Source organism: Phyllostomus discolor, chromosome 12 (assembly GCF_004126475.2).
Source record: "Phyllostomus discolor isolate MPI-MPIP mPhyDis1 chromosome 12, mPhyDis1.pri.v3, whole genome shotgun sequence".
Classification (NCBI taxonomy): Eukaryota; Metazoa; Chordata; class Mammalia; order Chiroptera; family Phyllostomidae; genus Phyllostomus; species Phyllostomus discolor.
The window spans coordinates 73,720,664-73,843,487 of NC_040914.2; the positions used below are offsets into that span (position 1 = coordinate 73,720,664).

At 52.4% G+C, this 122,824-nt stretch overlaps 3 protein-coding genes and 1 pseudogene across 5 annotated transcripts; 2 read left to right on the top strand and 2 right to left on the bottom strand.

Annotated features, from left to right (window-relative positions):
* Positions 1–19,488: 19,488 nt before the first annotated feature.
* ZDHHC7 (zinc finger DHHC-type palmitoyltransferase 7) lies at positions 19,489–45,512 on the bottom strand. Its single transcript, XM_028502052.2, has 8 exons — positions 44,676–45,512; positions 30,559–30,644; positions 27,283–27,613; positions 24,327–24,451; positions 24,050–24,146; positions 23,494–23,575; positions 22,510–22,640; positions 19,489–21,855 (listed from the first exon to the last, which is right to left on the bottom strand). The coding sequence occupies exons 3-8, from the start codon at positions 27,595–27,597 to the stop codon at positions 21,679–21,681; spliced, it is 927 nt and encodes a 308-aa protein (XP_028357853.1). The 5' UTR covers positions 27,598–27,613; positions 30,559–30,644; positions 44,676–45,512; the 3' UTR covers positions 19,489–21,678.
* LOC114488401 lies at positions 42,845–50,189 on the top strand (annotated as a pseudogene).
* Positions 50,190–56,821: 6,632 nt separating this feature from the next.
* On the top strand, positions 56,822–107,355 carry KIAA0513 (KIAA0513 ortholog). 2 transcript variants are annotated; one of them, XM_028501974.2, is made up of 13 exons: positions 56,867–57,005; positions 83,421–83,925; positions 86,037–86,136; positions 87,007–87,080; positions 89,984–90,054; positions 91,670–91,877; positions 92,721–92,761; positions 93,254–93,332; positions 95,205–95,282; positions 96,501–96,530; positions 100,216–100,296; positions 100,767–100,861; positions 101,940–107,355. In XM_028501974.2, the coding sequence occupies exons 2-13, from the start codon at positions 83,597–83,599 to the stop codon at positions 101,987–101,989; spliced, it is 1,236 nt and encodes a 411-aa protein (XP_028357775.1). In that variant the 5' UTR covers positions 56,867–57,005; positions 83,421–83,596; the 3' UTR covers positions 101,990–107,355. The 2 variants fall into 2 exon arrangements, with proteins under 2 accessions (XP_028357777.1, XP_028357775.1); XM_028501976.2 differs by lacking the exon at positions 96,501–96,530 and having other exon boundaries at positions 56,822–57,005.
* Positions 107,356–109,793: 2,438 nt separating this feature from the next.
* Positions 109,794–121,585, bottom strand: CIBAR2 (CBY1 interacting BAR domain containing 2). 2 transcript variants are annotated; one of them, XM_028502106.2, is made up of 9 exons: positions 121,435–121,585; positions 119,355–119,589; positions 116,693–116,761; positions 116,504–116,605; positions 116,386–116,391; positions 115,506–115,610; positions 112,818–112,931; positions 111,200–111,301; positions 109,794–110,347 (listed from the first exon to the last, which is right to left on the bottom strand). In XM_028502106.2, exons 1-9 carry the CDS (start codon positions 121,452–121,454, stop codon positions 110,186–110,188), a joined length of 915 nt encoding a protein of 304 aa, XP_028357907.1. In that variant the 5' UTR covers positions 121,455–121,585; the 3' UTR covers positions 109,794–110,185. The 2 variants fall into 2 exon arrangements, with proteins under 2 accessions (XP_028357907.1, XP_035868191.1); XM_036012298.1 differs by lacking the exon at positions 121,435–121,585 and adding an exon at positions 120,388–120,517.
* Positions 121,586–122,824: the final 1,239 nt, after the last annotated feature.

The window sequence follows — 122,824 nt, forward strand, 5'->3', positions numbered from 1 at the left end:
CAAAGCTATGTAGGGGCCACCAGAGTCACCTCATTAGCATAAACTCAAGTGTAGTTGAAGAGACGTGCTAGGAATAACCAAAAGTGCATGGTCCTCTCCCCCTACCAGGAGATTACGGGTTTTAGGAGCTCCTGTGCCAGGAACGGGGACCGAGACCAGACGAACTCCTCGCTCTGTCACAGTACCGCAGTGGGGCGGGCGTCGCCACCGTGGAGCAGAAAGACTGGAAGTCAGACGGCCCGCCTTCACACCCCAGCCCGGCCACTTGTCAGCTGGCCGACCGAGACTGGCTCCCCTGGCCCCCGTTTCTTCCTCAGGAAAGCAGGGTGCCAGAGTTATTGGGAGAATCCGTGGGATCCCATCTGTCCTTGTGAACCTGGCTGAAATCTGAAATAGACGCATTTCTCACGTGCAGAACCACCCCACGCAGAGTGCCTTTGTGACCAGTGACTCAACGGGTGGATCGAATGACGTCAAAAGACACAGGGCATTAGGCAAGTGCGGTCCATGCCTGCCTTGGCTCGGGCGCGGGGTGAGAGCCTTGTCCCTGAGCTGGGCTTGCAACAGAGTCGGCTCTCTTTGAGGGCGCCAAGGGGGAACCCCAGGGTGGCATGACGGATCAGGCCCTTCTGTGGACGGGAGCTGTAAGACCCATGCCCAAGATGAAGACGATGTCCCAAGCCAGGTTCACTCTGCCTTTGTCACAGTGTCCTGCTGCTGTTTCATCTGGCAGGGAGAAACAAACACGCAGAAGACAGTGAGCACCAAACAACAAAGACCCCGTTCTCGGGAGAGCGTGAAGTGTGATGGTCTAGCTACAAGAAGCCCGCTTGGTTTGGGGTTTCAGGCAGGCTTGTGGGGGAAGGAAAGGGCCCGGTCCCATGGAAATTTCCTAGTAGGATTTATTTTGAAGCGAAGGTTTGGCAGCCCTGGCCCCGTCTCCTTGGCTAGACAGTGCCTCTTTGAAAAGAGTCAAAAACAGCAGAAGGATAGGAAATGGCCCTCGAGTGAGCTGGTTTCAGCGGAATCCTCTCCCAGCCCAGCTCACCCGTGGTCGGCAGAATAACGCCTCCCGGAGGTGTCCTTGCCCCAGCACCCAGGACTGGGGCGCACGTGACCTGACATGGCAAAGGGCACTCTGCAGATGGGGCTGAATTAAGGACCTTGTGATGTGGAGATGATCCTGGGTCATTGCGGGGGTTGGGGTGGGGGGCTTATGTCATCTCAGGAATCCTTCAAATCAGAGACCCTTTCCCAGCCGTGGTCAGAGAAAGACATGATCATGGGAAGGACTGGAGAGATGCGGTGTCGCTTGCTCTGCAGGTGGAGGAAGGGACCACGAGCCAAGGAATCCTGGCTGCCACTAGAAGCTGGGAAGGGCAAGGAATGGACTGTCCCCTGGAGCCTCCAGCAGGCAGGCCGCCCTGCCTGCCCCGTGGCTCAGCCCGCTGAGACCCGTGTTGGACTCGGGGCCTCCAGACCATCAGACAGTAAATGCCTGTCGTCGAAGCTGCTGAATTGGTGGACATTTATTTCAGTAGCAATAGAAACTCAGCACATCACCTTTCTCCAGCACCTGCTGTATACCCATTCCTGGGACAGAACCCCTAGTTCTCATGACCGCTGTGACATGGAGCTTGTGGTTCCGTTTTACAGATGAGGAAGCAGGCGCAGTGAGCGGCGGCACCGGCGTCCGCGAGGCCCTGCATGGGGGCGGGAACCCGGCCAACTCCAGGCTGCCCGGAGCCGGCGGCTCGCAGGTGAGATGGTGTGTCACTGCCCCGGGTGAGGCGGGTGGGTGCGAGTGGGCCTGCATGTGTGGCAGGTGTCTAGTCGGCATCGCTCCTCTCACCCCATATCCCCAACGCCAGGTGCCCCTGGCTGCTGGGCGGGTGGTGTTTTCTTCCCAGCTGCCACTCTGAAACCGTTACAGAATCAGCTCTGGGTCCCTGAGGGCTGACACCTCCCCAGATGGGTGCCATCTTGGTGGGAGAAGGCCACGAGGCTGTCGTGGGCAGAGCTGGGATGCAGGGCCCTGACCGATGGCTGTGTGAGCGCAGGCTGGCCACCGCACCTCTCGGTGAAGAAGTGTGTTGTTTCCGTTGGCAGTGTCCTCAAGTCCCCCTGCAGCCCCAGCCTCCAGGGACCCTGTGAGCTGATGCAGGTCCCCACCTGGAGGACTGCCTGGGCTGCTGGCTGTGGTGTCTGTGCGCACGGCCTGAGAGGTCATGCAGCAGCCTTCACGCCAACGCCAGGCTCTCCTGCCACCTAACAGCCGAGGCGCGAGTTCCTCTCTGCCATGAATTCTGCTCTCACTCCTTCTCCTCTTTGGCTGGGCCTGGTTCCTGGGCTGGGTTGAGACTCTGAGCTCCCTCCCCGGAAGGGACCTCAGGTCATGGCCCAGCCCCAGCCTCAGCCTGGAGGCCCGTGTTCTGGCCTGGCTGTGCCAGAGGGCAGCTGGCTGACCTCAGGCCGGCCACTCCTTGGAAGGGAAGCTGTGAGGGAAGGTGGGTCCCAGCTGTCCCTGGCGGTCCTTCCTCCCGCAAAAAAAAAAAAAAAAAAAGTGCCAGAAGGAAGAGGCCCTGGCCAGCAGCTCAGGTGGTGAGAGCGTGGTCCTGATACACCAAGGTTGCAGGGTCAGTGTCCCATCAGGGCACATGCAAGAAGCAGCAAATGAATGCAGAAATAAGGGAACAACAAGCTGACGTCTGTCTGTCTTTCTCCCTCTATCCCTCTTTCCCTTCTTTTTTTTCTCTCAAATCAATAAATCAAAAAAAAAAAAGAGAAGGATATTCAAGGCCTAACCCCAAAACCTATGAAAGTGGCCTTGTTTGAACTAGGGTCTTTGCAGATGAAAGTAATTTACACAGGGGCACGTGGGATTAGGGTGGCCCTGAATGAAGTGACTGGTGTCCTGATAAGAAGAGGTGAGTTTACACGTGGGGGCCCACATGGTGACGGAGGTGGGGGCTGGAGAGCTGTGCCCACAGGCCAAGGAGCCCTGAAGGCTGCTGGCCACCATGGGAGCCGGGACGGCAAGACAGGGCCCTCCCTCAGTGCCCTCGGAGCGCGCATGACCCTGCCCACACCTTGCCCTTGGACTTCCAGCCTCCAGGACTCTAAGTTCCCGCTGCTTTAACCCCAGCTTGCGGCCCCTGGTTGTGGCGACCCCCAGACACTCACTCACCCTCGGGCTGCTGACCCCCATTTCCCGGCAGTCAGCGCTTTGAGCAAACAGGAGAAACCAGCAGATATGCCTCCAAGCTAAACATACCCAGGTTCAAGAACTGCCCTTATTCATAGCGTGTGTCCATCCTTTGCCACTGGGGACAAACTGTTCTTTTATAAAGGCATGGTGGTCAGTGACGTCCCATTTTATGGATGGGAAGACTGAGACCCCGAGCTGTACTACTTGCCCAAGCGATTCTCAGCAGCTCGGCCGCCTCTGCCACCAGCCTGGCCAGCTCCGTGGCAGCAGAGCAGCCTTCTTTTGCTCGGATGTTGGCCAAGCCCTCTGACTTCCCAGCAAAAGGAGGAGGTCCACAAGAAATTTCAAAGCTCGGATTAGGGCAGTCGACTGTGGCTCAGTGACCTGCTTTGCGGCTGCTGGCTTGAGAAGTGACCGCTGTGCCTCGGGCTGGCGGCCACTCCAGCCTGGCCACACAGCTCAGCCTCACGACCATAAACTGCTCTCAGCCCTGTCGAAGCCAGCGGGTGCCAGGCCTGCGGCTGTGGCCGCAGCACTGACTCCTCACCCCGTGGCCTCGCCCGTACTGTGCAGACCCTGCTGTCTGCTGGCAGTGCCCATGGCCGTGCCCCCTCCCAGGCAGGGGTCAGGCCAGCACGTCCATCTGGTCCCTCCCCAGACCTCCCCAGACACATGCCAGCTTCTGGGAAGGCCCCATGGGGCAGGGTCACCTCTGCAGACCCAGCGGGCACCTGCTGACAGTGCCACCATGGAGTCCGGAACCCCACATTTCAGAGGGGGACCCTGAAGCCCTGAGGGGAGGAGTGACTCTCGGAAGTCCCGGTGCTGACAGCTTCCCATGCGGACGGGCAGGCAGGAGTGTCCTGCGCAGGGCAGGCGGTGGGTGCCCCGGAAGCTGGGTTGTGAATGGAGTGTGGGACCCCTGGGGGCTGGGGCCAAGCGTGCAGAGGGTGTCCAGGACTCTCCTCTAGTCCACAGCAGGCCCAGTTCCCAAAAGTGTGTCTGGGAACCGGCGGGCTCTCCCCACTAATGACACCTCTGCGGGTCTGTTTCTCAGGCCAAGCATCAGAAGGCACCTGAAAGCCTTGTTTCCTTTCATCTCGTGTCTGAATGCTGGGTTGTCTGTCACTCCCCCTTCAAAGTCCCGCACGTGTCCTGCCCCCACAGGCTCCACCTGGTCCAAGCTGCTGCCGCAATACGGTGGCCTCCCCGCTGCTGCCCCACAAGCCCACTCCCGCCCCTATAGTCATCCCAGTGCGGCAAGTGGAGGGGGCCTTGGGCAGTGACACCCTTCGGCCCTGTGCCTCCCTGCTCAGGAGCCTCTGAGGTCTTTCCATTTATCCTGGATGAATGGTGTGCCCCCCCCCGCCCCCACACACACACATCAATTCACATCCACGGAACTTGGCAGTGTGACCTTATTTGGAAAGAGGCCTTTGCAAAGGTAACATAATGAGGTCATAGGAGAGTAGGCTGGGCCCTAATCCAAAGATTCGTGAGAAAAGGGAAATTTGGACACAGTGAAGTGCACGGACACAAAGGGACGATGGACGTGTACAGGCAGGGCCCAAGGCTGGGGTGGTGCAGCCACAGCCAAGGGACACCCAGGGCCCCCAGGAGCTGGCAGAGGTGGAACCCCCTGGAGCCTTCAGGTGGAGCGTGGCCCAGCTGACACCTTGATTTTGGACTTCCGGCCTCCAGGGCTGTGAGAAAATACGTGTCTCCCGTTTCATGCTCCCCAGGTCACAGTAGTTTGTGACAGTGGCCCTGGGAGAGGGACACAGTGCAGGGACACCGCATCCTCCATACTCTGGCCACGCCCACCACACAGCAAAGGCCCTGAGCAGTCCTGCGGGGCAGAGCGTGTTCCGGTCCCAAGTTTGTTCAATCACGGAAGCACTGGTCCCACCTGCCCTTAACCGCTTACGGGACACACTTCGGGAAATGTTGGATGGAAAAGACCTAAGGTCCCCTCCAGGTGGAAAATCCTACGGCTTTGGAGTTGGAAGCCACACTGTGAAATAAACAGAAATTTGTATGCATCATTAGATGTTATTTTTTTTTGAATAGCCAAAATGCTCTTTCATTTGGGGGGAAAGCAAAATCAGATCCGGGAAGAACCACCGCTCTAGTTAACCAATCAGACGTGAGCTGCACCGGCCACACGGCAGCCCCGGCGTACGCACGGCCAGCCGCTGATGCAGGGACGAGAACAGCCGTACGCGCAGGGCTGTCTCCTCGGGCCCTGTTCCTAGAGCGGGGGTTGCTGAGTCAAACCTCGTGTTTTTAAGACATGTGACTCATAGTGCCGCACCGCTCTCCAGAAAGCTGTGCAGATTTAAACTTCCACCAGCAGGCTGGCGGTGCCCATCCCCCATCAATGCCAACAGCAGGCATCGTCACGCACGACATCTGTCACTGTCCTACGTGCTGTGACCGCAAGGGTAAATGAGAGGTTTTCACTGAGTTACCTGAGTTTCCACTGAACCGTGCCCAGAGCAGCCTGGCCCCGGGCCATTCAGAGCCAGCAGAGGACTCTGGCCAGCGACCAGGCAGTGGTGCCCTGAGGTCAGGACACACCGAGGAAACAGCAAACCTCACTCAGATTTGGCCCAAAACGTTCAACTCTGCAAAAGAGACGATTCAGTGTCACAGGATCCTCCCCAGGGGGCAGGGCTGGATGGAGAGAAGAGGTTGGGGTCTGCGGGCAGGAAAACACGGGAGTGTCCTGGCTTGGCCCCTTCCTGGCTCTGGGACCTCGGCGACTCACATGACCTCCTGTGCCTCAGTCCCTCATCATGGACGCGCGTGAATGACAGCCCAGCCGCTCCGAGTTGCGATGAGACAGGCTTCGCGTGGGAACCCTGATGCAAGCCAGGGGTCCGAGAGCCCTGTGAGGAGGAGTGGGCAGCCTGGCCCCCAGGAAGGGAGAGCAAGCGATTTGGGCTTTTACTTACATTTCTCCAAAACACTGGAAGGGATCTGCCCCTTAACCCACACTTAGTTTCTCAGAATCCTGCTTCCTTTCCTCACAGCTTCTCTTAGTCCCTGCTCTGACTCCTGATCCCTTACCCCACACCTCCTTGCAAAAGCCGCAAAAGCCACTTTTCATTTCATTTTTGCCTCTCGCCTCAACTTTGCTTTTGTCGTGAAAGTGAGCGTCCTCTCTCTGGCTCTGCTTGTCTCTGGCCTCGGCCTCGGCCGGAATCTGGATTCTCACAGTGGGGGGAGCGCCCTCCCTTGTGTTCCGCTGCCTGTAGCTGCTGTGGCCACCAGCCTGTTCCCCAACTCTGCCCAAGACGAGGAGACCTTCTGGAGAAAACAGAACTCTGGAAGGCAGAGAGGGGGAAGCTGGGCAGACAAAATATGCTTTCATTGGGGGCGGGGGGCACGTTACCTAAACATATTCGCCTGTGTGGGTCACTGTCTGAACAGCCGCCACCTCCCCTCACCTGCCATTGGCTTCCCCTCTTTTCACTGAGGCCCTTCTCACCTCTTTAGAGCTTTCTCCTTAGCGAACATGTTCTTTTCCTCCCCAGAGAGAGGGGCGAGAGGGTAAATTATAACCCAGATTTGGTGGCCAGACCAGTGCGGTGGCCCCCAGCCTTGGGAGGAGCAGGAGTGAGAGGTGGGGGGCTTTGGGAGGGTCAGGTGGGGGCCTTCTTCAGTGGATGGCTCTCCCTCCTGCCTCCTCCCTCCCACTGTCCAAGGGCCCTGGGTGGTACCCAGCCGTGGTGCCTGCACGGTGTGAGTTCAAACGGAACTACGCCGGGGAGGGGGGTTACCTCTTTCCCCTCACCCCAGCCTTCCCCTGAACCTCATCCTACCCCCTGAGATCCGAGCACATCCATCCCCAGCTCTGACGGGATGGGGGAGCAGATTCGGGATCAGCTGGAAAGAGCTGGAGCAGTGGGGTCAGCCCGGGAGCAGCCACCTCCTTGCCTTAGAAGCTGTGTGGTCTCGGGTAAGGCACTGAGTCTCTCACAGCCTCAGCTTCCTCACCTATAAAATGGGCGTGATTACCTCTGCCTCCCCAGCTTGCAGGGCTCAGTATAACCTGAAACCGCCAGGCATGCTTTAGCTGTGGTGTCGGTGACAACGGCGATGATGCTGGTTATCTGTTTTTTCCCTCGCCGTGGGCCAGGCACTCCCTGGCTATCCATCCGCTCACCACTCTGTGCTGGTGCATCGCCAGCTCCTGTAGATACCATGGGGATCGGAGGCTGGTGTGGTGGCTGCTGACACAGCGCCTGCCAATCCCGCCCAGTGGGCTTAAGCGCTGTGATGAGAGCACAGGACCTACGGACTCAGAAGGGGCCTACCCCCACCTGGGGTGATCAGGGAAGGCTCCCTGGAGGCAGTGTGTCGAGCCAGGCCTTTAACGATGAGTACAAAGTAGCCTTTCATTTTTTCATGGATCTGATTAGCAAGCATCTACACCATGTCTATGATGTACGAATGCTGTGTCAGATGTTTAAAAGACACAGGCACACAGGGCAGTGGCCCTGGGAGATTTGAAGCCAGGAAGACAGAGAGGACATCTTTAACCTCGCTTTCCAGGCCAGCACAGGGCCGGGGCTCGGCCAGGCCAGGTGTGGGGGTGCTGGCAGGGCTGGCCCCCACCTGAGGGGCCTGGGGGCCTCCCCCGTTAGGTGAGGCACAGCCAGGTGGTGGAATAGCACCCAATGGGAACAAGGGAAGATGGAACCATCTCTGTGCCGATGCGGAACGATCACCAAAATCAACCACTAAGTGAAATGACAAAGTGCCAGGAAGTGTTGTGCTGCTGTTGTGCCACAGACACATGTGCAAGCACACATGCATGTGTGTGAACATGCATGTGTGTGGGGATGAGCCCAGGGCAGGGTCTGGCCAGTAAATCACTTGGCAGCTGCCCACCTGAGACTGTGCTCCTGGGAAGGCCGTTTGCTGCTAACCTGAGCAGCCCACGGGGCAGCAGAGAGCCAGCTAGGGAGGCCCGTGGTGGAGGGGCCGAGGCCCAGAGGGCGCCCGAGGCCCGCCCTGCCGTGGGGCTGCTATGCAATCCCATGGCGGACCCATGCAACATACATACAAACATGCGGTGGGACGCCATCCAGCCTAGAAAAAGAACAGCATTCTGAGCTGTGCTACCACACGGGCACGCCTCAGACACATGCTAAGTGAAGGGAGCCGGTCCCATGTTGTGTGGCTCCATCTGTACGGAGCGCCCCCAGGAAGCAAATCCAGAGAGACAGAGAGTAGAGGAGCCGCTGGCGGGGGTGGGGGGTGGGGGGAGGGAATGGGGAGCACGGCTGAGGGGCTGGGGTTCTCGGGGTGGCAGGGACTCTCTGGAAGCGGGCCCAGGTGGCCACTGCCCAGCACTGAGGACGCACTGGGTGTCACTGGATTGGGGAAATGGTTAGTTTTATGTTATGTGAATTTTGCCTCAAAACATTACTGTTTTAAAAAAACAACTCAGACGCCATCCTGGATGAGTGCATCCAGGGGAGGGCCTCCCCCAGCTCCAGCTCCGGGAGTTTTCTGGGGTTTGGGCCCCAGGGAGGCCATGAATGCGTCCGTAGGTGAGACCTGTGGAGGTGTGAACATGAGGGACTGACAGCAAGTGTTTCACCAGTGTGGGGGTGGGGGCCAGGGCTCGGCTACCAGCTTGCAGCCTCTGCCTGAGGTGACAAGGAACACGGTGTCCATCCTTGGTCCAAGTGCCTGCACAGCTGCCCCACCTCCTAGGGCTTTGCTGGGAGAAGGAGGACAGATGGAAAAGTACCTCCCAGTGGAGAGAAAGGCCCGGGCAAACTTGAGGACACTGGCGGTTTCCAAAGGCACGAGCTGCAGGCTTTTCAAGCCCCACAGGCCTCCCTCCATGGCTGAGCGGGCTTGGGGGCGGGGGACTGCAAATGTTTGCCCTGGTGGCACTTTGTTATAAATGGACTCAGTTTTGTTTAGTTGGTAAAGTTTTATTTGGTTTTCAAAAAAAGCCCCGCAAGACTTCTTAACTGAGAACACCGTGTTAATCCAGAGAAACTGAGAAAAGCAAACAAGACGGACGAGGAACCCAGCTGCCCGCTGCACGTCCGGCGGGCCTGAGGGCTTGCCTGGGCTGCAGAGCCCCTCTCCAGCCCAGCCCATAACAGTCACTACTGTTTCTTGAGTGCCTAATATGTGCCAGGCACCCCGGCCAGTCCTTTATGGTTTGTTCCTTCCAGTCCTCCCAAGGGCTGCACAAGGCAGGGGCTGTTATTGTGTCATCTCACAGATGAGGAAACAGGCACAGAGAGGTGAAGACGCCAGCCCAGGTCACACAGCTGGGAGGTGGCAGGGAGGGGAAGTAGAGCCACGTCTGTCTGGCTGTTTCAACCATATCTCGTGGCCACTCAGACTGAAAGCCAAACCTGCCCGCAGAGCAGCCCGAACGGAGGTCACCTGGTCCCCAAGCTTTCTGAGCAGATCCCCTTGCCACCCAGCAAGCAACTCTCCCCTGGAGCCCAGATGGCTGGTCTCACTCAGACCAAGGCCAGAGAAAGGCCGTGCACGGACCCCTTCTGGCCACTTGTACTACTGCCCCTACACTCATTGGGGTGGCCTTCCACTGCAGGTGTCCCCCCTTCTCCCACGGGCCTCTGCGTTTCCACCAAGGACCCCTAACAACCCACCCAAGAAGGAAAGGCCTTTGGAGTCTCTGATCTTCAGAAATCTGTCTGCTTTTTCCTGGCCTTTGGGGGAGATGATGAGACCCTTCTTAAGAAACCTGCTTCACCAAGGAACTTATATGTATGACCCATGGACATGAACTAAAGCGGGGGTGGGGGGATGTGGGTGGGAGGGGCTATGCAGGGCAGAGGGGAATAAAGGGGGGGAAATGGGACAACTGTAATAGCATTACCAATAAAATATATCATTAAAAAAATCCTGCTTCAGATGAGCCTCTGTCCCACCCAGTTGGTGACCCTTGGTGCGTGTGTGCACGTTAACCCCTCACCACCTTCGCCGAGCCTGGCAGATTGGGCCTTGAACTAACCCAGCATTCTCTGGTTTAAACTAGCTCCAAATCCAAACTGATGGTAAAGACTAAACCTCGCCACCCACAGTAGGTATACTGCAGATCTCCCAGCCCTTCCCTGCCCCAGGGCCTTTGCACAACTCTTCCCTCCACCTTCCCTCCCCCACACCCCTTCCAGGATAACTCATTTATGATGTCCACCCTGACATTCTCTCTCCCTGCTGCTCTGTTTCCTTATAGCACGTATCACAGTACATAATTGTAATTTAATTTATTGTATTCATGTCTACTGAGGGCAGAGGCCTCACCTGCACACAGTAGGTATTCAGTAAATATTTGCGGACCCATTGGCTGGATGAGTCAACAATAGAGGAATTTGTTTTGTGGCTGAACAAGTGTGGGCATTTGCTGTCTTGTGATGCCCTCTGGTGGACATTGTGTGGATGCCAGGTGGAGGGCCAACCCTTTTCCCTTCTCCCTGCAGGGTTCTCCCCTAGCTCCCTGCTGCCTGGGGCCCAGCCGCCAGGAAGCTGTGGCCACCATCGGTGACATGTGCAAGTCCATGCAGTGGCAGAAACTGATCCTCCTGGAGTTCTGTGAGCTGCTTCTGGATGGCCAGGTGAGTTGGAAGTCAGCCAGCCCTCACATTATTATTATTAATGTCATTATTATTGATAACACTGTCATTAGTCATGAAATGGGTGATGTAGCCCTGTAATGGTTTGATGGGCCGCACCGTTCTGAGAGACGTGTCGTGAGGCGATTTTGCTGTTGTGAGCATCACGGTGCACGTACACAAACCTGGACGGCAGCGCCTACAGATGCAAGTGTGCATGCTCCACTTATATACGTCCGGCAGTGCGGTAGGTCTCTTTACACCAGCATCACCACAGGCACAGGGCCGTGCAGTGTGCCATGACATAATGGCTATGACGTCACCGGGTGACCGGAGTTTTTCAGCTCTATTACAGTCCATGGGACTGACATCATACACGCAGTCTGTTGCTGGCCGCAATGCCGTGATGCTGGGACATTACTGTGTTACTGACACGATGTGGCACACAGCTGTGTTACTGACATGATGCGGCGCATGGCTGTGCTACTGATGTGATGCGGCGCACGACTATGTAACTGACGTGATGTGGCTCACAACTGTGCTACTGACACGATGCAGTGCATGACTCACACGACTATGTTACTGACGTGATGCAGTGCACAGCTGTTATTGCCATGATGCGGCACGCCTGTGTTATTGAATAGCTAATGTTGATCGTGCCAAACACGAAACAACCGCTGTGTGCCCCCTGTCGGTCCCTGCGCAACCCCTGCCAGTCACCGCCTGGGTGCCTCAGGGCCCGAGTCCCTTCCCTACCCCCCAGGTGCCCTAAGCAGCTCGTTCTTCCAGGCTTGGATGGAGACCGTGGTGGGCACATCCCTGTGTTTAACCCACCTTGGGTTTTGCGTGAAAGCTCGTGGAACAAGATCAAGCGGATCTATGTTCTGAGCCAAGGAGTGGTGGGCTGGGGCCGTGCACACCCCAGACCCTCATCACTCAGAATCTGAGCATCAGGGTGGAGCCTGGGAATCCCCATTTGGGCCTGGCCCCTGCACATGATGCTAGATTCAACACAAAAGCTCCTGGGGGTGGGGGGCGACAGCAGACCGACAGGCAGTGCTGGGGTCCCAGGGGGGGACGCGTCAGCCTGGGAGCAAGGATGGAGTGGATGTACAATACACTCTGCGGTTCAAACCCTGGAACTGAAAAGAGCATTGAAGTAGCCACAGTGAAGATTTTAATTTGTTTTATTGTTTTTGACTTCTTTCTTTATTCAAGAAGAACTTTTATTATTGCTTTTCCTGTTTTAAACCTCGGTAATTAAAAATAGAAACAGAAGGAGCTAGATTAGGAAAAGTATTTTTAGTCTAGCCAGAGCACCTCTGTGGGGTCCCTCCTCTTTACCTGTGGGAAGCTGGGCACTCCATTAATCTCGGTGAGCTTCAGACTTTTGGTCTCCAACAAGCATACAGCACATCTCCAGGTAATGTCATTTCGTTCGCTGTTACTTCATTGTAACAGTGGTGAGGGTAGAAAATCAGTCCCCAGCCCAGGCCACGGCCGTGTGGAGCCTGCATGCTCTCCCCACGTCTGAGTGGGTCTTCTCTAGCAACTCCTGTCTCTCCCCCGTCCCAGAGATGTGCGCGTGAGGTAAATCGGAGTGTCTACGTGGTCCCCGTCTCAGTGAGTGGGGGTGCGTGCGCCCTGTGACAGGAGGGCGTCCTGTCCAGGGTGAGGCGCACCCCGCACCCTGAGCGGTCGGCTGAGGCTCCGGCTGCACGAGACCCTGAGCTGGAGCAAGTGGGCCGTTTTCATCCATCTTCCTTACCTGTGTGCCAGCTCATGGCGTTCAGTATTTCACACTCAGGTGTGGGGCCCTTATTCAGAAGTTTGGTGATGTTTCTGTGACCAGAAATGTGCCACAGGCGCTTAACTCTCGTTTGTATCCGTCAGCCTGCGGCAGCGATTTTCAACCTTTTCCGCCTCACAGCACAAAGACCGATAACTAGAATTCTGCTGCACGCCAAAAAATGTATTATTTTTTCCCATCTACCAAAGAGTAGGTATGATTTTGATTCATTCACACTGAATGGCTATTGTTATGTTGGCTGTTTTCATTTTTTTTTTATTTGCCAATCTAAGGGAAAAGAGGTCAGTGCCCCTGACTAAATAGGTATTGCATATTTTAAAAATTCTTGCAGCATACTAGTTGAAAATGGCTAGCTGGTAGTAAAATTAGTCTTGTTACATGTTTTTTCACTTAAAGTGGCAGTTTCTAAGAACATACTAATGATGTTAAGTGAGGACTTACTGCACTCAGAGGGCTGTGGTGAAGATATGATCAGCCCTGGCTGGTGTGGCTCAGTGCATTGAGTGCTGGCCTGTGAACCACAGGGCCACTGGTTTGATTCCCAGTCAGGGCACATACTTGGGTTTCAGGCCATGTGCCCAGTAGGGGGCATGCAAGAGGCAACCACATATTGATGTTTCTCTCCCTCTCTTTCTTTCTCCCTCCCTTCTTCTCTCTAAAAATAAATAAAATCTTTAAAAAAAAAGATATGATCAGATCAGGCACAGGAAGGCTCTCTGGAAATGGAAAACGTCAAAGTGGTGTCCTGACAATCATCAGCATTTAACCTTGCACTTGGAGCTTTCCTTGGAACTCACACAGATCCTGGCCAGCTGATGGTGAACCAGCTGGTCTGTCAGAGGCTGCTGCACGTGAGCCTCAGTTTACTTGTCACATGTGTATGCCCACCCATCAGGCACCTGTCAGGAGAGAGGGCTGCAGAGCCGGTGCACCAGCTCGCAGGTCTTCAGTAAGCCAGAGCTTCTCTACCCTAGTGACTGTGCCCCCGCACAGTGCCCCAGGGAACCCCCTGCTGACTCGATGATGCCTCTGGTGCTAAAACAGTCCTGCAACTTAAGAGACTTACTTGCTGTCAGAGCTGGGCACCTTCTGTCTGTGGGATGGCTGGGATTGGGGAAATGGCCACAAATCATCCCAAGATGGAGCACCAGGGGGACAGGCACTGTGCTGCAGCAACGCCACCAGGTCTGAGGGCAGTCCGGTGACTGGCTATTCAGGAAAAAGGTTCCCACCCCGCAAAAAACACCACTGAAGGGGGCCACCCTCCACTGACCGAACTGATTCCTGATTAAATAGTTCTAAGAGCTGCTTCTTCCCACAGCCCCACTTCCTACCTGAATCGTATCAACTCCCAGGCTTTTCTCATGAAGCCATAAACTGTTCTCAAAATGAGTTCACTCTAAAAGGTCCTTTTAGCCCTGCTGGTGTAGCTCAGTAGATTGAGCTCTGGCCTGCAAACCCAAGGGTTGCCGGTTCAATTCCCAGTCAGGGCACATGCCTGGGTTGCAGGCTAGGTCCTCAGGAGGGGGAGCGTGAGAGGCAACCACACACTGATGTTTCTCTCCCTCTTTCTCCCTCCCTTCCCCTCTCTCTAAAAATAAATAAGTAAAATCTTAAAAATAGATAAAAGATCCTTTTAGACTGTAAACAGTTCAACAACTTACTTTTCCTTATTCCACGATGACTCTGAAGTTTAAATTCTCCAAAACACCAGTCACCTCAACACTTGCAAATGCTTCCATTTTCCTGCTTTTCCATCCTATTCTGATCTTATACAGACACGTGTGTACATGCGCCTAATCTTGCCATAGGTGTCTAGTGAGGATTGTCCTATTCACTTACAAGTGTATCTCAGTGTTGCCAGCGGGCAGCTTCATGCCCACACTGAGTAGCCACCACAGGCTGGTTAGCTCTTCCCGCGCTGGGCAACACCTGGACTTTGTCTCTCCGAGTGTGGTCTGCGGGCCAGCAGCATTGGTGTCACCAGGAGTTGGTGAGGGATGCAGGATCTCAGACCACACCCCAGGCCTGCCAGACCAGAACCTAAGTTCTACCGGTATGCCAGGGAACGTGCGTGCCTCATGCTCGAGAGATCCCTAGTTCAGGGCTCACAGTAAGTTGGATGCGCACGGACAGGACGCCTTCGGACAATGCGCAGCACCCTCCTGGGAACAGGACCTTGTGGCCCTTCACTGCTGCGGGTATCTTGTGTGGGAGTGCCGTGCGGAGAGATCTGAGGGGCCTCAGGGTCCCAAGTGAGTGTAAGAGCGCATTCCCACCTCATCTCCAGTCGGCCTTCGGTCCCGTTTCTTCAGCATGCTCCAGCACTGAAGAGAAAGTCACATCTATCCAGCAAAGCATCTATTGCCCGACTTGGTCAGGAGGGAGTTGGCCACAGAATGGGCCCGATATTTTAGGAACGATGGGCTGGTGGACACAAGAAGGGAGACGGCATGCAACAAGCGATCTTCACTCCTTAGGTGGAATGAAATGGATGTCACTGCTGGCTTTTGCAATTGTGTTGCCTCACCTGGAGTCGCTATGTTTGCGTTATTTGGAAACTGTACAGGGACCAAGTTTCCTTCAGACCTGGAGCATGCAACCATTTGGTGGCCCTCGTCTGTGAAGCCCTGAGAGGCTCACTGTCCTGCAGCAGGCCTGGGGACACGCCTGTGTGGGAGGACTCATCACTGGGGCAATGGCTTCACTCACAAATCCTACCCACCATTCAAGGAGGAATTAGTGGCAATCCTTATCCTCCTCAAACTCGTCCAAGTAACTGGAGAGGAGGGGACCCACCCAAATGTGATGAGGCCAGCACTACACCAATCCCAAAGCCAGACGGAAACACCACAAGAAAAGAAAACTGCAGGCCAACATCCCTGATGAACATAGATGCAAAAATTATCAACCAACAGCCAACTGAATTCAACAGTGCATTAAAAGAATCATATGCCATGATGAAGTGGTACTTATCCTTGGAATGCAAGGAGGTTCAACAGGTGAAACTGAATTGATGTGATACACCACACTATAAAGATAAAATCATATGATTATCTCAATAGATGCAGAAAAAGTGCTTGACAAAATTCAACAGCCTTTAATGATGAAAACTCTCAACAAGCCAGAAACAGAAGGGAAGTACCTCTGCCAGATGGGAGGGTGCTGGGGCCTGGGTGGGAAAGGTGAAGGAACTAGCAAGTACAAACGGGCAGTCACAAAGCAGTCATGAGGACACAGAGTGCAGCACAGGGTATACAGTCGATTACACTGTGATGACCCCTGTGGTGTCAGGGGGCGCTGGACGTACCATGGGGGCCTCTCCGTAAGTCGTGTAGGCGTCTGACCACTAAACTGTCCATCTGAAAAGAGTGAATGTTAACTGCAACTGAAAAACGAAAGAGAAATACAACAGAAAGAAGGATCTCAACATAACAAGGGCCACGTGTGAAAAGCCCACAGCTAACATGGCGCTCAACGGTGAAGAGCTGGAAGCCTTCCCTCTCGCGTCAGAGACACGGTCGGGACGCACACTCTGGCCACTTCCACTGCACGCGGGACTGGACGTCCTGAGCAGAGCAACTCGGCAGAAAAAGTAGTAAAAGGCACACACATTAGAAAGCTAGAAAGAAAAGTGTCCTTGTTTGCACACAACATAGTTTTATATATTGAAAACTCTAGAGACTCTGCCAGAAAAAATCTGTTAAAATTCAGTACAGTTGTAGAATACCCACTGAACATGCAAAAATAAATAAATCGGGTGCCATTTCCATACACTAACAACAAACTGTCTAAAGAGGAGAACAATCTCATTTACAATAGCACCCAAAAGAACAAACTGCTTAGGAATCAATTAAGGGGGTAAAAACTACAAATGATTAAAGAAATTAAAGAACACATAAACAAATGAAAAGAAATCACCTGTTCATGGATCTTAACAATATTTAATATTAATATGCCCATACTACCCAAATCAATATAATCCCCAACAAAATCCCAATGGCATTCTTTGCAAAAATAGAAAATAACAATGCTAAAATTCATATGGAACCACAAAAGACCACAAACAGCCAAATCAGTCTTGAGAATTAAGAACTAAGTTGGAGGCATCACCCTTCTGATTTCAAGATATATTACAAAGCTACAGTAATCAAAATAGCATGGTATTGGCATGAAGACAACATACAGGCCAATGGAACAGAACAGGGGGCCCAGAAATAAACCCATGCACATATGGTCAACTGATCTTCCACAAGCATGCCAAAAATACACAGTGGGAAAGGATGCTCTCTTTAATAAAGGGTGTTGGGAACACTGGATATCCACAGGTAAAGGCATGAAACTGGACCCTTATCTTCACACAAAAAAAGATCAAGTCAAAATGGATTAGACTTAGACATCAGAGGCTGTAAAACACCTAGCGGAACATGCAGGGTTAAAAACTTAGGTTCACACAAAAAATCTGCTTGCAGCAAGTTTATTCCTAATTGCCAAAACTTGGAAGCAACCAAGATGCCCTCGGTAGGGGAACAGGTAAGTACACTGTGGCACATGCAGACACTGGCACAGTATCAGTGCTGAGAACAGGTGCGCTAGGAAGCCATGAAAAGACAAGGAGGGAGCTTACGGGCTGATCACTAAGTGCAAGAAGCCAGTTTCTGCAGGCTGCGCACTCTGTGATTCCAGCTCTGTGCCCCTCTGGAAGACAAAGCTGTGCGGACAGCACAAAGAGCAGCGGCTGCTGGCGGAGGCTGATGGGAAGGAATGAATAGGCAGAACTCAGAGGGATTCTAGGGCAGTGAGAATACTGTGTTTGAACCATAGTGATGGACACGTCATTAAACATGTGTCCAAACCCACAGAACATATGACAGCACGAGTGAGCCCTCATGTAAACTGGGGACTTCCAGGGACAGCGTGTCAGTGCAGGCGCAGCAGCTGTAACCAACGCACCCCTCTGGTGAGGATTTAATAGTGGGGGAGGCCATGCGTGTGTGGGGACAGGTGTGTGGGGGATCTCTGTACCTTCACCTAATGTTGCCGTGAACCTAAAACTGCCCTGAAAACAATGAAGTCTTTTTAGAAAAGGACAAAGGAACAATACAAAGCTCTTGGAATTAAAGTCACGCACCTGAATACAATGCCCAGTAGAAGAGCAGGAAGACCCAGTCAAGGCTCTGCCCCAGGAAACGCGGACAGCAAGAGAGGAAACGGAGGGTCAGTCTACGCACTGCGGCTTTGATCTGTAGGAGCAGAGAGTGAGACCGGGAGGGGGAAGTCCCGGAAGGTGACACACAGCGCATGCGCCACAGAGAAAAGCACGCGTCTCAGACGGAGAGGGGCCGCCACCCACTACACAGGGCACCAACGCAGATCGCCGCTAAGTGTGAGGAATTAGGACTAAAAAGATGGCATGAAAGGCTTCCTGAGGTTTTTTTTTAAAGCCAGGTCACATAAAACAGGAACCAGAGGGACTTGGACCCTCACGATGGCCGCGGTGGGCGCGGAAAACGATGCAGTGGTGCCTCCAACACGCGAGGGAGAATTGACCCGAGAGTGCACAGTCTGGCTAAACCATCAACCAAAGCTGGGGGTAGAATGAGGCATTTTTGGAGACTAAAATCTTGAAAAACCTGAGTAACGTTCCCCCTTGTCAAGGAACTACCAGGCTCGTACTGCACCAGTTGAAGAATCTGGGAGCTACAGAACCCGGGAAGGCAGGGATCGAACATGGGAGTCTCGGACAGCAGCCGTGCAGGGCACCCAGAGAAGCCAGGGCAGCTGGGAGCAGGAGCGGAGGGCTGGGGAGGCCAGGCGGTAACCGCCCTGTTATCTCCGGGGAAAGTGAAAAATGGTTCATCCCAGGATCCTGCTTGGCTTATAGCACACACACAGCAGTCAGTCACCGCAGCATGAACTACAGTGAACAAAACGTGAATGTAAAAACACTGGGTGGGTGGCGAGGGGGAGAGCCAGGTGGTGAATCCGGGAACTCGGAAACCCACTGTTCCCTGGATTGAAAACGTGTTGTGCACAGAACCTTCTTCTGTAATGTTCTGGAGTTTTCCATCAGGCCACGCGATCAAGCCATTCCTTCCCGTACAGATCAAACGCACTGGCTCAGCTTTCCATCAACTGAACCAGCCACAAATCTCCGTCGTCACTTCATGTTCCCTTTGGGTCTCTGGGCTGCCTTTGCTCAAACTATCAGTTCGATGGATACGGAGCAGTGTGGTTTTACATCTGATCCTCAGTCAATACTGCAGGTGGCTTACCCTTTTGCTGAGGCACCCACATGCTACTTTGGAACCTGTGTGGATTCTGGGGGCATCTCTGTTCCTACGCCTTTCCCAGGCTATCCTTAAGGACAGCCTTTCTCTCTGCTTAGGCAGCCAAACTAAGTCACACATAATAGAAGATAAGATCTGGCCAACTTCCTGTTTGGGGTAATATTTTAATTTTCCATTTTAATGCAAATGTCACACTTGATAATGAGCCTAAGTAACATCCTAATAGGAGGAATACAAATAACATCACAGCAAAATTCTGCAGAGCCACAAACGAGCTTGGGAGTTGCAGCTGGCCCGGTGGCCAGGCTCGGGGACATGCCTCCGTGCTTCTGCACGTGGGACAGGCCAGCAAGTGCCCTGGGGAAGTGTGTGTGAGGCATCCCTGTGGGCACACACAGCTGGTCGTCCATGGAGCTGCCCATCCTCCCTACACGGCAGGGAGAGGGCAGGGTCACCCTCGGCACTCACCTTTGGGTCCCTCAAGCACAAATATTAGATCAATTTGTTGAATAAAATTGTAGGAAGCTGAGATTCTACATTGGAGATATTTTTTTAAAATTATTTTTATTTCAAAGAGCACTAAAAAAATACAGGAACGTTTAGGATAAAGCTAAGTAAAATGACATGTGTTAATTTAAGAGGAAATATTAAATTTAGATGGGGCAGAGTCCGCATGAGCAGTGTCAGAATGCCTGTCACTTGCCACAGGCACCGGCTGTGGGCAGTCACACACCAGCGTGTGACAGTCACACGCGGCACTGGTGCCAGTGCACCACGGAGAGGCCAGCGGCTGAAACCCATGGACAACGCACCAAGAACTGAGAACCATCAATGGGTGACTTTATTTTATATAAAAGTTACATTGAAAGAGGAGGTTGAAAAGTCAAGTATACTTGATTTGCACATACTTGCCAAGTCTCACAGGATTCAACCACTTGGATAATTTTTCTAACTGATGAACAGGATATACCTATTAAGAGGCTCACACGGAAGCCCAGTCCACATGTCCGACCAGACAGCAGATGTGCAAATGAACACGCAGAACCACCTCCGCAGACCCGCCTCCTGCGTCACCATGGTGAGTGTCTGCGTCGCCCTCTGGCTGGGGCACGGCCCGCACGACAGCTCACACGTCTCTGCAGTGACTTGGTCCGTTTCTAAAGTGTCCTACAGCTTTGTTCACTTGGCTGTGAGTGTGTCTCGAGTAGGTCCCTTCGTGGCTTTGCATCAGCAGTGGTAGAAACCCTGATTAGGGGAGGGTACGGGCTAACTAAAACGGAAACAAAAATGGCTCACAGATGAACAGAGAGGTGTGGAGACTGGGAGGGAGACACCAGCTCTTCTCCGCGTGGGTGGGGGCAGGCGTAGAGGAGACCCTGGGGCCGTCACAGGTGGCTTCCTCGGGGGTCCCGCCAACACGTACCGACCAGGCGAGTTTAAGGCGAGTCCCCAAGGAGGGGAGCTATTTGCTTTCTGGCATAATTTTAAGCTCTGCACCAAGGGTCCGTCCTATTTGATCACTGGTGACATGGGTAGAAAAACTAAACAAAAATGATTTAAAAAAAAGAAAAGAAAAACAAGCCGTTGCCATCCTGAATATTCTTTGCAAGGGAGGTGGAGTCCAGGGCACGTAGCCTCGAGGTCCTCTCCCCTCCTCAGCAATGCCCAGAGACCGACACCGGCCTCTCCTGTGTCTCACTGGGCCGTGCCTGCCCCTCCTGTTGGCACCGCTGAGCGGCACCACGTGAAGGCCGCCAGGGACTTAGCTCTTGGGGCTGCTGACACACTGCTAATTTGGCTGGACGAAAAAAGTCAGTTCCAAGGCCCTCATGCACTCGAGATTTTTAAAGTAAAATGAAAACAGGAGGGCAACGAAGGACCACACAGGAATGATGGTTCTTTGGATCAAGATATTCTCCAGTTTGCAATACATTCAAAGCGAACCCCACGGGAGGAGGGTCCCGGGCAGCTCTCCCCGCTTCCCTGAAACGTCGGTTTCTAAAAAACAGCTCGTTCGCCGCACAGCCGTGACAGGTTACGTGGTCCGAACGACACTGTCAACTTCAAACACACGTGCATGCACGCACACACGCTCACACACAGACAAAGACACGCACGCAGCCTCGCTGCAGAGTCACAGAACGCCTCTTCCCAGGCAGTGCGGGTGGGTCCGGAGCCGCCCTCCTGCTCGGTGCACAGAGCTTTTGCAAATTCAGTGCAAAGTGTCGGAACTAATGGAGACCAAGACGTACTTCATGTAAACGCCCCTTCTCAGTCCAGGGAGCGCACTACTGATCACAGGGTCCACAGGGGCTCCCTGAAACCGCCCGTTGGGGGGTTCTTGTTCACTGGATTGACTTCTTCTCTTCATGATTGAAAAAAGCAGCTCAGTACACAGGATCTTATTAACCTATGTAACATCACAGAACTTCTTAGAAAACGCAAAGTTTGCTTAACAAAAACCCTACCTGTGCGGGCAGATAATGACATTTGGCTTCTTCATGTGGCCACATCCGTTTCGTTAGCTGTCCAGGTGAAAACTGACGAGAGCGTCACCCAGGTACCGGAGTGGGGAACCTGCCATCCGTGACTGTGAACACGGCACGTAAGACGCTGCTTGCTGCAAGCAGCTGGTCTGTGTGGGTTCCATCTGCCCTGCCGGTCATCGGTCACAGATGGGCTGTCGATTCCCTTTCAGACCCCGAATAAATAATTGCAAGTCCACTGACAAGTTCCAGCGCGCCGGGAGGGGCCTCAAACGGAGAACTCTGGGCCTCCTTTTCTGGGTCTCGTCTGTAGTCGCCTAAACCGGAAGCCAACGAAGGGATTCATCCAGAGGAGGGAGGGGGGCCCCCCAAAGACCGACTTCATCCCTTCCCACCGTAGCCTCCGCTCCCAGGTCGGCTTCTCACTCTTCAGTCTCTCGATCTCCTGGAAGCAGAAGGAAGAGTGAGTGGGCGGCAGCGCCAGGAAACCCCGACAAGGCCACGTGAGGCTGAATGGTGAACACGGGGGAAGGGCCACCCAACCCCACTGTCCCGCTGTGTTTGAGGACGGGGCGTTCAGGCACAGCATGGGCTCTCCTTCCGGGCACCAGCCCCCACGGCCGCCCTGAGCACAGCCAGGCGGCAGCCACCTGGCCAGACTGACATCAGATGGCTGGGCCCTGGCCATCAGCTGGGAGAGCCCAGGCGGCCACAGATATGCAGAGAGAGCCGGTGCTCCGGGCCAGGGGTGGCCTTTAATTCATTTACCACAAATATTTATCAAGTGTCTGCGCTAGGCCTACAGTTCAAAGGCGTGAAGGCAATCAATTCCTGGAACTTGCTCTGCTGCTCTAGGGTCTGGGTCTCCTAGAAACTAGAAATCTGCCTGGCTCTGCTGACTCTCGAACCACACTGACCCTGAAACACGCACTGCTCGCACTGACAGGAAGAGCAAATACAGCGAGCCTGTTGGAGCTTATCACGCCGCCCAGCTAATTTCCCGAATTAATACGCACGCACCTGCTGTTGACACTAGGCTTTCCCACTTACTCAAGCTTCCACCAAACACAAGGCAAACACAGCCGAGAACGAAGCATACCGTTTCATCATTGCATATTGAGTGGATCTGGGTGCCAAACATAACTGCAGTGAAAGTGAAAAACAGGAGACCCTCAAGGCACAGGAAGATCAACAGGATTACAGTGATTGGAGGCGAAAAATCGCTGCACTCTGCAAACAAGGAAGAGAAAGTGGGTTGTGACTGGGCGTCACAGCGCAACCACCACCCGCACCGCGGGTGCCGCGCTCGGCTCACAGGCCCTCACAGTGGCTGCCCCAGGCGGGCCTCCAGGGAGAATGTGCTCGTTTTGTAAAGAGGCATATTCACCAGGGGTGGGCGGAGGAGGTCGGCCCTTCCGAGCACAAATTCACACCACCATTTCCCAGCCAGCAGTTTCCAAGGATTCCACGTTACCCGAGCTTTCTGTTTAGACTGTCTCTGTGTATTAAAGCGCTTATTAAAATGCCACCGAAGCTGGAGAGGAGGGGCACGTGTAGCCACACACGGGGGAACACAGGGCCGTTCCTCACCCACCCCGGGGCAGGACGATGCTGGCCTGCCTGAGCATCCGGGCTGGACCCCTGACGCCCACCTTTACTACACTCACACTGAGGCATGTGCAGAGTGCTCTGAACAATGCCTAGCCAGCTAACCAGAAAAAAACACCAGGGACAATACTGACCTCCTTCTAAGTCTCAGATCTGCAAAATACAAACGAGACTATCTAGTGGAAATTATTATTATTCACTGACTACGGAAGAACAGTATATATACACACACATATGTATATATAGAGCTTCACTATACTAGGAAAAAAAGCAGTGTTAAACTTACCCATATTCTTGCCCACTGTACCATGCTTATGCTGCCTGTTCTTTAAAACTTACCCATGTTCTTAGAAAAAAATCAACTCCTAAAATAACTGCAAGGATTTCTTTCAAAACTGGGAAATCAACTTTCCTTGAAAGCTTTCCCCTCCTCACCCAGCTGCTCGGCTTCCAGGAACGGCACCCCCGAGCTTACCTGTCCACTGCCCTCGGACGCAGGAGACGAACTGCAGTCCGCAGAGAATCAGAGCGTGGACTGAAGACAGAGCTATGTACATCTGCAAAGGGGAGAAACTAGTTACTGCTGGGGAGCGATCATGTATTTCTAGGAGCGAAGGGCGCCTCATCACATGGTGACCCCTCCATTTCTTTCGTCGGTAAGATTAACGAGGGAGGGAATCAACCGCAGTGGTTCACTGCGCATGTGCCTGCCCGAGATCACGTTGGACCAAGGAAAATGAGTTTATAGAAAAACACACAGTTGGGAGTTCCATTTTAACTTCAGCAAGACTCTATTCAGAACTGTCTGAGAGAATGCACAACAGCAAAACATGACAACAACGCAGGCAGCAAACATTAACCTTTTGGCCTACTCCCTACCAATCGCAGCGCAGTATTACAACTGGAATCCAGAGCAAAGGTTGGAGAGAAACTGGTCTGATGTTAGAATAAATTTACCATCTCCAGGCAAGACTCTCGTTAAAGAATTTAAAACTCAATATAAGTATTTCTACATAAATATTTCTACTCACAGTGAAAAGCACAAAGAATCTCTGGTTCTTTTCTCCCACACAATTGTTCACCCACGGGCAGTGGTGATCCATTTTCCGAATACATCGTTTGCAAATACTATAAAGGAGACGTTTGACTGTTAGTAGTCCCTGCTCAGAGGGAACGCAACCCCAGGCCGTGTGTCCAATACGCAAAGTTGTAAAGCGCGCTGGTCAGAAGCCACTGAGGGGGACCTCGTGCTCCGAGGTGTCCACAGCGGTGGGCGCCCGGGCCGCCCTGGGGAAGGGGCTGCGGTACCTGCAGTGGTGGGCACGCTCAGGCTTGATACAGCAGCACTTGGGGCACTTGTAGATCACTTCTCCTGGCTTCAGCTGCAAACTCTCCATGTATTCTTTAGTGGCATTTCCTTTCGGTACTGCTCCCTACAGTTTAATAACAATGTTTAGTTAGGGAGAAGGAAAGGTTAAAAACAATAAATGTAGGAATTAGTCTTAGATTTTATATATCATAACATAATCAGTAATGCCGTAGTTGCCACTGGAAGCATATTATGAAAAATAACTATTACTCAGGCAGGGCTAGAAGTTCTATTCTGCATGAAAAATAACATGCATTAAAATGAACTCAGAATAAAGGCCTAATTGTCCTTCACAAAGTGGTAAGTCATGTGAGTTTTCCTAGCTAGTATAAGTCGCGCCAGCGGCAAGGTTTGTTTGTGCAGCCACCCCGACTCTAGGGCAGCTTACTGCCACCACTTCCCTATCCACCCCCCGTTCCAGTGGGCAGGGTCGGCCCGACAGCGCTGCCCACACAGTTCCCTACCAGCGGCCACGGGGAGCCCTGAACAAAACAGCCTCACGGAGGACTCCATCTCGTGCTTCTCTGTGTCACACACCTGTGTCTGCCAGCCTGACTAAGAGCACTCACACTCAAACCTGGGAAGTGTGGCCGAGTGACCGACCCAACTCAGCCTCTGGCTCTGGGGTTGGGGTGGTAACGGCACGCTGCTGCTGCCCCAAGTGCCAGGGGCTGGAGAAAGAGGAGCCACGGGGGAGCAAAGGGAAGAGCGTCAGGGAAGCAGGAACTGATGGCAAGAGGCCGTCTGGCACAAGGGCCAGGAGCCGTTGTCACAGGACCTTGCAGGCGGGAGGCCGGACAGGGGCAGCGAGGCCTGAGTAGGCCGCAGGGCGGAGGGCCTTATGTTTGGGTGGTAGAGAGACGCCCTGAAAATGCACTGGAAGATGATTCTGGGCACCGTGGCAGGCTGGACTAAGACAAGTGACCCAACTAGAGTGGATGCAGGGTGGGGAGGGCGTTCTAAATGTCTCAAGCTAGGGAACAAGGTCTGTATCCCCTTTGTTCGCCCTGGGAGCCTGTGCTTCCTGCAGAAATGCACACTCTGGAGAATGAGCCCACTGAGCCCGGGACCAGCAGGCAGCGGAGTGGTGACACAGAAGCCCGAGGAGATGGAAGGGCAGGAGCTGATGGGCGGTGCCTGTGCTGTGGCGAGGAGGGGAGGGGGTGCACGGGTCACGAGTGGGTCTGGTTCCCAGGGGGGGCTCTGCTATCTACAGGAAAGGAGAAGAGGGTCCTTGAAAAGCCTCTGAAGGACATCCGATTTGGTTATGGTCAAAACTCCCACTATGCAGTGAGGCTACAAAACACGGGCAGACTTGGCCTCCCAGCTGTCCCCTAAGTGCTGCTCCCAGCTGCCACTGGCAGGGTCTGTAGTACTGTCCTGGGCCTAAGGCCTCCACCAGGCAAACAGGCAACAGGGCAAGTAATGCGGGGTAACACCCAGTGACATGAACTTAGATATAGTGAGAGTCACATAAGTCAACACGTCAATCACATTCTGTGGACTGATCAGTATCAGTTTATTCTCAAAGGCCTAATCTTATTTATAAAAAAAGTTTTATAACAAAACATTAATGTCTTGGTACCTTTTTAGAAAAAGCTAACCAACAGACATGAGCCCGGACTTTGATGTACAAATCGGCAATCCCTGTACCAGGGGTTTAAAACCACTCTCAGTGCTGGCGAAGAGCCTGTTTCAAAGTAAACCCCCCACTGGCTGCTAGCACCTAGCCGCGCACACCTGCAGGTGAGCTCCGCTGAGGGGAACCTCTCCCACTGGGCCTGTGGGCTGCCCTCCCACGAAGCACCTCCTCAGGGCTCAGGGGTGAGCCTGGAATCCACTATCTGGAGGTGACTTCTGGCCGAGCTGCAAGGATCTGTCCCGCTTTGCCTGAACAGAGGACGTCTCAAAATCTCAGAGAAGCAGCCTTACACCCAACACGGAGATCTGATGCCAGGGCCCTCCAAGGCCCCCAGAGGGGCCGGCCACCGGGTGAGAGCTGGCCCACCTTTATTCTCAGGGCCACTGCTCTAAAGACAAGGCCAACCCACCACCCTGGCTCTCACACCCCTGCGCCAGCTCTCTCCCTGTGTGTTGCACTTGATCTCTATTTAGCAATCCCTTCCTCACAACCCACCCCTGACGGCATCAGTAACTAGTGAGTTCCTCCTCTCTGCTTCACACACGGGCCGAACCTTGACCTTTTTCTGACCAGGCAGAACAAGACGTTTGCTTCAGATGTTAACTGAGACTTAAAAACAAGGGAATTACAAAGCTAGAAAGAACTTGGAGATAATAACTGACCTTTAGCCCTAAGAAGTTACATGAGCTGCCTATGGGCAAGAAGCTATTGTAAAGGTCAGGCCTGCTGGGTGGCCCACGTGGTTGGAGCATCATCCCATACAGCAAAAAAGTTGCAGGTTTGATGCCCAGTCGGGGCGCATACGAGAGGCCACAGATCGGTGTCTCTCTCTCTCGTTCTCCTTCTAAAACCAATAAACACAGCCTCTGGTGAGGACTGGAAAAAAAATTAGTACGGTGGTAAAATCCAGATCTCCGATCTCCCAGCTTCCAGTCCATTCCTCAGAGAAAGAAAATATTTAAACTAGGAGGGATTTCAGAAATCATTCAGTACAATCTCTTCATTTGAATGAACAGCCCAATGGGACTCCGTTCATTAACATACGGTGATATCACTTCTACTTAAGTGATGCCTATTCTCCAGTGAGAAAGGCTACAAGCCTGTATCCAAGAACCGTAACCACCTGAGGGTTACGTAACCACCTGAGGGTTTCGTAACCGTAACCTCCTGACAGGAGCAAGAGGCCCTGTGCCACGTGGGCGGTGGTGTCACACGAGACCAAAGGAAAATCCCGCTCAACAGGGAGGACTCACAGGGTCGGTGAGCATGGTCCGCAGGTGTGATGACAGGGCCAGCACTGCCAGGCAGTTAAAGATGACCCCGTTGACCACGGAGTACCAGAAGTCTTTGGAAGGCAGCAGCATGACAAACGTCACCACGAAGTCTGCGTAGACGACCAGGAGCCACGTCAGGACTGCGCAGATCATGCCGCAGCCATCGTGGATGAACCAGACCCTGTCTGCCACGTCAGCCTCGGAGGAAGAGGAGGACGAGGAGTCGTAACTGTCGTTCTCAGTCAGGAGAGGATGGTGCTCGACATCACGGAGACGGTGTCCTGATGACGGCATGGTTTCCCGATGCACCCTAAAGGGGGTTGGGCACGGCTGGTGAGGCTCCGGGAAATCCACGCAGGGCCAGCCGCAGCCACAGTGACAGAGACAGGGAAAGAACAAGCCAGGTGCACAACGACAGCGCCCAAGTTCCCAAGCTGGGGCTGCCACCCACCGCCCACGCCCACAGCCCTGCGCAGCCTGACCTGTGTGTGCTGCGGCACACAGCCAGCCTTATGCTCCCGCAGACAGGGCTGTCCTCGGGACGAGAGGGTGACGAATAAAGGACGCAGTCTCCGCTGGCCCACTCAGCGCTGAGCTTGCAGGGCCTGCCTGGGCTTCCTCCGTGTGATTCTGTTTACTTTCATCTCTCCCACGTTTTAACTCTAACAGCACTCAATCATGTTTTGGAGGTAGGCTCCCGTTTTTATCTCCGTCTCCTTCAACTGTATACTGTTTCTAGAGTGCCCTTACTCTCTATTTTAATCTTTTAAAGTTTCCTTCACTTAACCCATCCTTTGACACCCTTCCTGTACTTCCTACAGTCCCTGATACCTGACACCTGAGAACACACAGGGTCCAACGAAACAGAAGAGGAATGTGCACATTTCCTAAAAACTTGCTTTGCTGCTGCTTTAAACGTGTGACCTTCTCTTATCAGCACTAGATAGAAGTGATACTTGGATAAGTCAAGACAAAGGAAATAGAGAGGCAGACTTCAGCTGGCCTCAGTGTTCACACCAGGGACAGAAAAAAAAAACACCGGCACCCTTTTATCAAATGCCCCAAGTGCTTCCTCGGCGCGGGCCACTCGGCCCTGCCCAGCGGAAGGCGCAGGAGCGACGGGAATGAGTGCTCGCGGGGTCAGGTCTGCTACAAGTGATAACTAGCAGCCTGTCCAACATGGGCGTTCTGGTTGCTTTGTTTGATTTCTACCTTAACTGCGACTGGGGCACAGTAACTATGAAAACATTTAGTGAATGAATAAACTTGCAGATGAGAATCATTCTGCAAATATTTTTCAAAATTCCCACTCAATATAAAAATATTGAGAGGTACAAGAGAAAGATAAAATTGTTCCCAGGGTTAGCAAAATAACCCTGCTCTTAGATCAGACAAAAACAGCTCAAAAGGTTTTAAGTGAAAGAGCAAAAACTAAAGATATGAGTTGGGCAGACCTCAGCCAGCCACTCTCTCAGCTGGCGCTTCCCAAACCCTGCGTCACCCTGACCCGCCCACCCGCCTTCCCCTGCAGGCGCCTCTGCTGAGTCCATCCCCTCCCCTAGGAGGGCCCAGCGTTTCTCTCTTCCAAGCACCTGATCCCAGAGGTGGTTCTACTTCCTCTGAGGAGCACTCTGGAAAGGGTCCCTGAATATCGGACACACTCATACCACTGTAAGGCCTGATTTTGTCAGAGGGCCAACACAGCATCCAGAAGCTTCTCTACCTCCCTTGAACTCTCAGGGCCGGCTCGTCAGTTCCACCTGCAGCGTATTCACCACTTTCTACCTCGGGGGCCTCCGTGTCTCCCCCTGACTGCCAGCCCCCACACGGAGGGCCCTGGCCCCTCACCCTGCGCTGCCTTTCGGAGCCTGCGGGCTGTCAGCACGTGCGTGTCCGCTTACGGGCAGATGCAACAACTGGGAGGTGGGGCCTCTCTCAGACGAATCATCTCCTAGTGATTTCCATAAAAGTTTCTCAGTGAATCATAGCTGTACCTCAAGACTTTAAGCTGAAAAATTCCCCCGACCAGAATCCCTTTGATTTTTGGTGACGCCTCAACTAGAAGGCTTTCCATGAGAAAGGCAGCTGGCTTGCCACGCAGTAAGACAATTCGCTGCGTGGCCACACGCCCAAAGGCTGGCTGACGGGCCTTTTGTCAGAGCACACAACGCCCGTGCAGCCTGAGTGGCTTCTAATGGCACACATGCTGAACAGCTGCGCCAGCTCAGCCCCGCCTTCTGGTTGAGGCACTGGGGAGAAGTGCCAGACGCACAGGGCGTAGGCCTGTGGCGGTCCGCCTGGCTGGGGGTGCAGGCGGCAGGAAGGGTGCCTCGAAGTCACCGAACGCTGGCACGGTAGGGCATTCCTAGAAGTGTGCACTAGGGAGCTGCTGCGTAACGCTTATGTGCTTCAGAGCCAGGTTCGTGAAGCCGACTAGAAGGCAAAGGGGAAAATAATCTGACACCCAGAAGTGACTTTATTTTCAAGAAAGTCATCGATGGACTCGGCGGGGAGAGGCTGGATGCACTCAGTTGTCTGTCATAAACAGCACCAGCACTCCGCTGAGTCACTGTATTTACACTTCACGAGTGCAACCGGAAGGGAGGGGAGGAAATGAAGAAATAATTCCTTAACACTGAACTAATCTAAAGTACTGGGATCATGAGAGCAGTGGTACAGCGATTTGAGATGCAGAACAAAAATGTACGCTCGTTGCACAAGGCTGCACTCTTATGCTACACTAAATGCCAGATCGCTACTGATTTAACACTCTCGAAGATCGTTCTGGGGAGAAGCCTGAAAGCACTAGGCATTGGCCGAGGGTCAAGCAGATGTGCAGATGTTGCATCATCGCTTTCCTCCTTTTATGGCCGGCTTAACCGGGTTTTGTCCACTCCTGAACCTGAGCAGCTTGTCCTGGGCTAAACAAAGCCCACTTTCCCAGACTGCAGATCTCCACCCTTTAAAGGGACAACCACACAAGCAAAAGCTTTCCGTACATTTACGTTCACCTCATCTTGTAATAATTGCTACTAACTTACCAGTTCACTTCCTGGACGCCCCCCACCCCCACGATACAGTCTCCTTCTGGGACACGTGGTAATAAGCGAACCATGGCAACAGGCGGAGGGAAGTATTTCCTTATTGCCATTCACCTTTGCACGACCCACACTGCCTCTCAGTAGTGTGCCACCAGTGCCAGCTATCGGCAAGGAAATGGTGATTATACGCCTAAATAAAGAACCACATTCTTACCTCACAAATTACTTTGAAACATTACTTGAACATTTTGCGCCTTTTCTTCAGGATCTGAAGGTACATACTGTCCTATGTGATAGGATCTGGAAGATAATAACATTTGATTAGAAAAGTTACTTATTTTATGACAGAAGAGTGTATACTACTTCTTAGGGTATGATTAATTCTTGGAGCGTATATAACCAATGTAACATTTTACACATAAAGTCCTGTTACTGAGATACTGAGAACTATCCCTGACTATGAATCATGACTCCCCTAAGTCTTCGTTACCGAGAAAACGGACTGACAGCCTTGAAGATTAAGTACTGCAAGTCTGTCCCTTCTACCCTCCTGCTATTGTGCCGCAGTGCTGGGCACAAAGCCTGAAGCTGAGAAAGACTCTAAGGATAACCCACACCAAATCTGATTAACCTGCCTCTCAACAGTCAGCATTCGTTTTACTAGCCACAGCAAAGGGGTTCCAGAAAAGGGGGGCAGAGCGAGACCAAGAGGTAAGAAGTGCTGGAGGGAAGGAGCACGCCACCTGAAGGGACATGGTGCACGGGAGGGAGGGCCACCTGCTGAATAGAGAGACTCCCGGTCCCCACCTCCCACATGGCTCACTGGCAGTGGGCGGTAGACACGGTCTCCCTGAAGCACTCATCCAGCCTGAGAGAAAAGGCCTAAGGATATCAGGATGGGAGCGGGCGCACCCCAACAAGGAAGTCAGACTCACTGCCACATTCCCCCGAGACGAGGACCATCAGAGGGCATCCTACCATGGCTCCAAGTGCCTGGCCCACTTCTTTCTTAATATAAACAAACAGCCAACAGTCGGGTGTTGTGAAGAAATCCCAAAACAGTTCTCATGAAGGAGTGAGCCCCAAAAAGAAATGGGGGAGGAGGAAAAATTCAGAGCAGGCGTGATGCACAGAGAAAAAAACTTAATAAGAAATTGTATCTTTAAAACAAAAAGAGGAACATTGTAAGGACTTCCTAGTTATTGAACGATAAAAATATGATGGCAGAATTTTGAAATCTTATAAACAGGATTGGTTGAGAGAAAGGGGAAATCTCCCAGAAAGGAGAACTAAAGGACAAAGAGAAAGACCTTGGGGAAAAAAGTCAGAGCAGAGGACCAGCCCAAGGGCCGGCAGAGGCGGCCGCCGAACACGCGGCTCTCTGCAGCACAGCTGGCTCCCACCTGCTGCCTGGCCCGCGCGCCGCAGCCTGTCCACTCTGTGTTATCCAGTACCCTTCCAACATACTATTTTTCTGCTCAAGCAAACGTCAGTTGGTATCCGTTTTCTTTTCTTTACCTTTTTTTGATGTTTTCTTTTTAAAATTAAATTTATTGGGGTACCACTGGTTAATAATTATTTAAGTTTCAGGTGTGCAGTTCTACAGTGCGTCACCCGCATGCGTACTGCATCGTGTGCCCACCGCCCTGAGTCTCGTCTCTTTCTGTCGCCACATGCGTGACCCCTTCACCCTCTTCAGTCTCCCCTTGCCACTCCCCCTCTGGGAACCACCACACTGCTGTCTGTGTCTAGGTTGGTTGGGTTGTTCGTTTGTTGCTTTCTATTTTATATCCCACATGAGTGACATCATACGGTTCTTGTCCTTTTCTGACTTATTTCACTTAGAGTGATATTTTCACAGTCCATCCATGCTGCCACAAATGGCAGTGTTTCTTGTTTTTACGGCTGAGGAGTATTCCTTTATGTACATGGACTACATCTTCTTTATCCAATCATCTCCCAAAGGGCACCTGGCTTGTTTCTATGCCTCGGCTACTGTGAATAATGACAGGAGTATGTGTATCTTTACAAGTCAGTGTTTTCAAACTGTCTGGCTAGATACATAGAAAGACTGCTGGGTCATCTGGTAGTCCTACTCAATTTCTTGAGAACCCTTCACACAGTTTCCCACAACGGCTGTGCTCCCACCAGCAGTGTGCAAGGGCTCCCCTTTCTCCACATCCTCTCCGACACTTGTGATGACTTGTCTTACTGACAACAGCTGTTCTAATAGGTGTGAGGTGGCATCTCACAGTGGTTTTGATTTGCATTTCCCTTAGAGCTGGTGAAGATGAGCATCTTTTCATGTTGGCCATCTCTACGTCTTCTTAGGAAAAGTGTCTGTTCCGGTCCTCTGTCCATTTTCTAACTGGAAATAATCCAATTAAAATACGGCATCTGTTTCTGAAACCACGATGTCAGACTTGGACACAAGGAGGCTGATATGGAAGAAGGTGCAAAGACAGGAGTCAGGAGAGATTAAGAGGCGTGGAGGGTGTGTTTCCCCAGTCTCTGCTACCAGATGGATTCCAGGGATCCTCCTGGTAACCCAGGGGCCGCCCAGCGCTTCCTGTCTCAGGTCTGCTGCACCTCCTCGTGGGCCAGGCTCCGCTGTCAGCTGCCCCTGCCCTCCCCACCCACCGCAAGTCTCCTCCGGACTCAGGTCACCCCCCACCCGTCCCCCCACCCCTGAACCTACCACCTACCTGGACAACCTCCTTCCCCGTCCTCGACACACCCTACCACAGTTCCGACTCTGAGCCCTTCTGAACTTGTCAATAACAAATGTGGCCATAACTTCCAGCCAAGATAGAGGCGTAGGTAGACACACTGTGCCTCCTTGAACAACCAAAAGATGGACAACAATTTGAAAACAAAAAACAACCAGAACTGACAGAAAATTGAACTGTGTGGAAGTCCGACAACCAAGGAGTTAAAGAAGACATGTTCATCCAGACCGGTGGGAGGGGTGGAATCGGGCGGCCAGGAGGAGAAGCCTGGCGGCAAAGTGGCGGTGGAGGGCCGGGGCAGGCAAGGCTGCAGGTGGCCATCAAGGCAGCAGCGGGCGGACCTGGCAAGGTAGCAGCTGGTGGAGCCTGCAGTCCCACATTCACATTCGGATAAACCCGGAGAAACAACTGGGGAGCGAGACAGACCTCGAAATCTGGGGTTCCAGCTTGGGGAAACAAAGCCTGAAACCACTGATTGAAAACACCAGTGGTGGTTGAGGCAGCAGCGGGAAAAACTCCCAGCCTCACAGGAGAGTTCGTTGGAGAGACCCACAGGGTCCTAGAATGTACACAAGCCCACCCACCCAGGAATCAGCACCAGAAGGTCCCAATTTGCTTGTGCGTAGTGGGGGAGTGACTGAAATCCAGCAGAGAGCGGAGAAAGTGCCATTGTTCCCTCTCAGACCCCTTCTCCACATACAGCGTCACAACGCAGTAACCTGGGTTGTCCCACTCTGGTGAACACCTAAGGCTCCGCCCCTCACTACATAGCAGGCACGCTAACACCAAAAAAAACTGGCCCAAATGAAAGAACAGATCAAAGCTCTAGAAAAAATACAACTAAGCAACGAAGACATAGCCAACATAGCTATCAGATGCACAGTTCAAAACACTGGTAACCAGGATGCTCACAGAATTGGTTGAATTTGGTCACAAATTAGATGAAAAAATGAAGGCTATGCTAACTGAAATAAAGGAAAATGCACAGGGAACCAATAGTGATGGGATGGAAACTGGGATAGGAAGGAAACTGGGACTCAAATCAACAGTGTGGACCAGAAGGAAGAAAAAACATTCAACCAGAAAAGAATGAAGAAACAAGAATTCAAAAAAGTGAGGAGAGGCTTAGGAACCTCCAGGACATCTTTAAACATTCCAACATCCGAATTATAGGAGTACCAGAAGGAGAACAGGAAGAACAAGAAATTGAAAACTTATTTGAACAAATAATAAAGGAGAACTTCCCCAATCAGGCAAAGGAAATAGACTTCCAGGAAGTCCAGGAAGCTCAGAGAGTCCCAGAGAAGTTGGACCCAAGGAGGAATACACAAAGGCACATCATAATTACACTACCCAAGATTTAAGATAAAGAGAGAGTCTTAAAAGCAGCAAGAGAAAAGGAGACAGTTACCTACAAAGGAGGTCCTATCAGACTGTCAGCTGATTTCGCAAAAGAAACCTTGCAGGCAAGAAGGGGCTGGAAGGAAGCATTCCAAGTCATGAAAGGCAAGGACCTACATCCAAGATCGCTCTATCCAGCAAAGCTTTCATTCAGAATGGAAGGGCAGATAAAGTGCTTCTCAGATAAGGTCAAGCTGAAGGAGTTCATCATCACTAAGCCCTTATTACATGAAATGTTAAAGAGATTTACCTAAGAAAAAGAAGGTAAAAAATATGAACAGTAAAATGATAGCAAACTCACAGATATTAACAACCACACCTAAAACAAAAACAAAAAGCAAACTAAGCAAACAGCTAGAACAGGAATAGAACCACAGAAATGGAGATCACATGGAGGGTTATCAACAGGGGAGTGGGAGGAGCAGAGAGGGGGAAAAGGTACAGAGAATAAGTAACATAGATGGTAGGTAGAAAATAGACAGGGGGAGGGTAAGAATAGTATGGGAAATGTAGAAGCCAAAGAACTTATATGTTTGACCCATGGACATGAACTAAAGGGCAGGGGGAGAATGTGGGTGGGAGGGGGTGTATAGGGTAGAGTCGAATAAAGGAGGAAAAATGGGACAACTGTAATAGCATAATCAATAAAATATAATTTTAAAATGTGGCCATAAATGCCAAGCTACTTAAATTTATGGCAGTGACTTTTAAAATATGGTATTTATATATAGTAAATGTATTAAAATATCGAGGCAATAGCCAACGACCTTAAATATATTCAGGAGTCAAGATCTGTCTTAGATTTACTTTTAACTGTATCTTCGGTTAAGTTTCTTAATCTCTTCCCCTCACCTTTTTCCTTGGCTATAAACAAAATGTATATTTCTCATAAACAAGATGAAAATAAGTAAAAAAAAGACATTAGTATGCGTTGGCGATCAGTTATTACAAAAGAATTAAGTTACAAATACTTCACTAAGGCAATGAAAAGAAAGTCTACCCATGAATCTGGTATTCATGTTTCTTTAAAATGCCGTTTAACTTCACCATTGTTTTACTATTCATACACCCACTGATGACCTATATAAAACACAGAAATAAGCAAATCTCTGCTTCAGACACAGAAGCAGCATGAGAAGCAAAGCCAGCTGTGAGAGATCCATTTAATTTGGGCATGGGGGGCAGGGGCCCTCCAAGCACACACTCTATGCAAGCCCAGCCCCTGCGCATCCACAGGCGGCAGAGGTGGGAGTCAGCCGCGTAAATAATGTGCTAAGTGTCATCCCCAAATTGGGAGCAAAGTGTGATGAGGGAGAGAGAGGACGAAGGCTAATTCTGTCTGGAGGGACTGGAGAAAGTGTCAGCAAAGACAGCATGGTGGGCACTGATGGACAAGCAAGATCCACGCAGGAGGAGAGAAGAGTGCGCAGAGGGGAAAGGACCTCGGGGGAGAGGGGAGGGAAGTGTGACCCAAGGGCAGACTGAGGTCCAACACAAAGCACTCTAAACGCCAAGCTAAAGAGTCTGGCTGTGCACTTCATTCCGCTGGAATAGGAGGCATGCCAATTTAGGTAAACAGACAGAAGCTTTAAAAAGATACCTGGCAACAAAAGTGGGACGAGGGTGGAAGGGGAAAGACCAGGCGCCCAGAGGCTGCTGCTGTGACCCAGCGCAGAGATGGGCCGGGGCCAAGAGGGGAGCAGGGAGGGCCTGAACAGAGCTGTCTGAGAGGCAGTCGCAACAAGAAAAAGCCTGGCGACCCACAGGGGATGGGAGGGACTCAGAGGCATTACTGCCCTGGCTGAGATTCTCGTGGGAATGGGAGCTGCAGACTCAGGGACCGAGTGCCGAGATTGGGGCTCAATGGATTTGAGGTGTCTGCAGCATAACTAGCAGAGCTGACCAGAAATCAATTAAGATCTGATCTCCTCCAGCCCCAAACTAGAGACAGGTAAGGACAGACGCCAGCACAGAGGAACCGGTGAGGTGGGAACAGGTGCACTCACCCAAGAGGCCCCAGAAGTGTGAGGCTGGAACCCTGGGGAACACAGGCCTGAAAGGGGAGGAAGAGGTAGGAAGGGCCAGGAATGGATGCCAGGGAGGAAGGGGGGAGCAGTCCACACACCAAAGGAGGCTCCGAGGCCTTGGAGACGGGGTGGTGAGGTAAGGAAAAAATTTTTTACAAATGTGGTTAAATGAAGGACATCGATAGCTAGAAGGAAAAGTGGAGGAAAAAAAATTATTTCTTCTCTTGTGTATAATCTCACTTAAAGCTACAACAAACTTAAAGAAATACCTGGCCTCTCCATTTTACAGAGGAGCCACCGTGGACCCACCGGATGTAAGTACCCACCCAAAGTCACCGTTAGTTCCTGAGACTCCACGGGAGGCCCACCATGCTGCATCTTGGTCTGACCGCATCGCACTTGTAAAAAGCCTAGGACAGTCCCAGAAGCTACGGACTATAAAGAAAATGAAGGGTATATATGCCCAGGTAAGCCATTAGACTGTTAGACTAAGAGAATATAAGCTAAGAGGTGAAGCCACTCTTGTTCCCGTTTCTTTTTTATTTCTCACTTTGTTATTTGAACTTTTCCTGCAACTACAAAAGCAAGATAGGCTCACTTTTTTGTCTTTAAAGAACGAGGGTCCAGGTGTGCAGGCTCAGGGCGGTGACAGCTGACAGAACAGAATGGCCTTTCTTCCCTAGACTGGAGGGGGGAGGGGCCTGCGGGCAGGAGGGACTGAACCTGAGGAGGGTCACACCCCGTAACACTCCTTCTGAGCCAGGAGTAAGGGGGTGGGCTGTGAGCATCCAAAGTACGGGAAAGCTTAGGAAGAGGGACTGAGACTGAGAAGTGGGGCGGGGGGGAACCAGAAAAGGCTGAACCACAGCACTGGGTGCAGACAGCGCCGACACCGGCCAGGTATCACACAGTGATGGGAATGGCCAGCTCTTTTACCTAAAGGCCTGGGCCAGCGCTACAAAGGCTCACGTGAGGTTGGAGATTAACAAAGATGGTGACAGAAAACCAGGGTATCGAAGACAAGGCTTGGGCCGGAACGATTAACCAGAGTGCAGGGTGGAGGGTAACGCCTGATAAACCAGGTTGACAGAAAACCTCAAGGGGCTGCAAGTCTTCGTGAGACTGGGGACCGGGTCTGGAGAAAGTGACAGGGAAGCCAGGAGAACTGAGCTGGGTCAGCAGGGGGACATAAAAGAGTTCCCAGGAGACACTGTTCAGGATGATGGCAGTGTCTCAACTGTGGCCGTGCAAATGGGTGGGCGCAGAGATGGGGAGTGAGAGGAGAGTGTCAGACGCTGTCCCAGGCAGGCCGCCCGCCCGAGTGACTGGGAAGCAGGAGGGGCCTGAGTTAAGTGGGTCACACCAAACAGACAGCTAGAGTCCGCAGCGAATTTGGAACAAGAATGGAGCACTCAGATACTCACCCAGTGTATTTACTGCGTTTACATTCCTCTATGTTCTTTCCACCAATTTACAATCATGAAAGATTTAGTCTGTCCTTTCAAACCCTACCAGTCAGTAATGTGTGCCATATGAAACCACTGTTTTCCCCCCTCAAATTACTGAATCTAAAGAACCAAATACTAACCTTTGAAGAAAAAAACCAACAGAATAGTAAGCTCACTAAAGCCGAGTCTCATTATCTCACTGTGAACAGTAAATGTGTTTAACCTTTCCAGAAAGGTCTTTTACACTAAAGTACTTAATCACACCAAAATAGCTCACGGATACTGCAGATCAAAAGAATGGCAAACTGGGAAACACTCCAACCGAAAGCCAGGGGACTAGGAGAGGAGAGTCAGTCTCGAGAATGGAGGGGGGGGGTGGGGACAGGGGTGGAGACAACACCGAGTTGTTCTCCTTTCTCTCGGGCCACACCTCAAGCTCTTACCGGGTCCCTCTCCTGCACAGACACCCCAGTGTGGGGAGTGCTCACGCTCAGTCCTGAGTTTTCCCCTGTACATGCTCTCTGAGTGAACGGTCTCACTGGCTCTCAGCCCCGTGCACTTACAGATACGTATCTGGGAAACCCCCCAACTAATACCGCATCGCCGAGCGTACCCACTGGCTCCTCAACAACTCCACTGCAGGAAGGTCACAGCAGAAACACGTCCCCCCAAACCAAACTGGCATGGCCCACTCTTCCCATCTTTTTAAAATTTTTACTTATTGATTTGATAGAGAGACAGGTCTGTTGCTCCACCCACTCATGCATTCATGGGTCGATTCCTGCATGCATTCTGACCAGGGATGAAACCCGAAACCATGGCACATCAGGACACTCCAACCAACTGAGCTGCACGTTTAGGGCTCTTCCATCTTAATAAAGGGCACCACCATCTAGTTGCCAAGGTCAAAACACAGGACTCACCTTTCATGTAACACTTTCCCCGACCTCCACATCTAACCCATCTGCAAGTCCTGTGGGCTCTCCCTCCAAAACCCACCCAAATCTGACCCTCTCTCCCACCTCCCCGCCCAGCCAGATCAAGGCACATGAGCCCTCACCTGGGCTCCTAATCATTACTGTTTCTACAGTCACTGCCTCTACTCAGCCAACCACTGTTTCCCATTCAGCACCCAGAGGACCTTTTTACAGACAGAAATCAGATGGAGGTGGTCCCTCACTTAAAACCATCCTGTGACTGCCTCTGCGGTTAGAATACGAGCCAGAGGCCTCCCTGTGGCCTATCAAATCCTGCCCATTCAGCGGCCTGCTGACCTCGCCTCTCACCCACCCACCTTGTTGGCTACCTCTTCCTTTGCCAGACCCCTCAGCAGAACATTCCTCCTAATACCCCAGCACGGCCCTGGCACACTGCACGTCCTGCAAATACCTGTTGAGTGAATGAGCGGGGGCATCAGGGCGCATGCTTGAGAAGACACGAAAAGCCGAAGTGAAGCCATGGGAACCTGACAGGAATGTCAGTGGAAGAGGATCCAAGAGGGAGATCTGGCGGGGCGGGGGCGAGGGGCCGGAAGGTCAGGAGCCTTGGAGAGAAGGAGTAGGAGAGAAATGTGGAAGGGTTAAGGGGACAGCGCGAGAAGGGTAGGAGAGAAAAACCCAGAAGGGGGTTTTCTGGGGAAGTGTCAATCGGAGGCGTGTTGTTTGGAGCACGCAGGCTGGACGAGGCAGTGTCAAAAGCATGTTCACATGCATACACCAAAGGTTTCACTTTTGTCCCTGCACCAGAGCCACAGCCTGACGACTCTGAATGTCAGATGGAGCAGTGGTTTAAAAAACCCCAACACAGTAAGTAAACCTTGGAGAATCCTAAAGCCAGAAGTAAAAAGAGCCCCAGAATTCCAAACCTCTTTAAATGTCCTGCCCCAGGGAATACCTGAACCCGACTGATGCTGCTGAACCCCGCCTCTTTCCGCATTTTCCTAAAGAGGGCTTCCTTGTTTAATACGAAGTGAACTTTTATAACATCAGACTCACCCAAATCCAAAACGCTATGAACATCTGACACACTAGCAGTAGATTTGGCTCTCAGTTGCAAGTTCATGACAATGTAAAATATTAGAAGGCGAATGGAGAGGCCAGTTACTGAGCACCTACCTGTGTGTCAGCTTCATATACACGATTGCATTTCCTCCTCCCACTACCCTAAACGCTGGGTGCTATTATTAGCATTTTAGGAACGATGCAATTGAGCTTAGAGCTGAAGTAACTTAGCTAAGTTCACAGCCAGTGTATGAAGGGCGAAGTCAGGGCTGTTTTGACTCCAAAGCCCATGTCCTTCCATTAAAATACAATGCCCCCATCTCAAGCACTTGGTTTTAGAAAATGCATTCTATAATGAACAAATTGAATTTGGGAAATATGGAACTCTAAGAATTCAAAACATTTCAACAAAGAAATGATGCTATAAAAGCCTGTCTCAAAAGACACTGGAAGCCTCTCTATTCTGAGTGCCCCCCTACTTACCGGGTGTTGCAAATGGCTGCACCCTTTCCCGCAGAGAACCGAACCACTAGCTTAACCCACAGGGGGCTCCTCCTTCCATTCTAGGGCAACACTCCTCACAAGACCAGTGTTTATCAGGCCCTTTAACCTCCGGGCACACCTTATCCTCCCCCCGCCACCACTCATTCCTACATGTGGCTGACGCTTCCCACTAACAGCTCTAGTCCTTCCCCGCCTACCTTTTCCACACCCCAAGTTCAGGCACCCTCCCCTCTGGCCTGTACATCTGCAGAATCCTAACCTCGGAGGGTTTCCAGGTTCCAACCACCCTCTCTGTGGCTGCAGGAGTTACCATCAAAATCGCAGAGCAGGTTACAAAACCCATCTGGTCCCAAACCTTGGGACCACGACATTCAGGGCTCCACTGAACCTGTTCCCCCTACCTTTCCAGGCTCAGTCCCCACCACTGTCTTCCACACAGGGCTCAGGCTGGCTGCCCGAGCCGCGTGCCCTTTCACTGCTCGGCTGCTGCTCCTGCTGTTTCCTCCTACTAGAAGACTCTCACTCGCTACCGGGCCAGATTAGTCATTAATCTAACATTTACCAAGCACCCCACCACACTGCAAGGCACTGAAAGATAACACAAGTGTTTTCAAAACTATAAGGTGCTGTACTAATATAAGGAATTATCTTGGCCCTATAAGGAGTCTGGATTTTACAAGACAATTAACAGGATTCTACTGAAGGTTTTTCAAGAATGGAATGAAGTATAAGCAAGGCTATGATTAGCGAGACAAGAACATGTTTGTGGAAAGAGACAAAGAAGCCAGTGAAAAAGGGAAAGCAACGAGGCAAGTGAGAGTAAATGACTAAACGCTTGCTCCGTAACAGGCAGACGACAGGACAGACACAGGGTGACTGTGGAAAAGCGGGATTGGCTCTTCCTCAGAGGCAAGGGGACGACAAAGAGTGATGGCTATTCAGAGATACTTTACCTAGAAAGGAATCAAGGTTGAGAGAACTCCCCCAGAGGCCTTCGTCTTCTCCATGATCTAGAAGGGAGAGTCACTTGTGCAGTAAAAAATTTAAACTTGCCCAAAAGGAGGTCTGTCCCTTGTCCTCAGCTGACAATGAGATTTTCAGTGGGTGGCTGGCCACGCAAGAAAGACTAACAATTCAACGTGGGGTGGGGCCTGGGGTCCTACAGTATCAGCTGACCTGGAAACTGAGATCAACCATGTCAGCAATCAATCAATAAATCACAGATGAAACCCCAATTAAGACTCTGAATACCAAGGTCCACGGGGACTTCCCTGGTTTACGATACCCTCTGCAAACTGCCTCATATCAATGCCAGGAAAGTAACGTATTCTGACCCCATGGGGAAAGGACAACAGAAGTCCCACCTCTGAAACTTTCCTGGACTCTGCCCTATAAGCCTTACCTTGGCTGATTTTAGTCTGTATTCTTTCCCTGTGATGACAGCTTTCAGTGAATTCTGTGAGTCCTTCCAGCTAATAGTCACATAAACCCAAAACGATGCTTCAAGAAAATTACCCTGTAGAGCTGTTCAGCATGGATCAGAGCAGGGAAGTTCTGGAATCATTAGGAAAACTACTTCTCAACTTATCCCAAACATTACTTTTGTATGTGAACTTCCTCCTAGTCCCATTTCCTCAAATTAACAAAGATTATATTATTTATATCACCAAAGAGTCCAAACCTGCAGTTAACAGTTTAGTAAGAATATAAAAGTATGTCCATACTTTTGACTAAGTCAAGGCTGTTTTTATATAAAGCTCCAGCCATTCTATTCACGCTGATACCATCGCACGCCACAGAACAACATTTTGGTTAACAACAAGCTGCAGGCAGGACCGTCGTCTCAGAAGATCACAGTTGAGCTGCAGAAGTCCAACTGCTGCCTAGTCACGTCATAGCGCAACGTTTGTCACGTTTGTGGCGATGCCGGTCATATCAAAGTACTGTGCATACAAACATGCACAGTACATAATACTTGATATTTGACAATAAATAAATTTACTATATATACTTTTAATCATTACAGTACAGCTTCCACTTATAAAATATGCCACGTTACAGTGGCGGCAGCCTCACACATCTTGTTTGCCGTCTCTCGGCTGCCTCGTCTTCTCTCGGCTGCCTCGTCTTCTCTTGGCTGCCTCGTCTTCTCTTGTGCTTGCTCCTGTCAGGTCTGCAGCCCAGGAGCACCGTCTCTGCCATGTGGTCTGGGTGTGCAGTACAACATACTGTCTAGGTCTGTGTAAGTGCACTCTACGGTGTTCACACCCAGCGTAATCGCCTAATGCTGCCTAGCGCAGAGTATATCCCTGTTATTTAGTGGTACCTATCTGTACCACGAGAAGAGGATTGCTAGACGGGGATTTCTGCTTTTATAGTGCACGGATGAGCATGGCTGCGGCTGCCAAGTTCCAGGCCCTGAGTCTTTGGTAACAGAATACTTCTGTATACATTTTACCCACTTCACCTTCATGGGAGGCATCTGCATTGAGTTCCAATTGTTGTTTTATGAATTCTTTAGGAAATTACCTTTTCAGATGGTCTTATTCTCCTCCATCTCTCAACTCAAAAGTCAATGTGAACCCTAGCCAGTGTGCCTCAGTTGCTCAGAGCATCGTCCCATAGACCAAAAGTTTAAGGGTTCAATTCCTGGTCAGGGCACATGCCCAGGTTGTGGGTTAGATCCCAGGTTGGAGCCACGGTGTGTATGAGAAGGCAACCAATCAATGTTTCTTTCTTCCCTTCTCTCTCTCTATCTTCCCCCTTCCTCCATCTCTAAAAGTAATGAAAAAAAATGTCCTTGGATGAGGATTTTTTTAAAAAGTCTATGTGAACCTACTAGCCTACCTCCAAAAAGTATGCAATCCAAATAACTTCAATAAATCTAACCCTTCTATTTTCCATAACATTCAAGAAATGCAATTTATCATTTGTATTCCATTCCCTTTTTCAAACATCCCAACAGCTGGTCACTTTGACCAAACTGTAACTTCCTAATAAACAAACTTAACAAGGTACTTTTTAAAAGATGACTTTAGCCCTGACCAATAGGGCTCAGTTGGTTGGGTGTTGTCCCACAAAATGAAAGGTCGCTAGTTCAATTTCCAGTTAGGGCACATGCCTGGGTTGCTGGTTCAGTCCCTGGTTGGGGCATGTACAAGAGAAAACCAACTGATGTCTCTCTCCCACTTCGATGTTTCTCTCCCTTTCTCCCTCCCTTCCCCTTCTCTCTAAAACACAATAAATAAATAAGTAAATAAATATTTAAAAGATGACTTTAGAAAAGTTGTAAGACAATATAAAAAAATTAAATTCCTCATCTGTGAGGCAAAGAGTTTAGGAAGAAAAGTATGTTGAACTAGATTTCTAGACCACCTGAGACAGTGAGAGTGAAACCGACAAATACATGTGCATGAAGCACAAGCACTAAGCAGAATGCAAATATAACAGTGTAGCATTGGTTTGGAAAGCAACCTAGACAGCAAAAGAAGCTGCAAGGCAGCTGTATCAGCAGTTCTTCTCACACTCCAATTTAACTACCATAATAAACTGGTTGCCCTTAAACAAGTAAGTGTGTCCAGCCAAGAGCAAAAAGAGACTTAGTTCCAGCAGTAATAATTCCTCAAGAGAGATGAGTCTTGGCCACACTAAGAAAAGATGCAGGCATTGCCCTAAGGCTGACCTGATTGTCCCCGATCCCCTGTCAGGAACCAACCCCCTTCTCCCAAAGATCAATGACAGTGGAAGAAAAGATAATAAGAAAGATGTGCAAAGAATGAAAGAGAGAAGTTACAAACTGAAAAGGGAGGGAAGAACAAGGGCATTCAAGAAGTCAAGCACGATGTGGGAGAAAGCCCATTGTAATATACGCCTATAAACAACTCTTTAAAGCTTACAGAAGGGTTTACAGCCATTCTCACCTCTAGCCCTAACAACAACCGGTTATTAGAGGAGAAAACTGTGGCTCGAGAGCTGTCTGTCACGCCCAAGGTCAGGCAAAAAGCTGGGGCTGCATTTAGGGCCCCATCCCCAAAGATCAACTCAGGAGTGACACGGAGACGCCTGGAGAAGCCAAGTGCAAGCACAGAAGTGCCCTGAGGAATTCAGGAATGCTGCAGATCACAGCGGGGTGGAGGACAGGGAGCAGGGGGTAGAGAGTGGCCGGGAGACCTGGACGGGAATAACCGGCCCGGCCCGGCCCGGCCTAGCCCGCTGCACTCACCCGAGGCCCGGGCGGGGTCGCCCAGCGCTGCGGCTCCTCCTGGCCTGCGGCGACGGCGGCGGCGGCGACTGCAGGGGCCGAAGCAGGGACGCATCATGCGGCCGCACTCATGGCCGGGCCGGAGCAGGCCGCCGTGCCTCGGCTCGGGTAGCTCCCACCGGGCTAATCGGAGGGAGGTGGCCGCCGAGCACACACCGGAGCTCAGAACCCTTCCCGGAGAGCCGGGCTGTGCGACCCCCGGAAGTGAACCCCGAGCGCGGGGGGGGGGGGGGGGGGGTCAGCGGTGTCGCGCTTGCGCAGTTCCGGCTGTCCCCGCTCCTGATCGCAGAGAGGGGTGCGTGAGGCACTCTCCGGGACTTGGTGGCCAGGGTCCTTCTGGAACAGAGGCTTTTAAGGATAGTCAGTTCCTAGAGGAAGGTAGCTTCTAGTCACAAGCTCCCCTCTCTAAAGTCAAAGGATCCCTTCAAAATGAGATCCGGAAGGGAAAGGATTGGGTTTACGGGCTGGCGCAAGGTCCAATCCACGTGTGAGGCTGTCACACTAGGTCCAGAATTCTTGCTGAGGTGATTCGAGCCCGCGGCGACCTCTCAAAGAATGGTCAGCTTTAGGTGTGGCCTGTGTGGCATGCGAGAATGAGAACTCAGAAACGGGGAAATGGAAACGAGAGTGAAAAAACGGAGGCAGAAGCACGTGGGGAAAAGGGGAAGCGCACTGGACTGGGGGTCGGTGGCCTGATTCCTGGGGTCTGCTGAGGCTCCCGTCTCCCTCTGCGAGGGACCTGGACACCAGAGCATCCCAACGATTCCTTCCAGACGATGAGTCCTAAATTTTTTGAAGGTAGACACGTTTCTTATTTATTTGGGTTTCCTATAATATTTGGGACAATTGCCGCAGGGCTGGGAAGTAGTGCTCAGTGTTTGTTGCAAACTGGTGAGTCCTCACTAAATTGTAAGGTTGAGAAAAGCAGCGATTACAGCTGAGGAATCAGAATCCAACTGTCTGCAAGCCTCTTTCTCACTCCTTACCGATCTTGCCCCCAGAAACTCTTATTCCAGACAAACTTTCGGAAGTAAGGGGTGCATTAAATCAATCACCAAAATTCCAGCTTTAAAAGTTTACAACTGTGTTCCTAGGTCTTGCACCTCTGTATTCAGAGTGGCGCTAGGTATCCAGCCATGGCTCACTGAGCCTCCTGTTGCCTGGCACATTTGTTTCCACCAGGGGGGGAAGTGATGTTGGCCTCCCTCAGCGGTCAATTGTTTTCACACAGGCTGAAAGGGAGGTTATCCTTGGTAACACCCAGACCTTACTGGAGATATACCTGCCGCAAGCAATGTTAAAAGGATACATTTTTTTTAAAGTTTAAATCATGACTTTCATACAAGTATAAACACATGTAAAAGGTTTAATTTAACTCACTAACTACTGAAGAAGTAGGCAAGATGATACAAATGGTTGAGAGATGAATCCAAAAGGCAGACACATTCGTGGGCCGTTGGGAACGCTGAGATGAATTTGCTTACTGGGTGCAAAACTGGCTCCTTCTACAGTGGGGGCGGGAGGTCAGTTGAACGTCTGCCCTTGTATGTCTGTTATCTGTGGGCGAGAATCACTTGCATTGCTGTCGGTTCTCGACACCCTATACAGTTTTATAGATAGAAAGGAAAAACCTCATGGAGACAGATACCCCAGAAGGCTGTTCCAGATAATACCTGAAGACACCCAATAATCTTTTTGACTCATTTCAAAGTCTTTCAGAAGTCCCCCAAAAATAAAGAAGGGGGGGTCCATGCCCCATAATTCTCCTGAGTCCCCGCACTTGTTAGTTGCTTGTGTTTTTAATCACTAGTACACCTTGTTTACTGTAACTTGAAAATTGCACCCTTGCTAAGGAAAATAATAACACAATAAAAATCACTCATTAAAATATTTAACAAGGATGGCAACAGTTGTCAAAAAACAATTGAACTCTTATCAAAGATTTTTATCTCTTTCTCAGCAGTGGTCTTCTTTCTGCAAGTCATTTCCCCTCTCCAAGCCTCAGCTTTTTCTTTTCTTTTTTTAAAATCTCTAAAATATGAGATTAGACTTGATTTCTAAGTTTCTTCCTGTTTTAAGATGGTGTTTCAACACAGAGTGTTGTGCCTCTCTTTGATTTTACTGAGGTCCTGGAAGAAAAGCTCTTAAATTGGAGATCTTTGCAGGGAAGGGAACATCCCATTCTCCAGTTTGGTTCTGTTTTCCCCTCAGGAGCTAGTTTCCAGCTAACCAGTCATCCCAGGAAAAAGCCCTTTTTAAAGTGGAGGCTCAGCTTATAAGACTGGAAACCACGACCTTCAGTTCTTTTTCCATCTTGCAAGGTGGTGGTGTAAAAACTGAGAAGCCAGATGCTAAGGAGAAGAAATCTGAAGCCATGAAGCTGATGCTGATGGCCAGGTTAAGAAGGGTAACCTCAAGGCCAAGACTCCTAAGAAGGGGAGGCGCTACTGCAGTCAAAACCCTGTCCTCATCAGAGGGATTGGAAGGTATTCCTGGTCAGCTGTGAATTCCCAAAAGGCATGTACAAGAGGAAGTATTCAGCAGCTAAATCCAGGATTGAAAAGAAAAAGGAAAAAGTTATGGCCATTGCCACAAAACTAGTTGGTGGCAACACAAATGGTGGTACCCGAGTGGTTCAACTTTCCAAAATGCCTAGATACTATCCTACTAAAGACGTGCCTCAAAAGCTGTTGGGCCATGGCAGGAAGCCCTTCAGTCAGCACGTGAGAAACTGTGGTCCAGCATCACTCCCGGGACCATTCTGATCATCCTCACTGGGCACCAGAGAGGCAAGAGGGTGGTCCTCCTGAAGCAGCTGAGCAGTGGCTTGCTGCTTGCGACTGGACCTCTAGCCCTTCATCGAGTTCCTCTTCGCAGAACACACCAGAAATTTGCCATTGCTGCGTCCACCAAAATTGGTATCAGTGGTGTGAAAATCCCCAAAGATCTCAACGATGATTTTGGGCAAGATGGAGGAATAGGTGGACGCACCGTACCTCCTCGTACAACCAAGATTAGAAAACCAATAATTTACAACAATAATTTACTATCAGAATAACACCCAGATCTGGCAGAGGATTTATCTGAATGGAAGTCGGGCAGCCAAGAAGTTGAAGTAGACGCGTTCATCCGGACTGGTAGGAGAAGACGAGCCGGCAGGCGTGGGGCTGGCTCGGGTCGGCGGCGCGCGGAGGTCGGGGGAAGGTTTGGCACGAAATCGGCGCAATAGCCATCCGGGGGCGCAAGAAGGCAGCAGTGATCCCTGAGTACGCAAGCTGCAGCTGGCAGACCCAGAGGGGTAGCAATTGTGGACCAGGGCAGAACTCGCGGCCCAGAAGCCCAGACAAGGGTCTGAGTCCAGGGGAACGGAACTACCGCCATTGTTTTCTCCCGCCCCGCTCCCGCCCCGCTCCCGCCCCCGCCCCGCCCCCACAGATAACGTCACAATCTAGCGACTGGGGTGCCCAGCCCCGGTGAGCACCTAAGGCTCCGCCCCCCACTGTAACAAGAGCAACCAGACCGAAAAAAAAAAAGAGACAGGGGGAAAAAAAAAAACTATGTTTTCAACAGAGCAGATCAGTCCCCCAGGACTCATTCTTTTGAGCGACCAAGAATTAGCCAATCTATCAGATGCGCAGTTCAAAACACTGGTGATCAGAAAGCTCACGGAACTGGTGGATTTTGGACGAAATTTAGATGAAAGAATGCAGATTACCATAAAACAGATGCAGGAAGACACGCCGAGGAGAGCCAATAGTGAAAGGAAGGAATATGAGTCTCAAAACAATACAGTGGACCAGAAGGAAGATAGAATCAACCAAGCAGGAAAGCATGATGAAATAAGAATTCAAAAAATTGAGGAAAAGATTAAGAGCATCCAAGACACCTTTAAACGTTCCAATATCCGAATTATAGGGGTACCAGAATCGGAAGGGGAAAAGCAACAGATTGAGCATGTATTTGAACAAATAATAAAGGAGAACTTCCCCAATCTGGCAAAGGGAACAGTCTTCCAAGAAATCCAAGAAGCTCAGAGAGCCCCAAAGAAGTTGGACCCAAGAAGAAACACACCAAGGCACATCATAATTACATTAGCCAAGGTAAAAACGAAGGAGAGAATCCTAGAAGCAGCAAGAGATAAGGGGACAGTCACCTACAAAGGAGTTCCCATCAGACTGTCAGCTGATTTCTCCAAAGAGACCTTACAGGCAAGAAGGGGCTGGAAAGAAATATTCCAAGTCATGAAAGGCAAGGACCTACATCCCAGATTGCTCTATCCAGCAAAGCTCTCATTTAGAATGGAAGGGCAGATAAAGTGCTTCTCAGATAAGGTCAAGTTAAAGGAGTTCATCATCACCAAACCCTTATTTTATGAAATGCTAAAGGGACTTATCTAAGAAAAGAAGATAAAGAAAAGACATGTATAGTAAAAGGACAGCAAACTCACAAATATTAACAACCACACCTAAAGCAAAACCAAAAGAAACTAAGTAAACAATTAGAACAGGAACAGAACCACAGAAATGGAGGACACATGGAGGGTTAGCAGCAGGGGGGGGGGGAGGAGGAGAGAGGGAGAAAAGGTATAGAGAATAAGTAGCATAGAATGTAGGTTGAAAATAGATAGGGGGAGGGCAAGAATAGTACGGGAAATGTAGAAACTAAAGAACTCATAAGTATGACACATGGACATGAACTAAAGGGGGAAATGTGGGTGGGAGGGGGGTACAGGGTGGAGGGGAGAGAAGGGGGGAAATGGGACAACTGTAATAGCATAATCAATAAAATATATTTAAAAAAAAAAAAAAGATCTCAACGATGCTTACTTCAAGAAGCAGCAGCTGCACAAGCCCAGACACCAGGAGGGGGAGATCTTTGACACCGAGAAGGAGAAATATGAGATCACAGAGCAAGGTCAATCAGAAAGCCATGGATTCGCAAATTCTGCCAAAAACCAAAGCTGTTCCTGAGCTCCAGGACTACCTCCACCCTGTTTGCTCTCACAAACGGACTTTATCCTCACAAAGTGAAGTTCTAAATTTCTTTCAAGAAACCTAATTAAATAAATGATCGGTTAAAAAAAATAAAGTGGAGGCTCTATTCAAATATGTGAAAAGATGTTCAACTCTAATTCAAAGTAAAAAGAGATCCTGTTTATAATTTACTAGATTAGCAAAATAAAAGTTTGGTATACTCTGTGTTGGTAAGGCAGACCAAATTGGTGCAATTGGAAATTCGTTCAGCTCTTTGCAGAACAAGATAGCAAAATGAATTGCAAACACTTAAGTGTATATACCCTTTGACCCAGAGATTCCTCTCTTTGGAATTTATCTTGCAGATACACTCACCCATGTGCACAAAGATGTTTGCAGTTGAGTATTTATAGTACCATTTTTTTGGAAGCAAAAAATGCATCAGCCTATATGCCATCAATACATTAAATAAACTATGTTGTGCATAAAGGGAATGCTGTGCTGTGCAATTATAAAAGGGGAACGAGCCCTAGCCGGTATGGCTTAGTTGGTTGGAGTGTCGTCCTGTAAACAAGGGCTGAGGGTTTAATTCCCATGAGGGCACATGCCTAGGTTGCAGGTTCAGTCCCTGGATGGTGCTGCATACGGGAGGCAACCGATCAGTGTTTCTCTCCCTCTCTCTAAAATCAATAAGCATGTCCTCAGCTGAGATTAAAAAAGAGAGAGAATGAGGCATATTTTTATGTGTTAATATGGATGGTTTTCCAGGTGCATTAAGTCTATTGTATGAAACTGCATTTGTGTAAAAAAAAAAGAACAGAGGATATATATTTTGATGTACATAGACTATTTCTGGAAAAATATACAAGAGGCAGGTGTGTAACTTATTTTTAACCATTTGTTCATTTTAAATACACAAAAATGTAATTAAAATGAAATGAGACAACCCAATAAAACAATTGGCAGAACACTGGGACCAGTACTTCACCAAAGAGACTTTCCAAAACTGTTCATTTTCATTAGTTATCAGGGAAATACAAACTTAAACCACAATGAAATAATGTTTATACATCAAACAGGAAAGCCCCCAAGTGTTGGCAAGCACTGGAGTGGCTAAAAGTTCATACACTGCTGGTGGGCATGACACTCGGGCTGCCTTGGACAACTGTTAGGAGTATCTGCTGAGGCTGAGCGTACGGTACCTACACTCACCAAGAGACATGCACCAGAATGTTCACACGGAATACCCACAATAGCCCTAAACTGGAAACAGCCTGAAGTCAATGAGCAACAGAATCAATAAATACATTGTGGTGTATACAGTAAAATGCCGTACAGAATAAAAGTATATATTACACACACCAGTACAGAGCAATCTCACTAATATGTTGAGTAAAGAGTGCATATTATCTGATCTCATTAAAAAGTGCAAAGCCAGGCAAAACTGATCTTTGGCTTAGAAGACAGGGCAGGGCAGTGTTTATCATCAAGGGGGGATGGTAGGGTGCTAGTAGTATTCTATTTCTTGATGTGGCTGCTGGTTGTATGGGTGCTCATTTGGTGAAAACTCACCCAGCCATGTACACTTACCATTTGTTTGCTCTATTTCAAGTACACAGCGGGAGGGAGACAGAAGACAGATAGACAAAAGTACAGAAGGTTGTTCCAGAAGGATGCTTTGGGTTGGTTCTTATTTTTTCCACTGAGTTTGTAGCGTTGGATGCAACAGCCGGGCTAGGGAAGCCAGAAGGCTGGAACTCCACAACCTGTGGTGTTAGACAAGGCCCAGAAAGTGGTATGATGTGCTCCCAAATTCCTTTTCACTGGGCCACTGGGTCTCGAGCTGTGGGTAGAGCCTGCAGGGGCTCCAGCCTGTGCTGGCAGGGGGGTGTATGGCTAGTGGACAGGTATGGAGCAATTACTGAGTGTCAGGCTCTGGGCTTGGCACTCTGTGTCCCCTGGATAGCCCAAACTCGCTCTCTTATGCCCTTTGGGACTTGATTTGGAAGGCATCTTCCCCCTGGATCCCCATCTAAAATTTCTCCCTCCCTTCCATTTCTGTAACATTTCACTTCCCCCTCCCAGCTTTGCTCCTTGTCACATCTCAGCTAATTTGCAATGTCTTTCACTAAGTTATCCTGTTGTTTACCCCTCATTGCAATGCCAACCTCATGAAAGGCAAGGAGTTTTGTTGGTCTCATCCACTCTTATATCCCCAGTGCCTGTCAGAAAGTAGGTACTCAGTAATAATGGATGGAATGAATGAACACACTATGGTTGGCCCCTTTCATAGATAAAGAAACAGGCCCACGAGGTTAGGCAGTATGCTCAGTCAAGGTCATACAGCTAAGGATGGAGAGCCAGGATTCAGACCCAGATGTGCTTTGCTGCTGTCATATTGCCCTACAGACTCATTTCATCCTCACATCCCTGTGAAGTTGTAGGATCCCTTTGTCCAGCTGAGGAACTAAGCTACGTGATTGCCCAAAGGAACAACAGTAGCTTGCAGGCCTCCTGCCTGGCTGTGACAGTCCTGCTCTTCGTACTGATGGGCTCACACTCCCTGAGGAACCGGAGGCCGTGCTCTATGCCAGGGCAGCTCTCTCCCAAGCTCCAGGGGCTGGCCTGTGACATGACCCCCTGCTCCTGCTGCCAGGACTCGGTCCACCAAGTCCTCTAGAAGCAAGTCCCTGCCCATTTGTGTTCTGGTTTCAATAACTCAGTCCTCTTCTTGTCCTTCTCGGCCCTCATCATATCTTTGTCTTAGACTCATAATGGTCCGTTCAGGAAGTATTGAATGATTTACTCTGTGCTTGGCACCATGCTAGGTGCTGCAGACACAAATGAGCCAAAGCAGATACATGTCCTACCTGTAATGTTTATTAACTCAGAGACTAATCGAACACATAAATAAGTGTACAAACTATTATGTTCTTATAAAGTAAAAGAACATTGTGTGGTAAGAGGCTATACCTTGGAATCTGGCCTGGTCTGGGGTCACATGGGAGGCAGGCTTTCTTTAGGCTGTGATATGTGAAGGACACCTGGGTATTTGCCAAGCAAAGGGTGCAGGGGGTAGAGGAACAAGCTTCCAAGCAAAGGGTTGGTGGGGAGGCCTTTCGGTGGAAAGCAGCATGGACTGTTTGAAATTCTGTAAGGGGCCCCTGTGTCCTGTGTGTAGGGCGAGGAAGGAGTGGCAGAGTCCAGGCTGGAGAGCTTAGAAAGGGCCAAGTCACGCCAGGCCCTAACAACCAGACAAGGGATTCCAGCCGCATCTGAAGGACAATGGGAAGCCACTGGAAGATTTGATCACATTTGTGGTTTTTAAAGGTCATTCTAGCTGCTTTGTACAGAACATATTGGAGAAGGGCAAGAATATATGCAGGGAAATGTCAGCTAATAAATATTGATGGAGCAGTTGAATCAGAACACTTGACGTTTTGCAACCACCATAGTACTGGGTTGGCCGAAAAGTTCATTTGGTTTTTTTCGTACAATGGCTCTAGTAGTACTTAGTTGTCTTTAACTTCATTTGAAACAATTGTGTTAAATTGTATTGTGACAGCTGTCATATCAGTGTGCATTTTTAAGAAACTTACCAAAATTGGTGAATTTTTGTGCAGCCATTTTAATATTGAAGATGGTATAAGATAGGCAACATTTTCAGTGTATTATGCTTTATTATTTTAAGAAAGGGAAAAACACAACTGAAATGCAAAGAAAGATTTGTGCAGTGTATGGAGAAGGCTCTGTGACTGATCAAACATGTCAAAAGTGGTTTGTGAAGTTTTGGGCACTTTTGACATTTTTGGCCAAACAATTCTTTGCTGTGGGGCTGCCTTATGCATTGAAAGATGTTAGCAGCACCCCTGGCCTCTGCCCACTAGAAGCCAATAACAGGAGAGAGCCAACATACTCAAAACATCCAAATCCATAAAGTTATTGGTGAAAATGAAAAATACATCTTTTATTTTAGAAAAAAACTAAACAGATATTTTGGCCAACCCAGTATTATTGTTAATGGATGCTAAACTGCTGGAAAATGGGATATTTAAATCTTAAAGCATCTTCCCACAGATTATTAGTTATCACAGAGGGAAAAAAGGCCCCTCTATAATTAATAAATATGTCACCATCTCAACCACTGGTCAAACATAGGGTCAGCAATAACGAGGCACCCTGATGTTTGTGCCTCCCGATACAACGCACTGCGAGGGACACACGTCGGTTATACAGCGCTGCCACCCACATGACACGGCACCCCTGACTCTGTAAGGCGGCAATCAGAAAAACCTCAACAGAGACATTGCACAGAACAACTGGCCTGTACTCCTAGTACAAGTTAGTGCCTTGAAGGGGAAAAAGCTGATAACTATTCTGGATTAAAGGAGTTTGCTTTCAAAGATGGAGGAAGGGGCCTTGAGCCAAGGAAAGCAGGAGGCTTCTAGAAACGAAAAGGCAAGGAAACGATTCTCCCGAGAGCCTCCAAGAAGAATCATCCCTGCTGATACCTGTTTTAGGACATTGTGAGATAATAAATTTGTGTCATTGTAGCCACGGAGTTTGTGGCAATATGTTACAAAGAAGGGAGGAAAAAATAGGCATGGTGGGCAGCGGGAAACAGAACTGATGCTAAGTCACCACCAGTTTTATCTTGTAGAATTGTTTTTTGGACTCATTCTCTGATCAAAGTATTTTTTAATATTAATTCAGTCCTCCCATAAATTTACTATTTCTCCTTCCTTTTCTTCCTGTCTTTCATATAGCATTGTGAGGTAGCGTAGCCAATGCCCTGTCCTGAATGTCTGTTTTCCCTTGCTTGCCCAGAATCTGTCCCCCATTCTCACAAGAGCATCTCATTTTCCTGTGGGGACCCACCCTTCCCTTGCTTTCTACCCAAGTAGCTGATCCTCACTCCTGTCCGGATGTGGCCAATCCACTATTCCCAACAACCCGGCCTCAGAGGTTAGTTTGAAGGGATGAGTGCCTGAGTGATGTTGGTACACTAATTTCAAATCCTGGGACTTTTGCTGGAAGTATTGAAGAGAATCCTTTTTTTCTACTGAGGCTTCTAAGTTGAGAGAATATAAGCCTGAGCTACTAGAGACCACTCTATAAAAAAGAAACTGATCTGAGAATGAAGCCAGCCCAGAGGGACACCCCAGCCGGGGAGGGGAAAGAGCCTAAGTTCTGACTGATAACATCATTTGAGCCCCTAGGTCTTTCTGGACCAACCCCAGAACTTTTTGGTTATGGGAGCCAATACAGTCCCTCACTTCAAAACACCAGTATGAATTGAGTTCTGTCACTTATAACTGAAAGAATCCCGGTAAACATACTTCCCAGGTCCAGATATACTACTTCTATATTTCCTTGATTTACCAGTCTGTACATTTCACAACAGAAATAAGGTTAACCTAGCATGACTCAGTCTTTTCATTGGTGCTTCCTCTTCTGAGGGACACAAATATTTTTTGTGAGTAATCTGCTCTGAATGTTTTCCAGGCCCAATGTCAAGTTCACTGGTCTGTGGTTTGCAGAACTTACTTTTCTTCTCCTTTTTAAAAATGGCTGGGTCATCTGCCTCTCTCCAACCTTCTGGCAAGGTCAGAAGACCTTTAATGAAATAGGAAGAGAGAAGGCCCATATGACTCTGTTGAAGAGAAGTGATATTTCCCCCAGATGGAATTTGACCCTGAATGAGCTCACTCTTTTCCATTTCCCTGAATAGTTGGTATCGCCAGCCACGTCAGGGCTGCACGATGTGGTGCCTTGTGCTAGGTCCGCTCACTGAACCAAAGGAGGACCTCCTCCGGCCACAGGTGTAATCCTCCTCTGTTCCCATAAAGTATGCAAGACAGGCTCCTCTTCTGCTGGACACAGGTCAGAACTTGCAGGAACCAACAGCATGTCCACCTCGCTGTGGTGTCCACATGAGGAAGTAAAGGCTATACTTCTTCCCTGCCTGAGTTCACACCAAACTTGAAACTCTCAGAGAGCCAGGTTCTCATACATGATGGCCATACCGAGCTGCTTCAGCAAATCTGGGAAGGACCAGAAGAACTATGGCGCTTAAGGCCCCATGAACTCCTGTGGAACCACAGCTCCCAGCTTTTCTTTCTTCACATAGTTCCCTTAAACTTTCCCCAGCAAGTCTGAGTTCAGTAGGTCCTCTGCCCAGGGACCAGCAGCTCCATGCCTGGGGCACGGGAAAGCTACCTGATGGTCCGTCTGTGTCATCTTTTCTCATAAGTGGCAGGACTCCAGTTCCTCCTGTACAACTCCTAAAATTTCAGAACCCAGTTTGCTAAAATTAACGTTCAGCCCCATTTCGGATACCACTGCCTTTGTTTAAAGACAGGGTTTTATTATTTCATATAAGCAGCCTCCAGAAAGGGCACTATAGCTCTGCAGTGTGGCTGTGGAAATGTCTTTAGAGCCTGAGGTGTGGAGCCCATACTCCAGAATCAGATACTTAATTTTGCTACGTGTGGAAACCAAGTTTGACATAACCCCAAACTTACTGGGGAGATGTCAGTTTCTGCTTCTACACTACCTCCCTCTCGAACTATAAAAGGCTTCCATAGGAAGTTGTGTTTACTGTTCGTGTTTGCTGAAACAGATGCAGCCTGGCAGAACTTCTGGAGCAGGATGAGATGGAACCCATCAGCCCTTAAGTTGCCCTCTTTCAAAAGAACAAACTGGCCTCAAACTGCCCTTCTATATTGTGCATCCCTATCTTTTATTTAAAGTATGTTCATTCACTCTACCGTAACTCTGGAACAGGCGGCGGGCAGGAAACGGCAAATCGTATTTTAGGGGTGAGGACACTCACGTCAGGGAAGCAACCAGAACCAGGCATCACCGAGTCGCCCACCCACCTGCTCACGGAGCGGCCGCCCCCGCCAGCCGTTCCTAGCCCAGGAGAACATCCTAGTTCTAAGCAGATCCAGGGAACGAGGTTCCCCGGACCTTCCGTAACAGCGACCCGCGGGGCACCGAGCGCTGTCCCGGAGGCCGGGGACCAGACCCCGCGGCCAGGCGCGCACCCAGCCAGAAGGGACCCTGACAGACCCCGCACTTTCGCGAGCGCCGGGCAGGGGCAGGGGCAGCGGCACCGTCTCGTCACGTGACGTCGCTCGCCGGCCGCCCACACGCCTGCGCAGACCCAGCCTGGGGCGGACGTGGCCGCCTGACTGACAGCTGGCGCGGGCGGGCGCCTCGGAAGGACCCGGCTCTCGGGCCAGTGCAGTGGCTACACCGTGGAGCCATCTGGTGCCGGCTCACTCTGTCCGCTCGCCTGTCTTTGCGGGTCGTGGTGAGAGGGGCCCCGTCGATGTCCGTGGGAGGGAAGGCGGGTCCCGGGGTCCCCGGGCGGCGCGGGATCTCTCGGACGGGCGACAGCTGGAGCGCCGGGGGCTATAGCTCGGGCTACTCCGGGGTCCGGTGGGAGGGGTGAGGGTCATGGGATGATGCAGGGTCGAGGGCCTTGGGCCACAGGGATTCCTGCAGGGGCCGCGCGCGCTGGGGGCGGCAGTGAAGAAATGGGAAGGAGAGCCCACGGTATCGGGGACTGTACAAGGTGTCCCCACTCCCGGTGGCAGATGGTGTCGTCAAGGGGCTTTGGGATGGAGAGGGTTCCTTAGTCTTGTCGGGTGGGGGAAGAACCCCCAGACTCCCGGAAAGGCTTGCTGGGGAGGAGTTGCCTGGGACCAAGATGGGAAAGGCATTTGCCAAGTCGTGCGTGTGTGTTCAGTTTTAAGTTTGCTGCCTCTCTGCCCCAAGGTGGCAGATGGGTGAAGAGTGAAGGCAAGGGAGAAAGGGCTCTGCGCTGGGTGCCTGCCCTGTGAACTCTGCCTGTGCCTTGCCAGGGCTCCCCTTCTTCCCGACAAGCCATTAAGCAAAGAGGAGGTCTGCAGAGGGCACAGCAGTACAAATGCGGTGTTACAAGTCAGTGTCGGACCGCTGGTTCAGGATGGGCTGAACCAGTGTTCAGGGTCTTTGGAAGGACTGGGCTTCCTAGAGCCGGGAACATTCTCCCCTTGTACTGGGTTTGTGCTTCCGTAGGTTGTGTGTGGATTGGATTTGGGAGAAGGAAACCGGGAAGAGGATAAAAACTTGGCAGTGGGCACTGACCAGCTCCTCGGACAGTCTGATTAAGTGCTAGGCAAGGGTGCTGACCTGCAGCATGAACAGGAACTTGCCTCTGAGCTGGCACAGGTGAGGAGCCCTGACGTGGAGGTTGTAGCTGTGGTGAGTCAGTGCTCAAGGCAAGCTGACATCTGTCAAGGACCAGGCTGCTTTGACCAGCCTGCCACCCAAGCCATTGTCACCTGATGCTAATGTTTCAGATACATTTTATTAGACCCACTTCCTCCTTAAGCCCAAACCAGGGCAGCCAAGATGCTAAACACTGAATTAAGCAAAGAAAAAAAGGAGACTTAGATGGTATTGCGTGTGAGTGCTCCTTCCCATCTTCTCCTATTTCTGTTTGGAAGTGTATGCCCCCCGTTGTTCAGAGTCTTTCCCTTTGGCTGTCACTCGTTTTCATTCCCACTCTGTTCAGATGTATAGGGCTGCTTACACGTATGACGTGTGGGGCCATAGGCTGCTGAGCTCAGCTCACAATGAAAATGTTGACTCATGAGATTTTCTTTTTCCATTAAAGAAATGAAGATAGCTGAAGGTGCACACGTGGGCACTCTCAGTAATCAGTAGATTATTTTAAGCCTCTCATTTGGTTCTGGAATTCATTCCCATGTTTTTGTTTGTTTGTTTGTTTGTTTGCAGTGTTTGTCCCTTGTATGGCACGCATCAGTTAATGTGAAGATAGTTTGTATTTTTGGGGAATGTAACAAGTAAACACAATGAAAAGCTACTCGGTGACACTAGTAAATTACCAACTTACTACAGAATTCCAGAAAGTGGAGAACATTCACACAGAGACCAGATGTGGTTCCCTTTTCATGACAATAACTTTGGTTCTTCAGAGGTTAATTGCTTTATGGTGACTCCAAATGGCTCTGTAGGGACTTCTTCTAGGACAGTCTTTACGAAAGGGTTAGAGCGGGATGAGTTATGTTCCATACCTCCCTCCCTCCCCTTTCAAAAAAGAAAATAATCAGGTTAAAAGAAACATCAAAAGCAGCCTTGGAAGATAAAAAGGAGTCATGAAAAGGCAACTGGCTGCAAGAAAGAGCTGCAAAGGGAGGAGTAAAAATCCTCTTGCTGATAATAACCCCCTCGATTTTACATGGCAGTACTTTACAAAGGGCTTTCCCACACAGAGCCATAGCTGATCTTCACAGTCAACTCGGAGTGACAGGTGGTGTCCTCATTCCAGTGTCACAGATGAAGACACTGAGGCTAAGTGACTTGCTCAAGGTCATTTAGGTCCCAGGCGGCAAAGCAACGTGTTAAGCCCAGCCACGTGACACCAGATGTGGAAAGGGATGTGGGAAGGATCCCGTCAGAATGTCCGCACATCCTCAGGGCCGCAGGGCTTTCCCAGCGTCTGGTGGCAGAGCGTCCTTCTCTCCCACCGTTTGCCCTGCTTACTATGTCAGCTCAGCTTGCCGGTACACATGCACCTTCATCACTTTTCCCCACCCCATGCTTGAGATAGTCTGCATCTGCTCAGATTTGTTTATGAGTCTTTGAGAAATCTAGTAGGAAGTATGATTGCAGGGAGTGTCTTTTGCTCAAGTGCTCAGTGTTTCCTAATAGTCTACGTGTCTTCAGCCGTGTGATGCAAGAGACCGAAGCAATTGTAGGGAAACTTGCCATAATTGTTTTCCTTGCCCTCCATCCGGAGGAAAACTGCGGTGTTGGGAAACTTCTGAAGCTGGGCCAGTAGTTTTGTTTATTTTATCCAGTGTTTTTATACATGGCATTGTTTGGGTAATGGTGACACCTGAAAGAAAATAGACACACTGCACAGCTGTTCTCATTGGGGAGGAACAAGGTTTAACCCCTTTTTCTAGATCTGGGCATCAAAAAAGGGACTTCAGTGGGAGGTTGTGCAGATAACGTTTCAGCAGGTCAGTGGTACAAAACAAACTCGAAAGCAAGGCGAAATTGGGGCACATCTATAGAACTATAGACCTGGAATGAGAAAGGTGATAGTCCCAGTCTGCTCCGTCCTTAGAATATTGTGTTCTTTTCTAGACACCACACTTAATGATGGCCATAGGGGGGACATCAAGCATAGTCATTGGAAACTGATGCAGTGGGGAGTGATTTAGAGCTGGTAAGCCAGGAGGATCCTGGGACCCAGCATAAAGAAGATTCAGGGCTGTGATTTATCAGACTTGTTCTGGGCAGGCCCAAGATCCCCAAAACCAAAGGACAAAAGTTATAGCGAGAAAGACTTCAGCTGTGAGAACTCGATTGTGTCGGAGTGACCTTTTAAACACTGTGAGTCAAATCATGCCTCACCCCCGCGGCTTCCCAGTACTCACGGGGTCAAACTGAAACTCAGTCTGCTGACCGACCTTGCTTGTTTCTCCGGCTTCATCAGTGAGCGCACTCTCACTCACAGCAGTCCCGCCTCCATCTGTGCTCCGAGCATGCCTGGCTTGCTCTGCCTCAGGGCCCTTGCACTGGGGGTTCCTTCTGCCAGATTTTCTCATGGCTGGCTCTGTGGTGATGAAGTCACTGCTCCAATATCACATCTTTAATGGGACATTCCCTAACAGTCAAGATAATTCCTTCTTGGATCCTAACCCACTCAGTCTATGCAATTACACTGTTTTATTTTTTGTATAACAATATCAAAAATGACCTTATTTGAGAATGCTTTCTTTTACTGTCTGCTCCCCATTTACCACGGTATCAGTGGTGCTCCAAACAGTACCTGTCATTTAGTGGGTGCTCAATAAACATTGGTTGAATGAATGGTATTTATGACAGTCAGACCTTTTCATAGATGGGAGGGATTGCTCCCTTGGTAGATACTGCTGGGGGGGCATTTTGTTTGTTTTTTTCTAGAGGCAGTCATACATAAGCTGAGTAGCTGACCTTTGGGCAAGAGAACTCACACATTTGATAGACAGTAAAACCAGATAACTTCCTGTGTTAGTCTCCTAGGGCTGCTGTAACTAAGTGCCACAAAGTGGGTGGCTTAAAACAACAGAAATTTATTCTGTTACTGTTGCAGGGACCAGAAATCCAATATCAAGGTGTTGGCAGGTGACCTGGGGCGCTCAGAGGGAGAATCTGCTTGTGCCTCTCCCAGCCGCTGGTGGTGCCCAGCGATCCCTGGTGTCCTGTGCCTGCAGCCCACCCCCCCAACCCCATCGATGCCCCCGTGGCACGCGGCCTTCTTCTCCCTGTGTGTGCGTCTGCTTCTGCTCCTGTAAGGAGGCCAGTCGGACTAGGTTTAGTACCCACCCTATTCCATTATGCCTTTACCTTAATTTAACTAATTACATCTGCAAAGGACCTATTTCCAGATAGGGCCACATTCACAGGTTCTGGGGGTTAGGACCTCCACGTATCTTTTTAGGGGATGTAACTCAATGCATAACACCTCTCACCTTCGAGATCCAGCGACATTTTTAAAGGGAAAAACTGGCAGGAGGTGGTGGGTTATTTTTAGGGATAATGATAATGCTTGGATATTTGTGCTAAAGCTTCCATGCTCCTTACAACTTGCAAGGTAAGCAGTGATCTCTGTATGTCATAGGTGAGGAGGGTGAAGTTTGGGGCAGTGGAGTGACTTTCCCAAGGTCATACAGGACCAGATGAACCTCCCAACTCTGATTACAAAGTCTGAGGCCTCCCCCCTCCTCACCACCGGCTGGTGGGTGCATCTTAATTGGGGTGCAATAGGGTAGGATACGGGGCTTCTTCCATGGCTCTGCAGGGGCCCTTCAGGGATCATTTCCTTTAATACTTCCTTCTTTTGCTTTGCCCGGTCCTGTGCTAGAGGAATAGCTCATTGATGCCCAACGGTGAAGTAAGTGGTGTGGCTGAACATGACGCACCAGTGGTGCACCTCACACAGTGGCTCTGATGCGGTGACATCATCCATGGTTGTGCTTTCCCTTGTGGAGCGTTTACAGAGAGTCTGAAAGGCTTTTTCATAAGGTTTTGAGAGTTCTGAGTTTCAGTGTCTCAGATTTTGACCCTGAAAGGGTATTGCTGATATTCTAAAAATTGGCCATTCGGGAGATCATAACACAACTTTTCTCATTTGCACATGATGGTGAGGGGGTAGGGGAGTGGGCGAGAGCAGGGCAGGCTGCCAGCCAAATTCCAAAATGACTTACACCTTCGCCTTCAGAGACCTTTATATTTCTGGCTCTGTCTTACCCAATACTAAATACTCTCCTCCCTTATTTAATTGAATTAGTTTCTATTAGGTAATACATACAGATGCTACAATGTTCAAATGACACAAACAGTCCAGTAAAGCCCTGACTGGCTCAGCGGGATGGGTGTCATGCTGCAAATGGAAAGGTCATGGGTTCGATTCCCAGTCAGGGTACAGGCCTGGGTTGCAGGCCAGGTCCCTGGTTGGGGGTGTGCAAGAGACAACAGATCCATGTGTCTCAGGCACATTGATGATTCTCTCCCTCCCTTCCTCTCTCTCTAAAATTAAATAAATAAAATCCTAAAAAAAAAGTCTAGTGAAAAGTCATTTCTGGCTCTGCCTTCCCTACCCCTCCAGGTTCTTCCCAGCCTTGTCCCCAGTGGCGTCATCCAGCCGTTCTTTTGTGTCTCCTTCCACAGATCTGGTGTCCTTTATGTCCCCGAGGCCCACCCCTAGCCCTCCCTGTGGGAGGGCATTCTTCCTCCTGCCTTTTCAAGCCCGGTCTGTGCAGACCTGGTCAGCTGTTTGTTCCCACGTGCTCACTGCTGGTGACACCTCTGCCAAGAGTTTTATTCTTGGAAGGACGGTGCTTAGAAGAAATGAGTCTGTAATGGTAACATATGAGGCCTTGAGGCAAGAGTGCAGGGGAAAAGCTTTTATTTTCAGAGTCAAGTTCCTTAAACTTCAGGGTTAGCCCTGACAAGGAGATGAGCGAGTGCAGAGCTCTTGGTGGGGGGAGGGGGGCGGGGAGAGGGGGGAGGGGCAGTTTGCACACCCGAGGGGTGAGGTAGGTGGTGCTGGCTGTAGCTCATCTTACTGGGGTGACTGTGCTGCCCCCAGCAATGTGCTTGGCGTTCTGCATGAGGGTTGTCACTTTAACCCTCATGAGAACACTGTGGTGCGGCCACCGTTACTGTCCCCGTGTCACATAAGACGAGACAGGCATCATGGATAGGCAGTGTGATTTGCCTCCAGCACACAGCTGGGCAGGGCAGGAGTGGCACACAGACCCAGGCCGCTTTCTGCTCCAGGATCCGGGCCGGGTGCCAGGGCGCATTTAGGGTTGTCTCCCGGTCTTGTCTTCTCAGTTGTGTGCACAGCCTGGGGGCCTTCATTGTGCTGGGGTGGGGGTGGGGAGTGGTCCCGGAGTGGCCTCTCTATGAAGGTCCACCTGGCATGACAGGAAAGAACCTTAGTAAGAAGACCTGCCTCACCCTTGGGGTGTCCAGGTTCATTCCGGAAATGTCCTCCTGCCTCTGAAACTAGTTGACGAAGGCTCTTTCCATAGATGCTGAGAGAAATGGTAACTCTGGAGGAAAAAAGAGGAAAAGGGCCATTTTTTTCTCCTACTTACCGAAGTAGGGTAAGGAAATGCGCCAGGAAAACTCATGCCTGTGTGCGGACCCTGTCCCTCCAGGACAGCCTGTTGCTAACCAGGTGTGTTCCGAGGCATCTCCCTGGCCTTGGCTTCACAGCCCAGCATGACTCAGAGCAAATGACTCACCAGTGGCAAAAATGACCAATGTGCTGGGGGGAAATGAGAATCTAGAGACAGCAGAGCAAATGGAAAATGCCAGAGTAAATGAGCCTAGAAGGCTGCCATGCAGCTGGCATCCTTGAGTTGGGGAGCTTGGGGGTGAACCCGGGAAGCTAAAACACAAAAATGGGGCCCAGTAAGAAGAGGTGGGAGCCTCATGAGAGAAGAAAACCAAATTTTGAGTTAATTGTAAATGGCAAGAATGAAGTAAAAGAATTAAATGAGATCGAAACACCGACAAACCTGCCCTGGCCGGGCCGTCAGTTGGCTAGAGGGCCGTCCCAGATCTGACAGTCGGCAGGGCATGTAGAAGAGTCCACTGAGGGACGCACAAGTGGGCGGGGCAACAAATCAGTCTTCCCCTCTCTCTCCCACCCCCCACCCTGCTCCCTTTCTCCCTCTCTCCTCCCTTCCTCTCTCTCTCTCTCTGAAATTAATAAATAAAAATTTAAAAACGACAAACCTAAGACACCCCCCTCCAATGCCTAACTTCATTGGGGTGGTGGTGGTGGAGCACAGGAAGCGGGAGCGCGGCTAACAAAGGGCAGCTGCTCCGAAGACCCGTCTGCTCTGATCTGGGGGCAGGTCATGCAGAGCTTCCTGGAGCAGCAGGACCTCCCTCCAAACCCCGCCTGGACTGGGGGAATACGCACTTCCCCCCTCTACTCTTGTGAGGAAAGAGGTGTTCTACATAATCAAAATTTGACTGTAAGCAGAATTAACAAGACTAGCTGTTCTGTAGGAGACTAATAGCAGCGTCTCTGACTTTGTTTCCTGTCCTCTTCTAAGGTCACCTGGAGTGGCCAAAAGCTGAGGGGTCCCTGGAGATTCACACCTGCCTGGTGGCCCTGCTTCTGCTCCGGCTTGCATGCTAGTCCTCTACCCACACGGCCACCCCAGTGCAGCATCTTTGCAAAGCCTAGACCAGGTCATGGTGTTCCCGTGACACAAACCATCCAGCGCTCTTCCATGGCTCACAGGATGGAGTCCCAACTCCTAAACTTGGCCTCCAGGCCCCTGCCTAGTGTCTGGCCTGCAGCCCAGGCAGCCTCAGCTCTTTCTGCCCTCCCTCTGCACTCGCCACTGGCCAGCTGGGGCTCCAAGGGGCCAGGTTCGTCCTGCCGCAGAGCCCCTGTGGTTTTGCCTTCCCTCTAGCTGGGATGCTGGTCTTCCAGTTCCAGAGGGTGGAATGACCCTCCCTGGTGTCCCAGGCTGAAGGAGCTCCCGCCTCCATCTGGTTTCTCAGGCCCAGCACGGCCCAGCAGAACACAGGGTGAGCCTCCTGCGGCACCTTCAGTTTCTAGTGACCACACTAAACAAGTACAGGAAACAGGCAAGATCATTTTGATAGTGGATCTTATTTAACCCAGTACATCCAAACTATTATTACACCTACATCTAATCAATATATAATTATTAATGAGATTTATATTCTCTTTTTTGCACTGAGTCTAAAATCTAGTGTGGTTGGCACGTCTCAGTTTGAACGCACCACATCTCATGGCTCAAAAGTCACATGTGGCAAGCGGCTGCCATACTGGGCTGCACAACTCGAACCTATCTGTCCTTTTATTTTATTCACAACACTTCTGAGGGCCTCGAGAGACTGTGTGTGTACCTCCTTGTTCTCTGACTAGAGCACAAACTCCCCGAGGGCTGGGCTTTGGCTTGCCTTGTTCCCCTGGACCAACACCCGGCGCACTGTAGACGCTCGAGACCAGTTGCCGAATGGTCGAACGCATGTGACCAGACGCGTGGGACACACCACCACCTTCCCATGGTTCCAGAGGCAACTGAGCGGTCACTGCCATTTGGAGCTGTTTTAATTAGAGGAATTCAGTGAACAAGGTTCCCTCTGACCGCAAATGTTAGCTATTTAAGGTAGGGACTTGTGCTGTCAAAGGGCCATCGTGATGACCTTTACTGGGTTTATTTTGGGAGCAGCTGTGACACTAATGAGAGAAGGGTTAATATGATTGAGATTCTTCAGCATTGCTGGTCTGAGTTCATCCAGATGACGGATTTCCACTGGGGCAAAAGCTAGAGACATTTTTGGTGGTCGCAGCTGGGAGGAGGTGCTTCTGTCATCTAGTGGTAGAGGCCAGGGAGGCCGCTAAACATTCTCCGCACCAGACAGCCTCATTACAGAGAACCCTCCAGCCAAGGGTCTGCAGTGCCACGTGGAACAGCCCCACTGCAGTCAGCACAGCTCCACGTTGGTGCGGAAGGTTGCTAGTCTCTGGACAGACAAGTTAATCTCCTAAAGTAGATTTCTCTCTCCCTCTCTCTCTCTCTTTCCCTCTCTCTCTCTCTTAAAGATTTTTATTTATTTATTTTTAGAGAGGGGGCAAGGGAGAGAGAAAGGAAGGGAGAGAAACATTGATGTGTGAGAGACACATCAATCAGCCTGTAACCCAGGCATGTACCCTGACTGGGAATTGAACTGGCGACCTTGGCCACACCAGCCAGGGCTTGCTCTCTCTCTTTTGTTCTCACTCAGTCACTCATTCACTCAAATGAAACAAAGCCTTTATTTAAGCAAGGGTAGCTCTTGCTTTGTTAAAGGACTCTCTGAACAAGATGACTGTTGGTACGGCTCACTCTCCATCATGAATCTCCATCTACACACGCTGACACATGTGAATACAAGACCATGTGAAAATTGTAAAGCAGGACTTTTGAAATGGCCACTTCCTTCAGGGCTCCTGCTGTGGATGTGATCTTTAAAGTTTCTGTCACTCTGTTGGTTCACGGACTGAACGTTCCTGACATGCCTAATGTTAATACCACTTAGAATCTGTGTAGCTCTTTAGCCATTTGCCTTTTTTGGGGGGGGGGGCCCTGTTAGCTCACCTGATCCCTATAATGACAGTGCAGGGCGCGCAGGATGGCCACAGCATTGTCCTGTGCTACTCTTACATTGTTGTGAACTGGGAGAGCATGATTTTACATGTTCGTTTTTTCATATTTTATTTCATTCCCAGTTAACATAAGCATTTTCATGATGCCGTGTTTTCATTATTATTCTCTATAATATTTCTGTGATGTGCCATAATTCATGTAACAGATTTAAAATAATGTTCAGCATTTAGATTATTTTCAGTTTTTGATGTTATAAATAATGCTGCAAATAGTTTTTTGGTCATATTTTTGGTTATTTCCTTACAGTAGATTAAATAAATATCCTTTGAAATATTGTTAAACATATTTCAACACTAGGGAGAATTTCCAAAGAGTACAAAGTGACCTTTAGAAAACACCAGTGTAACACAATAATAATTTTAAGATTTCTCCATGTTCACGAGCAGGTTTTGGATGTGCCAAGAGGTTTAGCCAGAAGGATGTGGGTAACATGCAGGGAAATGAAGAAAACATTAGCAAAGAGGGAGGGAGGGAGGTGAAACTAGCCTGATTAAAGCTGAAGTTCAGTCTCGAAAAACTCAACAGCCAGATGCTTATGCAAGGTGGCTTTAGCATAGTGGCAGCGTCCCCTCCTGCATGGCCATCAGAGGGCTGCGTGGGCAGCTTAGTCTGGCCCCGGATTGCAGAGCACCTTGACCACGGGTCCGGATGATGGGGGTTATGACTACTAAGCGGTGACAAACACTGATGGTTTTTAAGCAGAGGGCTGACGGCAGCCTGCCAGGTGACCCCTGTGTCCAGCAGGGTTTGCCCAGAGCCTCCCTCCCGCAGAGACACAGGTGTCCCAGGCACGCAGCCCTTTGCTTCCGCCCTTCATCGGGCCAACAGCAGCAAAGCACCACTCGGGAAGAGAATGGATGTTTGTTCAATCCCATCCCTGATCTCCCTTGGGTTCTTCAGGAAGGACCAAGTCCCAGATCTTTCCGGGAGCCTGTCCCAACCCAGTCATTGAATGCAGCTATTTCCATACCAGGGGTTGGGGCAATGTGCACTCATTGTGCCAAATTACCCAAAAGGATGGAAGGCCAAGTGGGTCTATATCCAAATTGCATCCAGCTGTCCCTAAATTGTCAGCTGTGTCCTTCTTTTATTAAAGAGGTACAGCTGCTCACTAAGGGGGGTTGTGCCATGCAGTAAATTCTAACATTTGGTTGTAGTGGAACCGACTCAGTAAGTTAATAGCAAAAACTAATGGAAAACAGCTGTCACCAAATCCCTCCTCGTTGCTTTAAACTAGAGGGCTCACCAATTCGCTGAGGAATTTCCTAGGATGAACTAAATATTAGTAAAATGCAAAATGGATACCCAAATGCCTGCATGAGGTGTGACTTTTGAGTGAGACTTAGAATGACTTTTGAAGAACTAAGAAATCTCAAAGGCTTAGGTTTTGGAGGAGCCATTGGTATGTAATCAGATATCCCTTCTCCTTCCTCTCTAATCCACTGGGGACTAACTGAACTCCTGGACCCTTCTGGGCCTGGCGCCGTGGTGAGTTGTGGTTTGTACTAGAGCCTACCGCACTGGTGCTGAACCGAGGGAGGCAGGGTCACCAGAGTACATGCTCCGTGAGGCAGGGAGTGTGTCTCTTCCACGGTCTATCCCAGCACTCACTGACCCCATGGGGTCACGGCTTTCTTTGGAGGTCTTTGTGGACAATCATGCTGTCTTCTTCTCTCACTGTGTTGGGGAACCAGCAGATGGTCCATTATCTCTTTCCTGTGCACTGTGAACATTTTAGATGCTTGCTCCTTCCTGGAGGTCATAAAATGGGAGTCGTAGTCGGATGTAACCATTGTGACAGCTGCACTGGAGGGAAGCCGGCCCTGAGCATCCTAAGATGTTATCTCAGTGGACATGGCAGGAAGCCCTGGGGCTTCCACAACCTCTCCCTCTACGAACCTGCTAGCAGAGATTCCTGCTTCCGCTTCTGGCTTCCCTGAGAAGGGGACTCCGGGGGGGCTGTTCTCGTGAGTGGAGACCGCTGCCATGTGGGGGCTCCACTGTCAGGCTCACCCTTCCCCCTGGGGCCACTAAAATAGTCTGATCCCTCTGTCACTCTTCAGACACGTGCAGACCACCACCTTGTCTCCCAGGTTACTTACCCCGCGGTAAATGCCCTTGACTTTCTCACCATTGCTCATGTGACACCATTTTCAGGCAGGCTTTTGTATTCCTTCCTTCCTTTGTGTGCTTTCCAGAACTTCAATAGCTCTCTCCTTTTTCCTTTCTTTTTTTTTAAAGAATGGTCTTACAAAGCACTTACCAAATTAAATTGCTTTTGTGCCATCTTTTTTCCTAGGCTTTTCTCATCCCCTGTCCACCCGCCACCGCCCCCCCCCAGCCTAAGACTTTCCTGCCTATGGTTACATTGATGGATTCCCTCCCTCAGGAGTTAGGGTTAGCATTAAACATTTTTAATACACCCTTCAGCTTCACCAACATCTAGAGAAACATCTGTAATCTCCCTTTCCCTTCATCCCCAAGCATACTGTTCACTGTCCATCTTCTCGGAGAGACACGGGGCATTTTCTCGTCCTCCTTGTTGATTCTGGTGTGGGAGGAAGACAGGCCTGTGTGTGTTTGTGCTCGGTCACCTGGATTGCTGGACTGTACCCTCCAGGAAGCCTTTCAAAGATGGTATGAAGAACACAGACTTTCTGAATTCTTCGATATCAAAAAAATCTTTGTTTTACCCTCAAAATTAAATTAAAATGCTCTTGCAAGTTTATTTCTATTTTTTTCAAAACAGTGAATCCTAATGGGTTGCTTTGGACCTAACAGGTGAGGAGGACAATGCCCGTGGGTTCTTGGGCTGTGTGTCCTGCGTGAGAGAGATTGGTCAGTCCTTTCAAGGTGCAGACTGGACGTAATGTTCCAGCAGCAGCCCTGGCAGGTGGAGGCAGAGTTGAGCGAAGCCGCCACTCCTGTTTTGATTGTTCCTTTCAAGGTGTGGATTAGACAGAATGTTCCAGGAGCAGCCTGGCAGACCTGAGTGAAGCCGTCACTCCTGCTGTGGATCAGATACTTTTGTCGTGCAGCTGGAGGTCAGTCGAGAGTTTTTTGTTGTTCACGTCAACGCGTAGACTCAGCACACGTACGGTCAACTAAGGAGTGGCCTCTCAATAGTGGACTTGCGTGACTCTGGCTCAAAACGTTGGACACTCTCACATGATAATTTATGTGCTATTCAAGGGCAGAAACTGTGGTGTCATCGCCTCTTTGCTCCCACGTTAAGCCTGGCACATGGAAGGCCCTCAGCAAACACCCAGGAATTAACACATGTGCTATCAAGAGGCGTCGTGTATTTATTTTTTCAGCCTTATATGAGATATTGACATATAACACTGTGTACATTTAAGGTGTACCACATAATGATTTGGTGTATGTATGTTATAAAACGAATACCAGATTAAGTCAACAGCCATTAGCTCACAGTGGCGATTTTTTTCTTGTGGTGAGAACTTTGAAGATCTACTGTCTCAGCAATTTTCAAATGTAGAATTGCTGCATTTGAAACAGTAGCATTAACCATAGTGATCACCAGCTGTGCATTGCGCCCCCAGAACTTACTGATCTCATAGCTGGAGGTTTGTACCTTGTCGCCACTTCACCCATTTCCCCACCCCCTTCCTCTGGCAACCACAAATGCGATTGCTGTTTGTGAGGGTTTTTTTTTCAATCCTACATATAACTGAGATCATACAGTATTTGTATTTCTCTAACTTATTTAACTTAGCCTAATGCCCTTGAGTTTTATCCATATCACCAGTGGCAGGATTTTGTTATTTTTTATAGCCAAATAGTATTCCATTGCACATGTAGGCCGCATTTGCTTCATCCACTTACCCGTCGGCGGACACGTGGTTCGTTTCCATGTCTTGGCTGCTGTGAACCGTGCCACAGTGAAGGCGGGGGTGGGGCTCCCACAGCTCTTCGAAACAGTGATTTCCTTTCCTTTGGAGAAGTATCCAGAAGCAGAATTGCTGGATCATACGGTGGTTCTATTTTTACCTTTTTGAGGAATCTTCATACCCTTCTCCACTGTGGCTGCGCCAGGTTACATGCCCACCAGCATCTTCGCCAGCATTTGTTCGCTCTTGTCTCTGCGATAACAGTCGTTCTAGCAGATTCGAGGTGATATCTCACTGTGGTTTTGAAGAGGCGTCTTTGAGACGCAGCCCCCAGTGGAGTCTGCCAGAATGTTTTTGCATCCCGATTGTGTCATTCTCTGAGTTAACTATCCCTTTGGCTTCATATCCCCCAGGCTCTGAGTAATCAGCGAGGGTGTGGGCTGGAGCCTGGGCTGGAGCCCTTTCCCTGGTAGCAGCGGGCAACTAGCAGTCGGATGTCCTTCCAAGTGGACTGCGGGTGAGGCGGCGTGACCACCACACTGCGTCGAATTTAAGACATCATCAGTTGTGAGAGTCACCATTTTATTTTATGCACGATGAAGAAAGATCAAACTTTTCCATTTGAACTATCCTACAATGCTCTTTTTCACTTAGAATTTTTATTCAGTATTGAAAAAAAACTCCCTTAGAATTACTTAGAGTCGTAAATTATTATCAAGTATTAGTCTTGTCCGTAATAAAGAGGAAAATATTAGCAAAATAAGTTGGTTAGAGCACTGCTAAAGCTTCTTGACATTCAGAGAAGCCCCTTATTCTGAAGCCGTGGAAGCCCATGGGTTTCTGTAAAACACCATCGTCTCTGCCATCAGCCTGCTCCCTGCACTTCCCTCTGGGGCAGAGCCGAGCACCGGGGGCGGGGCCTCAGGGGGAGGGGCATGTTCTGCTCCCTGAGGCCGGTGGTGGTTACATGGAATATTAATTTTCAGGGAAGTTAGTGACATGGTTGTGACTTACGTACTCTTCAAGTTTACTTTTTAATTGCTTAAAAAAAAGAGGGTCTCTCCTTGTCTCCAGACGACAACTGTATTATGTGGGCCTGGCAGAGAGCAATGATAAGGCACACCTGATTTCAGAGATCTTAAAACACACAAAAAATGAAACAAAAACCAAAAGTGTACTCAGGATGATGAAATCCAGTATTTATAAACCCACCCCATTACACAACACGCAGGCCGCAGTTTCTGTCTCGCCCTCAAAGCTGTCATGCACTTGTCAAGCAAGCACCATGCCCACACCCAGGGCACTCCTTCCACGGGACCCCTCGTCCACGAGCCAGTGAGCACACACACTGCAGCGCCAGAGTTTGGTGACAGGAGGTTCTGACCTCGGTCCTCACCGCTTCCTTTCCATGGTGCCCACAGAGCCATCCTGTTAGTAAGTAAACTCTTTCTAGGTGTCCCCTGCCGTGGCTGTCTCCCCAAATCTAGTTCACAGAGTCTCCCCCTTTGAAAGGGGGTTTGCATCTGCCCTCTCTCACCTCTCTTCACCTGTTACCTCCGCTTCCTCCGAGATGACAGAGAGTGAGTCAGAGACTCACCGCAAAAAGGCTACGAGTCATAATTCGCCACCCACATGCTCAGTTCTTGGCCAGCGTGGACTCAGCCCCAGCTCCAACCCCCAGCCTGGTGCCGTGCGAAGGACTTTGGGGCAGCCTGTGCTTACTCTCCAGAGAGCAGCTCCGTGGCTCTCCCGCACCTCCTGATACTGCTTGTCATTGTCAGCAGCGCAGCTCAACCCTCCTCTGCCCCCTGAGTGGTTCTGGGCTTTGCATGTGCTCTGGCTCACGGTCCCCAAATCCGTATCTGGCCTGGGCTGTCCGGGGAGCTACAGCCAATTCCTCCTGTCCACATGTAGGAATATCCCAGCGGGCACCTTAAACCCAGGGAGCTGGGGGTTGTATTTCAATGGATGCCACGAGGGTCCTGAACATGAGTGTCGAGCCACCCCATCCCAAACCCCCCACCCAGTGCTCCTTCTGGTCAGGAGCATTGCTGGGAAGCCACTTCTTGACACTTTTCCATCAGAAACCTTGTGAATGCTTTGGAAGTCCCTGCTTCTGGTTGAAGACAAGAGGGTAGTTAAGTTACTCCCAAGGCCACGCTGCAGGGGCAGCTCATTATGTTCCACAAACCAAAGGGAGCTGCACGCCGTTTTGCAGCCCACCCCGTGGGAACTGTCAGGGCTTTGCTGGAGGGATTGCTCTCTGGGATGTCTCCCTTCCCACCTCTACTTAGCGGGAATTGACCCAGACTTCAGAGAGATGCAACTCAGGCAGTCCTTGCATGTTCTGAGCAAGGGCCTCCCCTCCAGCCCTTGGGCCTCTTTTGCTGGTGCCCCATGCCCGATCACACAATTACTTACACACTTGTCTTATTCTCCTTACTAGGTATGTACTTTTTCAAGGCTGAGTGTCTACATTACTGTTCTTTGCACAGTGCTTTGCCCACAGCACCTACACAGAAAACAGATTTGTGTTTCAGTGGAACTGTCTGTCTTAATTAAGCTGCTTTCTTCCTTCTCTGAGCACCAAGGGCAGTGGGAGGAAGTGCGTGGTGATGATTAGACCAGGCAGGGCCTGGCTGGGCCAGGGCCAGCTGACTGAATGCAGGGGTGGAGGAAGCAGCCTGTGGCAGGTCACCTTTGAACCCTGACATGAAAGTTTTCAACAACAGATAGGCACTGAGCAATTTGTGTGCCTGGTGTGGTTGTGGCCCTGAGAATCCCATTGTGAAGAAGACAAAAGAGGCTGCCGACTGGCAGGGAACTTCGCTGGGGGAGCATGATCCTAAGATCATTAATCCTGGACCACGAAGAGTGCAGCCAGTGAGAGACTGACCTTGACACTTAGGAGAAGAATTCTCCCATCAGGTGCCCGTGCAGATACGCTGCACTCCCTTGTAGAGGGCCACCTGTTCCAAACCAGCTGCCGGCAGGAAGGCCATCCTGTGTGGGAGCCAGGTGTGCCCACACGTGGCCCATGTCCTTGTCCTCACTGGGCAATGCTCCCCACAGGAGGAGCCCCTGCAGCTGCCTAAGATGCTGCTGCTGTTGTATCCCGGGGAACAAGCAGCCTCTCCCAGGTTCACAGCAGAAGGGCAGTCCCCTCCCGCTGGGAACTTCAGCACATGGATCCTGTTTTGATGATCAGATCAGAGTGTTGGCACCACAGGTGCTCTCAGAGAAATCGGCCAGGAACAGTCTGTGATCGGAGCTTGCCAAAAGCCCTTGGGGACATCTGCTATTTTTTCCTTTTTATTGAATTTATTGGGGTGACACTGGTTAACAAAATTACCCAGGTTTCAGGTGCACAATTCCAAAACACACCATCTGTACATGGCTTTGTGTGTTTACCACCACAAGCCAGGTCTCCTCTCATCACCATTTACTCCCCCACACACCCCCTCCTCTGCCTCCCCCACCCCTGGCAATCGCCACACTGTTGTCTGTGGCCATGAGTGTTTTCTCTCTTTTTTTCCTGTTTGGCTCAATCCATCCACCCCTCCCTACCCAGCCCCCTAACCCCACTCTGCCTGCCCCCCCGCCACACACAGCTGTCAGCCTGCTCTGTATCTATGAATCGTTTCTACTTTACTTGGGAGGGGGACCCTCCTGGGCATATTAACTGTGACGTCTCCAGGTGCGTGATGCTGCATCACTGAGTCACCAGGGCGATCTTATCTTCACCTAGTAGCATGCTCCGGCCAGACAAATGCCCGAGCCACATTGATTTAATGGATGCCTTCAGATTTTTGGAGTGTTACTTAAAAATGTATGTCAACATCTCCGTATCTTTTACAGAACCTTGTTAGAGACTTCCATTATAATAATAGCGTCTTCTCATATGAGGACCTTCCTCGACAAACTCATTTTTAAATTCATGTCTGGAAAAAGTTCCTCTGCAGATGAATTTGTCAAAATGAAAAGAATTTCATGCCCAGTATGGTTCCCATTTTTGCTTTGGCTGGGAGGAAAGGCTACTAACTCTCTGCCCAGCGGCAGTAATGGGATGCTTCCATCCCACTGGCCTGTAAGTGGCCCTAAATCCATGGTGACTGGATGTAATGTGTGTCTGACAGCTGCTCGAACACACGGACATCTAAAAGGACATCAGTGACAGTTCTTCATATTTGACACATATTCATTCATTGGAACAGCTATTGCTTCATAGCCCCAAATGCCCAAAAGTCTCTTTCTGTTTCCAAGGCAAAGACAGTTATGAGCCAGCCAGAAAATGATGAGCCGATTTGTTTGTCAGGAGCTTTACCAGGGCTGAGCTGTTCAGACGCTGTCAGAGGCAGATGTAAGTCCTTGTTGTGGTCTCAGAGTTCGAGAGGTTCTGAGCAACAGGAAGCGATTTTTTTTAAGAGCCTGTGCTTGCGCTGCCGCTGCCGCTGCTGCCGCTGCTGCCGCTGTCTGGCTGGGCTGTGGGGCTCCTGGGAGTCCTCACCACAGCCTGCCCAGGCAGCCAGCTGGGGACCCTCCCAGACTAGTGACTGCAGGGGGGTTGGAGCACCTGGGGGAGCGTTGAGTGTGTTGAACAAGCGCACGTGGGGCTGCAGGAGGAGCATCTGCCACTGCAGCTGAGGCTCATTATTTGTGGCAGGCTGGGGAGGGGTGAGGGGGGAGAGGGATATGGAAGTTGTTCCCATACTCCGTGATTCCCAAAACCGCCAGGGCAGAGACTGGTGCGCAGGGGAGCGGAGGAGTGTTCTGTGGATCCTCAAGCAATTCACATTTTCATCCACAGCACTTCCCTTACGGGGTGATTGCATTTAGCAGCTTGTGGAAAGGTTTCCCTTCCTTCTCCGCCTCCTCCTCTCCTCCAGCTTTTTCGGTGAGGCACGATCTTCTTGGAGATCATTCATTATGACGTCACTTAATAGCGGAACAACAGCAGATGACAGTAATCTAATAACTGATCAAGTTCAGTTATCTCAAGATAGCCCCAGAGACCAGAAATCTAGGCCAGAGGTCCGTCTGCCTTCATTCCTACAGCCAAACCCAGACTGACTGTTGACCTCTGTGGGGTCAGCTTGAAATAGAACATCCTGCAGGGGCCCGGAGAACTGCATCCAGTGGGTGCCTGCGTGTTTGTAGATGTCACAAGAAGGATAGCCGCCAGCTAGCTGCAGAGCAAAAATTCAGATTTCTCTCGGCCTTGAAATGGTTAAAAGAAAAAAAAAAGAAAGAAAGGTTTCCCTATTGACAAAGACTGGAAAGGAATATGCAGAAATGGAGATGGGAGAGTGAGATCAAGAGGCTTCTCTTCCTCTTTCCTATTTCCAAAGCTTCCTCTGACAGCCTGTTTCCCATGCAGGGAAATAAGAACTAAATGGCCCCCACGAGCTTGACCGAGTGCTGGGAAGGACCCACTTAACAGGGACCGGCGTGTGGGCCTGCAGTTGGGTTGGAAGCTCCAGTGGCAGGGAGGGGCTTTGCGAGCACGGGCCCGGGCCCCCCTCCTGGGCCAGAGGTTCCCGAACTTTCACAGAACATTAGTGTCTCAGTCATTTTCCTCCTGGCACCCTAGGCTGAGACAAATACCTAATAGTTCACACAGCTTAGTAAGTATTTATGTCCTAACAACATACCAGCTGTTTGTGTTTGTTTCCTGTGAGTGCTTTAAAAAATAAACATAGTGGCTTGCAACAACACATTTGCTATTTTACAGTTCCGAAGGGCAGAAGTTCAAAATCAGCCTCACTGGGCTGGCGTCAAGGCATCGGCAGGGCTGGTGCCTTCCGGAGGCCCCAGAGGAGGATCTCATTCCTGGGCCTTTGTCAGCCCCTAGAGGCCACCTGCACTCCTTGGCTTGTGCGCCTTCCTCCGCCTTCAAAACCAGCATCGGAGCATCACCCATCTCTTCCTCTGACCCTGACCCTCCTGCCTCCCTCATACAAGGACCTTTGCGATTATGTCGGGCCCACCCAGATAATCTGGGGTCATCTCTCCATCCCCAGGCCCTGACCTTAATCATATCTGCAAAATCCTTTTGTCAGGGCCACTACTCCACCTACCACACCATTTAACAAATATTTCTTTCATCCTTAAGCTCCTGTAATTATGTACTATCGGGACACGTGCACCTGCTAGGCTCAGCTTCTAAACCCTGGAATCAGATTGCACATGGCTACTCTCCTGTCCCACATTGATTTTTGTGCAATACTTGCTTTTTATTCACGGTGCGCTGCTGAAAACCCAGTCTCACCCAGATATGGCACCATCTAAAGGAGCACAGCGTGATCTAATGGTGAAACTATTTGAGCTAGTACTTTGCTTTGAGTTCAGCAAGTGTCAAGTTATAATCGTGTTTCCCTCCAAAAATTGAAACAGCCCATGGCACCCCTGTGGCTTTGCTCAGGTATGTGGGGTGCCTTGGCCCAGCTTGAGAACCTCAGTCCATGTGAAGAGCATCCCTGCTCAGCTCCTTGGGCTGCGCCTCACGTGGTGAGGCCAAGGAGACAGCATCCCCCTTGGCCAGGCTGTCTCCTCTAGCCCTGGGTAGTGTCCAGCTAGCATGTCCAGCTAAGAAAAGGCCATTAGACCCAAAGTCTGCTCCTGGCCAAGCCCCAGCCCCCTTTCTGGATGGGCTAAGGCTCATTGGCCTCCGTAGCTGCTCACACTGACCCTTCCCTTCCATCACAGGTCATGCAGAGTCAGGCTCCTCAGGGCACTCTGTGATCGCAGCCATGGAAGGAGAACAGACTTACTTCTCTTGTGTTCTCTGGGCATGTTTCCTGAAAGACATTTACTGAAAAGCCATAGGGGACATTCAGTTGACCAGTCACTGTAGGCAGAAGGCTGCCTGAACGAAGTAGGGTGCCCACACCAAAGGAAGTAACTGTCCTTCAAGGGTTAAATCCCAGTGTTAGCATCACGAGTCTGGTGACTGTGGGTGCTGCCTTCCCAAGAGACCCTCCCCTTCTCTCTGGACAGAACCTTGGCATGGGTACAGGTGGGGCTGCAGTCTCAGGGTAGAGGGTCTTTTAGTATAGTAATCCACATTCGGTCGGGGTATACAGTTCTGCATGATGTTCTCTGGGCCTTGACACACTTAGGCAAAGCAAGACAGGTTTTCTATGGGGAGGTTAGCTCCAGCAGATGACATGCAAGTTGTGGTTGAAGAGAGGTCAAAATATAGCAGAAGCTCAGGCAGCATCTGCAAGGGACCTGGGACGTCTAGTCCTGAACAGTATGTGGCTCTGCTCTCCACACGCCTGCCAGGTGACCCCACATGGCCATATACCTTCCCCGTCCAGCCCGACTTCTCCTGTCTAAGGTGGGAGTGAAAATAAAATATTGCCCTAGCAGCTTGATGGAGTGGTCAAGAATGAACCGATTTTACATATTTTTGTGCCTTGGAAAGCATCAAATGATCTGATATCACCCACCGCTCTGATAATAGCAACCTCGGCTTCTGTATTCAGCCATCTCACGTTGTCACGGGGGTCTTGCACAGCTGGCCCCCACGAGCCGGGAGGGGCTGGCCTGGCTCCCCACGTGCTGCTTCTAAGACCTTCCATGTGTCAGCTCATCTGTCTTGGTAATAATCCAAATGGTTAGGGCAAACAAATTCAAATTCACGTTTTCCAAAAATAGGAAACCAATACAGATTTAAATGATTTTTCCAGCCCGACAGAGTGGAGCTGAAACTCGGGGAAGAGGTTGGTTTTCCTTTGTGTGGGGCAATCAGGAGGTAAAGCAATCAAACCAGATGCCTTAGTCAGCCGCTGGGGGTGGGGGCGTGCTCTGGCTCGCCAGTCCCAGTTCTGTCATCTTCAAAGTGAACCTGCCCTTCCCTGTGCAGTGCCCTGCACTTAACCTGAGAGTGGAACAAACCGGTCAGGGTTCTGAGGTTCAGGGTATGGCGGTGTTGTGACCTTACAGTTGAAATGAAGGCACACATGGGAAACCCACCGAGTACATACCCCACAGCACACTTTGCAGGAGGTGATCTGGGGGTGCCATCGTAGCCTCCAGAGGGCACAAACCTCTGAGCCACCAGCTCCACTTCTAGAAACGTGTGCTCGGGGGAGCATCAGGGAAGCGGCCGCAGGGGCAGCGTGGTGGGCAGGAGCACGGGCTTTGCTGTGTTTGGGTTCCGTGCTCCATCACGTCCAAGCTGGGTGTAGGTGGGCCCCTGCTTCACCTCTCCAGGCCCTGGTTTGTTGATGCGAGAGGGGAGGCAGGCCAGGTGCACGTGAACACGAGCCCGTGTGTGTCATGTGTGCTGGTGCAGAGAGGTTTCGCAGTCTTTTTGTGAGAGAAGCAGCATGTCTGATAGTTCTTCAGGACAGTAAGAGAGAGAGGGGTGCCTGAGGTTGTTGGCCAGGAGCAGAGTTACAGAAAGTTCTGGATTCTCCCCCAGGGAACCTCCTCTGATTGCTCAAGGCCAACTTGCTAGGGAAGTCCTACCTCTGGTTGCCCAGGGATGTTGGGGAAATCAGAGTTTGAGCAAAGCCCCTTGGGGCTGTGGCTAAGCAGCCACAAGAAGGCAATCTTCTTCCAAGTTCCTTCTGCAGCTGGTCCCACTGTGGCAGGAAACGGCTGGGCGGAAGGTGGAGGCCGAAGGTCAGGAAACCTCCCGCCAGAATGTGACCCTGGCCCCTCTGCTCTCCTGTTCTCCACCACTGCCTGTGCTCAGTCCCCCCCATGGCTGCCCTGCATCCTTAGAACACATTCCGGGCTCCCACTGCACTGGGCACCCCCTCCCTGCACCTCTGGCTCAGTCTCCCTGGCAAACCTCTTCTCTGAGGGTAGCTGCTCTCCACCCCATCAGCCTTACCAGTTCCCGAGCTTTCCAAACTCATCACTGCCTGGGGCCCCTGTGCAGGCCGTCCCCTCTGCCCAGAGCACTCTCCTCTGCTCAGCAGACCCTCGAGTCTTTCCGGCTGATCTTCCATCTTAGCTCAGGCATCTGCCTCCCTGACCCCCAGTCCAAAGACGCCTCCCCTGCCAGCTCTCTCAGGGCATCAACTTGAGGCCGTCTCTGGGTTTTTATTTTATTAACTGTCTTCTTCCCTCCCCCGCCCTCTGGCACACAGACACACACAAGCAGATGCTCCACACAGCTTTGTTCATGGCTGTGTTCCCAGCTCCCTGCACAGTGGTTGATGCACACAGCTGCTCAATAAATATTTGTTGACTGAATAGATGGTTAAAGCCAATGGAAGTTACAGGTTGACTTGGAATTTTAGCCTGATCTGGTTGGTAGGAACTCGTGCCGTAAGGTTTCGGAAATAAATTGTAGTAGTGCCAGTTGTGGGAAGGTTTGTTCTGCTTCCAGTCTGTAGAAAAGCGTTTTTGATATCCACACTTGGAATTGCTGAGATTCCACCGTAGTTTAAAACCTTGAGTCTAAGAATCTGGATCCAAAGTGGGTCTGGGGGCCTCCTTGTGTGCAAAACAAGCAAATGGATTGGGGGGCAATCCCCAGATGTGGTTTCTTTGGCCCACAACGTGTTGTGAAGTAAGTTTAAATTAGGGGCCAAGGTTGAAGAACTGGAGGATTTCACATAGTAGGTTTCAGCATTCTCCGGAAAACTCTTTAGGTCTGATACCACTGGGCCTGCGGCCCTGCATGGCAGCACCTGGCTGGTCCCGAGCACAGCCAGTGAGGTCAGTCCCCTCTGGGCTCACTTCCTCTGTGCCCTCCGGCTGGCCCAGCACAAGTAGTCACTTGAACTGTGCAGTCCTGGCATGCTCGGAGTGACTGTCCCCCTGTCCTGCACAGAGGCCTGTGATTACACACATTTCCTTCCTGGAGGAAAGGGTGGGATGGCTTCAAGGCCCTTAGCACAAGCGGCCCCTGCACCCTGCTGTTAGTTCCGTGAACAGGCTTGGCATCCCTGCCTTGTCTCCCAAGAGACGCCAGACGCCTGGGCTGGGGCCCCGGGGGCCATGGGGGCCGGGGGCGTGAGATGACAGTGCATGGGCCTCCAGGGCCCACAGGCTGCAGCCACAGTGCCCTCGTGGTACTCAAGACTGGGTCCTTGCTTGGTGCCTGTCGTTCTTACCTTGTCCCCTCCTTCCTGAGCCCACAGAGGAGGCTTCTGGGAAAGAATGACTCATGCACTCCCAGAATTTTCTAGCTAGGGAGGCACTGGGAGAGCTGCTGCTCACTAGCCTCAGGCTGGCCCAGAAATAGCCGAGACAATCGGGGCTGATCTGGCACGTCCTGTGCCATGTGGGGGTTCTGCTTTGGTACATAGACACAGCCCTTCCGACCACTTGAACTGTTGCAAGATACTTGTTCCCTTTTTCCTCTGAATGTTTATTTATTGCAGACTGCATTGTTGTGGTAAAAAACACGCTAAAAAGGGGAGATTGCCTCTGTGCCCACCCTGTAACACACTCCGTCCTTTCCCGGCCCCTCTCCATGTGTGTGCACGACCGCAGTTACAGTGAAGTTACAGCTCGCTCACTCAGTAGCCTCAGAGCCCGGAACAGAGGGTGGCATGCAGTAGGGCTAAGTAATTATTTGTTGACTGTAAAATATTTTGTTTACTTAACTATGAAGTGAACATTCAGTGATGTTCTGTGTTCTTATTGCATGTACACTGGTTACTATTGCATCAAATTGTTAGAACTTATTTGCCATTTTACTATATTTAGATTTTACCCCAATTTATCAGGATTAGAAATACTGTTGCAGGGAACATTTTTCTTCAAATAACTGTTTTTTAGTATTTTGAATTATTTTCTTATGATAAGCTCCAAGCATTTAAATTTCTAGATCAGAGAGAGAAAAATAAGAATTGTATAAATTGCTTTCTAAAATATATATCCCTATTACCAGGATTGTTTGAGAATATTAATTCTATCATAACCTCATCAGCATTTGGATTATAACTTTTCAGTTTTTGCTAATTTAGTAGTATAAGATGGTACCTAATTGTTTGAATTTACCTATCCACATATGTGGTTACTAGTCTGGGTCGAAGAATTGTCGAAGCATTTAATAATGGTGTTTCCTCTTGTGTGCCTTTCCTGTCTGAGTAGCTTGTTTATTTATTAGAATATAGATTTTTTAGTTGGATTTGGGTGAATTTATCATATTAATTGATTGGCTCAATTTTCCTATCATAGTGGCTGCAAACATTTTCCTAGTGTGTGAGTGTCCACTTTAACATCAGGTGTGTTACTGTGTGTGTGACCTTCTGCTCTTCGGAGAGCCCGGAAATGCAGCCGCCGGAAGGACGTCAGAGATCGGAGCAGGCCCTGCCGTCTCAGAGGGGCAGGGGCAGTGGCAGGGGCAGGGGCAGATGCAGCCCCGAGAGCAGAGGCCGTGGCTCACAGACATCGCCAGTGGGCAGGGAGCCAGGGCTGCCGGAGCCCCGCCTGCCACCCCTTCGTCTCCAGCCCTCTGTGTGGTAGTGGGCTGCTGCTGTCTGAGCTCCCGAGAGCCCCTGTGGCTCTCCTGGCCCAGAAAGTTCTTCCGCACATCTCTTTTTTGGACGAAGGCAAGTTGTGTAGGACTCTGCTGAGGGTGGTGGCTGCCACGCCAGTGACAAGGAGCCAGCCAGTCCATCTTTCTGACTCAGGGCATTTAAAAATATCCTGGGCTGGGGAATTCGGAGGAACCCGTAATCAATTTATGAATATTAAGCTCTTAACAGGCAGTAGATGCAGTTTTGATATTGAATTACCCTCAGATGCATTAGTTCATCAATATCAGCAGCCACCTGCCTGCCAGATGTTGTCCTACATCCGCGGGTCTGTAAAAAAGGGAGAAGAGGGATGTGGCCCCAGTTCGGCTGTGCTATCGCCTGGAGGAGCTCTGGCAGCCGGAGGGCTTGTGCTTCCTACTTCGCTGTCTGCCGCTCATCGCTGGGGAGGGTGGGCCCCGGAACTGGCAGGTGACTCCCGAACTGGCTGTCAGGAGACCTGGTTTGCAAGCAAAGATCTTATCCCCAGCTCTGCCACCATGCAGCCTGTGTTGTCGACTCCCCAGATCCTACAGCATGTTCGTGGTCAGGTCTGTGCATCACTCAACAAACACGGGGAACACTTATTTATTCAAGACTCTGTGTGGGGCACTCGGGTTACTACACGGGTGGCTAAGGCCTGGTCCACCCTCCAGGGGTTATCCTTTAGTGGGATTCACGGAAATACTAATACCCACCTGTCAAACAAGCAGAATTATAAATGAGTGTAAATAAAATGCCAGGGCGCACAGAGGACTCAGTAAGCAAATCATTTTGAATAGGGTTTGAGGGAAGCTTCTCAGAAGAGCCGCTACTAAGCCAAGCCTTGAGGGGTGGATAGGATTCTGGGTGGGGAAGATAGAAGAGAAGGCAGAGGACCGCCCAGCCCAAGGTGCAGAAGGACAGACACCAGAGGGCGCATGTCACCGTCCAGGGTGTCTGCAGTGCAGGGAGAAGTTGTGGAAAGGAGAGGTTGGATCCAGGCAATTAGAGAAGTCATCGGAGGTTTTGAGAGGGACGATGAGAAGCGACGTATGTGAAGCCTGGGAAGGTTTCGGGTCTCGAAGGAAAGAATGTTAAGAAAGGAGCCCAGGAAGGAAGAGATGTGAGCCTAGGAGGCGAGGGGCCCCTGTGCTTAGCTGAAGGCTCTTTTCCTGATCCGGCCGATGCCACCTGTCTCCCATGGCTGTTGGTCCCAGTGCCAGTGGATGACAGGCGTGTCTCTGGTGACTCTGATTCCAGCCTGGGTCAGGCCTTTATTTACTGGCCTCCGTGTGGAAGGCTGCAGTGGGGAGAGGGCTGGCAGACGCAGCCCCCCTGTAGTCTGTTTGCTCGGCTTGGAGAGATCCCGATCGTTGGTGTTTACTTGTTCATTTATTCGACACATACTTACTCAGTGCCTACTGTGTACGCACCAGGTGTTTAACAGCAAAGCGGACAGGAGGAAAATGACTGTAGTGTAGAGACGACCCAGATGCTGGAAGTTTGGAGCCTCCTCTCTGTACGGGGAATTGGACCTAAGTCACTCACTGAAGCCTGGATCCCCCTCACACCAGTGCTGAATTTCCCTCCCTCCAGGAGCTGCTCTCCCGCTGATCCTGTTTATGTGCTTCCACTCTAGATGCCTTAGGGCCACGTGAGCTGCCCCGAAGGACTCATCCCTGGTGGCCAGAAGTCTCCAAGCAACTCACATGTGCTCGGCAGGCTCCCACGTGGTCTCCAGCTCCCACTGACTCTCCGGGAATCCAGTCCTCTGGCCTACCCACCTGGCACTCTCCTCGGCAGCCCACTTGAGCCATGGAGGCCCTGGAGGTCCCTGTGGGCTCGCTGATTGACTTCGAGACTGAGCCATCTACCTCCTCACCCGTGGAGGCCCTGCCACCAAAGCTGCAGGATGGGGACAGCTCTCAGGGCGACGGCGGGTCAGAGAGTGAGACCACTGAGTCGGCAGACAGCGAGAATGACATGGGCGAGTCGCCCTCACACCCATCCTGGGACCAGTACCACCGCTCCTCCTCCAACGAGTCCTTCTCTTCCAACCAGAGCACAGAGTCAGCCAAGGACGAGGAGGCCCTGGAGCTCAGGGAGTTCATGCGCGGCTATGTGGAGAAGATCTTCTCTGGAGGGTAAGCCCCCAGGGCTTCTGCTCTTGCCTTTGTCCCAGAGAAGAGCATCGCCTAGGGCCAGGGCTGCCAGCCCCTCACCGGCAGGTGATGGGCCTCCCTGGTGCTTCAAAACCCCACCCCAGGCTGCAGACAGAACCAGCTGTGGGAGTTCTACCCCTTCTTCCCTCCCCCCAGTGCTGTGGCCACTCCACTGTCGCTCTCTGCTCACCATTGCTGAATCCAAGAGGACACTAGCTCTGCTTCCCCAGGATCTGAGCACTTTCAGGTTCACTTCTTGCTGGCATTCCATGTCCATGTCATGCTTGACTAGGGGGCTGCAGTTATTAGCTGGCATTAAATTTAGGGGCAATAGAAGGCAAGAGGTTTCAGCGCCCCATGCTCCTTGTGATGCTCCTGGGCAGCTGAGCCTTAAGCAGCTGCTGGGATGGTGACTCTTCCTCACACCTCTTCCCGGCCTTTCTTTCGAGGTTCCGGAAGGGGCAGGTAAGCAGCGTTGCCCATTGGAGCAGCAGGAAGCGGGAGTGGGAGGTGGAACGCAGACCGAGGAACAGGGAATCTGTGGACGAGCCTCTAGCTCTCCCACCCTCGTGTATTAACAGCTCAGCCAGCTGTGAGAGGAGGCAAACAAGTCCAAATTCGTGGGTGGCAGGGGCTCACCAGCAGTCCTGCATCACTCAGAGCAGCGTGTTTAGGGCTGAAGTTCTTACTGCTCAGACCGCCTCCTGTAGACCCGAAGCACCAGCGTCACCGGGAGCTTGTTAGAAAGGCAGAGCCTTGGCCTTCACCTAATGCCACTGAGTCTGAATCTGCCTTTTAACGAGGCCGCCAGACTACTCACACGTTACCATCTGGGGAGCCCCGGAAGAAGGGCAGATTGTCCATTTCCGTTAAAGCAGTAAGAATTTCTGCCTGTTGACTCTCTGCAAAGAACACATTCTTTTCTATCATGGTTTAGGTCCCTTGTTTATACCTGGCAAAGCTGGTGTCTGCCCTTTTCAGGTAGGCCTCCGTTTCCCATGCAGTTAAAAAAGGGAGAATTTCAAATGATAATCCAACTCTTGGACTATGCGGAGAGGCGTTCTGTTGGATTTTGAATGCATTCCGGGACAGCAGTAGATGTGGCCTCCTACTTATTTTGTTTGAGTAGCGCAGCGCTGCTATTTCTCCGAGCACACCCAGTTAATGAAAAGGGAAGGGAGCCCAGAAGCTTGTCGGTTTCCCAGGAAGGCTGGTCTGTATTTGCGGCAGCCTGTCGGCAGCATGGAACCTGGACAACTGGATCGGATGCATTTTCCAGAGCTTTCCAAAGAGCCCTGCAAATGGCTGGCGCATTCTTGTATTTCATCTGGTGTTTGGGGATAAATGAGACCAAGATGTTTTCTACAGAACCTTCAATAAATGAAATATTGCATGAGCCAGTTGATCTTCAGCCCCTACTTCCTATCTGTAGTCGTTAAACTTGGGTGGAGTGTTGGCCCCCTATGAAGAGGGATCAGAGGTGGTTTGGGACCAGTGAGCACTTTGTCCACCCTGGACATGGGGACTCCCTGCAGTCCCCTGGTCTCTACCCCCCCATGCACAGACTAGATAGAGGTCAGCGGACTGACTGGTCAAAAGCTTCAGGGAATCAGCCACCACGCCCTCCCTCTGACTGGTGGGAGGTGGCACTGGAGACAGGTGTCCTACTGAGACTGCGGCATTCTGCAGTTCAGTGGGCGGATCCATGCTGGCTTCAGCACCAAAGACTAGTGAGTCACACGACAGAACCAAGTCCTCAGAGGAGGGGGATGTCACCCTTGTTGGTGCCCGGACAACCTAACTGGAGGCAGGAGGACAAGGGAGGATGAACAGGGGCTTCGGAGCCAGGAAGTCTGAACGCAGTCACAGCTGTGTCGCACCCTCCAGGCCAGTGTCCTCACCTGCGCAGCAGAAAGGGCACTGTTCCCTCAAGGGGTGACCCAGAGGGTGAGATGAATGGGTGTGGGTCAGGCAGCCGGACTCAGCTGGGTGCGACACCTGTTCGTTCCTATCTTTCTTCTTCCCCCGATTGCTATCTTTTTTATTTCAGAGGATTTAAAGTTGTCTTTTCTCCCTCTGCTCCTTTTTTCCAGGGAGGACTTGGACCAGGAGGAGAAAGCCAAGTTCGGGGAGTACTGCAGCAGTGAAAATGGAAAAGGCCGGGAGTGGTTTGCTCGATTCGTAAGCGCCCAGGTAAGGACAGGTGCCGGGAGGAGTGCGCAGGTAAGGGGAGGTGCTGGGGAACAGGCTGGTGGTGTGTAGCATCCTCTCTCTCTTTTTAATTCCTCCACTCAGGAGAAAACAGGCAAGGGAAATGACCCAGCAGGGAAAAAAGGGGACTCTTACCTCATGGTGTTCTGAAAAGGCCTATCCAGAACGGTGGGAAGAGGGAGGCAGCGCACTCGGGGGTCTCCCTGGAAGGAGTGAGCGAGCAAACCAGCCTGTCCGCCACATGACATTCCAGAGCAGTCAGGCTTTCAACGGCACGCATGTGGGTTACATCCATAGGTATTTGTATTAAATAACCCACAAAAAAATCAGTTTTTCTAGAGATATATTCAAGACATTGACAGCCTGTAAGTCCAAAAAGAATTGTTTTGTAAATATCCAAGAGGTTCTTTTTCTGTAAAGTGGCCTAAGTTCTTAGTTTTTGAAGTATTTTTATCACAAACAATTTATTCTTCAAAGAATTAGAAATGCTTGTACGCAACATTAGAAAACCTACTCATAAGTCTACATACAGTCCAGAAATAGCCAGTGTTGTCACCAAGGGTCTCGTCCCTCCATACTTTTTCGTGTGTTGGTGAGTGTGTGAAGTTCCTAGTTTTTAGAATCCCATGAGGAGGAGACACAGAAAAACATCTGCCCGAGCCCCAGTGAGCTACGGTCACGTGCTGGGGTCCTGCTTTGCGCAGATCGGGGTGGCTGCTATGGTCCCGGGCTCTCATTCCAGCTGCCTTGTGGGGTGCTCAGCATGGTGAGCTTGCAGCCTAGCCTCTCTGAGCTGCTGTGCACCTCTGCCACCTGACTGCCCCAGTGACATGTCTTCCCTCTTCCCAACAGCGCTGCAATTCCAAGTGTGTCTCAGAGGCAACCTTCTATCGCCTGGTGCAGTCTTTTGCAGTGGTCCTGTTCGAGTAAGTAACGCTATTGCACCTCCCTCCCTGCCCTGCTCTGTAATGATAATGACCCAGCTGTGAGTAACAGCCACATGAGCCACCAGCTGGAAGTTGCTGGGATACACCCAGCATCAGCTACAAGGGGAAGTCGTGACCCGCATCTCGTGGGAGGGAGCTAGTAAGAACCCTTACCTGACAGCAGAGATTAGAGGGCCGCAGCTGGGTGTGAGTAAATTCCTCCACTCAGGTCCTCAGGACAGACTGTGATTACACACAGTTGGCCTTATCCTCCTCCATCAGAGATCTGGAATTGTCTTGATTTCCTGTTGTGAAGTACTTCACACTCGGTAACCGCCCACTTAATGGCACGATTGGATGCCCTAGCCTGCTCCGAGCAGGAATTCGGCACTGCTGGAGCCTTTCGTCACAAAGGCGTTCAGCCACTGTGGGGTGGTGGGCAGGGCCCCTCCGCCTCTGTGAGCTGTGGGGGGCACGCCCAGGACTCAGGGGACTCTCCTCCTGAGGCCCCATGGCTCTAGGACTGAGTCAGAGTGGGTGACATGTCCTCCAAATGATGAATCTAAGGGACCCATTTAAGCCTGGGGAAGCCAAGCAGTGGCTTTAATGATCCAGGAGACAGGACAGGTTGTGGGTGGGAGAGGAAGGGGCTGCTCTGACAATCACTTGTGTTCCCCTTCACCCCCGTCACCTCAGTGTGGCCTCAAAGCACGTCCTTGTCCCATGGCTTATACCACAGCCACCTCCCTGTGTCCCCGTGTCCATTTTGTCCTTCCCTTCCTTCTCACAACAGAAATGTAGCTCTTCTCTTCGATCTTAATGTCCCTGTGTCTTGGTGTCGCCTCACCTGTCCCGCCATGAACTTGGGGCATGCGTGCCCTGCAGGAAAGTGACCGAGAGAGCCGAGGATCAGTGTGTTTCCTGCACTTGCTCAGAGCATCCCACGTGCAGGACGCAGTCCCGGTGCGGGGAGTCCGGGTGTGCCCGCCTCGGCTGGGGGCGCACAGGGAGCTCACGCAAAGCAGCCCTGTGGTTGCCTCGTGAGCAGCGTGCGCTCAAGTGCTAAAGACATTTCAACTTCTAGGCATGGGCATCCGTAGGGATTGTCATGGACCCATAGTTTGTGTATATTTGCCTGACTCACCTGGTCATGTAGTTATTTGATTCTCAACGTCCTTTGTAGTTTTCCTTGGGGGAAAAAATTCAATTCAAGTTTCAACCCTGCCAAAATACAACATCTTTTCATTACTTTGTGAGCATATATATTATATTTTTTGTATGGTTCCAAACAAAATAATATAAAGCTTCATATTTTGAAATGTTTATTATTTTTTTAAATATGAGTTATATAATGTTAAATTTATTAGTATCTTTAGTTTTTATACTTTTATTTAATCTCTTATGGTTTTACTAATAGTTCAGTTCTCTAAACTTATTATTTTTATATTAAAAGATTGACAAAAATGGCCCAAACCCACTGTCTGGATCATTCTGGTTGACTTTTTGTTTTAAAGTATTGCTTGTCCAAGGTTAAAAACTAAACAGGAAAGAAAAGTGCAAAGGGAAATAGTATGCAAAGGTACACAGAAGCCTGGGATGAGAAAGAAAGCCTCACCCTTGCTGGTGTGGCTCAGTGGATTGAGCACCGGCCTGAAAACCAAAGGGTTGCAGGTTCAATTCCCAGTCAGGGCACATGCCTGGGTTGTGGGCCAGGTCCCTAGCAGGGGGCGTGCAAGAGGCAATCACACACTGATGTTTCCCTCCCTCTCCTTTTTCCTACCTTCCCCTCTGTCTAAAAATAAATAAAATCTTTACTAAAAAGAAAAGGAAATCCTTTTTCACTCCCTTTTCTCTCACTTTAGATTCGCCTCCCAACAAAAACCTCTCATAGTGATGCACAAAGCAGCAATTTTTTTTTCCAAAAAGGCATTGCACTTACCTACAGTTCTGCACCTGCAGTGGCTATGGAGTATTGTAATATGTCACTGCAGCGTAACTTATTCAACACAGGCACTGTCAACGGCATTGAGCTTATCCCTCCTCATTTCTTCTCTAACTCCCACTGCCTCAGGGGACATCACTGCAGCGTCAGCACCTGTCACAGTGCAAAGTCCTAGCGGCAGACAGGCCCTCTTCGTGAAGTTTCTCCCCTTCTTGTTTGCTAAGTTGTTTGGATCTCTGTGTATCTTATAAATTTTAATATAGTAAGCATAATATAATATAGTCAGTATAATTCTTCACATCTGTAGAACATTCTTTAGTACATAAAAGGTTCTGGCACATAATAATTTGACTATCAGTAAGCGACGTAGAATAGGGAGGCCTGTGTATTCCCGGTGGTTCTCATGCGCCATCCCTGGGCCAGGAGCCTCGGAACATCAGCTGCACGAGGCAGTGTGTGAGAAATGCGCTTTCTTGGGACCTACCCCAGACCTGGAAACCACACACTTTTTGGAGGCTCAGCAACCCACAGCCTCCCATGCCCTCAAGGTGATTCTGATGCTGCGTCCGCCTGAGAACCATTGACTAGAGTGTGTCTTCTAAGTCACTGCCAGTTCCCACGAAGCGGGAGCTGGAGGGCCCGCTTTGACCCGAGACCCGAGGCCTGGTTTCCAGCCCTGGCGTGTTCCTGTACGTAGGGTCGAGCTTCCGGGCCTTGGCTGTTCCAGCTTGACAATGCAGAGGTCAGGCCCAGAGTCAGACCCAGTTCCCGCTCTGTGCCTGCAGGTAACTCACCTAATTGGGCCAAGAGGGATTTTTCTGTTGCTTCTCTAAGTAGCATTTGGGGAGTGAGCTATCCATTTAGCACATTTGCAAACTATTTTGGTCTTGTTTCATGAATTCCCAGTAAGAAAATGGAGTGGAACGATTATGTGGCCAGTCAGCCTTGCTTCTCATTCCAGGTGCCATCAGATGGATGACTTCGGGCCCGCCAAGAACCTCATGACCATGTGCTTTACCTACTACCACATCGGTGAGCTGTGGGGGCATGGCGCCCGTGGAGGGCATACCTGGAAACTCGGGACTTGTCGACTTCCAACATGGCATCAAATGAGGGTTTCTTCCTAATTAAAGGCGAAGCTGTCAGGCTTCCAGAAAATGGCGAAAGCTGATGTTAGGGAGGGAATGAGCCGGGAGTGAGATTCCCAAAGCCGGAGATGTGGTCTGTGCTGGGGGCCGAGTGACGGACTGCCCACAGGACGAAGGACACTGCCCTCTGGTAGGGATGAGGGAATGAACACGTTCAGCAGGACACTTCATGGCAGACACTGTTGCATGTGACAATGTCAGTTTTAGGTTTTAGCAAACACGACACGGGGTTGGCTGTTGAAGGAAGGTGGAGGGGCAGTCTGACATCCGAGGGTCCCAGGTGTGGGCTAGAGATGCCTTCGTAAGGAGTGTGGACTTGATGCTGAGGCTCTGACAGCTCTTCTAGCTCATTCCATTGGAACTTTCTGGTACATTGGAGACAGAGGGCTTTCTGTCTTAAGCTGCCACAACAGAGTCTCATTCAGGCCACTGGAAGGAGGAGGTTGCTGGGCACCTGCATGGGGACTAGAGCCAGTTCAGGGCACCCTGCCGTCATGACCCACAGGTTCGCCCTTGTGGTGCATCCCTGTCCGCTACAGCTTGGCTTCGTCCCCTCCTCGTGCCCAGCAGCCACCATCTCCATCCCCCTCGTAGCTGCTCCCACGGCCTGAGCTCCCCCAGACCACCACTGGGCAGGCTTTTGGTTCTGGGCCCCTCATCAGCCGTCTCTGGGTCAGATGGGCACCCCTCATCCAGCCTGTGGCTCCTCCTTCTCGCAGAACAGCTAGATGCTGCTTTTCTGAGTCAGACCGGTACACAGGGCAGCTTCAGTTAGTAGGAGGTACTCAGTGCCTTGACCTGTAGAGGGCCCTTTGACCTGTAGAGGGCGCCTTGTCCTATAGGGACACGTTGGTCCAAAGGGGGCATTTTGGTTTGTAGGAGGCCCTTTGACTTGCAGGGAGTGCCTTGGCCTGTCCAGGGGGCGTCTTGGCCTGAAGGTCCACATACTGCCCTTAGGAAGGGCCCTTTCTCGTGCTGCCTCCACTCACCCTGTTCCTTCTCCCAGAACACCCTCCCCCTGCTGTCTCCCTCGGCGGCTTCAGGCCCCACCGGGTGCCCTCAAGCCTGTCTGGAATATGCACTCCTCCTCCCACCTCAAGGAAACACTCTTCTCCACACGTCCTCCAGCCCCGGGCCTCACTACCACATTACTGCTTCTTTCCTTGGGCTCTCACTGTGTGCGCGCAGTGCTCACCTCCTTTCCGGACTGCGTGCTTCTTCAGGGCTGGATCCTTGCCTGTTTCTCCTGCAGCCCCTGCGGCCCCGGGCTGGTCTCTTGTACGGTCAGTGCTTAGTGACCACCCCGAGAGAGGAGGTGCCCAGGCTCACGCCTTCTCCGGGGCATCTCTGAGCCTCTTCCTCCTGCTGCCATGCCCCGGCCATTGTGGAAGGAGGTCTCCCGGCCACACCAGAGCAGCTCCAGCAGCTAACAGGAGTTCCTTTCCACCGTCTGTCGTAGCTGCTGCACAGTGTGATTCTTACTCCCCCTCTGTCTCCAGGCAAACCGCACCTGCTTCCCTCCGAGTCCAAGGAGAAGCCGGCAGGGAGCATCGACTCCTACTTGAAGTCCGCCAACAGCTGGTTAGCGGAGAAGAAGGACATTGCCGAGAGGCTGCTGAAGAACACGTCGGCCAAGACGGAGAATGTCAAGGGCTTCTTCGGGGGGCTGGAGACCAAGCTGAAGGGACCCCTGGTCAGGAAAAATGAGTAAGTGTGGCCTGGTGTGCGTCCTTGTCTGGCTGCGGGGAGGGGCAGGGATGCAGGTGAGACAAACAGCAGAGGTCAAATTAAGCTCAAGGGGCCGAGGAGGCCCTGGCCTGGTAGCGGAAGAATCTGTTCGCCTTTGGCAGAAGAACCTTCGGGGCCTACAGCCGCTCCCGAGAGGCACAGCTGCCAGCCCAGCTTGACTCCCTGCCCCCACCCCACCCGATTTTTGTAGCATGTCCAAACGCTCTTCTGTTTGTTGACATGCAGGGATGTCCCCTGTGGGTCGGTGTTTTCTAGGGCGGATGGGAAGCATATGGGAATTGGTAGGAGGGAAGGTACAGCCTCCCGCCCCCGCCGCCCCCTGCCGCCCCCTCTAACTGGCGAGAGCTTGTGACAAGGAAGGAGGCAGGCTCAGGAGACACCACCGTCCCCAGGACAGCAGCCCTCCCTCAGGAGCTCAGGATGCTGGTAACAGGCCTGTAGACACTAAAGCTTCCGCAGAAAGGGGCACGTCAGCAAGAGAGCTCTGGACCCGGGGCCAGTGCTGGGCACCCTGGGGTCCCTGCCGTCACCTCCAGTGGCTTGGTTACAACGAGGCGACATGGCTTTATTCCTTTTCTGGTCCACATGCTTTAAATTTGAGAAAACAGCACAAAGAAGCCTAAATTCTAAGACTGACAATTGATCAATGTAGCATTGATTCAATAGAAGTTTTTTTAGAGAAAAAACATTAAATGTACACATTGGTTATGACACTGAATCCCGTTTCAGCAACGTAAAATGTTTCTCTGAGAGAGTGTGGGGGTCATAGGGTCACTGCTGTGTGTGGTTTCTCTCCCCCAGCGAGGACGAGAGCAAGCCCAAGGACAAGCCTCAGAAGACTGGTGAGTGCCCCCCAGCTACCGGTCCCCTTGACCCCGTCCCCGTGGAAGTCTTCTACCCGCCCCGCCCTCCCTGGCGGCACCGACCAGCAGGTTCCTGGCCGTCCCGGGGCTCTGCCACCTCGCACACGAGGTGCTGCCGGCGGGGACTCCCCAGTCACCCTCAGCTGCTGTCTGTTTGCTCACTGAATTTTTGAGAAAAGCCACTTCTCTGGGGAGAGGAAGCAGGAACTAAACTCTTTATCCCAGGGAAGCTGAGGGAAGTATGACTGGGGACGCAGGAGCCTTCCAGGGACCCCCGCCTCAGAAAGGGTCCTTGCCAGGGATGAGGAGTGTCATTACCGCCCACGGGCAGCAGAAAAGCTGTCGTGCAATTTTAACCGTGCGTTTCTGTGGCCCTTGGGGAGGAGCAGGGGCCTCCGCAGCATTGCCATGGGGGTCGCCGACGTGGGGGTGCAGCCAGAGCCCAACTCAGTCTCTCTCCCCCGCCTGCAGTGACCGTGAGCAGCCCAGAGGAGGAGAGGAAGGGGGAGAAGATCTACCTGTACACGCACCTGAAGCAGCAGCCCATCTGGTATGCCCCCCACCCCCTCACCTGCGGGGCAGCAGCTGCTGCACCTTTGTCTTCGTCAAAAGTGAGGGTCACGCACGCCCATGAGGATAGCCAAATAGCAGGGATGGGCAGTAGCGAGGGCTGGTGAGGATGTAGAGAAATTGAGACCCTCGTGCGCTGCTGGTGGGATCGTCACATGGGTCAGTCACTGTGGAAGACAGCCTGGCAGGTCCTCAGAAGGTTACACATAGAGCTCCCCTGTGACCCAGGGACAGCACTCCTAAGGACGTGCTCAGAAGAATTTTAAAACACATACTCAAACAAAAGCTTGTGCACGCATGTTCATAATAGCCAAACAGTGGGAACACTCTGACGTTCATCCGCACGGGCATTTGATGTGCGGACACACAAAACTCGACACCTCCCTGCCACGCAGTGTCCCCCAGCCGTGCTAGAGAATGAGGCGCTGGCACCGCCACAGCGTGGAGGGACTGGGAACTCACTTTGCTATTCGAAAGAAGCCAGACCAAAAGACTATGTAGTGCAATTTCATTTATATAAAATGTTCAGGACGGGCAGATCCCTGGAGACAAAGTAGATTGGTGGCTGCCAGGGGCTGAGGGGAGTGGGGAGTGAGGAGCGACTACGAGTGGGTCTGGGGTCTCTTTACGGGCTGACGAGAGCACCTGCGTTTTGGGAGTAGAGAGAGGTGACGGCTGTGCAGCTCTGTGAATGCACCGAACACGACCAGGCTGCCTGCTTCCAAAGAGTGAGTTTTCTGGTGTGTGAGTGGTATCCCAGTGAAGCTATTTTATATATAAAAGGTTGAGGTTGAAGTAAGAGACTGGTGGGGCAGGTCTCACCCTCTGTCTCGCTCCGTGGACGATCGCCAGTGCGGCTCTGACCCCTCCAAAGCCTCTCCACCGCCACATTCTGGTTACACACCGTTGGCGGTGCGCGGGCACCTGGACCCCAGAGGGTACCAGATGTGCACCTTCCTCAGAGATCACAGTCTTGCTGCGGGATGAGGGCCGGTGAGGAAGCCGGCCAGAGGGCTGGGCTGGAGCTGGCCAGAAGCCTCCACCGGGAGGCGCCCCCCAAGCTGGGCAGGGCTCAAGAAGAAGCAGGGAGAAGTGGGAACTGGCCAGCCCCATCACACCTGTCCAGCAACTTTAGCTCAGCACCTCTGGGCCTCGACTTGGGAGCTGTCTCATTAGCTGCAACAGGGCAACAGCCCTGAAGGGCCAGGTGATGAATATTTTAGGCTTTGCGGGCAACCACTCAACTGTGCTGTTAGACCATCTGTGAGTGAGTTCCTATGAACACTGATTGACACAAGCAGGCAGCAGCCGGATTTGGCCCACCTACCCCATCGGTGGTTTGCCGACCTCTGGCCTTCCCTAAGAGGAACGTTTCTCACTCTGTGTCCCTGTAAACACGTTTGCTCTCAGCACGTCTCTGCCAGGTTCCTGTTCATGTCACTGCTGCCTGTTCTCGAAAAGCTGGTCTCTCCGAACCCCCTGCCTTGTCCTGGGAGCCTCGACGGGAGACGGAGAAGCAGGAAGGGGCCCCATCTGCACCCTGTCTGTGGCAACTTCAGCTTTGGCCTGAAGAACCCAGGGCTCCCCAGCTCTGCCCCACCTGCCCCCACACTGTGGTGTCGCCTGGGAGAGACGTGCAGGCGCTCTCACGGTGCTCGGCCCGGAGCCCCAGGGAGGCACCTGATGTAGGGCAGAGGCCCACACTCGTTTTCTCTTCTCAGCCCCATCTCCCTGGAACCCTCAGATCACCCAGATGTGGCGGGAAACCCCCCCCCCCCCATCCCTCAAGTGGGCTGAGAGCTGCCCTTCCCTCCTCGCCTGGGGAGAAGTGACACGCGTCTCTGTCTCGCAGGCACACGCTGAGGTTCTGGAATGCGGCCTTTTTCGACGCTGTCCACTGTGAGAGGAGAAAGCGGTCCCCCACGACCAGGTAGGAGCAAAGTCTGGGCCGGCTTTCCTCGGGGAAGAGGACCTGGGAGAGCTTTCTTTTCCCGTTCTGAAGAGGAGAGCGAAGAAACGGCTGAGTCCATGCGTCTGTGTTTCTCCTTCGACCCCATCTGGCCTTGGGCCCTGCAAGCTGCCTGCAGTGTCCGGGGCGCAGAGCTGCGTGGGCGGCGGGCTACTGGGCTTGCATGAGCGCTTCCTGTGCTGGGGCTCTGGCATGACCTGGCCTGACCCTCCTGGGAAATGCAGACTCCCGCTGAATGACCCACCATCAGGACCCCCAGGGCCACTCTGCCTATTCATGCTCTGTGAGAAGTCTGAATCCTGCAGGATCCTGGGGTGCGGGGCTGGCCGCCACCCCCAGACTTCGCTTTAACATCTGGAGAAATGCAGTTGCCGCTTTCAACTCCTCTGGTTTGCAGCCCTTCCCAGCGTCCCTGTGGGTGGTCTTGCCACTTCAGAAGGCCCCTCGGGTGACCCGCTGCACAAAGCACGTGGCGGCAGTGAGGGGTTGGCACCGATGCCGTGCGGCTGCTGCTCAGCTCTCCCTGGTCCCAGTGGGCTGAGGTTGCCACCCACTGCGCGCAGCACTGGGCAGGAGGGGAGCAGCCCTCCCGAACCCGGGGCACCCTTAGGGGCCCCCCAGTTCCAGGACTTTGAAGCCTCTGAACCTGTCCTCAGTGACAAAATGAATTCCCTCGTCCCTGGTCCCTAGCACTGGGAGACCTCTTAGCCTCCGTCCCTGGCAGGAGAGAGAGTTTAAGTCTGCGGTCCACTAGCACAAGGGGAGCCTCAGATGAAATCCTCCTGCCTGGGTGGCAACCAACCCCAAGGGGAGCGGAGCGAGGTGGCCTGCCTGTGGCCCCAGCCGTCGGCTGTGACGGGGTTCCAGCCAGGCAGAGGGAGCACGTGCGGGGAGGGAGCGCTGACCCCCTCCCCACGGACTCTAGAGAGAACGCCACGCTCTGCCGGGAAAGGAGACAGAAGGACGAGCTCAGGTGCCCGTGGGCGAATGGGGTTCCTCTTGTGGCTCAGCTCTCCAGCTCCTAGGAAGCAGATCTGCCTCGATACCCTGCCTCGCTCTGTCCTTCTCCGTTTCTGCCTGTAATAACCCTCCTTCTTTCGCTTGTTCTCTTTTTCCATCCACATATCTTGCATGACTTTGACATGTTCCTCTGTTGACCTGTTTCTGCTGCCGCTCCAGAGGGGATGCTGGAGAGGAGGAGAAGAAGAGGTGTGTGTCCACGTGACTTTGTTCATGTTACAGTGCCGGGGGTCCCCTCCAGGGCCACCTCAGGGTGGGCGGGGGGCCAGAGACTGGACCCAGGTGCCACTCCGTGCTGGCGGCCAGCGGTGAGGGTGTCCCTGGGAAGCAAGCTCAGTGCTGGGACAGGCTGGTGATTGGTGAGACCTCTCCAAGGACAGAGCACCCCAAAACAGGGAACAAATAAGGCACCCAGATCTCCCAGAAGGCCCAGTGGGAGTTCAGAGAGGAGAAAGCAGAGAAGTCCAGAAAGTCAGCTTTGATTTTGAGCAAAGCAAGCTCTCCCGGGCCGCTCGGGCCCCTTCCAGGCAGACGTTGAAACCGCCCGCCACTTCGCTCGTCACCCTGGAGGCCTGGCTCAGACGACCCGCCTCTCTGCAGCCATAAGCCCAGAGGTGTGCGGGGGTCCGCCAGGCCCTTGCCCATCGAGGCAGGTTCAGGGGGCACAGAGAATGGGCAGCAGCTCTCTCCCAGCCTAACGGGGAGCCTGTGTGAGTGAGGGGGTCCCCGAAGAGAAAGGCCTAGACCCAGGCTGTTTCCTGGCAGTGGGGTCTGACCCTCACTGTTTGAATTTTGTATTTGTTGGACAGCTTTTGTAATATATTTTTAGTGTTAAAATCCTGCCCATTCAAAATATCGTTTCTGATACAATGATTTCCCCCCACCCCGTGAAAGTTTCCTAAGACATGCTTCCATTAATCAGTGATGTCTTTTTTTTTTTTTTTTTTTTTTTTAAGATTTTATTTATTTATTTTTAGGGAGGGAAGGAAGGGGGGGGAGAGAGAGAGAGAGGGAGAGAGGGAGAGAGAGAGAGAGAGAGAGAGACATCAATGTGCGGTTGCTGGGGGTTATGGCCTGCAACCCAGGAATGTACCCTGGCTGGGAATCGAACCTGGGACACTTTGGTTCCCAGCCCGCGCTCAATCCACTGAGCTACGCCAGCCAGGCAGTGATGTCTTTTTAGTGCTTATTGTTTTATGGGAAATCTTGTTTCTTTTTTTTTAAGATTTTATTGATTTATTTTTAGAGAGACTGGAAGGGAGAGAGAAAGAGAGGGAGAGAAACATCTGTGTGCTTGCCTTGTGTGTGCCTCCTACTGGGGACATGGAGCACAACCCAGGCATGTGCCCTGACTGGGAATTGAACCGGCAACCTTTTGGTTTGCAGGCCAGCGCTCAGTCCACTGAGCCACACCAGCCAGGGTGGAAACCTTATTTCTTACGCAGTCTTACTATGGCTCTAAAAGGAGCATTTAGGCCTAAGCAATACCTCCTTCCGTAGAAGCCCCCTGAGTTCCTATAGTCTCTCAGGGGAAGGTGACTAACCAGCCTTCCTGGAGTGAGGCTTCTTAGTGTCACCGCCAGTGCCCTGGCTCTGTAGCCTCCCGCTGGTCAGGGCTGAGCCAGAGAGTGGAGTCCAGCCTCTGGACCTCACGGGTCTTCTCCCCGGAGCAGATGTGGTCTGACCGAGCACATCTCGGACCTGCCCCGGGACACCCAAACACGCCCCGGGTCCCACCCGGAAGAGCGGCAGGTGCTGCTCCACGACTGGGGGCAGGGGGTCGGCTGTGACTGCAGGGCAACTTCATGCCGCCAGTGTCATTTCTCCCCAGCGGTAACCCGCTGGCGGTGCCGTCCGTGTCCTCTGCGCGCTCGGGGGTGGAGACATCTCCATTCCAGAAGCCTGCCCGTTCCTCTTTATCCTCACCCGAGGGTGTGTTTTTATTGACTTCAGAGAGGGGGCAGTGGCGGGGAGGGAGAGACGTTGACTGGTTGCCTCTTGCACAGGCCCTGACCGGGGATCGAACCCGCCCCCTTTCGGTGCACAGGACAACGCTCCAACCAGCTGAGCCACCCGGCCTGGACAGGCTTCCCACCCTTCGGGCTGTGGGTCACATCCCGATACCCACTGCAGCAGTCTAGACACATGTTCCGCCATCTGTGGGTTTTGACCTTGACTGGTATTGGGTGATAGACTCCATGTAAAGGGGTTGATTTGACTGTGGGCATCACCTGATCGACTGACTGCTAATAACCTTCCACCTCTTTCTTCAGGGGTTAGATTAAAGGTCCCTGTTCTACCCTGGTCACAGCGAGAAGCACCGCCCTCTCACCTGGGCCAGGAGCGGTGCAGTCAGGGCCTCTGCACCTCATGGCTCCAAGGGGTCTGGGCTGTGCCGGTGCAGCCTGAGCACCCATGCCCAGCGGGCCTGGGTGTAATATAGGGGTCTCTGTGCCAGGGCGACCCTAAGGGTGGCCACTGGGGAAAGGTGGGATTAGTGTAGGAGCTGGGGGCATTTCTGGGCATCTCCACGGGTGTCCTGTCGTCGGCACGAGCAGACGAGAAGCCGCCCTTCTCCTCTCCTCTGTCGTGCCCCTGACGTCCTGCGCCCTCCCACTAAGCTGCGGCTGCAGCCGGGGGTCCCTGGGCCAGGAGGGAGGGAGGGCAGGGGAGGTGCTGGTGTTCTTGGTTCTGTTTCTCTTCCTCTGGCTTCTCCATTATCCCAACCCCTCGTCCCTCATCCTGCCTCCTCTCTCCCTCTTCTCCAACCTTTCTCCTGACCTTGTGTTAGTCGGGTTCATCAGGCAGCATTTCATTTGTAAGAGAGAGAGGCTAAAATGACTCCTCCTCGCCATCTGCATCTGCTGCAAGTGGCACACGTCTGGGAAAGGCTCAAGGGGCACGGGGGACGAAGGAGTGCAGGCTGGGACGGTCACCCGCCCGCCGGGGACAAGGAGGGGGGAGACAGTCCGCTGCAGTGAGCCGACGGGCCGGCCTCCGTGCAGGAACACAGAGTTGATGTCCCTCCGGAGAACACCCTCCCCTCCCCAGGTCCTGCGTTCGATAGTGTTTGCCCACGGAAAGCAGGCAGGCGGCTCTGTTCTCAGCCCCGCCCACAAGGCCACACTGACCATGTCCCTTTCTCGTGGGGCCTTCACACCTGTGCAGAAGGCTTTGTGCCATCTTCTTGGGGGGCACAGGTCACGGTTCACTGGGGCCTGTGGGAGAACGTGACTTTGGTCCCCGCGCCCTGGGAGGGGTGTGGAGAGTCAGCATCGGTGGTGAGAAAGCCGAGGGGAGAAAGTTACGGCCCAGGATGCCTGGCCAGACGGCGTGGGCAAAGGGCCCTTCCCCGCTGCGTGCTCCCCGTGGCTGTCGTCTGCAGCGGGCCGTTCCCCCTCCAGCAAGCCAGGACTGCCCAAACCAGAGGGGCCTGGGGACACAGCCCATGCCCGAGAGCCTCCCCGTGGCGATCTGGACATCCACCCCCATGGGCGGCACACAGGGTCCTTTCCTCTGCGGGTCTCTCTGCCCATAACATGGGGCCGTGACCTCGACCGTAGAGAAGGGCATGGGATCCTCATCTCCTAGAGAATGCCCTAGCAGCCACTAAGCACACGTCCTCTCCAGTGGTAGAAAGCGTGTGAGCTCCTGGATCTCCTCACCCTAGGGAGGGCTCGCGAACAAGTGTGTGTGGGCCCCCAGGCAGAGTGTCGGAGCTCTGGCGGGCTTCGTGTAAGAGCCAGCAAACGCTCCTGCGGGAGGAAGGCCGTGCTCGGGGGCTGCTGACACCTGTAGGTCAGAGCAGGGCGGGGCGCGTGGCTGGGGACGCAGCGGCACTCTGAACGCCCTGTCCTGTCACCTGTGCTTGCAGGGAGAAGTGGTGCCACATGACCCAGGAGGAGCGTGATGACAGCCTCCGCTTCAACGAGAACATCACGTTCGGGCAGCTGGGGTGAGAGCACTGGGGGCCGAAGCCCCACCCCCTCATGACCCAGAGGACATGGGGGGCCGAACCCATGTCGCCCTGACACCAAGTCACCCCCAGAAAGAGAAAGCAGGGCAGAGGCGCTGACACCGACACCCAGACCCGGTGAGGACACTCCTACCTCACGATGTCACACATCCGTGACACGGTGTCGCTACAACTGTAAAGTCTGAAACAGCTCAAGCGTATGAGTCACTGCATTTGGCCTGGATTCCAGTTCCTAATTCTCGCGCCTCCTGTGCCCACACCTGGCGGCAGGCAGGTTCGCAGTAAGCAGTGTGGGCTGCCTGACGAAGTGACGGTCTATTTTCAGCTCCCGTCTGACAATCCCAGGCAGGCTGCATGTCGTACCTCCAGGACAGAAGGGCCCGGGGCCCGGTTCCCCTCTCCCCGGGGAGGCAGGAGGGGCGCTGGCTCACGGGTGTTTTTCCCCCCAGCACGTTCACGCACAACATGCTGGCCTTCGGGCTGAGCAGGAAGCTGTGCAATGACTTCCTGAAGAAGCAGGCTGTGATCGGCAACCTGGATGAAGGTGAGCGGAGGCCAGGGGTGGGCCGGGCTGGCGGGGTAGAGACCAACGCCCAGCGGGCCAGAGCCTCCCCTCTGCTCAAAGGGCCGACCCTGTTCTAGTGAGAAATAGGACACGAAGCCATTGGGTTAGGTCACCCCTCCTCTGATTTTGTCTACTTAAAGGCACGAGATGCTTCTCATGCTGTTTGGAAATCTGTTTCTGCCGGGAAGGACTTGCCAGGGGTCGGGGGAGTTTGCCGGCTCAGGGTCGATGGTCAGGGACAAAAGTAAAGATGGAACTTGGAGCTCTGACGCTGAACTTGAAAATGGTCAAACTCCCCAGGAGTTGCCCCTCCTTCCAGTTGGCCACCACATGCCCCCTTTGTTTCTTCAACCGCACTGCCGTGACAGGGTGGGGGGCGGGGAGGGCAGAAAGGGGGTTTTGAGGTTTATCAGAGTTTCTGGCTTCTGTAACAAAAACGAACATGTTGCTGATGCGAGCCCCCTAACCTACAATGGGGTCCACCTTCGTGCATCACCCCACCTTCTACAAACAGCATCTCTTCAAGGTCCCCTGACTTTCACTTAAGTGTATATTTGGGTTGACCAATATTTAAAAAAGAAAACAAAAAAAACCCCTTCATCTGGCATCGAAGCGAAGGAGCCACAGAAGAGTGGCCTCAGGAGGTGGGAGAGTGGTGGGGCGCCCACCACGCCAGCAGAGTTCAAGACACTGTCCCCTCCCCCACCATGCGGCCCCCATGCCATCTCCAGGACCCAGGCCCGGCTCCTGGGACGTGGCTCATCTGCCCGCACAGGGCCTTCCGCCCGCTTCTGGGAGGGCCTGCAGGGCCGGCCTCTGTGTTACCGTTTCCATAGGCAGGGGCTCCCCCTTCCCACGGAGCCCACTTCCAGGCTCACGTTCATGCCTGATGTGCAGCATGCAGGGCCGGGGGCTCTGGGTCTCCGTGCACCTCCCAAGCCCCTCGCCCACTGCCCCCAATGTGGTCCTGGCTTGTCGCCGCCCAGTGAGAAGAGCAGGACCTGCCCATCTGCACCACCGTCTTTTTCCTCCAAAGTGACATCCGTCTCTCTTCCAGAGCAATACAAGCTGCTGAGCGACCACATCGAGCAGATGGCCAGCGAGTAGGCCACGGGAAGTCTCCCAAGGCATTCCACAGGAGGACTGAGGGTCCACACCACTCTCCTGGGCCAGCGACTGGCTGCCACCCCACCCGATGACCCTGCATGACATCGGCAGCACCCAGAGCCGCCCCGCGCTGCCCCAGAACTAGTGGTTAGAAGACTCCGGTTGCCCGTTCTCCCCACCTTCCCTCCGCCTATGTCTGCTCCCCCTTTCACGTGCCAAAGTGTCGCTGGGATGAGGTTGCTAGAACGAGGCAGCCGTCCATACTCCCAAGCATCAGGACCTAAAGGAAGAGGAAAGAGGCTGGGGTGGGCGCGGGGCAGTGTTGGCCCATAGCCCCCTGCAGGAGCGCGAGGGCGAGGTGCATGTGGGAACGCGGATAAGGGCAGCCATGAGCCAGCACACGCCCGTGACACAGGACATCACAGATGATGATCTGGGACCCACCGCTTCAGGCCTGGGACAGGGCGGACTCCCGCAGTCCGGGCTCCCGCAGGGCGGAGCGTCAGCAGCCCTCTCGGCGTGGGTCCACGGCTGGGGCTGGCTTTTCCCTGGCTGCCGGCTCCGTGTGACAGGAGCCAGGGTCACGGGAACCCTGGGGAGGAGGGAGACGCCTCCTGATTCTGGGCGGGAGAGGGTCTGGCCACAGGCAGTGCTGTGCGCACCCTGTGGGAGAGCCTTGAGCTGTCCCCGTCACACCCGCTGAGATGTTCCTGGTCCGCCACCGCCTCTTTCTGCCACAGAGGAAGTCCTGCCCCTCGCTCCCCGGGAGCAGCGTCAGGCTGTCTGTCCCAGGAAACAGCACAGAAAAGAGGTTTCTTCAGTAGCTGTGAGACAACCGCCCTTTCTAAAAGCAAACAGTGCCGCTCTTTATTTCAGAAAGGACAGGAAAATCCGTGCTGGTTTTCCAGACAGCGGGGCACAGGCTGCTCCTGGCTGCGGCTGGGCTGTGCGAGGCCCTGCAGTGGAGCAGCTTCGGGGCATGGGGCCCTCCACCCCCAGCAGCCACTGGGGCTCTTTGGAGCTCTTTCCTGCAGACTCTGCCCATCCCCCCTCATCTCAGTCCGGTGCCTGGGACGCACGGCTCTTCTCCCTGAGTTCGAGTCAGGCACAGCAGACCAGCCCAAGGAGGCTAACATCTGACCTGCAAGCATTCAGCATGCTGGCTCCCGCATGTAAATATTTCAGCCTGGCTCCCTCTGCCTCCAGCCCGTCGCTCTGGGGCACTGACCTTGAAATAGGCTCATGGGCTCTCTCTGTGTCCTCCCGTCCTGTGTTCCCTACTGCCTCCTCCGACTCGAAATCGCATTCCATTGCCATCTCCCCGGGCACAGCAAGTACGTGCCTGGCAGGCACTTACTCAGCCAGTGCTCAAAGGGGTTCCCTGGTGGGTTGCCTCCCTGGAATGTTCCAGAGAAGAGCAGCTGTTGCTTGAGCCACTGAACACACGTCTGGATGATCGTCAGAGAGGCGCTGTGAGATGTGGCGCAGTCTGAGTGTGTGCTGTGAAATGTCACCAGCCCGAAGAGTTGGGGGGCGGGGCTTCAGAAACCCGGCTCAGTTTTGATGACCGAGTGTGTGTGTGTATGTGTGTGTGTGAGATCAGCCTCTCTGGTGATGTCACTAAACAAAGCACAGCTGTGTTGCTGATCTCGCCGTGTGCGGGAACAGGTCATGCAGGCTGGAGTGTCCCGGACCCCAGCCCCAGTGTTGGGCCCAGTGATGGTACATGTCTCTACTGAATACATTTCAGAGAAATGACATCAAATTGGTGGGCGTGCGGGCCCCTCCTCCTCCAATGCCTCCTTTGGGTAATGCATCCCCTAAAGTGCTCAGCCACAACCCCTGGATGTGCTGCTGTGCCCCGCTCCCTGCCCCTCTGTAAAGTCAGGGCCACACCGAGTGGCCAGTCCAAGGCCCCTCAGAGCTGCGTGGGCCCCCCTTAGCTTGCCCTCGCTGGCTTTAGTAGTCCCTTCTTAGTAGTTAATTGAAATGCATTAAGACTTAAAGGTTCCCGAAAGACTCATCCTTGTACGGACAAGGTGTTTGTGTAGGCGTTTTGACTCGGTCTGATTTCGGGAGGAAGAAGAGTGGATCTGGAGACTTCCCGGGGGTGCCGGCAGGCCGGGGCAGGAGCACACAGCCTTCGGAAGGAAATGCAGCCTCGACTTCTCCGGGCTTTTCCAAGCACTTTACCTTCACAAATGATCTGGGACTTTTTTCTTTTTTTGTCAATAGTCCTCTTGAAATAGCAGCCGAAGGAGGAAGCAAGGGTTGCTTTGGTTCCCCCCACCCCTACCCCTCACCCCCGCTCACTCCCTGTCCTCATAGATCCAGCTCCTCAGAGTGGGTAAGTCTGGCTCCAGAGGTGCTGTCTGTCTGTCCCACTTGGTCCCACAAGGGGGCGCTGGCAGAGACCCTGACAGTGGGCCCACCTTGGTGTGACTAGTGCCAGGGGGGATGGCAGGCTGCTCTGTCTCCTGTTGGCAGCTGCCTGTGGCCAAGCATTTCACCTCCAAATGCCTCTGACCAGTGTCACCTGGAGTAGTGGAGGCTGGCGTCTTGCCTCACTAGCATTTCCTCTCTCCCCCCATGACATCGTCTCCCCCCTCCAGGGCCTGGCCCGTGCAGACATGAGGGGCTCTGGTGGCGAGCAGATGTGGGACACACTCTCAGAAGTCCCAGCGTGAGGAGCTGTCTCAGCCCAGGGCGTACACAGGACGCTTTGGCCAAAGAGAGCTCTGGTAGCCTGTCCTACAAACTCAGGAGCCTTCGGTGCGGTCGGGGAAGCCCCAGGTGGTTCCCAAGAAGAGCAGTTCCAGTCCCGGCAGGCGGGGTGTCCCCGGCTGGGAGCTTCGAAGGCCTGTGGGTAGCGGCGGCTTTTCAGGTTTTCTGCTGCCTGTCCCTCAGGGCTACACGAACCCTAGGGAGCCAGAGGACAAGCCTCCCAAGTAGCAAGCCCCCTGCTTGGAAAACAGGATGGTGTCGAAATGCGGCCTTGTGCGTTTTTACTTAACCTTTGTGATAGTTGTAGCAATATTGACGGAGAGGGCCAGGTTAGCATTCGGACTGCACCTGTTTGTGCGCGCGTGTGTGTGTTTAACCCCAGGGAGCACAGCCTCCTTCTGCATTGTAAGTTATTTGTACAGTGAAAGGGAGCCGGCTATGATTTTCCTTATTGCCAAAAGAAAACAAAAGTGGGCCTGGGAGCTCTCAGATTACCAGAAGGACTAGAAAAGGAGTCCGCCCCCTGAGTTCCGTACCCAAGTGAAAACCTGGGGTGTCCAGGGTGACCCAGTGAGCCCACGTGGGTGTAGGGGGGGGGGGGGCCAGGGCAGGCGGATCCTGTCTGACCTCCCCATGCCCAGTGAGCCCACGGCATCGGTGTCGTGGTGCAAAGGCAGCAGCTTGAGGTTTGCTCTTCCATGGCCCGTTGCATGTGGGTTCCTTTGTCACCGGGGCCCTGGTGTCCCAGCCGCCGGAGGTGAGGGGACAGCATTCACTCCACAAAGAAGTCTGCCGCAGGTTCTGTCTAACCCAGGTGCCAGCAACCAGAATCAGGGCCACCAGCTGCAAACCCGGCCCTCCTGGGCATTATGTACCCTAACCTTCGCCTTTTTCATTAGGGAGGACCCAGGTAGAGCCGTTGTTAGGTCAGCTTGATTACCAAATCACCTAGAACTTCAGACAACTATGCAGTAGGGGGCTGAGTCCCTTGCCCAGAACTGTGGGAGCTTGGGAAGCAGGGGGAGAAGGCAGAGGGCTGGAGGCCCAGCCCCAGGCTCAGGAGGTGGGTGCAGCGAGCCCCTCATGCCACACCCCGCCTGGGGGTCTCAGGCTGGTCTCTTCTCTCATCTTCCTCCACCACAGACCCTCGGCTCTGAGGGTTACTCTTCTCGCTTCCGCCGCCCCCGCCCAGCCCTTTGCTCTCCTGAACCATTGCCACACAACTCTGCTTTTCTGCAGGTCATGCATTCCTTTGTGTGATTCTCGGGGATGAGGTTGACTTGAAAAGCTTTCAGCCGAGGTTCATGGCGAAGGGAGGTTGTATGGGCCAGAAGTGGCCCGAATTGACTGGTGTGCGTGTTCAGGCCCCAGATGGGACCAGTGCGTCCTCATCCCCACATGGCGGGAACAGGAACAAGTTGGTTCTCCAGGCGACCAGTGGATGAGTCATTTCCAGATCGTTCACATCCAGCCAACACAGTCAATGCTATGACTAAGCAGGTTCTTGGGGGGCCTCATTCTGGGCCTGGGTCTCCCTTGCCCCCTTGGGCCCAGGCGTCTCGGACTCCTCAGGAGGGATGGAAGGAGCACCCCAGGGGCCAGCCTGCTTTGTTTCCTGGGAACCTGGTGTTAGCCTGTGTCCCGAGTTGGCCAGCTGGCTGGGCCCCCAGGACTCAAAAAGGGTTATGCTCCTAGTGCCTGGTTCTTGGTTACCATGGGAAACTCATCGTTTTCAGGGGTGAGAGAGCCCTCTGGTCTGGCTTTGCCCTTCCTTCCATCACTTACAGACTCACAGTCCTCTGAGGACACCTGCCATGGTGGAGAACCGGTCCTGGCTTAACCCACAGACTCAGGCTTTGACAAGGCCCAGTCAGACGAGCCCCCCATCCCCCTGGCCCCTGGAGCCTGGGGTTGCACTTTAACTGGAAAGAGGGCTCCTGCTGGCAGCCCCCCTCTGCCCTGTGGGTCGGTCCGGGAGTGCAGCTGCACCTGCTTCCTCCTTGGCCCTAGGCAGGGTGCTCGCAGGAAGACAAAGGGGAATGTTCTGCAGGCACTGGCCCCACGGTGGCCCGGACACGGGGGTGGGGGCATCTGGGTGTCTGTCCTGTGCTGGAGACAGCAAGGCTTCGGTGCCCCTGCCCATGACATCATGGGCGAGCCTGGGGCTGACCCTTCCCCCGGATGCCATGAGAGAGACAAGCCAGACATTGGAACACTAGAAAATGCCAGAAATTCAAACAACAGACCAAGATCCCCTGAAATGGAAATGTGTTAGAACACAGTCAGTCCGCCGCCTAGTCTGAGACGGTGGCCCCTGCGGGGGCTTGGCTGGGGTGGGCACATGTGTGCCCTGTTTTCTCCCTCACCCCGAGCGTCCCAGACCCACACCCGCCCCCCAGACGTGCCTGCAGTGGAGTGCAGCGGTGCGGAGCTCTCACATGTCACAGTTACACAACTCTGTGTCCCCCTCGGTGACACTCTGCCGGCTGCATTTTAAGGTTGAGAAAGTTTCAAGGTTGGGGATCCCAGAACAGTGCTAAAATCAAGCACCGTTCCTTCCTGCAGAGAAAAAGAATGTTTATATGTTGCACCTCCGATTGTCAGAAGGTGGAAACTGAAATAAATTATCTTTAAAGGAAAAAGTCTGTCTAATTGTTGACTTCACAAATCCGTGAGGACTTTTTATGCAATGTGCACTCTTAGTGATATCAGTGGCTTTTTCTGGGGACAAATGGATGTTTTCACCATTGAGGGGGGGCCTTTGGGTCTTGTCCAGATGTGTGTGTCTCATGGAAAATGCCAGGAAAAGGAGCATTCCTCCGAATGATACGGGGCCTGGACTTTGGTCCTTAGGGATTTGTCTTAGTGACCGGAGGGGCCCACCCTGGGCTGGACCTCAGCCCAGGGCCCCCAGGATGCTCAGAGCCCCTCCAGCTGGAACCCTACTCCTGCTTTTCCTCTGAGTCTGAGCTGCTCACCTGCAATTGGAGGCTTGGGGGACCGTAAATGGGAACTGATCACAGCTCCCAGCTAATACAGACAGGATGCCTCTATGGGTCCTTTCCAAGTTGGTTTGACAGATACATGTTGTGAAATATCCAGGCCTTCTGTGTGTCTGATTGGAGGACGTCGGTGGCCCGTTCTGAGGCCCTGGCCTAAACAGATGTAGGTGGTGAAGCTGAGGAGCAGTAAGGGCCCGGGGAAAGAACTCTTGGTACCAAAGCCTGAAGCAGCAGGCTCCGCCTGAGGGGCCCTGGGGGCGGGTTGGCCACCCCACAGTGTCTGATGTGGGCTGGGGTGTGTACCCTGCGCTCAGTGAGGGTGAGGGCCAACCTCCATGTCCCCTGCTCTCCCACAGTCTTGAGGACCCCGCCCCTCCTGACTAAACATGGAGGGACAGCCAGATGCCCTCGGCTCCGGCGTCACATCTGATGCTTCCCCGTGTGCCAGGAGGACCCCACCAGCAGTGACCCAGGGCCAGATTCAGAGGCAACTCCAGGGAAGGGGAGGACCCCTCTGCTGGGGCACACAACCCTGCAGGGCAGGGGCAGGCCCATCTTGCCCGTAACCAGCCGAGGTGTTTGAGCCTGTGCAGTGGGAAGGAAAGCACTGCCCATCTCAGAAGGGCCCTGTGAGGCTCCAGAGCAGTGCACGCACACGTGCTTCGCAAATGGCACAGTGGTGCTTACTGCCGTCCGACCCGTCCCCTCATTTTCCTGATGAGCAGTAAACCCAGGGAGGCGACCCCACAGGAAAGGTCCTACCCACTGAAGACGAAAGAAAGAAGAACTGACCTTTTTTGTTTAAATTTTATGGGAACAAATTTATAACTATTCCCAATTCACACATTAAATATAAAAGAAATGTAAACAATGTAAGCTTCCAAATGGTGTTACTTTGCAAGTTGCAACCTTGCATTTCTGGCTCTGTCGAAGCCCAACACAGCGCTGACACTTTGGACGGAGCACCGAGCGGTGGTCTTCTCCTCAGGTCCGCGCTGCGCACTCCTGTCTTCGGCCTGCCCCCAGGCTCCCTCCTGCCACGGCACCGTGCCAGAAGTGCTCCATTCCCTAAAGAGGCATCTCCCCTCTTCCCATTTTTGGGTCAAGGGTCTTATTCATTCTTGAAGCCATGTTTGGATGTCACGAGGAGTTCTCTCCCGTATTCAGATATGTGCATGGAATATGTGCACGGATTGCTTGGGAGCCGTGGGGTGAGTTTGCTCAGTGATGAGGAGGGAGAGAGCAAGGGATGCTCGAGGAGGAAGACCATCCAGCACCATGTGGCTCAGACAGACCCCCAAAGTCATGCTGCTTCCATCCCCACTCAGCCAACCTCCTAGGGCCCCAAAGGGAGAAGTTAGAAATTTTGTCGCCACTGTCCAAGGGGCCCCCAGTGACGAGGAAGGCACTTGGGCAACTGTCCAACCCTGCACTTAGAACAGTTGGTCTCTGGGTGTGTTGGGGCCAGAGGGGATGGGGAGAGGCCCCTTGCAGAGTCAACTTACATTTAATGAGCACCTACTATGTGCCAGGGACCATCAGGCTCCAGGACCACCACCTGAATAAGCAGGGTTATTTTCCCAGAAACTCTCAGTGGGGTTGGGGCACAGCTGAGGTTTTAAAGAAGTGCATTTATATGTGAGTGCACACATACATATGTTTATAGTATGAAGTATGAGATAAAATATATAGTCAAATGTGACTACATGTAATATATAATTTATGGAAGTTATTTTATAAGTTACCTATTATGTAGAAAATATAGAATGCTTCAGTTATTTTTAGAATGTCCTCTAGGGTGGAATCACGGTAGGCTTCCCTGAGGAGGTGCTATGGAGCTGGATTTGGGGTAATAAAATCAGAGTGGTGAGGATGCTAATCCTGCAATGATATAAGGAAAGTTTGTGTTCCCCACTTTGGTGATGAGTAAATCATGTACCCACCCCCCCTTTACCTGCATCACCCTTCCACTTCCCCTGACTTCTGTGATATCCCCATGCCCAAGGTCATCCCTGCACACCATCTTTGAGTGTTATAGGATAAACCATGCCCTCCCCCCCCCAAGAAAAACTTACATGTTGAAGTCCTGACTCCCAGGGCCTCAGAATGTGCCTTATTTGGAAAGAGACTCTCATTTGTAATTAGTTAGGATGCAGTCACACCGGATAGGACAGATCCTTCTCCAGCAGGGCTGGTGTCCTTACAAAAAGAGGGAAACTGGACACTGACCCAGACACAGTTTAAACGCCGAGTCCCCAGACCCGGGTGGGAAGTGAGAGTCAGTACGAGCCAGGCTGGGACGCACCCACGTTTATTGAACACCTGTTACGCACCAGGCACACGCTAGGCACGTGGAGCCCCAGGGCGACCTGGGAGGTAAGTAAGATTGTCCCTGTTGTACAGAAGCCCGGAGAACATGTAACTTGCTGAGGGCACACAACAGGGTCCCCCAGGCACCCAGGGTTGGCCCCTAGTGTTCTGACTGGGGCGCTCTGGTCCTGCTGGTAGAGCGCCTGCCCCATTCCCTGGGGCCCTCCTCCGGGTCCTCCGGGTCCTCCAGGTCCTCCTCTGCAGAGTCGTCCTCACTCGCCTCCTCTTCTTTTCTCTGGCTCCAGATGGCGCTCTGAGAACTCTAAATCATCATCATCATCATCATCATCATCATCACTATCGTCATCATCACAATCATCACAGCAACAACATGAATGATAATAATGACAGCCACAGTGCCGAGCATTTTTGAAGTGCTTTGTGTAGATTTGTTCACCTAACACTGCGACCCCACAAAGGGGGTACTGTTATTAGCCCCACTGTGCAGCTGAGGGATGGAAGGCACAGAGAGGTGAAGAACCTCTCCTAAAGGCGCTCAGCTTGGGAGCAGTGGGTTTGGAGTCAGTCACCCTGCCTGGGGCCGTACTTCCTCCACTGCCTTCAGAGAGAACCGCTCAGGAAGCCAAGAGACACGCCTGCCCCTCCACACACTGTGGGACGTGCTTCCCGCTCCGCCCTCACCCACTGGGTGACCGAGCCTGCCCTATAGGCATGAGGCTGCTTGAGCCTTTATGCTATTCAGTTAAATACTAAGAGGTTTCCCTATAGAAATATAAATGTGCCTGATCACAGGCCTCGCTAGGTTCCTGAGGTTATACGTAGTGCATGTGCCATGTGACTTCCTAAATGGCTGACTTCTGAAACCCACCGAGGGCTGGCTGGGGTGGGGTGGGGGGCCAGAAGAGGACCATCCAGAGACCTCACTCCTCCAGTGCACATTACTGCATCATGCCTCTAGGGGGAGCTCAGGACACGTGGCAGCCGCACCACTGGGTTCCACGGTTTAGTGATTCCTTCTTCTAGGAAAGCCCAGGTCAGACTCCCTGGTGGCACTTCCTTCCCAGCATCTCCTTTCAAACCTGTGTTCTCAGATGACCTCCCCCAAGTCATTTCACTTTGTCACAGGTCTAAGAGCCCCGTCCCCAGTGCTCACCTGGCCAGGGAGAGACCACGGAACAGCCGTAGAGAGGGTGGTGTCCGTGAGCAGCCGAGCATCGTAACGGCCGTAAACTCCACGCATCTTGGCTCTAAAATCCTGCGGTGGAGAGGCCCAGGCGGGTTACAGCCGACCGGGAAACAAAGATGGGGGTGGGAGAGGAAAGATGGTGGTGGGCACAGTTAACACTGTCTGAGCCCCCACCTGCACTGACCTATCTGGGAACCTCCCCTGCATTCTCCTACACGATCTGCAGCAGCCTGGTGAGTGGGCACATCATCCTGTTTTACAGATGGAGAAACTGAGGCCCACAGAGGCTGGGTAATGCATCCAGAGTCACACGGGAAAATCAGAGATCATTCTCACCGCAGAAGGGTTATCACAGAGATGGGCAGATGCCTGAGAGCCCACTGGAGCTACAAATTCTTTGACACACCTCTCATTAGGAGCTGAAATATAATCCTGCTCCCCTTGAATGTGGCTTTAGTGACTCACTTCTAAGGATAGAATGCAGCAGAAGTGACACCAAGTTATTTCTAAGGTTAAGTCACAAAAGGTGATAGTATCCTTCTGGCTCTGAGTGGGGATGGAGGCCTGCGCCTAGGCCAGCCGCCATGATGTGAGGAGGCTGGCGCTGCTTGCAGAGGTCACGGGCAGGAATTCAGGCACCAGGGCCCAGACAGGGTGGGCTGTGTGTGTGTGTGTGTGTGTGTGGCCCCTGCAGTTGTCCAGGGCCCTGAGCGCAGAAGGAACCTGCTGTCTCGGTCTTGAAATTTTTATCACTGTCGAACAGAAGGCCCACATTTTCATTCTGCACTGATCCCTGCAAGTCCCCTGGCCTGTCCCACACCCAGACGATAGCCATCAACTACCAGACGGGAGAGAGGAAGCCTTGGGAAGGGACCCAGCCCCAGAGACTGACTGTCCCAACACTGATGCAAGACCCAGGTGAGGACCACCGAGCCGAGCTCACCAACCCCAGAACCACGACAGGCAGTCGCAAGCGCCTGCTGTTCCGCACCATCGGGCGCCGCGGAGTGTCATAGGTCCCTCAGGCAGCAAGTGCTAGATCTTCCTCAGGCCAGAAGGGTAACAAGCACCTCATGAACATCCATAGAGTAGCAAGCATCAGCCTGGGGAGGCTGTTAGTCATCGTTGATTCATCCCCTTGTGTTTTAAACACCCACTGGTGATGGACACATTGATATTCCAGAGAGAGAGAGTGTTTGGAAATTCCCCACCGCTAGGTTTGGCACCAAGGGGCAGGCGTTTTGAGCAGTGGTCTGAGGGGGTGTGGGAGATGTGGAGCTCAGGTGAGCTTTGCTCACTGGCTCCTGGGGATGGGCTGAGGAGGCAGGAAGTGGGAAGCAGGAGGCAGAGCTCTGGCCAACTTCCTAGCTCCAGCGTTCCTTTCGGTCCTCTGAGTCCAAGGTCGGGGGTGGGGGTGCGGGGGGGGGTGGGAGTAGGGACCCCTGTTTTAAACAGTTCATCAGAATGAGTCTTTCAAATTATAAAAATTACAAAATGTTGCAAATGAAAACCGCTTCTATCACGAGAGAGCCCAAGCCAAACTCAGCCCACGCCGCCGAGCAGAGCCTGGGCGTCCGAGACTCACCTCCAGGTCCCTCTCCAGGTCGCAGTCCTCCAGGGTCTGGAAGGCGCTGGAGTACACCTCCACCGCTTTGGCATGGAACACCAGCTCAACGGTCACAAAGTCCGAAAGCATTTTCTGTGGGGAGACACGTGCAAGTCACGTAAGCAACGCTGTCCCAAGGAGACTCCTGGGGCCACCTCGCACGTGGACCAACGGGGGGTGAGGGGGCTAGTCGTCCTTTTGGGGAAAGGTTCAAGGCCAATGTTATTTTTAATTTGTTTGATTGAACAGATACTGCACTCCCACTCAAAAGCTGCTCCGCACAGGGGTTATTCCAGAAATGCAGAGGCCCCGTTTCTCAGCGAGGACTTTCTGAGGGGCGTGCTTTCCTCGGCTCTGTCACTCGGGACTCTCCACTCAGCCTTTGCTCCTCTCGTTTCAAGGACAGGTGTTTGCAGACTGATGGCTTCAAACCTTCAGCCTCTGCCACCGGTCGGCTGTGACTGGGTCTTCCGGGGGAGGGCGGGAGCTGCTGGTAGACATTGCTCAGCCCAGAGGCCCCACAACCTGATGAATTAGCTCATTAAAATAGAATTAGATGTTGGCTTCTCTTGATCAGATGGCTCAGTTTGGCTCAGTAAGCTCAGAATTACCACTGTAATTGTGTAAGAATTAGGCCCTTCGGCCCTAGCAGGGGCTCCTACTGTGTGCGGGGCCTGAGAGGAGACTCCTACTGTGTGTCAGGCCCCAGCAGAGGCTCCTTTGTGTTCAGGGCCCTAGCAGGACACAGGCTCGGTACCAGGGGAGGAGCCCGAGGTTTGGAAACACACTGCATCAGGTAACATGGGAAGCGCGTGGGGGCGGCAGGCCGGAAGAAGCCCGCAAGGCAGCCTGGGAGAAGAACGAGGAGAGGGTCCCAAGGTGGATGGAGACACCTGCCTCCTGGCATGGGGCCTGGGGAATGACCTCCTCTCCAGCCTCGGTGTATTCATCTGCACTGCAGGGGCAGGGTTGCCCCATTCACACGGCCCTGAGAACCAGCTCCCAGCCTGTGCTTCTGGCACAGGCCCAGCCCCACCCTGGAGCCGGCCAGACGTGCCAATTCTCTGGCCCACCAAGACCCACGGAATGGGGATCCAGGACAGGCCTGTCGCTCGGAGCCCTCCAGGTGACTTCAGATGCGTGCTCAGGTACGGGGACCCCTGGATGAAAGCATCACTTACACTCTTTCATAGGGGCCGGAGAGCTCTTTGGAAATACAATTCTTTTAGTAGAAGTGCGACCTAAAACCAATATGGTAGTTATCGCTATTTTGAGTTCTGGGATTTTATTGCTTATGATTTGGAGGGCTTTTTAGGGGGAGGCTTGGTTAAGTGTCTGCTACAAGCTTGACCCCAGAAGTTTAAAGAACCGCAGCTTCTGCTGGCCCCTGACCGTGGAGGGAGGCTGAGCACCCCACAGAGCCCCGCTTCCAGGGCTCAGGCGTCAGGTGCTTAATAATCGTCAGCTGGTGGTCTTAGGGCCCGCGTGCAACATAGAGGCTCGAGTACTAATTACCACTGTTTGCTCACTTGTGCATCTGTTCATTTATTCATTTCCCAAATATTTACTGAGCATCACTAAGTGCCAGGCCCTGGACCTGGTGCCCAGGACTCAGCAGGTGACCAGACAGGCAGGGTCTGCCCTGCAGATGAGCCAGGGGAGGGGCGGGGGCAGTGGGGCCTGGAACATGGAATGCTCCGCCCACTCTGCACTCCCGATGCACGGCCAGCCGCCTGGTGGGGGCCTGTGGCATAGTGGGAGGTCAACTCTGTGAGGGCGGGGCCTCATCTTGCTGGTTCTGGTGTCCCCAGCCTCAGGCATAGCACCTGCCACATAGGAAGTGTGGACTGAACCTTTGTTAGATTAACAAGTAAATTAAAGATATAAGTAACCTGTCACACTGGGCTAAGCACCCCAAAGAGGGTAGACTGTATTAAGAATGGGGCAGGACCAGTCTGTGGGGCCAGGTGACATTCCCTGAGCCAGGAGAACCTTCCTAGCTGAGGACCCAGCCTATGCAAAGGATCTATAGTTCCAAGAGGCTTGGTGCCCTTGAGCTTGGAGTAGTAGGGGGTCTGTGATGAGGCTGGGGCTTCCAGAGCCTTGGGGAGGGTGTTGGCCTTTATCCTTGGAACAAGGGGAGGCACAGGAAGGTGTTAAACCCAGGAGCGACAGGGCGGAGCTGCCTTTGGTGAGGTCCTTGAGGTTGCTGTTTGGAAATGGATGGGAGGGGGCATGTCCAGTGGGCGCAGGAGCCTGTGTGACCAGCTTGTCCTTTAAGGCCCTGATGTCCTCTTATAAGAACCAGGCTCTGGGTTCCAGGTCCTGGGCTGCACTGGGGTAGCATCTGGGTGGAAGGAGGAAAGCACCTGTGCATTTACTTAGAGCTTCATGGAGAAAAGGAGGGAGTTGGGGCAAGTCCTGCGGGTCCTTGTGTGGAAAGAGGGAGGACTGGGGGAGACTGGCTCTGCCACGTTCTCCTGTTGGGCAGCTGGGGGGACAGCTGCTCTGAGCAGCCGGCCTCCTGCCCCCTCGGCCAGGATTAGGCTGGGATTAACTGTGCCGGGAGCTGAGTGAGCACACACACACACACACACACACACACAGCATGAACACTCTTACACAGGTGCACGCACAGGCAAACACAAACAAGGCAGCCACCCCCACCTGCAGGTCCTTCAGCTTCTGCTTCTGGAAGGCGTCTACCGTCTCCTCCAGCTGGTGGGTGGTGCGGCCGGTGTCCCCCGAGGCCTTCTGCACACTGGTCTCCACCTGCCCCGGGGGGTAGAAACTGTAGCGGTGGTTCCATTCTGGACCATTCCCTGGCTCCTCGTCCTGCTGGCAGGCCAGCTCTCCTGCCCCTGGGGGTCTCTTGCCAGTTCGGTCATCAAAGAAATGGCCGAGTAGGACCATGGTTGAAGGGGCAGGTGCTGCTTGGGCCTATTTGCTTGCTACCTCTGTGACCTCACCAAGTCACCTAAGCTCTCTGAGCCTCAGTTTTCTTGCCTGTAAACGGGGGACAATGATGAGACCTACTTTGCAAAGTTGAAAGAAGTAAGCAGTGGGCGCCCCCTGAGCTGTTACCATAACAGGCGCTCTACTTTCTACAATAACGAATTCCTGCCTGTGGAACAGTCTGAAGCTCATTAACCAATTCCTTGGTTCCTTTGGTTGACATCTGTGTGCCCCGACTTTACACGGGCACAACAGAACCTGGATCTTAGAGTTAGGTGCCCTCAGCTCAGGTCGGGGTTTGCCCCTTCAACTCCCTTGAGACCCTGGGCAAGTCACCTTTCTTAGCCTAGGTTCCCTCATCTAGAAGTGCCGAGCTGGTACGAGTGCTAAACAGGTAGGCTAAGAAGGGACGAGATTACTGACCTGCTCCTTCTGGCCTCCAGCTGCTCCCCCAACCTCACCCCCGCCCCTGCCTTCCCTGTCCTGAGCCTGGAACGTACCTGCCCAGGGAAAAGCTCACCACACCGTTTTGTGAGGTCTTTCATTACCTGCGTGCAGTTCTACCTTCCCCAGACAGACGTGTGACCCTCACCTGGGACTGAGAGGTGCTGTTAAGGAGCCAGGTTAAGCAGAAGCTTCCACCAGAGGGCGCCTGTGACCAACGGTCACCCTGGCCCAGCGGTCCCAGGCCCGACTCCAGGGAAGGATACGATCGTTTGCCTATCCCAAGGCGACTTCTGCCTCAGTTTCTCCAGCTTTTCCAGCTGTTTGATCTCATTATTCCGGACACGTTTGAATTTCTTGATCTCGGCCTAAAGAAGGAGGAGGGCTCTTTCCTGGGGCTCCAGCGCGGGCAGCCGCAGACACGGCCCACCCCACAGGGCGGCGCCCTCGCTCACCCGCGCCTGCTTTATCTGCGCCCCGTAGAGTTTCAGGGGGTTGACCACCTTGACCTCCAGCCTCTCGACCTGGGGGAACACAGACACGCAGAGAACCGGGGTGGGCGGAGGCAGGGAGACACCCGGAGACCACATGGCCTCCAGCCTGCATTTCTAGTGTCATTGGCAGGCACAGAGCTGCAAGGCGGGGCGTGGGGGGCAGGGGGGCGCCAATGCCTTCCATCACCCTTAGGGCTGGGAGCACCAGCCGGGGCCCAGCGCTCCACCTCTCAAGGGCGTGGGCAACACACTAATGATACGTGGGTCACCGGCCAGCAGTGATCACGGAACGCTGCGGATGGCTCGTCGAAATGCGAGAAAAAACATGCACCGAGACAGACTAGTTTCTGTGGAGAAGTAGGGATGGGATGGCCACCCCTTCTAGTGGGGAGCTTGCCGATTTACCATTCAAACCTGCTTTTATTGGGCTCATTTTGCATAATTCAGGTAAAGCACATTACTCATTTCGAGGAAGTAAGGATCAAATGATAGATAACAAGGAACTCTGCGGAGTCTATTTTGAGTCAGGGTCAAAGAGCTGTAAGACTTTTAAGGAACAAACTAACTTCCTCCTTGGACCCTTCTCATTCAACTGAGAGCATTCTAAACAAAGAAGGTTTCACAGGAATTTACATGTTCTTTCTTAGGCCTGATCACCCCAGGGAATCTGCCCTTTTCAGCACAGAGCTACACCACCCTGTCATTGTTGCAGGCTTAGGTGGAGCAAGGTAACTAAGGCAACCAAGAGATAAGGAGATTTTCTCCCAGGCGATGAGAACTCAGGCTATGTCAAAGCCGAGGAGTGAGGGTCCATCACCCCCTTTTGCTGTAGCCCCCCAAAGTCCTTCTTTTGGGGGCCTCTCACGTGATTGTGCCTGTCTTAGGTTGTTCCCCCTTGGGGAATCTTACCCGTCTTTGGCTAACTGACCAAGCTTTGGGGTTCAGTTATGAATGAAGCAGCAGAAGCAGCGCTCCTGTCAGGGAGATAAACTTTTGTCTCCTTGCTGGCTTACGGTTCCAAGGGAGTTCCCTTAGCCTTAGCCTAGGTGGGGGTTGTAGCTTCTGATACCAGGCAGGGCGGTTCCCAACATACTAATCTTACTGAGCCTTGTTTTCTCGCCTGTGAAATGGGTATAATGACCATACTTGCCCCCAGACGGGGACAGCAGTGGGACCTGCTGCTATTTTAGTTTTCCAGACTGGCTGAGGATCTCACGAGAGCCTACAGAAACCCTCTCAGAACACAGGATAGCCTGGGATTCAGCACTGACCGTGCGTGCAGCCCCCACACAGCAGCATCGTGAGGGGGACGCCACTCACACCAGCCCCGGTGCCTACGGACATGCCAAGCCTAATAGTACCAGGAGCTATAATAAATGGTGTCAGTAGTAGTAATACCAATCACATTAAAGCTGATGCTGTGGCTTACCATGCCCAGCAACATTTGGAATCAAAAAGTGTCCCCCTGGAGCAGGCCTGGGGTGCTCCTCAAGGGTTCCTGAAAACCATGATCACCGGTGCCACCCCAGAGATTCTGACTCAGCAGGTCCAAGGTATGGCCTGAGAACCTGCATTTCTAGCAAGCTTCCAGGTGAGGCCGATGCCTTGAGGATGGGCACCCTGAACATCTGGCTCATCAGATGGGCCAGGGGGGCTGCCGTCCCACCAGCCCCTTCCTTCTCCTTCATGGAGGCTTGTGACCCTTGTGGAGTAAATACAAATCTTAAAAAAAAAAAAATTCCCCTGGTGCTAAAAGGGAAAGGGACATTACCTTCCTTTCCCTGAAAACACTTCTTTTAGACAATCTGTCCTTGTGAATTTATTCTCCATCCTTTGAGAGGTATCTAAACCTTTTCGAAAGCTAAAGAAGCCTCCTGGGGTTTGACGCCCCAGGAAGGGCAGTCCTGTTTTTTTTGAAATGCAAACATCTGGGAAGACAGGCTCTTGGGCTTCGCTGCCCAGGCACCCGCTCCAAGCTGTAACGCCCTGCTTGCTTGTCTGGGAAATGTGAGTTTTACTCTCCCTTGGGAGAAAGACCGTTAGCTAACCCAGGTGGCCCCCCGACCACCAGGTGGAGCTAGGAGGCCCTGTAGGACAGAGGGCGCCGAGCCCCTCCTGGAAGCCGTCGTCCCTGCGCCTGTGAGGGGCTCCCCGTGCCTGGCTGTGCCTCACTAACCGGGTCTCCTGTGATGCGCATGACTTCTGGTTTAATGCTCGTTCGGTAGAAAAGCTGCTTTGTTCTTTTCTGCAACCATGGAGAGGAGTTTTCTGGGCTGGCAGGAGGTTTTTCTTTTTAATTATTTTCTTACCACACTGCAGTCTCCTTGGCCTAACCCCCAGGACGTCTGTCCCTTCTCCAGGCCCCTGGGGCCCCTGGGATGGGCCTCCTGCCAGGGACTCGGGGAGCCCCCAGCAGCTGGCTCAGCACTGGCTCCCTGGGTCTTCTCGTCTCATCCACTGCTTGTCCGACCCCAAAAGTCTCCTGCTGTCAGTCCTACAAACGGAGGTGTGACCCCCCACACACACCTAAGGAGATGTCTGTTCGCTGTAGCCCTGAAGGGCCTCCCCAGCCTTCTGAAACTGGCCATGGCAGTGGAGCCGGGTCCTCAGCCACCCCACTCACCTGGGCCTGCCGGTAATCCTGCACTTTGGCCAGGTCCTCGGCAAAGTCCCTCAGGGTGGCCCGCATCTCGGGGCCCTCGGTGCTGGCGAAATCGAGGAGCTGCAGCACGAGCCGGTCGGCCGCGTCCCGCAGCCGGGCTGTCTTCCGGGTGTAGGCAGCCAGCAGCGAGCAGAACTGGCCGAAGTGCTTCTCGGCGTTGGTCACTGTGCTCTCCATTATCCGCACCTGGCTGTCCCTGAGGAGGTGGGGGCCTGAGGGGGGATCTGGGCAGTGACATGCGGCTCACCCCCCATCACCTTCCTCCTGGGTGGCGAGCACTGGGGCAGGCATCGGGTCCCTGGGACAACGCTCAAGGTTTAGGTGCCAGCCCGTTGAGGCAGGTGCCGGAGACCCGCGGGGTCACAGAGCTGCCAAGTGGCCAGCAGGAGAGCCAGCACAGGTTTGGCTCCAAACCCCCTGTCTTCCCGCAGCCCTTCAGGGGGGCCCCTGCCCCCTGGCAGAGTTCGTCTGCGTGCCCTTGCCCTTCCCTCTAAAATTCCCCCCTTTTCTTTCTCTTCCTCGAGCTGTTGAAATTTTTCTCCTCCTCTGAACCCTGAAGGGCTGTCTGAGAGGCCAGTGTTAGGTCGACAGAAAAACCCAGTGGGAAGTACAGGGAGTTCCCCTGTGCCCTCTCCCCAGCACACACTTCCCCGTTAGTTACCTCTTGCATCACCGGAGAACACTTGTTACAAAAGATGAGCCAACAGTGATGCATTATTAACTAAAACCCCGGTTTGCATGAGGGCTCCTGGGTTACATGGTGCTGCACACTCCCTGCGCTTTGACACATGCACACTGCCCGTGTCCACCATTGCAGCGTCCGAGACAGCAGGTCCACTGCCCGAAAGGCCTGTACTCCACCCATTCCCCTCCCTCCCCCTCCCTCCCTTCCTCCTTCCCTCTTTCCTTCCCCTCTCCCTCCCCCAGCCCGAAGCTTTAGCTTCTCCTTCTTGTATGTCACTGATCACTTCCTGTCACGCTTGGTTTCTCTCACCCTCCAGCCTTGGGGTGGGAGCTTTCTGTGCTTCGGGCAGGTGTTCAGTGAGAGTGTGCGGAATGGGCGAGCTGAACCCAGTCTGCTCCGAGCAGCCTCGGGCACTCACCTCCCTCCTGGGCCTCTACTCCAGCTCCGTGAGCCCCTGTTCCCAGGGCAATGCTGCCTCTCTCCAGGGAACCAAAGGCCCCAGTGCAACCCTCCAATCACATCCCCAAAGCTGGAAACTCAGAGGAGGGCCCTCTGTCCTCCTTTCAACAGCCCTAATTCACGCACCACTTCGCAGCTTGCGAAACCCTCCACGTGCATTTCCCTAGAAGTAAGGCGCTATTACTAGCACGGTTTTAACAAGAGTCGGCTGAGGCCCAGAGAGGGGAAGCACCTTGCTCGAGGTCACACAGCTGCCAGGTGCATCAGCTGTTACGGGGGAGGCCCAGACCGCTCCGTCAGAACCACCTGAGGTACAAGCTAAGCGTGCGGTTTCCCAGGCCCCCAGCCCAGACTCGTGAACCAGAATCCCTGGAGAGAGGCCCTGGGGGCTGCGTTTTTTAAAAAAGTGCATCAGGTGATTCGGAGACACCCTGGAGTTTGGACCCTCAGAGGGACCAGGCGTGGGAACACCAGCGTAAGTGGCCGGCAGGTTGTGCGAGAGCAGTGACAGAACCAGGCCAGAGAGAGTGGGGTTGGGACAGTCCCACAGAAGGGGTGATGCCTGGTGGGGCTTGGAGGTGTGAAGGGGGTTTCCAGGTGGAGGCGAGTGAGGGAAGTTGGGGACGGACCCTGTGAATCTGGCCGCCCGAGAGCTGTGGGCCATAACGCCGGGGAGGCCGACAGAGACCATACTCTGGAAACCCCTGTGGTCCTGAGCCCCGTCACCCCTGGACCTCGAGGTGGGCGAGGTGTGGGAGAAAGCTCACTCTGCACCCCCCACCTCCCCAACTCCCGTCCGGTCTAGCAATGCCAGCTGCCCTGTCTGCCTTGGTGCACGGGGCCCTGAAAACCCAGACCCCGCCCAGCCGGGGCCAGCACCAGCACAGGGCCACCTACCTGTAGAGAACAGTGTTCATGGTGGCCAGAGGCACCAGCTGTCCTGGTTGTGGGGAACAAGGGCAGGGCCCCAGGGGTCCCGCGGGCCCCTGAGGAGTGGGGCAGGCCTGGGAGCAGCTGTGCAGTCCTGGCTCAAGAGACGCCACTACCTGGTTGCTGGGCAACGTGGCCACTCCTGCTGTCCTGGGAGGAGACTCTGCTGGCTGCCTGGCAACCCGTCCCCAAGCCAGCTTCTCCCAGGGCATTAGGGGGCCTGCCCAACCTGGGCTGTTCGGGGAGCCCCACAAGAGGCCCCACTTTCTCCTTGAAGGTGGAGGTTCTTGTGGAACAGGCAGGGCAGTTGGGTACCCAGGAGGTGGCGGGGAATTGGATTCAGGGCAGCCTACCTGGGTCTCAGCCCTTGGGCCCAGCTGTGTTTGTGGGTCCTGAGTGCCGACCCCTCTTCCTTCGAGGAGGCCACCACGCCTTCCCTGGGGGTCTGGGGGAGGGCAGGCTGGGTCCCAGAAGACCTGGTCACTCAGAATGGGTGTGTGGAAAAGCACAGAGTAAACCTGGGCATCTCGAGCCCTGCAGCTGAATGGAGGGACAGGGCATCTGCCCGAAGGACATCTTAAACATTCTCATCATTTATTGGTTTTCCCCTTATAAAAACTACCTGTTCATTGTTAGAAAAGTAAGAAAACAGAGATAACCCAAAACCAGAAAAAAAAACAGCACAAATAAAATTGTACGAAGTACAAAGCATTTTACTAATTGTACATTTCCTTGTATCTACACTTTATGTCAACAGAAGAAATAAACTAATAACCACAACAGGGATAAGAGGTTGGGCGGGAAGAGGGGGCGGTGCCAGGGAAACAGCACCAGCAGCAGCAGCTGACAGCCGGTGCCCGTGGGCCTCGCTCTCCGCGTCTGTTCACTTTGCTGTGTCTGGAGGTTTTCATAATGAAGAGCCTTAAACACACACACACACACACACACACACACACACATACATATAAAAGCAAAGGTTTTAGAGTCAGCTAAACATAGGTTCAAACCCCAGCCTCCAGGCCTGCTGTGTGACCTTGAGCAAGTGACCTGACCTCTCCCAGTGTCGGTCTTCTGTCCTGTCAGTGGGATTGCGGCCACACCCACTTGTCTCGTTGTTAGGAGAAATAACCTGGCCTGAGGGCTGAAGGGTAGGGCAGGGGCCAGACAGCGCTGCCATTCCTTCCCCGTAGGCCCCGAGTGCAGGGGCCCCTGGTGGCTGGTCCCAGGTGCCCCACCTCCCTGTGCTGGTGGCCAGCCCCTCCCTGTGCTTCTCTACACCTGGTGCTCCTGCAGGCGCAGGTGAGGGCGAGGGCTCGGGTGCTGATGAAGTACAGGCACAGCTCAGCCTCTCCCTGCT

Excerpts from the sequence above, each read along its gene's own strand:
- ZDHHC7 (XM_028502052.2), bottom strand. The coding sequence starts at position 27,597 with ATGCCGTCATCAGGACACCGTCTCCGTGATGTCGAGCACCATCCTCTC. Across the intron at positions 23,576-24,049 it reads GATTCTTTGTGCTTTTCACT|ATGTACATAGCTCTGTCTTC; the intron begins GTGAGTAGAAAT and ends TCCCCTTTGCAG. Across the intron at positions 22,641-23,493 it reads CGTCCGAGGGCAGTGGACAG|AGTGCAGCGATTTTTCGCCT; the intron begins GTAAGCTCGGGG and ends CCTTGTTTGCAG.
- CIBAR2 (XM_028502106.2), bottom strand. The coding sequence starts at position 121,454 with ATGAACACTGTTCTCTACAG. Across the intron at positions 116,606-116,692 it reads CGCAGATAAAGCAGGCGCGG|GCCGAGATCAAGAAATTCAA; the intron begins GTGAGCGAGGGC and ends CTCCTTCTTTAG. Across the intron at positions 111,302-112,817 it reads ACCTGGAGAGGGACCTGGAG|GATTTTAGAGCCAAGATGCG; the intron begins GTGAGTCTCGGA and ends TCTCCACCGCAG.
- KIAA0513 (XM_028501974.2), top strand. The coding sequence starts at position 83,597 with ATGGAGGCCCTGGAGGTCCCTGTGGGCTCGCTGATTGACTTCGAGACT. Across the intron at positions 83,926-86,036 it reads GAGAAGATCTTCTCTGGAGG|GGAGGACTTGGACCAGGAGG; the intron begins GTAAGCCCCCAG and ends CCTTTTTTCCAG. Across the intron at positions 100,862-101,939 it reads GATCGGCAACCTGGATGAAG|AGCAATACAAGCTGCTGAGC; the intron begins GTGAGCGGAGGC and ends TCTCTCTTCCAG.